This window comes from Phyllobates terribilis, unplaced genomic scaffold (genome assembly GCF_046119375.1).
Source record: "Phyllobates terribilis strain yellow unplaced genomic scaffold, ASM4611937v1 Scaffold_259__1_contigs__length_2703414, whole genome shotgun sequence".
Lineage (NCBI taxonomy): Eukaryota > Metazoa > Chordata > Amphibia > Anura > Dendrobatidae > Phyllobates > Phyllobates terribilis.
The window spans coordinates 2,335,968-2,480,146 of record NW_027363019.1 but is presented as its reverse complement, the minus strand read 5'-3'; the positions used below and the strand labels follow the sequence as shown (position 1 = coordinate 2,480,146).

Genomic DNA, 144,179 nt, shown 5'->3' with positions numbered 1-144,179 from the left:
GCATGGAGAAAAGAAAGAAGACCAAAGAACTGTCTGAGGACTTGAGAAACCAAATTGTGAGGAAGCATGAGCAATCTCAAGGCTACAAGTCCATCTCCAAAGACCTGAATGTTCCTGTGTCTTCCGTGCGCAGTGTCATCAAGTGTAAAGCCCATGGCACTGTGGCTAACCTCCCTAGATGTGGACGGAAAAGAAAAATTGACGAGAGATTTCAACGCAAGATTGTGCGGATGGTGGATAAAGAACCTCGACTAACATCCAAACAAGTTCAAGCTGCCCTACAGTCCGAGGGTACAACAGTGTCAACCCGTACTATCCGTTGGCGTCTGAATGAAAAGGGACTGTATGGTAGGATACCCAGGAAGACCCCGCTTCTTACCCCGAGACATAAAAAATCCAGGCTGGAGTTTGCCAAAACTTACCTGAGAAAGCCTAAAACGTTTTGGAAGAATGTTCTCTGGTCAGATGAGACAAAAGTAGAGCTTTTTGGCAAAAAGCATCAACATAGAGTGTACAGGAAAAAAAAAGAGGCATTCAAAGAAAAGAACACGGTCCCTACAGTTAAACATGGCGGAGGTTCCCTGATGTTCTGGGGTTGCTTTGCTGCCTCTGGCACTGGACTGCTTGACCGTATGCATGGCATTATGATGTCTGAAGACTACCAACAAATTTTGCAGCATCATGTAGGGCCCAGTGTGAGAAAGCTGGGTCTCCCTCAGAGGTCATGGGTCTTCCAGCAGGACAATGACCCAAAACACACTTCCAAAAGCACTATAAAATGGTTTGAGAGAAAGCACTGGAGACTTCTAAGGTGGCCAGCAATGAGTCCAGACCTAAATCCCATAGAACACCTGTGGAGAGATCTCAAAATGGCAGTTTGGAGAAGGCACCCTTCAAATATCAGGGACCTGGAGCAGTTTGCCAAAGAAGAATGGTCTACAATTCCAGCAGAGCATTGTAAGAAACTCATTGATGGTTACCGGAAGCGGTTGTTCGCAGTTATTTTGGCTAAAGGTTGTGCAACCAAGTATTAGGCTGAGGGTGCCAATACTTTTGTCTGGCCCATTTTTGGAGTTTTGTGTGAAATGATCAATGATTTGATTTTTGCTTCATTCTCTTTTGTGTTTTTTTTCTTGCAAGCAAATTAAATGAAGAGAATAATACCAAAGAATTTGTGATTGCAATCATTTTCAGGAAGAAACTGAGTATTATCTGACAGAATTGCAGGGGTGCCAATACTTTTGGCCAGCACTGTAAATCAAACCTTGTTGCACATGAGAGAAGTCACACAGGAGAGAAGCCGTATTCATGTTCAGAATGTGGGAAATCTTTTATACATAAATCATATCTTGTAAAACATGAGACAAGTCATACAGAAAAAAAACTGTAATTATGTTCACTGTGTTTCATAAATTTAATAAGCACTGCTCAGCATAAATAAGTACACCCCCTTTGATAAGTAAGATTTTATTTAATATCTCACTGAATACATTTCTAAAATTTTGCCAGCACTGAATTTCATAAAAAAAAATTTTTGCAATCAAAACATGAAAGTAAGGTTAATAATATAACTCTCATTACAAAATCTTCAGTTTTACTCAAGTTAGTTGGTGCAAAAATGAGTACACCCCACATCAAAAGCTACTACATCTATTATTTTGTATGGCCTCCATGATTTTTTAAGGACGGCACCAAACCTTCTAGTCATAGAATGAACAACTTAGTGACATAATACTACAACTATATTTCTTCTCTTTTTCAATAACGAGCTCTTAGAGCCTGGATGCTGGATGGAGCGATGACAACTTGTCTCTTCAGAATCCCCCATAGGTGTTTGGTTGGGTTCAGATCAGGAGACACTTGGCCACAGAATCACTGTCACCCTGTTCTTCAGAAATGTAACAGTGGCCTTAGATGTGTGTTTTGGATCATTGTCATGTTGGAGAAGTTCAGGTCTACCAATGGCATGGAGTGATGGCAGCATCTTTTCTTCCATTATAGAGTAACGCTGATGCCGGCGCCCTCGCATGGTGTCCCCTTCTCCCTCCATGCAAAGACGCTTTCTCACCGCTCCGACCATGGGCTTGTTTCCTGGCGCTCTCCTTGTCCTCTGTTCCTGTGACTGCGTTGCAGCTACCGGCGGCGTCTAGTACACGTGTGTTTCCCTGTTCTTAAAGGGGTAGCGTGCGCCTTATGCTAAATGCCTCAGCTGGTTGCTGAGAGGCATTTAGCATAAGTAGTACACCTGCAAGATGGCTCCCAACCAATAGCTGGGAGGCATGTGGTATAAAAGACTCACTCTCCCCTTACTAAGGTGTACTGCTTGTGACTTGTGGGGTCCCTTGGTCTTGGTGTGGCCAGGGTCCTGAGTCCGTAAACCCTTGGTCCCACTGTGGCCAGAGTCCTGTTCCTGAATCCCTGGTCTTAGAGTAGCCCGTGCCAAAAACCTTGTCCCCTGGTCCAGGAGCAGCCAGTGCCTGAACCCTTGCCCCCTGGTCCTGGAGCGGCCAGTGCCTGAACCCTCATCCCCTGGTTCTGGAGTGGCAAGTGCCTGTACCATCGTCCCTTGGTCCTGGAGAGATCAATGCCTGTACCCTTGTCCCCTGGTTCTGGAGAGACCAGTGCTGGTACCCTCATCCCCTGGACCTCTAGAGGCCAGTGTCTGTACCCTCGTCCCGTGGTCCTATAGCGGCCAGTGCCTGAACCCTCATCCCCTGGTTCCAGAGCGGCCAGTGCCTGTACCCTTGTCCCTTGGTCCCGGAGCAGTCAGTGCCTGAACCCTTGTCAAATGGTCCTGGTTTGGCCAGAGCCCTGAACATTGTCCCCTGGTCCTAGTGTGGCCATTCCTGTTCCTGAAGTCACCTGGTCACAGTGTGTCCAGTGTCTGAACATTCCCCTAAGTCTCCGTGTCAGTGATCCTGGACTGTATCTACTGAGTCTGAATGGAGCTGTAATCAGTGTCAGCTAACCTGACCCCTGGGGTCAGCAGCTACTGACGGACACCACCCTGGAGTTGTACTTGGCAGCTACCTGCCGCACAAGCCTAACCTCACCACTAGAGGCTCCAGTGAACACCAAAGCAGCTGCTTAGTTACGCCCCTCCAGGGTCGGCCCGGTGGGTCCAGAAGTCCACTTGCCCCACAAGTGGGCGTAACAAAGCAGAACATCTGTGTATTCATGATGTCATCAATGACCTGTAGCTCCCCGACACCAGCAGCGCTCATGCAGCCGCACATGAGGACACGGCCGCCACCAGGTTTCTCTGTAGACACCATGCCTTCTCATTGTATTCCTCACCTTTGAGACAGTTTTGAAGCCATCAGTTCCAAACACATTTATCTTGGTCTCATCACTCCAGAGTATAAAGTCCCAGGAGTCTTCATATGTTTCCGCATGTGTCCTGGCAGCATGAGACGGGGCATTATCATGCATGAAATGATCTCGATGGTCCAGATGGATGGAGTGGAGGATGGCTGGTTGATGGACACCCCATGCAAACACGGCTACGGCGCCAACAAGGAGGAGGTGGAGTAATGTTTTGGGCTGGAATCATGGGGAGAGAGATTGTCGGCCCTTTTAGGATCCCTGAAGGGGTAAAGATGAACTCCATAATGTATGTTGAGTTTCTCAAACAGAACTTCCTGCCATGGTTCAAGAAGAAGAACCGTGCATTCCGCAACAAGATCATTTCATGCATGATAATGCCCCGTCTCATGCTGCACATAACACATCTGCATCTCTGGCTGCTATGGGCATAAAAGGGGACAAACTTATGGTGTGGCTCCCATGCTCCCCTGACCTCTACCCCATTGAGAACCTCTGGAGCATCATCAAAAGGAGTGTCTATGATGGCGGGAGGCAGTTCACATCTAAGCAACAGCTCTGGGAGGGTATTCTGTCCTCATGCAAAACAACTGAAGCAGAAACCATCCAAAACCTGACAAATTCAATGGATGAGAGAGTTCAGAAGCTCCTTTCGAACAAGCGGTCCTATGTGCAAATGTAACATCACCTAGAATAAAGTTTTGAGGTGAAAACTGTTTGATTTCAGTGTGTAATAACCTGCTAATGCTTATAATTGCAAAAATGACCATTTTTTTGTTTTTTATTAAAATGAAAAGGTTGAAAACTCTGCTGTGCATAATAATTTGGAACATGCATTTTGAGTGCAGTTTGAGTATTTTATTTTTTTAAAAATATCCTGTTATCATAGCCAGTTTGTACAAAAACCTTTCAATTGTACTCTAATAGTTATTTGACTGGAAAATTACAATGACTGCAATTCATATAGGTAATTTGGGAAAATCTGAGAAAATATTCTTTGCATAATAATTTGGAACACAGTGTATTCGATTCAGAATGGTAATCAAATGGGTCAAGTTGTTGACAAGTCTGTGCAGAATCTGTAAACCACATTTCGCTATTGTATCGCTATACTGGTATGTATGGCCCCCCTCATCCCTCTTCCCGGTATGCTTGGAACCATCTGATCCCCAACATGCTGCACACAAAAAAATAAACAAACAATTATACTCACCTCCTCTCTCCTCCAGCGCTGCGTCCTGCTCTGTTGCTGACAGGTATCTCACTGTGTGAGGCGCGCATGGCGTAACTGCTAAGCGCCCGCACACTGAGATGCTGTGCCGGAATAGTCACTGCGCCCCACGCCGGGACTGTGCGTGGGGAGCAGTGACCATTCACTCTCCTTAATAGCGCGCACACTGTACCCGCAGCACAGCTCCTGCTGCCGATTTGCGGTCTGTGTGCTCGCTATTAAAGACCATTCAAATTCATATTCACTACAACCCATGGGAATATTTTTTTTACTGTGGATACAGCTGAATTTCACCCACCAAAAAAATGACAAAGTGGGCTACTATATCTTGCACTGTCACATTAGCAAATGAAAAAAAAAGTTTTGTTGTGCTCTGCACTGAGAATCTCTGCAGAGTCTGCATACGGCTGAATTTCAACCCCACAAAATCAAAAGGTGGGCTGCAAGGGCTTGCTAGCTTTATCACATTAGCAAGTGAAAAAATAGATTGAAGGGATACTGGTGCATACAGCACAATACAAGCCGTGCACAACGCTGTTCTGTGGCACGGGCCCTGCTGATTCTGTCTGAATCTCAGTAATTGCACAATAAAAATAAAAATGTGCTGCAAGGTCGATTTCACAGGTACACAGCAGAGGACTTATCTACACTATCTGACTTCCAAACAAGCGCCCATCTCTCTAGCTAATATCTCTCATTAGGAGCAGCGTCTATCACCGGCAGTGTGACATGCATAAAATGGCGCTGAGGGAACATGACCGCTCTTTATATAGAGAGGACATGTGATTTCAGCAGCCAATGGTAGGAGCCCTTGTGTCTAGACCGTGTGGATGCTTCCTGCGCTCTGATTGGCTAGTCACACTTTCCTCACTTAAAGTTACAGGGAAAAAAAAAATTACAAGCGCACTGCTGATCTGACCTGTTCTGAGCTCTCCCCAGCCCCTCCACTCATGTACCACGTCCCCCTGCTCATCATACACAGGCACTATGCTAGACAAACTGTTAAAAACGCTGTAGTTGCCCCGCAATCACGTTCCCAAACTTATTCGCCGAAAGTTGCCGAATTTAAGTAAATATGCTCGCCTTTCCGATCACGAATCCGAATGTGCCACATTTGTGCCAAATTTAACTTTTGAGATCGGATTTCGAACATATTCAGTCATCACTTTAAGTGGTCACGCCCCCTTCTGGTAAGTCAGACTAAAAGTGCCCATACCCTTTAGGTCCCCTCCACCGGATACACTTAAACACGTACACCCATTAAAATCTATGGGGCTGAGCACATGTCCGTGTGACCCACCTGTGGACATGTCTGTTTTTTTCCAGCAGCAGAGACGTCAATACGTCCTGCACACAGATGACAAAGTATGACATCCATGTGCCGTCCGTGTGCCACATACCAGAATAGAGTGCAGAATAGAAATGACAAATGTTTAGGTGTTAGATGTACAAAGATCGAGATAGATGAGAGATATGGGTGAGATATATAATTAGTGCCGTGTGTGGAGTTTACTGTACTTATATTTAGCTAAAAAATAAATGAAAAAAGCAACGTGGGGTCCCCCTTATTTTTGATAACCAGCAAAGGTAAAGCAGACAGCTGCTGGCTGATATTATCAGGCTGGGAAGGTCCTCGGTTGTTGAGCCCTTTCCAGCCTGCAGCCACCCCAGAATTTGTGCATCTAATGTGATTAATAAAGACTTCCCCACACTATAGTTTACCAATTTATTGAACAAAAAAAATCCCATTCAGGTCCGCAGGAATCCATCGAATCCGATATAGTCCAAAAATGGAAACCTGAAAAACATAAAACTAGAGAAATAAATATAAGAGACAGTCCCTCGTTTACCAATTTATTACCAAACATTTTCCCACAGAGCTCGGATGTCGTCCACGCTCTCTGAAACTGGCTCTGGCGTCTGTGAATAGACATAAAGTGAGTGAATGGTCACGTGCCTCTGACGTCGCGGGACACGCTGGGTAGGGCGTGCACTGGTGACGTTGGCGGTGGCGCCGGCCGTAAAGCCCAATGGCTGAAATTGGCAGCGGCATGGGGGGGGGATTAACCAGAGGAGATTGCAGGGATTTGGTGGCTGACTCCGCCCACCTCCCTATATAAAAGTGCACTTATGCTCAGAACACTGCTCAAGGAGTCTGCCATAATGTCAGACATGGAGAAGCAGCAGCTGTCGCCACAGTCGCTACCAACCTCATCACCACCTCCATCTGCTCGCCGCTCCAGCGATAAAAGCAGCAGCCGTCCCAGTCAGAGGAGAAAAGCTTCTCAGGACTTCACGGTCTCCAGGAAGGGTGCGTCGCGTATCCTGAAACAGTCTTCAATTCTGGTATCCGCAAAGGCAGGGTGAGTGATCTTCGTGAATGTCACTATATATATGTGCTAATGGGCCTCCTGTTGTGTGTTTAATCACCAGGAGGAGCCCAGGAAAGTTACCGACGAGAAGCGGAACAAGGAATGTGCAATATGCAAATGACTGGCAGAAGGAGCTCTGCTCGGACATCATTCAGAGAACCATTTGTGATGGTACACCGGATTTTGCTGCTAGTCTCAGGTCTGTCATCAGATCAGAGGTAGATGGTTCCCTTAAAACAATTTTAAGGAAAAGATGGAAGGTCATATCCGATTCTTCTTCTGGTTCTGATTCTTCGGTGTTGTCAGGGGGACAGTGTTGTAATGAAGCTTCATCCTCATCCTCCTCAGACAGTGACGGGGGGAGACCATGCTTTCCTATAGAAGACACCGATAAATTGATTAAAGTCATCAGAACCACTATGGGGTTAAAGGAGGATAAATCCGTAAAGTCCATAGAAGACATTATGTTTCGAGTGTTAGAAGAGAAGGAAAAACGCACCTTTCCGATAAATGCCAAGGTCCAGGCACTTATTAATAGAGAATGGAGGAAGCCGGAGAAAGTAGGGGCCTTGCCTTCATCCTCAAAAAGGAAATCTCCCTTTGAGTTTAAGGACTCTGAAAATTGCGACAAGGTGCCAAAAATTGATGGTGCTGTATCTAGGTCATCTAAGAGATCAGCACTCCCCTTTGAGGACTCAGTGGTGCTTAGAGACCCCTTGGATAAGTAGGCAGATACTTTCCTAAAACATACTTGGGAATCAGCAGCAGGTGGCCTAAAACCAGCTATTGCAGGAACATGTGCTGGCTGTTCCCTGATAGTCTGGTTGCAGAAGTTGGAAAAAGACAAAAAACCTCAAGAGACAAAATTCTAGCCAACCTGCCCATTACGTGGTGCGGCAGCCTTCCAGGCAGATATTTCTGCAGATTCTGTTAATCTCGCAGCTAGGTCACCCGTTCTGTCAAACGCGGCGAGACGAGCTCTGTTGCCCAAGGGATGTCCTGGAGACTTACAATCAAAGTCTAGGCTGTCTTCCATACCTTGTGGTGGTCAATTTCTCTTTGGGAAGAAGTTGGAAGACGTCCTTGAGAAGGCGAGCGACAAAAAAGGAAGATTCCCTGGGTTTTCACAGACGCCAGGAGAACCTATTTTCAGAAGGGGAAATTTAATAGAGGTCGCCCCTCGAGGGAGAAAAGGAAATGGGATTTCAAGAACAGAAAAGAGTCCGAATATATGTTCGGTGGTACCTCCTCCACCTCCAAAAAGCCTACACAATGACGCCAGGCCACATTTTGTCCAGGCCTGGAAAAACATCTCCTCCAGTTCCTGGGTCCTCAACATATTAAGGGATGGACTGAAGAATCAATTCCTTCAACAACCACGGCAAATATTTGCGGTGACCCCGGTAAGGAAGTTCCCGGATGAACAGCTGGCTCTGGAATCAGAGATCCTTACCCTTTTGGAGAAGCAAGTGGTATGCGAAGCTCCGGTCAGTCAGAAAGGAAGGGGATTTTATTCCCCTCTCTTTCTAATAAAAAAAACCGGACGGTTCTTTCAGGACTATTATAAATTTAAAAGGCCTCAACCGTTTCATAAACAACCATACATTCAAGATGGAATCGGTAAATTCAGCAATAAAGCTTCAGTTTCAAAATTGTTTTATGGCAGTGATAGATCTGAAAGACGCGTATAATCACGTCCCCATTCACCCAAATGACCAACAGTATCTAAGGGTTGCGCTTTACATCCAAGGAAGGTGCAGGCACTTCCAGTTCCGAGCTCTCCTCTTCGGGTTGTCGATTGCCCCAAGGGTGTTCACCAAGCTAATAGCCGAAGTAACGGCCTTTCTTCGCATTTAAAACACAGTCATAATACCATATCTGGACGACTTCCTTATAGTAGGGAATTCAGAGAGCCATTGTGTTTCTCAGCTGAAAGAAGTCATGATGACCTTGCAGAACCTGGTCTGGATGGTGAACACCCAAAAATCAAGACTAGAACCCACTGGACCCCTAAAGTTAAATTTGACCTGTCCGTCCACCACAAGAGGGAGTTTCTGGTATGTAAGGAGAGATGTACCTTTCCTTCTAAATACCCTTTTAAAATTTTTATGCTGACAAGATTTCCCACTGAAGTGCTCGTGTGTGAAATTGAGCCCACTTGACTGCCAGAACGCACAATGTTCGAGTACCTAGCAGGGACAGTGCTTTCATCAAGGACATATCTGGGGTCGGTATAGCTGCCGAGACCAACTTTGTGACTTTGTCTATCTTGCTGTCGGGTAGAAGACAAGTCTGACACTCGGAGTTTAGAAAAAACCCTAGAAAGGTCTGGACCCTTGTTGGACACAACAGTGCAAAACATCACGATCGATGCGAGCAACTCAGGGTGGGGGGCACACCTGGGAAACCACATAATTCAGGGCTCTTGGTCAGTCCTAGAGGAAAAAGGGTCATCAAACTTAAAAGAGCTATGGGCAGTGAGGAACGCTTTGAGGGCTTCCTCCCTTTACTCCGGGGCAGTCATGTTCGGGAAATGTCGGACAACAGAACCACCGTGGCTTACATAAACCACCAGGGGGGAACAAGATCTCATTCCCTTCTGGAAGCAGCAAGCAGACCTTTTCAAGTAGCGGAGCAAAATCTCCTATCTCTTTCAGCACTACACATACAGTGCTGGCCAAAAGTATTGGCACCCCTGCAATTCTGTCAGATAATACTCAGTTTCTTCCTGAAAATGATTGCAATCACAAATTCTTTGGTATTATTCTCTTCATTTAATTTGCTTGCAAGGAAAAAACACAAAAGAGAATGAAGCAAAAATCAAATCATTGATCATTTCACACAAAACTCCAAAAATGAGCCAGACAGTGGCCAGCACTGTACGTGGCATAGAAAATACAAGAGCAGACTTCCTAAGCCACAACATTTTAAGACAGGGGGAATGGGCCCTGAACCCGAGTATTCCGGCAGATAGTACAGCTATGGGGTCTACCAGAGATAGATTTGTTCGCCGACAAAAACAACAGAAAGGTGGAGAAATTCTGCTCACTAGATCCAAGGGGAAACCCATGGGTGATAGACGCCCTCCAAATCTCCTGGGGTTTCAAGTTGGCCTACGCCTTCCATCCAATTGCTAAGATACCTCTTGTAGTGAGGAAGATCAGGAAGGATCGAGCAAGAGTGATTCTCATTGCCCCCTTTTGGCCGAAGAGACCATGGTTCTCCCTCCTGAGAATGATGTCCCTATCAGACCCATGGATCCTTCCGGAAATCCCGGACCTTCTGGCACAGGGGACCAATATTCCACTCTCAAGTAAAGGGTTTCCACCTTGCAGCGTGGAATTTGAGAGGGCAATATTGAGGGGTAGAGGTTTTTCGTCAGTATTAGTTTCTACTCTGTTGAGGAGTAGGAAGCCCATAACCACCAAAATCTATGGTAGAACATGGAGGAAATTTTTAGATTTCCTAGGGAAGCCGTTAAGCCAAAAACCTCCAATTAATTCCATCCTGGAGTTCTTACAAAAAGGGTTTGGGTTGGGTCTAGCTACCAGTATGCTCAAAGTCCAGGTTTCAGCCCTAGGAGCGTTGTATAACTGCAAACTCGCAGCCAATAAATTTGTTGTAAGGTTCATTAAATCTTGTGATAGATCTAGGCTGGTCTCAATACCCAAAGTTCCCCCATGGAACCTGAATTTGGTGCTTGAAGCTCTAACTTAGGAACCTTTTGAACCAATCCAGGAGATATCTGCAAAATACATTACTCTCAAAACAATTCTTTTGGTGGCTTTAACATCTGCCCGTAGAGTAAGCAATTTACAAGCCCGATCCATAAATTCTCCATATACACAAATATTTCACGATAGAATAGTATTGAGGCCTGACCCAGCTTACCTCCCTAAGGTAGTGCTCAAATTTCATAGATCTCAGGAAATTGTTCTGCCCTCCTTTTGTGATAACCCAAAGACCCTAGGGGAACAAAAGTTTCATAACCTTGATGTTAGAAGGGCCCTATTACAATATATACATGTAACTAGCAAGTGGAGGTGAGGCCAATCCCTGTTTGTAGCTTTCCAGGGGAGTAGGAAGGGTTACGGGGTGACCAAAGGGACTATAGCCAGATGGATTAGGGAGGCCACTTCCTTAGCCTATTCGGCCAGTGACACCCCGATCCCTGACGGCATCAAGGCTCACTCCACCAGAGCCATCGCTACCTCTTGGGCGGAGAAGGCAGAGGTATCGATAGATCAAATCTGTAAGGCCGCTACCTGATCGTCACCATCTACCTTCTTCAAACACTATCGGTTGGATCTATCCTACCTTACTGACTTAACCTTTGGTAGAAGGGTGCTGCAAGCGGTGGTCCCTCCCTAATAATAAAATAATAATTTTTATAGCGCCAACATATTCCGCAGCAGTTTACAATTTTAGGGGGAGGGGGGGGGGGTTGAACAGACAAAAAGACATTACCAAATAAGCGTAACTCAGATATTAAAAGTAGTGAGGGACCTGCTCGCAAGCTTACAGTCTATGAGGAAATAGAGGGGGGGGGGGGGGACACAAAATGTAAAACGTACAAATGTATAATACAGCCATAATATGCTAAATAGGGTAAGTACAAAGCTACAAAGCACTACATGAACTGGTCGCCTGCCAGTGTGTGTACAGTACAGACTGAGGCTATTCAGTGCATGGATGGGATGAACATGAGTTTGAAGAGAATTTTGATATGGGCCAAACTGGGACAGTTAGACAAGTGTGTTAAGGCGATACGCCAGCCTAACGAAATGGGTTTTTAGGGCACGCTTAAAGCTGTGGGTATTGGGAATTAATCGAATTGTCCTGGGTAGTGCATTCCAAAGAATTGGCGCAGCACGTGAGAAATCTTGGAGACGGAAGTGTGAGGTTCGGATTAAGGAGGATTTTAGTTTAAAGTCATTAGCAGAAAGGAGGGCACGTGTAGGGTGGTAGACTGAGATGAGGGAGGAAATGTAGAGTGATGCTGAATCGTGGAGAGCTTTGTGGGTAAGAGTGATAAGTTTATATTGAACTCTGAATTGGAGGGGCAACCAGTGCAATGACTGGCACAGGGAAGAGGCATCAGTGTAGCGGTTGGCGGGGAATATGATCCTGGCTGCTGCATTCAGGATGGATTGGAAAGAGGGAGACCGATTAGTAAAGAGTTGCAATAGTCCAGACGAGAATGAATAAGAGCTACAGTAAGAGTTTTTTCTAAGTCAAAGGGAAGAAAAGTTCTGATTCTAGAGATGTCTTTGAGGTGTAGATGACACGAGAGAGCAAGTGATTTGATGTGAGGAGTGAAGGAAAGATCTGAATAGAGTATGACCCCAAGACAGCGGGCTTGTTGCAGGGGCGTAATAGTGGAGCCACAAACGGGAATGGCGTTTCTTTCACCAAAAGTCTCTCAGGTGTGCCATCATGGGTGAAGTCGTAAAACACCAAGGTTACTTACCGGTAGCCGTTTTTTCAAAGAACCCATGACGGCACCCGTATATTCCCCTCCTTCTTTCTTTCTCACCATATGGGTGTGCACGTTTGTTGGGTGTTATATAATGTGGTGTTGGATTTTGTGTATAACTCTTTCTATGAAGGTCCTCTCAATGCTCTGTAACCTACTGATTCGGGGGAGAGGAGCCACCCCTTTTATTTCAGATAGTTTCCTGTCCTTGGTGGGCAGATCCTCTCTCTCAGGTGTGCCGTCATGGGTTCTGGTAAAACTGACTACCGGTAAGTAACCTTGGTGTTTCTTCTTCAGCTGCCCCTGATTCCAGGGTAAGTTTTCACATCCGCAGCTCGTCTCCACACACGTCCCTTTTCTTCGGTCTTCTGCAGCACATGCCGACACTGCCCGTAAAAATCAGGGTCATTATAATGCCGCCTGAATAAAAATAGCTGCCCCTGCTGTGCCCTAAATAATCCTGTGCTGTGCCCCTGAATAAATAATGAATCCACACACAAAAGATAATATCCACTGTCCCTCTTATGATACATGACCTCCTCTTCTATAAAATATTGCCTCCACACCGTCCTCCCTTATATACTATATCCACCACACCGTCCCTCCCCCATAAACTATGACTGCCACACTGTCCTGGCTCATGAATAATAACTGTCAAACCATCACCCTTTAACAACTATGACCTATGCACTGTCCATCCTACACACTACACCTACGTTATGTCCTATAGCCTCCACACTGTCCCCATCTGCAGTGTCCCTCCCCACAATGCCCCCTCTCCATACTGTGCCCCCTCTTCACACTATACTCCCTCCATACTGTGCCTACACAATGTCCCTCCGTATACACTGCCTCCCATACTGTGCCCCATCTCCACACTGTACTCCCTCCATACTGTGCCTACACAATGTCCTTCCGTATACACTGCCTCCCATACTGTGCCCCATCTCCACACTGTACCCCCTCCATACTGTGCCTACACAATGTCCCTCCGTATACACTGCCTCCCATACTGTGCCCCCTCTCCACACTGTGCCTACACAATGTCCCTCCGTATACACTGCCTCCCATACTGTGCCCCATCTCCACACTCTACTCCCTCCATACTGTGCCTACACACTGCCTCCCATACTGTGCCCTATCTCCACACTGTACTCCCTCCATACTGTGCCTACACAATGTCCCTCCGTATACACTACCTCCCATACTGTGCCCCATCTCCACACTGTACTCCCTCCATACTGTGCCTACACAATGTCCCTCCGTATACACTGCCTCCCATACTGTGCCCCATCTCCACACTGTACCCCCTCCATACTGTGCCTACACAATGTCCCTCCGTATACACTGCCTCCCATACTGTGCCCCCCTCTCCACACTGTACTCCCTCCATACTGTGCCTACACAATGTCCCTCCGTATACACTGCCTCCCATACTGTGCCCCATCTCCACACAGTACCCCCTCCATACTGTGCCTACACAATGTCCCTCCGTATACACTGCCTCCCATACTATGCCCCATCTCCACACTGTACCCCCTCCATACTGTGCCTACACAATGTCCCTCCGTATACACTGCCTCCCATACTGTGCCCCATCTTCACACTGTACTCCCTCCATACTGTGCCTACACAATGTCCCTCTGTATACACTGCCTCCCATACTGTGCCCCATCTCCACACTGTACTCCCTCCATACTGTGCCTACACAATGTCTCTCCGTATACATTGCCTCCCATACTGTGCCCCATCTCCACACTGTACTCCCTCCATACTGTGCCTACACAATGTCCCTCCATATACACTGCCTCCCATACTGTGCCCCATCTCCACACTGTACTCCCTCCATACTGTGCCTACACAATGTCCCTCCGTATACACTGCCTCCCATACTGTGCCCCCTCCATACTGTGCCCTTACTGAACCTTCAGCTCCACTAAGGAGCACTTACTTTCCCCTACTTTTGTGGTGCTCTATCACACAGCCAGCACCCCGTGTACCTCCCAAATACAGCCAGCACCCCATGTACCTCCCAAATACAGCCAGCACCCCATGAACCTCCCAAATACAGCCACCACCCCATGTACCTCCCAAATACAGCCAGCACCTCATGTACCTCCCAAATACAGCCAGCACCCCATGTACCTCCCAAATACAGCCACCACCCCATGTACCTCCCAAATACAGCCAGCACCCCATGTACCTCCCAAATACAGCCAGCACCCCATGTACTTCCCAAATACAGCCAGCACCCCATATACAGCCAACACCCCATGTACCTCCCAAATACAGCCAACACCCCATGTACCTCCCAAATACAGCCAGCACCCCATGTACCTCCCAAATACAGCCAGCACCCCCATGTACCTCCCAAATACAGCCAGCAACCCCATGTACCTCCCAAATACAGCCAGCACCCCATGTACCTCCCAAATACAGCCAACACCCCATGTACCTCCCAAATACAGCCAGCACCCCATGTACCTCCCAAATACAGCCAGCACCCCATGTACCTCCCAAATACAGCCAGCACCCCATGTACCTCCCAAATACAGCCAACACCCCATGTACCTCCCAAATACAGCCAGCACCCCATGTACCTCCCAAATACAGCCAGCACCCCATGTACCTCCCAAATACAGCCAGCACCCCATGTACCTCCCAAATACAGCCAGCATCACATGTACCTCCCAAATACAGCCAGCACCCCATGTACCTCCCAAATACAGCCAGCACCCCGTGTACCTCCCAAATACAGCCAGCACCCCGTGTACCTCCCAAATACAGCCAGCACCCCATGTACCTCCCATATACAGCCAGCACCCCATGTACCTCCCAAATACAGCCAGCACCCCATGTACCTCCCATATACAGCCAGCACCCCATGTACCTCCCAAATACAGCCAGCACCCCATGTACCTCCCAAATACAGCCAGCACCCCATGTACCTCCCAAATACAGCCAGCACCCCGTGTACCCCCTATGCAGCCAGCACCCCGTGTACCCCCTATGCAGCCAGCACCCCATGTACCTCTCAAATACAGCCAACACCCCATGTACCTCCCAAATACAGCCAACACCCCATGTACCTCCCATATACAGCCAGCACCCCATGTACCTCCCAAATACAGCCAGCACCCCATGTACCTCCCAAATACAGCCAGCACCCCATGTACCTCCCAAATACAGCCAGCACCCCATGTACCTCCCAAATACAGCCAGCACCCCATGTACCTCCCAAATACAGCCAGCACCCCATGTACCCCCTATTCAGCCAGCACCCCGTGTACCCCCTATGCAGCCAGCACCCCATGTACCTCTCAAATACAGCCAACACCCCGTGTACCTCCCATATACAGCCAGCACCCCGTGTACCTCCCAAATACAGCCGGCACCCCGTGTACCTCCCAAATACAGACAACACCCCATGTACCTCCCATATACAGCCAACACCCCATGTACCTCCCAAATACAGCCGGCACTCCATGTACCTCCCAAATACAGCCGGCACCCCATGTACCTCCCAAATACAGCCAGCACCCCATGTACCTCCCAAATACAGCCGGCACCCCATGTACCTCCCAAATACAGCCAGCACCCCATGTACCCCGCATACAGCCAACACCCCATGTACCTCCCAAATACAGCCAACACCCCATGTACCTCCCAAATACAGCCAGCACCCCATGTACCTCCCAAATACAGCCAGCACCCCATGTACCCCCCATATACAGCCAGCACCCCATGTACCCCCCATATACAGCCAGCACCCAATGTACCTCCCAAATACAGCCAGCACCCCGTGTACCCCCTATGCAGCCAGCACCCCGTGTACCCCCTATGCAGCCAGCACCCCATGTACCTCCCAAATACAGCCAGCACCCCATGTACCCCCCATATACAGCCAGCACCCCATGTACCTCCCAAATACAGCCAGCACCCCGTGTACCCCCTATGCAGCCAGCACCCCGTGTACCCCCTATGCAGCCAGCACCCCATGTACCTCCCAAATACAGCCAACACCCCATGTACCTCCCATATACAGCCAGCACCCCATGTACCTCCCAAATACAGCCAGCACCCCATGTACCTCCCAAATACGGCCAGCACCCCATGTACCCCCCATATACAGCCAGCACCCCATGTACCCCCCATATACAGCCAGCACCCCGTGTACCCCCCAAATACAGCCAGCACCCCGTGTACCCCCCAAATACAGCCAGCACCCCATGTACCTCCCAAATACATCCGACACCCCATGTACCTCCCAAATACAGCCAGCACCCCATGTACCCCCCAAATACAGCCAGCACCCCATGTACCCCCCAAATACAGCCAGCACCCCATGTACCCCCCAAATACAGCCAGCACCCCATGTACCTCTGAAATACAGCCAGCACCCCATGTACCTCCCAAATACAGCCAGCACCCCGTGTACCTCCCAAATACAGCCAGCACCCCGTGTACCTCCCAAATACATCCAGCACCCCATGTACCCCCTATGCAGCCTGCACCCCATGTACCTCCCAAATACAGTCAGCACCCCATGTACCTCCCAAATACAGCCAGCACCCCATGTACCTCCCAAATACAGCCAGCACCCCATGTACCTCCCAAATACAGCCAGCACCCCATGTACCTCCCAAATACACCCAGCACCCCATGTACCTCCCATATACAGCCAGCACCCCATGTACCCCCAAATACAGCCAGCACCTCATGAACCTCCCAAATACAGCCAGCACCCCATGTACCTCCCAAATACAGCCAGCACCCCATGTACCTCCCAAATACAGCCAGCACCTCATGTACCTCCCATATACAGCCAGCACCCCATGTACCCCCAAATACAGCCAGCACCTCATGTACCTTCCAAATACAGCCAGCACCCCATGTACCTCCCAAATACAGCCAGCACCCCATGTACCTCCCAAATACAGCCTGCACCCCATGTACCTCCCAAATACAGCCAGCACCCCATGTACCTCCCAAATACAGCCAGCACCCCATGTACCTCCCAAATACAGCCAGCACCCCATGTACATCCCAAATACAGCCAGCACCTCATGTACGTCCCATATACAGCCAGCACCCCATGTACCCCCAAATACAGCCAGCACCTCATGTACCTCCCAAATACAGCCAGCACTTCATGTACCTCCCAAATACAGCCAGCACCCCATGTACCTCCCAAATACAGCCAGCGCCCCATGTACCTCCCATATACAGCCAGCACCCCATGTACCCCCTATGCAGCCTGCACCCCATGTACCTCCCAAATACAGCCAGCACCCCATGTACCTCCCAAATACACCCAGCACCCCATGTACCTCCCAAATACACCCAGCACCCCATGTACCTCCCAAATACACCCAGCACCCCATGTACCTCCCAAATACACCCAGCACCCCATGTACCTCCCAAATACACCCAGCACCCCATGTACCTCCCAAATACACCCAGCACCCCATGTACCTCCCAAATACACCCAGCACCCCATGTACCTCCCAAATACACCCAGCACCTCATGTACCTCCCATATACAGCCAGCACCCCATGTACCCCCAAATACAGCCAGCACCTCATGAACCTCCCAAATACAGCCAGCACCCCATGTACCTCCCAAATACATCCAGCACCCCATGTACCTCCCAAATACAGCCAGCACCCCATGTACCTCCCAAATACAGCCAGCACCCCATGTACCTCCCAAATACAGCCAGCACCCCATGTACCTCCCATATACAGCCAGCACCCCATGTACCTCCCAAATACAGCCAGCACTCCATGTACCTCCCAAATACAGCCTGCACCCCATTTACCTCCCAAATACAGCCAGCACCCCATGTACCTCCCAAATACAGCCAGCACCCCATGTACCTCCCAAATACACCCAGCACCCCATGTACCTCCCAAATACAGCCAGCACCTCATGTACGTCCCATATACAGCCAGCACCCCATGTACCCCCAAATACAGCCAGCACCTCATGTACCTCCCAAATACAGCCAGCACCTCATGTACCTCCCAAATACAGCCAGCACCTCATGTACCTCCCAAATACAGCCAGCGCCCCATGTACCTCCCATATACAGCCAGCACCCCATGTACCTCCCATATACAGCCAGCACCCCATGTACCTCCCAAATACAGCCAGCACCCCATGTACCTCCCAAATACAGCCAGCACCCCATGTACCTCCCAAATACAGCCAGCACCCCATGTACCTCCCAAATACAGCCAGCGCCCCATGTACCTCCCATATACAGCCTGCACCCCATGTACCCCCAAATACAGCCAGCACCCCATGTACCTCCCAAATACAGCCAGCACCCTATGTACCTCCCAAATACAGCCAGCGCCCCATGTACCTCCCATATACAGCCTGCACCCCATGTACCCCCAAATACAGCCAACACCCCATGTACCCCCAAATACAGCCAACACCCCATGTACCCCCAAATACAGCCAGCACCCCATGTACCTCCTAAATACAGCCAGCACCCCATGTACCCCCAAATACAGCCAGCACCCCATGTACCTCCCAAATACAGCCAGCACCCCATGTACCTCCCAAATACAGCCAGCACCCCATGTACCTCCCATATACAGCCAGCACCCCATGTACCTCCCATATACATCTAGCACCCCATGTACCTCCCATATACAGCCAGCACCCCATGTACCTCCCATATACAGCCAGCACCCCATGTACCTCCCATATACAGCCAGCACCCCATGTACCTCCCATATACAGCCAGCACCCCATGTACCTCCCATATACAGCTAGTACCCCATGTACCTCCCATATACAGCCAGCACCCCATGTACCTCCCATATACAGCTAGTACCACATGTACCTCCCATATACAGCCAGCACCCCATGTACCTCCCAAATACAGCCAGCACTCCATGTACCTCACATATACAGCCAGCACTCCATGTACCCCCCAAATACAGCCAGCACCCCATGTACCTCCCAAATACAGCCAGCACCCCATGTACCTCCCAAATACAGCCAGCACCCCATGTACCTCCCAAATACAGCCAGCACCCCATGTACCTCCCAAATACAGCCAGCACCCCATGTACCTCCCAAATACAGCCAGCACCCCGTGTACCTCCCAAATACAGCCAGCACCCCGTGTACCTCCCAAATACAGCCAGCACCCTATGTACCCCCCAAATACAGCCAGCACCCCATGTACCTCCCATATACAGCCAGCACCCCATGTACCTCCCAAATATAGCCAGCACCCCATGTACCTCCCAAATACAGCCAGCACCCCATGTACCCCCCAAATACAGCCAGCACCCCATGTACCTCCCATATACAGCCAGCACCCCATGTACCCCCCAAATACAGCCAGCACCCCATGTACCCCCCCATATACAGCCAGCATCCCATGTACCTCCCAAATATAGCCTGCACCCCATGTACCTCCCAAATACAGCCAGCACCCCATGTACCCCCCCATATACAGCCAGCACCCCATGTACCCCCAAATACAGCCAGCACCCCATGTACCCCCCCATATACAGCCAGCATCCCATGTACCTCCCAAATATAGCCTGCACCCCATGTACCTCCCAAATACAGCCAGCACCCCATGTACCCCCAAATACAGCCAGCACCTCATGTACCCCCCCATATACAGCCAGCATCCCATGTACCTCCCAAATATAGCCTGCACCCCATGTACCTCCCAAATACAGCCAGCACCCCATGTACCCCCAAATACAGCAAGCACCCCATGTACCCCCCCATATACAGCCAGCATCCCATGTACCTCCCAAATATAGCCTGCACCCCATGTACCCCCCAAATACAGCCAGCACCCCATGTACCCCCCCATATACAGCCAGCATCCCATGTACCTCCCAAATACAGCCAGCATCCCATGTACACCCCATATACAGCCAGCATCCCATGTGCCTCCCAAATATAGCCTGCACCCCATGTACCTCCCAAATACAGCCAGCACCCCATGTACCCCCAAATACAGCAAGCACCCCATGTACCCCCCCATATACAGCCAGCATCCCATGTACCTCCCAAATATAGCCTGCACCCCATGTACCTCCCATATACAGCTAGTACCACATGTACCTCCCATATACAGCCAGCACCCCATGTACCTCCCATATACAGCTAGTACCACATGTACCTCCCATATACAGCCAGCACCCCATGTACCTCCCAAATACAGCCAGCACTCCATGTACCTCACATATACAGCCAGCACTCCATGTACCCCCCAAATACAGCCAGCACCCCATGTACCTCCCAAATACAGCCAGCACCCCATGTACCTCCCAAATACAGCCAGCACCCCATGTACCTCCCAAATACAGCCAGCACCCCATGTACCTCCCAAATACAGCCAGCACCCCATGTACCTCCCAAATACAGCCAGCACCCCATGTACCTCCCAAATACAGCCAGCACCCCGTGTACCTCCCAAATACAGCCAGCACCCCGTGTACCTCCCAAATACAGCCAGCACCCCATGTACCTCCCAAATACAGCCAGCACCCCATGTACCCCCCAAATACAGCCAGCACCCCATGTACCTCCCATATACAGCCAGCACCCCATGTACCTCCCAAATATAGCCTGCACCCCATGTACCTCCCAAATACAGCCAGCACCCCATGTACCCCCCAAATACAGCCAGCACCCCATGTACCCCCCAAATACAGCCAGCACCCCATGTACCCCCCAAATACAGCCAGCACCCCATGTACCCCCCAAATACAGCCAGCACCCCATGTACCTCCCATATACAGCCAGCACCCCATGTACCTCCCAAATATAGCCAGCACCCCATGTACCTCCCAAATACAGCCAGCACCCCATGTACCTCCCAAATACAGCCAGCACCCCATGTACCCCCCAAATACAGCCAGCACCCCATGTACCTCCCATATACAGCCAGCACCCCATGTACCCCCCAAATACAGCCAGCACCCCATGTACCCCCCCATATACAGCCAGCATCCCATGTACCTCCCAAATATAGCCTGCACCCCATGTACCTCCCAAATACAGCCAGCACCCCATGTACCCCCCATATACAGCCAGCACCCCATGTACCCCCAAATACAGCCAGCACCCCATGTACCCCCCCATATACAGCCAGCATCCCATGTACCTCCCAAATATAGCCTGCACCCCATGTACCTCCCAAATACAGCCAGCACCCCATGTACCCCCAAATACAGCCAGCACCTCATGTACCCCCCCATATACAGCCAGCATCCCATGTACCTCCCAAATATAGCCTGCACCCCATGTACCTCCCAAATACAGCCAGCACCCCATGTACCCCCAAATACAGCAAGCACCCCATGTACCCCCCCATATACAGCCAGCATCCCATGTACCTCCCAAATATAGCCTGCACCCCATGTACCCCCCAAATACAGCCAGCACCCCATGTACCCCCCCATATACAGCCAGCATCCCATGTACCTCCCAAATACAGCCAGCATCCCATGTACCCCCCATATACAGCCAGCATCCCATGTACCTTCCCAAATATAGCCTGCACCCCATGTACCTCCCAAATACAGCCAGCACCCCATGTACCCCCAAATACAGCCAGCACCCCATGTACCCCCCCATATACAGCCAACACCCCATGTACCTCCCAAATACAGCCAGCACCCCATGTACCCCCCCATATACAGCCAACACCCCATGTACCTCCCAAATACAGCCAACACCCCATGTACCTCCCAAATACAGCCAGCATCCCATGTACCTCCCAAATACAGCCAGCACCCCATGTACCTCCCATATACAGCCAGCACCCCATGTACCTCCCAAATACAGCCAGCACTCCTTGTACCTCCCAAATACAGCCAGCACCCCATGTACCTCCCAAATACACCCAGCACCCCATGTACCTCCCAAATACACCCAGCACCCCATGTACCTCCCAAATACAGCCAGCACCTCATGTACGTCCCATATACAGCCAGCACCCCATGTACCCCCAAATACAGCCAGCACCTCATGTACCTCCCAAATACAGCCAGCACCTCATGTACCTCCCAAATACAGCCAGCACCCCATGTACCTCCCAAATACACCCAGCACCCCATGTACCTCCCAAATACAGCCAGCACCTCATGTACGTCCCATATACAGCCAGCACCCCATGTACCCCCAAATACAGCCAGCACCTCATGTACCTCCCAAATACAGCCAGCACCTCATGAACCTCCCAAATACAGCCAGCACCTCATGAACCTCCCAAATACAGCCTGCACCCCATGTACCTCCCAAATACAGCCAGCACCCCATGTACCTCCCAAATACACCCAGCACCTCATGTACGTCCCATATACAGCCAGCACCTCATGTACGTCCCATATACAGCCAGCACCTCATGTACCTCCCAAATACAGCCAGCGCCTCATGTACCTCCCAAATACAGCCAGCACCTCATGTACCTCCCAAATACAGCCAGCGCCCCATGTACCTCCCATATACAGCCAGCACCCCATGTACCTCCCATATACAGCCAGCACCCCATGTACCTCCCAAATACAGCCAGCACCCCATGTACCTCCCAAATACAGCCAGCACCCCATGTACCTCCCAAATACAGCCAGCGCCCCATGTACCTCCCATATACAGCCTGCACCCCATGTACCCCCATATACAGCCTGCACCCCATGTACCCCCAAATACAGCCAGCACCCCATGTACCTCCCAAATACAGCCAGCGCCCCATGTACCTCCCATATACAGCCTGCACCCCATGTACCCCCAAATACAGCCAACACCCCATGTACCCCCAAATACAGCCAACACCCCATGTACCCCCAAATACAGCCAACACCCCATGTACCTCCTAAATACAGCCAGCACCCCATGTACCCCCAAATACAGCCAGCACCCCATGTACCTCCCAAATACAGCCAGCACCCCATGTACCTCCCATATACAGCCAGCACCCCATGTACCTCCCATATACAGCTAGTACCACATGTACCTCCCATATACAGCCAGCACCCCATGTACCTCCCATATACAGCTAGTACCACATGTACCTCCCATATACAGCCAGCACCCCATGTACCTCCCATATACAGCCAGCACCCCATGTACCTCCCATATACAGCTAGTACCACATGTACCTCCCATATACAGCCAGCACCCCATGTACCTCCCATATACAGCTAGTACCACATGTACCTCCCATATACAGCCAGCACTCCATGTACCTCCCAAATACAGCCAGCACTCCATGTACCTCACATATACAGCCAGCACCCCATGTACCTCCCAAATACAGCCAGCACCCCATGTACCTCCCAAATACAGCCAGCACCCCATGTACCTCCCAAATACAGCCAGCACCCCATGTACATCCCAAATACAGCCAGCACCCCGTGTACCTCCCAAATACAGCCAGCACCCCGTGTACCTCCCAAATACAGCCAGCACCCCATGTACCCCCCAAATACAGCCAGCACCCCATGTACCTCCCATATACAGCCAGCACCCCATGTACCTCCCAAATACAGCCTGCACCCCATGTACCTCCCAAATACAGCCAGCACCCCATGTACCCCCCAAATACAGCCAGCACCCCATGTACCCCCCAAATACAGCCAGCACCCCATGTACCCCCCAAATACAGCCAGCACCCCATGTACCCCCCAAATACAGCCAGCACCCCATGTACCCCCCAAATACAGCCAGCACCCCATGTACCCCCCAAATACAGCCAGCACCCCATGTACCCCCCAAATACAGCCAGCATCCCATGTACCTCCCAAATATAGCCTGCACCCCATGTACCTCCCAAATACAGCCAGCACCCCATGTACCCCCCCATATACAGCCAGCACCCCATGTACCCCCAAATACAGCCAGCACCCCATGTACCCCCCCATATACAGCCAGCATCCCATGTACCTCCCAAATATAGCCTGCACCCCATGTACCTCCCAAATACAGCCAGCACCCCATGTACCCCCAAATACAGCCAGCACCTCATGTACCCCCCCATATACAGCCAGCATCCCATGTACCTCCCAAATATAGCCTGCACCCCATGTACCTCCCAAATACAGCCAGCACCCCATGTACCCCCAAATACAGCAAGCACCCCATGTACCCCCCCATATACAGCCAGCATCCCATGTACCTCCCAAATACAGCCAGCACTCCGTGTACCCCCCATATACAGCCAGCATCTCATGTACGTCCCAAATATAGCCTGCACCCCATGTACCTCCCAAATACAGCCAGCACCCCATGTACCCCCAAATACAGCAAGCACCCCATGTACCCCCCCATATACAGCCAGCATCCCATGTACCTCCCAAATATAGCCTGTACCCCATGTAGCCCCCAAATACAGCCAGCACCCCATGTACCCCCCCATACACAGCCAGCACCCCATGTACCTCCCAAATACAGCCAGCACCCCGTGTACCCCCCATATACAGCCAGCATCCCATGTACCTCCCAAATATAGCCTGCACCCCATGTACCCCCCAAATACAGCCAGCACCCCATGTACCCCCCCATATACAGCCAGCACCCCATGTACCTCCCAAATACAGCCAGCACCCCATGTACCCCCCCAAATACAGCCAGCACCCCATGTACCTCCCAAATACAGCCAGCACCCCATGTACCTCCCAAATACAGCCAGCACCCCATGTACCTCCCAAATACAGCCAGCACCCCATGTACCTCCCAAATACAGCCAGCACCCCATGTACCTCCAAATACAGCCAGCACCCCATGTACCTCCCAAATACAGCCAGCACCCCATGTACCTCCCAAATACAGCCAGCACCCCATGTACCTCCCAAATACAGCCAGCACCCCATGTACCTCCCAAATACAGCCAGCACCCCATGTACCTCCCAAATACAGCCAGCACCCCATGTACCTCCCAAATACAGCCAGCACCCCATGTACCTCCCAAATACAGCCAGCACCCCATGTACCTCCCAAATACAGCCAGCACCCCATGTACCTCCCAAATACAGCCAGCACCCCATGTACCTCCCAAATACAGCCAACACCCCATGTACCCCCCGAAATACAGCCAACACCCCATGTACCTCCAAATACAGCCAGCACCCCGTGTACCCCCCCATATACAACCAGCACCCCATGTACCCCCCATATACAGCCAGCACCCCATGTACCTCCCAAATACACCCAGCACCCCATGTACCTCCCAAATACAGCCAGCACCCCATGTACCCCCCATATACAGCCAGCACCCCATGTACCTCCCAAATACACCCAGCACCCCATGTACCTCCCAAATACAGCCAACACCCCGTGTACCTCCCAAATACAGCCAGCACCCCATGTACCTCCCAAATACAGCCAACACCCAATGTACCTCCAAATACAGCCAGCACCCCATGTACCTCCCAAATACAGCCAGCACCCCATGTACCTCCCAAATACAGCCAACACCCCATGTACCTCCCAAATACAGCCAGCATCCCATGTACCTCCCAAATACAGCCAGCACCCCATGTACCTCCCAAATACAGCCAGCATCCCATGTACCTCCCAAATACAGCCAGCACCCCATGTACCTCCCAAATACAGCCAACACCCCATGTACCTCCCAAATACAGCCAGCATCCCATGTACCTCCCAAATACAGCCAGCATCCCATGTACCTCCCAAATACAGCCAGCACCCCATGTACCTCCCAAATACAGCCAACACCCCATGTACCTCCCAAATACAGCCAGCATCCCATGTACCTCCCAAATACAGCCAGCATCCCATGTACCTCCCAAATACAGCCAGCACCCCATGTACCTCCCAAATACAGCCAACACCCCATGTACCTCCCAAATACAGCCAGCATCCCATGTACCTCCCAAATACAGCCAGCACCCCATGTACCTCCCAAATACAGCCAGCACCCCATGTACCTCCCAAATACAGCCAGCACCCCCATGTACCTCCAAATACAGCCAGCACCCCGTGTACCCCCCCATATACAGCCAGCACCCCATGTACCCCGCATACAGCCAGCACCCCATGTACCTCCCAAATACAGCCAGCACCCCGTGTACCTCCAAATACAGCCAGCACCCCATGTACCTCCCAAATACAGCCAGCACCCCATGTACCTCCCAAATACAGCCAGCACCCCATGTACCTCCAAATACAGCCAGCACCCCATGTACCTCCCAAATACAGCCAGCACCCCATGTACCTCCCAAATACAGCCAACACCCCATGTACCTCCCAAATACAGCCAGCACCCCATGTACCCCCCATATACAGCCAGCACCCCATGTACCTCCCAAATACACCCAGCACCCCATGTACCTCCCAAATACAGCCAACACCCCGTGTACCTCCCAAATACAGCCAGCACCCCATGTACCTCCCAAATACAGCCAACACCCAATGTACCTCCAAATACAGCCAGCACCCCATGTACCTCCCAAATACAGCCAGCACCCCATGTACCTCCCAAATACAGCCAACACCCCATGTACCTCCCAAATACAGCCAGCATCCCATGTACCTCCCAAATACAGCCAGCACCCCATGTACCTCCCAAATACAGCCAGCATCCCATGTACCTCCCAAATACAGCCAGCACCCCATGTACCTCCCAAATACAGCCAACACCCCATGTACCTCCCAAATACAGCCAGCATCCCATGTACCTCCCAAATACAGCCAGCACCCCATGTACCTCCCAAATACAGCCAACACCCCATGTACCTCCCAAATACAGCCAGCATCCCATGTACCTCCCAAATACAGCCAGCACCCCATGTACCTCCCAAATACAGCCAACACCCCATGTACCCCCCAAATACAGCCAGCACCCCATGTACCTCCCATATACAGCCAGCACCCCATGTACCTCCCAAATACAGCCAGCACCCCATGTACCTCCCAAATACAGCCAGCACCCCATGTACCTCCCAAATACAGCCAGCACCCCATGTACCTCCCAAATACAGCCAGCACCCCATGTACCTCCCAAATACAGCCAACACCCCATGTACCCCCCGAAATACAGCCAACACCCCATGTACCTCCAAATACAGCCAGCACCCCGTGTACCCCCCCATATACAACCAGCACCCCATGTACCCCCCATATACAGCCAGCACCCCATGTACCTCCCAAATACACCCAGCACCCCATGTACCTCCCAAATACAGCCAGCACCCCATGTACCCCCCATATACAGCCAGCACCCCATGTACCTCCCAAATACACCCAGCACCCCATGTACCTCCCAAATACAGCCAACACCCCGTGTACCTCCCAAATACAGCCAGCACCCCATGTACCTCCCAAATACAGCCAACACCCAATGTACCTCCAAATACAGCCAGCACCCCATGTACCTCCCAAATACAGCCAGCACCCCATGTACCTCCCAAATACAGCCAACACCCCATGTACCTCCCAAATACAGCCAGCATCCCATGTACCTCCCAAATACAGCCAGCACCCCATGTACCTCCCAAATACAGCCAGCATCCCATGTACCTCCCAAATACAGCCAGCACCCCATGTACCTCCCAAATACAGCCAACACCCCATGTACCTCCCAAATACAGCCAGCATCCCATGTACCTCCCAAATACAGCCAGCATCCCATGTACCTCCCAAATACAGCCAGCACCCCATGTACCTCCCAAATACAGCCAACACCCCATGTACCTCCCAAATACAGCCAGCATCCCATGTACCTCCCAAATACAGCCAGCATCCCATGTACCTCCCAAATACAGCCAGCACCCCATGTACCTCCCAAATACAGCCAACACCCCATGTACCTCCCAAATACAGCCAGCATCCCATGTACCTCCCAAATACAGCCAGCACCCCATGTACCTCCCAAATACAGCCAGCACCCCCATGTACCTCCAAATACAGCCAGCACCCCGTGTACCCCCCCATATACAGCCAGCACCCCATGTACCCCGCATACAGCCAGCACCCCATGTACCTCCCAAATACAGCCAGCACCCCGTGTACCTCCAAATACAGCCAGCACCCCATGTACCTCCCAAATACAGCCAGCACCCCATGTACCTCCCAAATACAGCCAGCACCCCATGTACCTCCAAATACAGCCAGCACCCCATGTACCTCCCAAATACAGCCAGCACCCCATGTACCTCCCAAATACAGCCAACACCCCATGTACCTCCCAAATACAGCCAGCACCCCATGTACCCCCCATATACAGCCAGCACCCCATGTACCTCCCAAATACACCCAGCACCCCATGTACCTCCCAAATACAGCCAACACCCCGTGTACCTCCCAAATACAGCCAGCACCCCATGTACCTCCCAAATACAGCCAACACCCAATGTACCTCCAAATACAGCCAGCACCCCATGTACCTCCCAAATACAGCCAGCACCCCATGTACCTCCCAAATACAGCCAACACCCCATGTACCTCCCAAATACAGCCAGCATCCCATGTACCTCCCAAATACAGCCAGCACCCCATGTACCTCCCAAATACAGCCAGCATCCCATGTACCTCCCAAATACAGCCAGCACCCCATGTACCTCCCAAATACAGCCAACACCCCATGTACCTCCCAAATACAGCCAGCATCCCATGTACCTCCCAAATACAGCCAGCACCCCATGTACCTCCCAAATACAGCCAACACCCCATGTACCTCCCAAATACAGCCAGCATCCCATGTACCTCCCAAATACAGCCAGCACCCCATGTACCTCCCAAATACAGCCAACACCCCATGTACCCCCCAAATACAGCCAGCACCCCATGTACCTCCCATATACAGCCAGCACCCCATGTACCTCCCAAATACAGCCAGCATCCCATGTACCTCCCAAATACAGCCAACACCCCATGTACCTCCCAAATACAGCCAGCATCCCATGTACCTCCCAAATACAGCCAGCACCCCGTGTACCTCCCAAATACAGCCAGCACCCCATGTACCTCCCAAATACAGCCAGCACCCCATGTACCTCCCATATACAGCCAGCACCCCATGTACCTCCCAAATACAGCCAGCACTCCATGTACCTCCCAAATACAGCCTGCACCCCATTTACCTCCCAAATACAGCCAGCACCCCATGTACCTCCCAAATACAGCCAGCACCCCATGTACCTCCCAAATACAGCCAGCACCCCGTGTACCTCCCAAATACAGCCAGCACCCCATGTACCCCCAAATACAGCCAGCACCCCATGTACCTCCAAATACAGCCAGCACCCCATGTACCTCCCAAATACAGCCAGCACCTCATGTACCTCCCAAATACAGCCAGCACCCCATGTACCCCCAAATACAGCCAGCACCCCATGTACCTCCAAATACAGCCAGCACCCCATGTACCTCCCAAATACAGCCAGCACCCCGTGTACCTCCCAAATACAGCCAGCACCCCATGTACATCCCAAATACAGCCAGCACCCCATGTACCCCCCCAAATACAGCCTGCACCCCATGTACCTCCCAAATACAGCCAGCACCCCATGTACCTCCCAAATACAGCCAGCACCCCATGTACCTCCCAAATACAGCCAGCACCTCATGTACCTCCCAAATACAGCCAGCACCCCATGTACCCCCAAATACAGCCAGCACCCCATGTACCTCCAAATACAGCCAGCACCCCATGTACCCCCCAAATACAGCCAGCACCCCATGTACCTCCCAAATACACCCAGCACCCCATGTACCTCCCAAATACAGCCAACACCCCGTGTACCTCCCAAATACAGCCAGCATCCCATGTACCTCCAAATACAGCCAGCACCTCATGTACCTCCAAATACAGCCAGCACCCCATGTACCTCCCAAATACACCCAGCACCCCATGTACCTCCCAAATACAGCCAACACCCCGTGTACCTCCCAAATACAGCCAGCATCCCATGTACCTCCAAATACAGCCAGCACCCCATGTACCCCCCAAATACAGCCAGCACCCCATGTACCTCCCAAATACAGCCAGCACCCCATGTACCCCCCAAATACAGCCAGCACCCCATGTACCCCCCAAATACAGCCAGCACCCCATGTACCTCCCAAATACAGCCAGCACCCCGTGTACCTCCCAAATACAGCCAGCACCCCATGTACCTCCCAAATACAGCCAACACCCAATGTACCTCCAAATACAGCCAGCACCCCATGTACCTCCCAAATACAGCCAGCACCCCATGTACCTCCCAAATACAGCCAACACCCCATGTACCTCCCAAATACAGCCAGCACCCCATGTACCTCCCAAATACAGCCAGCACCCCATGTACCTCCCAAATACAGCCAGCATCCCATGTACCTCCCAAATACAGCCAGCACCCCATGTACCTCCCAAATACAGCCAACACCCCATGTACCTCCCAAATACAGCCAGCATCCCATGTACCTCCCAAATACAGCCAGCATCCCATGTACCTCCCAAATACAGCCAGCACCCCATGTACCTCCCAAATACAGCCAACACCCCATGTACCTCCCAAATACAGCCAGCATCCCATGTACCTCCCAAATACAGCCAGCATCCCATGTACCTCCCAAATACAGCCAGCACCCCATGTACCTCCCAAATACAGCCAACACCCCATGTACCTCCCAAATACAGCCAGCATCCCATGTACCTCCCAAATACAGCCAGCACCCCATGTACCTCCCAAATACAGCCAGCACCCCCATGTACCTCCAAATACAGCCAGCACCCCGTGTACCCCCCCATATACAGCCAGCACCCCATGTACCCCGCATACAGCCAGCACCCCATGTACCTCCCAAATACAGCCAGCACCCCGTGTACCTCCAAATACAGCCAGCACCCCATGTACCTCCCAAATACAGCCAGCACCCCATGTACCTCCCAAATACAGCCAGCACCCCATGTACCTCCAAATACAGCCAGCACCCCATGTACCTCCCAAATACAGCCAGCACCCCATGTACCTCCCAAATACAGCCAACACCCCATGTACCTCCCAAATACAGCCAGCACCCCATGTACCCCCCATATACAGCCAGCACCCCATGTACCTCCCAAATACACCCAGCACCCCATGTACCTCCCAAATACAGCCAACACCCCGTGTACCTCCCAAATACAGCCAGCACCCCATGTACCTCCCAAATACAGCCAACACCCAATGTACCTCCAAATACAGCCAGCACCCCATGTACCTCCCAAATACAGCCAGCACCCCATGTACCTCCCAAATACAGCCAACACCCCATGTACCTCCCAAATACAGCCAGCATCCCATGTACCTCCCAAATACAGCCAGCACCCCATGTACCTCCCAAATACAGCCAGCATCCCATGTACCTCCCAAATACAGCCAGCACCCCATGTACCTCCCAAATACAGCCAACACCCCATGTACCTCCCAAATACAGCCAGCATCCCATGTACCTCCCAAATACAGCCAGCACCCCATGTACCTCCCAAATACAGCCAACACCCCATGTACCTCCCAAATACAGCCAGCATCCCATGTACCTCCCAAATACAGCCAGCACCCCATGTACCTCCCAAATACAGCCAACACCCCATGTACCCCCCAAATACAGCCAGCACCCCATGTACCTCCCATATACAGCCAGCACCCCATGTACCTCCCAAATACAGCCAGCATCCCATGTACCTCCCAAATACAGCCAACACCCCATGTACATCCCAAATACAGCCAGCATCCCATGTACCTCCCAAATACAGCCAGCACCCCGTGTACCTCCCAAATACAGCCAGCACCCCATGTACCTCCCAAATACAGCCAGCACCCCATGTACCTCCCATATACAGCCAGCACCCCATGTACCTCCCAAATACAGCCAGCACTCCATGTACCTCCCAAATACAGCCTGCACCCCATTTACCTCCCAAATACAGCCAGCACCCCATGTACCTCCCAAATACAGCCAGCACCCCATGTACCTCCCAAATACAGCCAGCACCCCGTGTACCTCCCAAATACAGCCAGCACCCCATGTACCCCCAAATACAGCCAGCACCCCATGTACCTCCAAATACAGCCAGCACCCCATGTACCTCCCAAATACAGCCAGCACCTCATGTACCTCCCAAATACAGCCAGCACCCCATGTACCCCCAAATACAGCCAGCACCCCATGTACCTCCAAATACAGCCAGCACCCCATGTACCTCCCAAATACAGCCAGCACCCCGTGTACCTCCCAAATACAGCCAGCACCCCATGTACATCCCAAATACAGCCAGCACCCCATGTACCCCCCCAAATACAGCCTGCACCCCATGTACCTCCCAAATACAGCCAGCACCCCATGTACCTCCCAAATACAGCCAGCACCCCATGTACCTCCCAAATACAGCCAGCACCCCATGTACCTCCCAAATACAGCCAGCACCTCATGTACCTCCCAAATACAGCCAGCACCCCATGTACCCCCAAATACAGCCAGCACCCCATGTACCTCCAAATACAGCCAGCACCCCATGTACCCCCCAAATACAGCCAGCACCCCATGTACCTCCCAAATACACCCAGCACCCCATGTACCTCCCAAATACAGCCAACACCCCGTGTACCTCCCAAATACAGCCAGCATCCCATGTACCTCCAAATACAGCCAGCACCTCATGTACCTCCAAATACAGCCAGCACCCCATGTACCTCCCAAATACACCCAGCACCCCATGTACCTCCCAAATACAGCCAACACCCCGTGTACCTCCCAAATACAGCCAGCATCCCATGTACCTCCAAATACAGCCAGCACCCCATGTACCCCCCAAATACAGCCAGCACCCCATGTACCTCCCAAATACAGCCAGCACCCCATGTACCCCCCAAATACAGCCAGCACCCCATGTACCCCCCAAATACAGCCAGCACCCCATGTACCTCCCAAATACAGCCAGCACCCCGTGTACCTCCCAAATACAGCCAGCACCCCATGTACCTCCCAAATACAGCCAGCACCCCATGTACCCCCCCAAATACAGCCAGCACCCCATGTACCTCCCAAATACAGCCAGCACCCCATGTACCCCCCCAAATACAGCCTGCACCCCATGTACCTCCCAAATACAGCCAGCACCCCATGTACCTCCCAAATACAGCCAGCACCCCATGTACCCCCCAAATACAGCCAGCACCCCATGTACCCCCCAAATACAGCCAGCACCCCATGTACCTCCCAAATACAGCCAGCACCCCGTGTACCTCCCAAATACAGCCAGCACCCCATGTACCTCCCAAATACAGCCAGCACCCCATGTACCCCCCCAAATACAGCCAGCACCCCATGTACCTCCCAAATACAGCCAGCACCCCATGTACCCCCCCAAATACAGCCTGCACCCCATGTACCTCCCAAATACAGCCAGCACCCCATGTACCTCCCAAATACAGCCAGCACCTCATGTACCTCCCAAATACAGCCAGCACCCCATGTACCTCCCATATACAGCCAGCACCCCATGTACCTCCCAAATACAGCCAACACCCCATGTACCTCCCAAATACAGCCAGCACCCCATGTACCTCCCAAATACAGCCAGCACCCCATGTACCTCCCATATACAGCCAGCACCCCATGTACCTCCCAAATACAGCCAACACCCCATGTACCTCCCAAATACAGCCAGCACCCCATGTACCTCCCAAATACAGCCAGCACCTCATGTACCTCCCAAATACAGCCAGCACCCCATGTACCTCCCATATACAGCCAGCACCCCATGTACCTCCCAAATACAGCCAACACCCCATGTACCTCCCAAATACAGCCAGCACCCCATGTACCTCCCAAATACAGCCAGCACCCCATGTACCTCCCATATACAGCCAGCACCTCATGTACCTCCCAAATACAGCCAGCACCCCATGTACCTCCCATATACAGCCAGCACCCCATGTACCTCCCAAATACAGCCAACACCCCATGTACCTCCCAAATACAGCCAGCACCTCATGTACCTCCCAAATACAGCCAGCACCCCATGTACCTCCCATATACAGCCAGCACCCCATGTACCTCCCAAATACAGCCAACACCCCATGTACCTCCCAAATACAGCCAGCACCCCATGTACCTCCCAAATACAGCCAGCACCCCATGTACCTCCCAAATACAGCCAGCACCCCATGTACCTCCAAATACAGCCAGCACCCCATGTACCCCCCAAATACAGCCAGCACCCCATGTACCTCCAAATACAGCCAGCACCCCATGTACCTCCCAAATACAGCCAGCACCCCATGTACCTCCCAAATACAGCCAGCACCCCATGTACCTCCCAAATACAGCCAGCACCCCATGTACCTCCCAAATACAGCCAGCACCCCATGTACCTCCCAAATACAGCCAGCACCCCATGTACCTCCAAATACAGCCAGCACCCCATGTACCCCCCAAATACAGCCAGCACCCCATGTACCTCCAAATACAGCCAGCACCCCATGTACCCCCCAAATACAGCCAGCACCCCATGTACCTCCAAATACAGCCAGCACCCCATGTACCTCCCAAATACACCCAGCACCCCATGTACCTCCCAAATACAGCCAGCACCCCATGTACCTCCCAAATACAGCCAGCACCCCATGTACCTCCCAAATACAGCCAGCACCCCATGTACCTCCCAAATACAGCCAGCACCCCATGTACCTCCAAATACAGCCAGCACCCCATGTACCCCCCAAATACAGCCAGCACCCCATGTACCTCCAAATACAGCCAGCACCCCATGTACCCCCCAAATACAGCCAGCACCCCATGTACCTCCAAATACAGCCAGCACCCCATGTACCTCCAAATACAGCCAGCACCCCATGTACCTCCCAAATACAGCCAACACCCCATGTACCTCCCAAATACAGCCAGCACCCCATGTACCTCCCAAATACAGCCAGCACCCCATGTACCTCCCAAATACAGCCAGCACCCCATGTACCTCCAAATACAGCCAGCACCCCATGTACCCCCCAAATACAGCCAGCACCCCATGTACCTCCAAATACAGCCAGCACCCCATGTACCCCCCAAATACAGCCAGCACCCCATGTACCTCCAAATACAGCCAGCACCCCATGTACCTCCCAAATACACCCAGCACCCCATGTACCTCCCAAATACAGCCAGCACCCCATGTACCTCCCAAATACAGCCAACACCCCGTGTACCTCCCAAATACAGCCAGCATCCCATGTACCTCCAAATACAGCCAGCATCCCATGTACCTCCAAATACAGCCAGCACCCCATGTACCTCCCATATACAGCCAGCACCCCATATCCCTCCCACATGCCGCCATTACTGCCCGTGTGCACAGCCCCTTATACAGCCGCACAGTATGTCCTCCAGAGAGATAGATAGAGTGAGGAATCGCCTTAGAAGCCCCCTGATTAGTGCCGGCCCCCCTGTGTGACGCCCCCTCAGTATAACCAGTATGGAGCGGCTGTAGGACTCGTCCTTATAGACCGCGCTGTGTGCACAGGAGCCTCAGAGCAGGAACTCCATCTCCTCACCTCTGCAGTGACACCGAGGAGTGGGCGGAGCTCTGAGGAGGGGGCGGAGCTCTGAGGAGGGGGCGGAGCTCTGATGAGGGGGCGTGGGCGGAGCTCTTAGCAGGGGACGGAGCTCTGAGGAGGGGCGTGGCCGGAGCTCTGAGGAGGGGCGTGGGCGGAACTCTGTGGAGGGGGCGAGGGCGGAGCTCTGAGGAGGGGGCGAGGGCGGAGCTCTGAGGAGGGGGCGTGGGCGGAGCTCTAAAGAGGGGGCGTGGGCGGAGCTATGAGGAGGGGTGTGGGCTGAGCTCTGAGGAGGGGGCGTGGGCGGAGCTATGAGGAGGGGCGTGGGCGGAGATCTGAGCAGGGGTGTGGGCTGAGCTCTGAGGAGGGGCGTGGGCGGAGCTATGAGGACGGGGCGTGGGCGGAGCTATGAGGACAGGGCGTGGGCGGAGCTCTGAGGAGGGGGCGTGGGCGGAGCTCTGAGGAGGGGGCGTCTTGTTCGTGGCCCGGGGCCCCACATGCTGAGGGCTCAGTGCTGGAGTCCCCGCCCTGTACACAGACAGCAGCCTCCGCTGTGACTCCATCCATCACCACTGGGGCTGACACCAGAGAGCAACAGAGCGCAACAGAGAGCTATACCGAGCGGGAGGAGCTGCGGTGACGTCATCACTTCACATGGCCTTCACTTCTCTCCGGAGCCCCGCCCCTGATCACATGGCGGTGACGTCACCACAGGTCCTTCAGCACTTATCTCCTGAGCCCCGCCCCCTGATCACATGGCGGTGACGTCACCACAGGTCCTTCAGCACTTCTCTCCTGAGCCCCGCCCCCTGATCACATGGCGGTGACGTCACCACAGGTCCTTCAGCACTTCTCTCCTGAGCTCCGGCCCCTGAGCACATGGCGGTGACGTCACCACAGGTCCTCCCGCTCTCAGTGCAGCAGCTCCGTCCTGGCTGTGCGCAGCTCTTGCTCTCTGGTGTCAGCCAGCAGCAGGTTTCCGCTTCCCGCCATTCCGGTGAGATTACAGGGAGGGTTTGTGGTGAATCTGTGAGAGGAGAGTGTGGGGTGAGATCAGAGCTGTTCCTGTGGAGGCTCCTGCTCCATGTGACTGCGGCTCCTCAGTGTTGTATGGGGGATGTGCAGCGGCTCCTCCTCACCTCACCGTCCCCCGCTGGAGGTGGAGTTACCACGGTGACCGACCCCCGCTGGAGGTGGAGTTAACATGGTGACCGCCCCCCGCTGGAGGTGTAGTTACCACAGTGACCGCCCCCGCTGGAGGTGGAGTTACCACGATGACCATCCCTCGCTGGAGGTGGAGTTACCACGGTGACCGTCCTCCGCTGGAGGTGGAATTACCACGGTGACCGACCCCCGCTGGAGGTGAAGTTACCACGGTGACCGTCCCCCGCTGGAGGTGGAGTTACCACGGTGACCGACCCCCGCTGGAGGTGGAGTTACCACGGTGACCGTCCCCCGCTGGAGGTGGAGTTACCACGATGACCATCCCTCGGTGGAGGTGGAGTTACCACGGTGACCGTCCCCCTCTGGAGGTGGAGTTACCACGGTGACCGTCCCCCGCTGGAGGTGGAGTTACCACGGTGACCGTCCCCCGCTGGAGGTGGAGTTACCACGGTGACCGTCCCCCGCTGGAGGTGGAGTTACCACGGTGACCGTCCCCCGCTGGAGGTGGAGTTACCACGGTGACCGTCCCCCGCTGGAGGTGGAGTTACCACGGTGACCGTCCCCCGCTGGAGGTGGAGTTACCACGGTGACCGTCCCCCGCTGGAGGTGGAGTTACCACGGTGACCGTCCCCCGCTGGAGGTGGAGTTACCACGGTGACCGTCCCCCGCTTGAGGTGTAGTTACCACGGTGACCGACCTCCGCTGGAGGTGGAGTTACCGCGGTGATCGTCCTCTGCTGGAGGTGAAGTTACCACGGTGACCGCCCCACGCTGGAGGTGTAGTTACCACGGTGACCGTCCTTCGCTGGAGGTGGAGTTACCACGGTGACCGTCCCCCGCTGGAGGTGGAGTTACCACGGTGACCGTCCCCCGCTGGAGGTGGAGTTCCCATGGTGACCGACCTCCGCTGGCGGTGTAGTTACCACGGTGACCGTCCTTCGCTGGAGGTGTAGTTGCCACAGTGACCGTCCCCCGCTGGAGGTGTAGTTACCACGGTGACCGTCCTTCGCTGGAGGTGTAGTTACCACGGTGACCGTCCTCCGCTGGAGGTGGAGTTGCCACTGTGACCATCCTCCGCTGGAGGTGTAGTTACCACGGTGACCGTCCTCAGCTGGAGGTGTAATTACCGCGGTGACCGTCCTCTGCTGGAGGTGGAGTTACCACAGTGACCGCCCCCCGCTGGAGGTGTAGTTACCACGGTGACCGCCCCCCGCTGGAGGTGTAGTTACCACGGTGACCGTCCCCCGCTTTAGGTGTAGTTACCATGGTGACCGTCCCCTGCTGGAGGTGGAGTTCCCATGGTGACCGACCTCCACTGGCGGTGTAGTTACCACAGTGACCGTCCTTCGCTGGAGGTGTAGTTGCCATGGTGACCGTCCCCCGCTGGAGGTGTAGTTACCACGGTGACCATCCTTCGCTGGAGGTGTAGTTACCACGGTGACCGTCCCCCGCTGGAGGTGGAGTTCCCACGGTGACCGTCCCCCGCTGGAGGTGGAGTTCCCACGGTGACCGTCCCCCGCTGGAGGTGGAGTTCCCACGGTGACCGTCCCCCGCTGGAGGTGGAGTTCCCACGGTGACCGTCCTTCGCTGGAGGTGTAGTTGCCACGGTGACCGTCCCCCGCTGGCGGTGTAGTTACCACGGTGACCGTCCCTCGCTGGCGGTGTAGTTACCACGGTCACTGTCCCCCGCTTGCGGTGTAGTTACCACGGTGACCGTCGTCCATTAGAGATGTAGTTACCACGGTGACCGTCGTTCATTATAGATGTAGTTACCACGATGACCATCCCACCCCCGGCAGTGTAGTTACCTCGGGGACCGTCGTCCACTAGAGATGTAGTTACCATGGTGACCATCCCCCCCGGCAGTATAGTTACCACGGTGACCGTCCTCCGCTGGAGGTGTAGTTACCACGGTGACCGTCGTCCGCTAGAGATATACTTACCACCTTGACCATCCCCCGCTGGCGGTATAGTTACCACGGTGACCGTCCCCCGCTAAAGGTGTAGTTACCACGGTGACCGTCCCCCGCTGGAGGTGGAGTTACCACGGTGACCGCCCCCCGCTGGAGGTGGAGTTACCACGGTGACCGCCCCCCGCTGGAGGTGTAGTTACCACGGTGACCGTCCCCCGCTGGAAGTGGAGTTACCATGGTGACTGTCCCCCGCTGGAGGTGGAGTTCCCATGGTGACCGACCTCCGCGGGCGGCGTAGTTACCACGGTGACCGTCCTTCGCTGGAGGTGTAGTTGCCACGGTGATCGTCCCCCGCTGGAGGTGGAGTTACCACGGTGACCGTCCTTCGCTGGAGGTGTAGTTACCACGGTGACCGTCCTCCGCTGGAGGTGTAGTTACCACTGTGACCGTCCTCCGCTGGAGGTGTAGTTACCACGGTGACCGTCCTCCGCTGGAGGTGTAGTTACCACGGTGACCGACCTCCGCTGGCGGTGGAGTTACCGCGGTGACCGTCCTCTGCTGGAGGTGTAGTTACCACGGTGACCGCCCCCCGCTGGAGGTATAGTTACCACGGTGACCGTCCCCCGCTGGAGGTGGAGTAACCACGGTGACCGTCCCCCGCTGGAGGTGTAGTTACCACGGTGACCGTCCCCCGCTGGAGGTGTAGTTACCACGGTGACCGTCCTTCGCTGGGGGTGTAGTTACCACGTTGACCGTCCCCCGCTGTAGGTGGAGTTACCATGGTGACCGTCCCCCGCTGGAGGTGGAGTTCCCATGGTGACCGACCTCCGCTGGCGGTGTAGTTACCACGGTGACCGTCCTTCGCTGGAGGTGGAGTTGCCACGTTGACCGCCCCCCGCTGGAGGTGTAGTTCCCACGGTGACTGTCCTTCGCTGGAGGTGGAGTTCCCACGGTGACCGTCCCCCGCTGGAGGTGGAGTTACCACGGTGACCGTCCCCCGCTGGAGGTGGAGTTATCACGGTGACCGTCCTCCGCTGGAGGTGTAGTTACTATGGTGACCGCCCCCACTGGAGGTGTAGTTACCACACTGACCGTCCCCCGCTGGAGGTGTAGTTACCACGGTGACCGACCTCTGCTGGCGGTGTGGTTACTACGGTGACCGTCCTCTGCTGGCGGTGTAATTACCACGGTGACTGTCCTCCTACGAGGCTGATAATGAGCGGTCAGGTCGGCGGAGGAGGCCGCGGTGGAGTTTGTGGCTTTTCCTCCAGATTCTTCCTGATAAATGTCTGATATTTGGGGCAGAATTCAGTGATTGTCGTTATATCGTCCCCTGTGATCTCCATCTTCTCCTTTATCATGAAGACGCCGGCAGGACGAGATCCCTCCAGCTGATCCAGTGATCATCCCTCCTTCTCCTGAATGACCCCCCGAGGATGGACGAGGACGAGACCACCAGAAGATTATTACACTTCACCCTGGAGATCATCTCCCTGCTGAGCGGAGAGGTAACTCCTCTACATTTCTATCAGCTTTATTGTGTTATGTAACAAGTCCGACATCGGGAAGAGGAAATCCAGAAGAGGAAGAGAAGGATTCTTTACTGTAAGAGCAGTGATTGTGTGCAGCTCTCTGCCAGGAGGAGTTGTCATGGGGATTCCCTATAAGAGCTGTAGAGGGGCCTGGATGTCTGTCCTGAGTGTAATAATATTCCAGGTTATGGCCCCAGATTACTGGAGACGGTTATTGATCCCGGGATTTCTACTAATTGTCAGATCTGGAGTCGGGAAGGAATTCTTCTCCCTAAGTGTCTCTCTCCATACACAGGATTACACAATAGTGAGGAAGACACCGGGGGAGGGGGTGACTCCCATCATCCATCTCCAGGAGTCAGGAGGGCGGAGCCCGGGCCCCATCACAGAGCCTCCCCCGCACCCCCCGATACATGAGAGGAGGAAGAAGAAGATCCTAGAGCTCAGCAACAAGATGATTGAGCTGCTGAGCTGAGAGGTGACTGCTGGGACATTATACAGGACAGCACTGGAGGATTCTGGGTGATGACCGTAGAGGTGACTGCTGGGACATTATACAGGACAGCACTGGAGGATTCTGGGTGATGAGCGGAGAGGTGACTGCTGGGACATTATACAGGACGGCACTGGAGGATTCTGGGTGATGAGCGGAGAGGTGACTGCTGGGACATTATGCAGGACAGCACTGGAGGATTCTGGGTGATGAGCGGAGAGGTGACTGCTGGGACATTATACAGGACAGCACTGGAGGATTCTGGGTGATGACCGGAGAGGTGACTGCTGGGACATTATACAGGACAGCACTAGAGGATTCTGGGTGATGACCGGAGAGGTGACTGCTGGGACATTATACAGGACAGCACTGGAGGATTCTGGGTGATGTCCGGAGAGGTGACTGCTGGGACATTATACAGGACAGCACTGGAGGATTCTGGGTGATGACCGGAGAGGTGACTGCTGGAACATTATACAGGACAGCACTGGAGGATTCTGGGTGATGACCGGAGAGGTGACTGCTGGGACATTATACAGGACAACACTGGGGGATTCTGGGTGATGACCGGAGAGGTGACTGCTGGGACATTATACAGGACAGCACTGGAGGATTCTGGGTGATGAGCGCAGAGGTGACTGCTGGGACATTATACAGGACAGCACTGGAGGATTCTGGGTGATGACTGGAGAGGTGACTGCTGGAACATTATACAGGACAGCACTGGAGGATTCTGGGTGATGACCGTAGAGGTGACTGCTGGGACATTATACAGGACAGCACTGGAGTATTCTGGGTGATGAGCGGAGAGGTGACTGCTGGGACATTATACAGGACGGCACTGGAGGATTCTGGGTGATGAGCGGAGAGGTGACTGCTGGGACATTATGCAGGACAGCACTGGAGGATTCTGGGTGATGAGCGGAGAGGTGACTGCTGGGACATTATACAGGACAGCACTGGAGGATTCTGGGTGATGACCGGAGAGGTGACTGCTTGGACATTATATAGGACAGCACTAGAGGATTCTGGGTGATGACCGGAGAGGTGACTGCTGGGACATTATACAGGACAGCACTAGAGGATTCTGGGTGATGACCGGAGAGGTGACTGCTGGGACATTATACAGGACAGCACTGGAGGATTCTGGGTGATGTCCGGAGAGGTGACTGCTGGGACATTATACAGGACAGCACTGGAGGATTCTGGGTGATGACCGGAGAGGTGACTGCTGGAACATTATACAGGACAGCACTGGAGGATTCTGGGTGATGACCGAAGAGGTGACTGCTGGAACATTATACAGGACAGCACTGGAGGATTCTGGGTGATGACCGTAGAGGTGACTGCTGGGACATTATACAGGACAACACTGGGGGATTCTGGGTGATGACCGGAGAGGTGACTGCTGGGACATTATACAGGACAGCACTGGAGGATTCTGGGTGATGAGCGCAGAGGTGACTGCTGGGACATTATACAGGACAGCACTGGAGGATTCTGGGTGATGACTGGAGAGGTGACTGCTGGGACATTATACAGGACGGCACTGGAGGATTCTGGGTGATGACCGGAGAGTTGACTGCTGGGACATTATACAGGACAGCACTGGAGGATTCTGGGTGATGACCGCAGAGATGACTGCTGTGACATTAAACAGGAGAGCACTGGAGGATTCTGGGTGATGACCGGAGAGATGACTGCTGGGACATTATACAGGACGGCATTGGCGGATTCTGGGTGATGACCGGAGAGGTGACTGCTGGGACATTATACAGGACGGCACTGGAGGATTCTGGGTGATGACCGGAGAGGTGACTGCTGGGACATTATACAGGACGGCACTGGAGGATTCTGGGTGATGACCGGAGAGGTGACTGCTGGGACATTATACAGGACGGCACTAGAGGATTCTGGGTGATGACCGGAGAGGTGACTGCTGGGACATTATACAGGACGGCACTGGAGGATTCTGGGTGATGACCGGAGAGGTGACTGCTGGGACATTATACAGGACAGCACTGGAGGATTCTGGGTGATGACCGGAGAGGTGACTGCTGGGACTTTATACAGGACAGCACTGGAGGATTCTGGGTGATGACCGGAGAGGTGACTGCTGGGACATTATACAGGACAGCACTGGAGGATTCTGGGTGATGAGCGGAGAGGTGACTGCTGGGACATTATACAGGACAGCACTGGAGGATTCTGGGTGATGACGGGAGAGGTGACTGATGGGACATTATACAGGACAGCACTGGAGGATTCTGGGTGATGACCGGAGAGGTGACTGCTGGGAGATTATACAGGACAGCACTGGATGATTCTGGTGATGACCGGAGAGGTGACTGCTGGGACATTATACAGGACAGCACTGGAGGATTCTGGGTGATGAGCGCAGAGGTGACTGCTGGGACATTATACAGGACGGCACTGGAGGATTCTGGGTGATGACCGGAGAGGTGACTGCTGGGACATTATACAGGACGGCACTGGAGGATACTAGGTGATGACCGGAGAGGTGACTGCTGGGACATTATACAGGACAGCACTGGAGGATTCTGGGTGATGACCGCAGAGGTGACTGCTGGGACATTATACAGGACAGCACTGGAGGATTCTGGGTGATGACCGGAGAGGTGACTGCTGGGACATTATACAGGACAGCACTGGAGGATTCTGGGTGATGACCGGAGAGGTGACTGCTGGGACATTATACAGGACAGCACTGGAGGATTCTGGGTGATGAGTGGAGAGGTGACTGCTGAGACATTATACAGGACGGCACTGGAGGATTCTGGGTGATGACCGGAGAGGTGACTGCTGGGACTTTATACAGGACGGCACTGGAGGATTCTGGGTGATGACCGGAGAGGTGACTGCTGGGACATTATACAGGACGGCACTGGAGGATTCTGGGTGATGACCGGAGAGGTGACTGCTGGGACATTATACAGGACGGCACTGGAGGATTCTGGGTGATGACCGGAGAGGTGACTGCTGGGAGATTATACAGGACAGCACTGGAGGATTCTGGGTGATGACCGGAGAGGTGACTGCTGGGACATTATACAGGACAGCACTGGAGGATTCTGGGTGATGACCGGAGAGGTGACTGCTGGGACATTATACAGGACAGCACTGGAGGATTCTGGGTGATGACCGGAGAGGTGACTGCTGGGACATTATACAGGACAGCACTGGAGGATTCTGGGTGATGAGCGCAGAGGTGACTGCTCGGACATTATACAGGACGGCACTGGAGGATTCTGGGTGATGAGCGGAGAGTTGACTGCTGGGACATTATACAGGACAGCACTGGAGGATTCTGGGTGATGACCGGAGAGGTGACTGCTGGGACATTATACACGACGGCACTGGAGGATTCTGGGTGATGACCGGAGAGGTGACTGCTGGGACATTATACAGGACAGCACTGGAGGATTCTGGGTGATGACCGGAGAGTTGACTGCTGGGACATTATACAGGACAGCACTGGAGGATTCTGGGTGATGACCGCAGAGGTGACTGCTGGGACATTATCCAGGACGCCACTGGAGGATTCTGGGTGATGACCGCAGAGATGACTGCTGTGACATTATACAGGACGGCACTGGAGGATTCTGGGTGATGAGTGGAGAGGTGACTGCTGGGACATTATACAGGACAGCACTGGAGGATTCTGGGTGATGACCGGAGAGGTGACTGCTGGGACATTATACAGGACGGTACTGGAGGATTCTAGGTGATGAGCGCAGAGGTGACTGCTGGGACATTATACAGGACGGTACTGGAGGATTCTGGGTGATGACCGGAGAGGTGACTGCTGGGACATTATACAGAACGGCACGGGAGGATTCTGGGTGATGACCGGAGAGTTGACTGCTGGGACATTATACAGAACGGCACGGGAGGATTCTGGGTGATGACCGGAGAGTTGACTGCTGGGACATTATACAGGACAGCACTGGAGGATTCTGGGTGATGACCGCAGAGGTGACTGCTGGGACATTACACAGGACAGCACTGGAGGATTCTGGGTGATGACCGGAGAGGTGTCTGCTGGGACATTATACAGGACGGCACTGGAGGATTCTGGGTGATGACCGGAGAGATGACTGCTGGGACATTATACAGGACGGCATTGGCGGATTCTGGGTGATGACCGGAGAGGTGACTGCTGGGACATTATACAGGACGGCACTGGAGGATTCTGGGTGATGACCGGAGAGGTGACTGCTGGGACATTATACAGGACAGCACTGGAGGATTGTGGGTGATGACCGCAGAGGTGACTGCTGGGACATTATACAGGACAGCACTGGAGGAATCTGGGTGATAACCGGAGAGGTGACTGCTGGGACATTATACAGGACAGCACTGGAGGATTCTGGGTGATGACCGGAGAGGTGACTGCTGGGACATTATACAGGACAGCACTGGAGGATTCTGGGTGATGAGTGGAGAGGTGACTGCTGAGACATTATACAGGATGGCACTGGAGGATTCTGGGTGATGAGCGGAGAGTTGACTGCTGGGACATTATACAGGACAGCACTGGAGGATTCTGGGTGATGACCGGAGAGGTGACTGCTGGGACATTATACAGGACAGCACTGGAGGATTCTGGGTGATGAGAGCAGAGGTGACTGCTCGGACATTATACAGGACGGCACTGGAGGATTCTGGGTGATGACCGGAGAGGTGACTGCAGGGACATTATACAGGACGGCACTGGAGGATTCTGGGTGATGACCGGAGAGGTGACTGCTGGGACATTATACACGACGGCACTGGAGGATTCTGGGTGATGAGCGCAGAGATGACTGCTGGGACATTATACAGAGCAGCACTGGAGGATTCTGGGTAATGACTGGAAAGGTGACTGCTGGGATATTATACAGTACCGCACTGGAGGATTCTGGGTGATGACCGGAGAGGTGACTGCTGGGACATTATACAGGACAGCACTGGAGGATTCTGGGTGATGAGCGGAGAGGTGACTGCTGAGACATTATACAGGACAGCACTGGAGGATTCTGGGTGATGACTGGAGAGGTGACTGCTGGAACGTTATACAGGACAGCACTGGAGGATTCATGGTGATGACCGTAGAGGTGACTGCTGGGACATTATACAGGACAGCACTGGAGGATTCTGGGTGATGAGCGGAGAGGTGACTGCTGGGACATTATACAGGACGGCACTGGAGGATTCTGGGTGAGCGGAGAGGTGACTGCTGGGACATTATGCAGGACAGCACTGGAGGATTCTGGGTGATGAGCGGAGAGGTGACTGCTGGGACATTATACAGGACAGCACTGGAGGATTCTGGGTGATGACCGGAGAGGTGACTGCTTGGACATTATATAGGACAGCACTAGAGGATTCTGGGTGATGACCGGAGAGGTGACTGCTGGGACATTATACAGGACAGCACTGGAGGATTCTGGGTGATGTCCGGAGAGGTGACTGCTGGGACATTATACAGGACAGCACTGGAGGATTCTGGGTGATGACCGGAGAGGTGACTGCTGGAACATTATACAGGACAGCACTGGAGGATTCTGGGTGATGACCGGAGAGGTGACTGCTGGAACATTATACAGGACAGCACTGGAGGATTCTGGGTGATGACCGTAGAGGTGACTGCTGGGACATTATACAGGACAACACTGGGGGATTCTGGGTGATGACCGGAGAGGTGACTGCTGGGACATTATACAGGACAGCACTGGAGGATTCTGGGTGATGAGCGCAGAGGTGACTGCTGGGACATTATACAGGACAGCACTGGAGGATTCTGGGTGATGACTGGAGAGGTGACTGCTGGGACATTATACAGGACGGCACTGGAGGATTCTGGGTGATGACCGGAGAGTTGACTGCTGGGACATTATACAGGACAGCACTGGAGGATTCTGGGTGATGACCGCAGAGATGACTGCTGTGACATTAAACAGGAGAGCACTGGAGGATTCTGGGTGATGACCGGAGAGATGACTGCTGGGACATTATACAGGACGGCATTGGCGGATTCTGGGTGATGACCGGAGAGGTGACTGCTGGGACATTATACAGGACGGCACTGGAGGATTCTGGGTGATGACCGGAGAGGTGACTGCTGGGACATTATACAGGACGGCACTGGAGGATTCTGGGTGATGACCGGAGAGGTGACTGCTGGGACATTATACAGGACGGCACTAGAGGATTCTGGGTGATGACCGGAGAGGTGACTGCTGGGACATTATACAGGACGGCACTGGAGGATTCTGGGTGATGACCGGAGAGGTGACTGCTGGGACATTATACAGGACAGCACTGGAGGATTCTGGGTGATGACCGGAGAGGTGACTGCTGGGACTTTATACAGGACAGCACTGGAGGATTCTGGGTGATGACCGGAGAGGTGACTGCTGGGACATTATACAGGACAGCACTGGAGGATTCTGGGTGATGAGCGGAGAGGTGACTGCTGGGACATTATACAGGACAGCACTGGAGGATTCTGGGTGATGACGGGAGAGGTGACTGATGGGACATTATACAGGACATCACTGGAGGATTCTGGGTGATGACCGGAGAGGTGACTGCTGGGAGATTATACAGGACAGCACTGGATGATTCTGGTGATGACCGGAGAGGTGACTGCTGGTACATTATACAGGACAGCACTGGAGGATTCTGGGTGATGAGCGCAGAGGTGACTGCTGGGACATTATACAGGACGGCACTGGAGGATTCTGGGTGATGACCGGAGAGGTGACTGCTGGGACATTATACAGGACGGCACTGGAGGATACTAGGTGATGACCGGAGAGGTGACTGCTGGGACATTATACAGGACAGCACTGGAGGATTCTGGGTGATGACCGCAGAGGTGACTGCTGGGACATTATACAGGACAGCACTGGAGGATTCTGGGTGATGACCGGAGAGGTGACTGCTGGGACATTATACAGGACAGCACTGGAGGATTCTGGGTGATGACCGGAGAGGTGACTGCTGGGACATTATACAGGACAGCACTGGAGGATTCTGGGTGATGAGTGGAGAGGTGACTGCTGAGACATTATACAGGACGGCACTGGAGGATTCTGGGTGATGACCGGAGAGGTGACTGCTGGGACTTTATACAGGACGGCACTGGAGGATTCTGGGTGATGACCGGAGAGGTGACTGCTGGGACATTATACAGGACGGCACTGGAGGATTCTGGGTGATGACCGGAGAGGTGACTGCTGGGACATTATACAGGACAGCACTGGAGGATTCTGGGTGATGACCGGAGAGGTGACTGCTGGGAGATTATACAGGACAGCACTGGAGGATTCTGGGTGATGACCGGAGAGGTGACTGCTGGGACATTATACAGGACAGCACTGGAGGATTCTGGGTGATGACCGGAGAGGTGACTGCTGGGACATTATACAGGACAGCACTGGAGGATTCTGGGTGATGAGCGCAGAGGTGACTGCTCGGACATTATACAGGACGGCACTGGAGGATTCTGGGTGATGAGCGGAGAGTTGACTGCTGGGACATTATACAGGACAGCACTGGAGGATTCTGGGTGATGACCGGAGAGGTGACTGCTGGGACATTATACAGGACAGCACTGGAGGATTCTGGGTGATGAGAGCAGAGGTGACTGCTCGGACATTATACAGGACGGCACTGGAGGATTCTGGGTGATGACCGGAGAGGTGACTGCAGGGACATTATACAGGACGGCACTGGAGGATTCTGGGTGATGACCGGAGAGGTGACTGCTGGGACATTATACACGACGGCACTGGAGGATTCTGGGTGATGACCGGAGAGGTGACTGCTGGGACATTATACAGGACAGCACTGGAGGATTCTGGGTGATGACCGGAGAGTTGACTGCTGGGACATTATACAGGACAGCACCGGAGGATTCTGGGTGATGAACGCAGAGGTGACTGCTGGGACATTATCCAGGACGCCACTGGAGGATTCTGGGTGATGACCGCAGAGATGACTGCTGTGACATTATACAGGACGGCACTGGAGGATTCTGGGTGATGAGTGGAGAGGTGACTGCTGGGACATTATACAGGACAGCACTGGAGGATTCTGGGTGATGACCGGAGAGGTGACTGCTGGGACATTATACAGGACGGTACTGGAGGATTCTAGGTGATGAGCGCAGAGGTGACTGCTGGGACATTATACAGGACGGTACTGGAGGATTCTGGGTGATGACCGGAGAGGTGACTGCTGGGACATTATACAGAACGGCACGGGAGGATTCTGGGTGATGACCGGAGAGTTGACTGCTGGGACATTATACAGAACGGCACGGGAGGATTCTGGGTGATGACCGGAGAGTTGACTGCTGGGACATTATACAGGACAGCACTGGAGGATTCTGGGTGATGACCGCAGAGGTGACTGCTGGGACATTACACAGGACAGCACTGGAGGATTCTGGGTGATGACCGGAGAGGTGTCTGCTGGGACATTATACAGGACGGCACTGGAGGATTCTGGGTGATGACCGGAGAGATGACTGCTGGGACATTATACAGGACGGCATTGGCGGATTCTGGGTGATGACCGGAGAGGTGACTGCTGGGACATTATACAGGACGGCACTGGAGGATTCTGGGTGATGACCGGAGAGGTGACTGCTGGGACATTATACAGGACAGCACTGGAGGATTGTGGGTGATGACCGCAGAGGTGACTGCTGGGACATTATACAGGACAGCACTGGAGGAATCTGGGTGATAACCGGAGAGGTGACTGCTGGGACATTATACAGGACAGCACTGGAGGATTCTGGGTGATGACCGGAGAGGTGACTGCTGGGACATTATACAGGACAGCACTGGAGGATTCTGGGTGATGAGTGGAGAGGTGACTGCTGAGACATTATACAGGATGGCACTGGAGGATTCTGGGTGATGAGCGGAGAGTTGACTGCTGGGACATTATACAGGACAGCACTGGAGGATTCTGGGTGATGACCGGAGAGGTGACTGCTGGGACATTATACAGGACAGCACTGGAGGATTCTGGGTGATGAGAGCAGAGGTGACTGCTCGGACATTATACAGGACGGCACTGGAGGATTCTGGGTGATGACCGGAGAGGTGACTGCAGGGACATTATACAGGACGGCACTGGAGGATTCTGGGTGATGACCGGAGAGGTGACTGCTGGGACATTATACACGACGGCACTGGAGGATTCTGGGTGATGAGCGCAGAGATGACTGCTGGGACATTATACAGAGCAGCACTGGAGGATTCTGGGTAATGACTGGAAAGGTGACTGCTGGGATATTATACAGTACCGCACTGGAGGATTCTGGGTGATGACCGGACAGGTGACTGCTGGGACATTATACAGGACAGCACTGGAGGATTCTGGGTGATGAGCGGAGAGGTGACTGCTGAGACATTATACAGGACGGCACTGGAGGATTCTGGGTGATGACCGGAGAGGTGACTGCTGGGACTTTATACAGGACAGCACTGGAGGATTCTGGGTGATGACCGGAGAGGTGACTGCTGGGACTTTATACAGGACAGCACTGGAGGATTCTGGGTGATGACCGGAGAGGTGACTGCTGGGACATTATACAGGACAGCACTTGAGGATTCTGGGTGATGACCGGAGAGGTGACTGCTGGGACATTATACAGGACAGCACTGGAGGATTCTGGGTGATGAGTGGAGAGGTGACTGCTGGGACATTATACAGGACAGCACTGGAGGATTCTGGGTGATGACCGGAGAGGTGACTGCTGGGACATTATACAGGACGGCACTGGAGGATTCTAGGTGATGACCGGAGAGGTGACTGCTGGGACATTTTACAGGATGGCACTGGAGGATTCTGGGTGATGACCGGAGAGGTGACTGCTGGGAGATTATACTGGACAGCACTGGAGGATTCTGGGTGATGAGCGCAGAGGTGACTGCTGGGACATTATACAAGACGGCACTGGAGGATTCTGGGTGATGAGCGCAGAGGTGACTGCTGGGACATTATACAGGACGGCACTGGAGGATTCTGGGTAATGACCGGAGAGGTGACTGCTGGGACATTATACAGGACGGCACTGGAGGATTCTGGGTGATGAGCGCAGAGATGACTGCTGGGACATTATACAGAACGGCACTGGAGGATTCTGGGTGATGAGCGCAGAGGTGACTGCTGGGACATTATGCAGGACAGCACTGGAGGATTCTGGGTGATGAGCGCAGAGGTGAATGCTGGGACATTATACAGGACGGCACTGGAGGATTCTGGGTGATGAGCGGAGAGGTGACTTCTGGGACATTATACAGGACGGCACTGGAGGATTCTGGGTGATGACCGGAGAGGTGACTGCTGGGACATTATACAGGACAGCACTGGAGGATTCTGGGTGATGACCGGAGAGGTGACTGCTGGGACATTATACAGGACAGCACTGGAGGATTCTGGGTGATGACCGCAGAGGTGACTGCTGGGACATTACACAGGACAGCACTGGAGGATTCTGGGTGATGACCGGAGAGGTGTCTGCTGGGACATTATACAGGACGGCACTGGAGGATTCTGGGTGATAACCGGAGAGATGACTGCTGGGACATTATACAGGACGGCATTGGCGGATTCTGGGTGATGACCGGAGAGGTGACTGCTGGGACATTATACAGGACGGCACTGGAGGATTCTGGGTGATGAGTGGAGAGGTGACTGCTGAGACATTATACAGGATGGCACTGGAGGATTCTGGGTGATGAGCGGAGAGTTGACTGCTGGGACATTATACAGGACAGCACTGGAGGATTCTGGGTGATGACCGGAGAGGTGACTGCTGGGACATAATACAGGACAGCACTGGAGGATTCTGGGTGATGAGAGCAGAGGTGACTGCTCGGACATTATACAGGACGGCACTGGAGGATTCTGGGTGATGACCGGAGAGGTGACTGCAGGGACATTATACAGGACGGCACTGGAGGATTCTGGGTGATGACCGGAGAGGTGACTGCAGGGACATTATACAGGACGGCACTGGAGGATTCTGGGTGATGACCGGAGAGGTGACTGCAGGGACATTATACAGGACGGCACTGGAGGATTCTGGGTGATGAGCGCAGAGATGACTGCTGGGACATTATACAGAGCAGCACTGGAGGATTCTGGGTAATGACTGGAAAGGTGACTGCTGGGATATTATACAGTACCGCACTGGAGGATTCTGGGTGATGACCGGAGAGGTGACTGCTGGGACATTATACAGGACAGCACTGGAGGATTCTGGGTGATGAGCGGAGAGGTGACTGCTGAGACATTATACAGGACAGCACTGGAGGATTCTGGGTGATGACTGGAGAGGTGACTGCTGGAACATTATACAGGACAGCACTGGAGGATTCATGGTGATGACCGTAGAGGTGACTGCTGGGACATTATACAGGACAGCACTGGAGGATTCTGGGTGATGAGCGGAGAGGTGACTGCTGGGACATTATACAGGACGGCACTGGAGGATTCTGGGTGATGAGCGGAGAGGTGACTGCTGGGACATTATACAGGACAGCACTGGAGGATTCTGGGTGATGACCGGAGAGGTGACTGCTTGGACATTATATAGGACAGCACTAGAGGATTCTGGGTGATGACCGGAGAGGTGACTGCTGGGACATTATACAGGACAGCACTGGAGGATTCTGGGTGATGTCCGGAGAGGTGACTGCTGGGACATTATACAGGACAGCACTGGAGGATTCTGGGTGATGACCGGAGAGGTGACTGCTGGAACATTATACAGGACAGCACTGGAGGATTCTGGGTGATGACCGGAGAGGTGACTGCTGGAACATTATACAGGACAGCACTGGAGGATTCTGGGTGATGACCGTAGAGGTGACTGCTGGGACATTATACAGGACAACACTGGGGGATTCTGGGTGATGACCGGAGAGGTGACTGCTGGGACATTATACAGGACAGCACTGGAGGATTCTGGGTGATGAGCGCAGAGGTGACTGCTGGGACATTATACAGGACAGCACTGGAGGATTCTGGGTGATGACTGGAGAGGTGACTGCTGGGACATTATACAGGACGGCACTGGAGGATTCTGGGTGATGACCGGAGAGTTGACTGCTGGGACATTATACAGGACAGCACTGGAGGATTCTGGGTGATGACCGCAGAGATGACTGCTGTGACATTAAACAGGAGAGCACTGGAGGATTCTGGGTGATGACCGGAGAGATGACTGCTGGGACATTATACAGGACGGCATTGGCGGATTCTGGGTGATGACCGGAGAGGTGACTGCTGGGACATTATACAGGACGGCACTGGAGGATTCTGGGTGATGACCAGAGAGGTGACTGCTGGGACATTATACAGGACGGCACTGGAGGATTCTGGGTGATGACCGGAGAGGTGACTGCTGGGACATTATACAGGACGGCACTAGAGGATTCTGGGTGATGACCGGAGAGGTGACTGCTGGGACATTATACAGGACGGCACTGGAGGATTCTGGGTGATGACCGGAGAGGTGACTGCTGGGACATTATACAGGACAGCACTGGAGGATTCTGGGTGATGACCGGAGAGGTGACTGCTGGGACTTTATACAGGACAGCACTGGAGGATTCTGGGTGATGACCGGAGAGGTGACTGCTGGGACATTATACAGGACAGCACTGGAGGATTCTGGGTGATGAGCGGAGAGGTGACTGCTGGGACATTAAACAGGACAGCACTGGAGGATTCTGGGTGATGACGGGAGAGGTGACTGATGGGACATTATACAGGACAGCACTGGAGGATTCTGGGTGATGACCGGAGAGGTGACTGCTGGGAGATTATACAGGACAGCACTGGATGATTCTGGTGATGACCGGAGAGGTGACTGCTGGGACATTATACAGGACAGCACTGGAGGATTCTGGGTGATGAGCGCAGAGGTGACTGCTGGGACATTATACAGGACGGCACTGGAGGATTCTGGGTGATGACCGGAGAGGTGACTGCTGGGACATTATACAGGACGGCACTGGAGGATACTAGGTGATGACCGGAGAGGTGACTGCTGGGACATTATACAGGACAGCACTGGAGGATTCTGGGTGATGACCGCAGAGGTGACTGCTGGGACATTATACAGGACAGCACTGGAGGATTCTGGGTGATGACCGGAGAGGTGACTGCTGGGACATTATACAGGACAGCACTGGAGGATTCTGGGTGATGACCGGAGAGGTGACTGCTGGGACATTATACAGGACAGCACTGGAGGATTCTGGGTGATGAGTGGAGAGGTGACTGCTGAGACATTATACAGGACGGCACTGGAGGATTCTGGGTGATGACCGGAGAGGTGACTGCTGGGACTTTATACAGGACGGCACTGGAGGATTCTGGGTGATGACCGGAGAGGTGACTGCTGGGACATTATACAGGACGGCACTGGAGGATTCTGGGTGATGACCGGAGAGGTGACTGCTGGGACATTATACAGGACAGCACTGGAGGATTCTGGGTGATGACCGGAGAGGTGACTGCTGGGAGATTATACAGGACAGCACTGGAGGATTCTGGGTGATGACCGGAGAGGTGACTGCTGGGACATGATACAGGACAGCACTGGAGGATTCTGGGTGATGACCGGAGAGGTGACTGCTGGGACATTATACAGGACAGCACTGGAGGATTCTGGGTGATGAGCGCAGAGGTGACTGCTCGGACATTATACAGGACGGCACTGGAGGATTCTGGGTGATGAGCGGAGAGTTGACTGCTGGGACATTATACAGGACAGCACTGGAGGATTCTGGGTGATGACCGGAGAGGTGACTGCTGGGACATTATACAGGACAGCACTGGAGGATTCTGGGTTATGAGAGCAGAGGTGACTGCTCGGACATTATACAGGACGGCACTGGAGGATTCTGGGTGATGACCGGAGAGGTGACTGCAGGGACATTATACAGGACGGCACTGGAGGATTCTGGGTGATGACCGGAGAGTTGACTGCTGGGACATTATACAGGACAGCACCGGAGGATTCTGGGTGATGACCGGAGAGGTGACTGCTGGGACATTATACACGACGGCACTGGAGGATTCTGGGTGATGACCGGAGAGGTGACTGCTGGGACATTATACAGGACAGCACTGGAGGATTCTGGGTGATGACCGGAGAGTTGACTGCTGGGACATTATACAGGACAGCACCGGAGGATTCTGGGTGATGACCGCAGAGGTGACTGCTGGGACATTATCCAGGACGCCACTGGAGGATTCTGGGTGATGACCGCAGAGATGACTGCTGTGACATTATACAGGACGGCACTGGAGGATTCTGGGTGATGAGTGGAGAGGTGACTGCTGGGACATTATACAGGACAGCACTGGAGGATTCTGGGTGATGACCGGAGAGGTGACTGCTGGGACATTATACAGGACGGTACTGGAGGATTCTAGGTGATGAGCGCAGAGGTGACTGCTGGGACATTATACAGAACGGCACGGGAGGATTCTGGGTGATGACCGGAGAGTTGACTGCTGGGACATTATACAGAACGGCACGGGAGGATTCTGGGTGATGACCGGAGAGTTGACTGCTGGGACATTATACAGGACAGCACTGGAGGATTCTGGGTGATGACCGCAGAGGTGACTGCTGGGACATTACACAGGACAGCACTGGAGGATTCTGGGTGATGACCGGAGAGGTGTCTGCTGGGACATTATACAGGACGGCACTGGAGGATTCTGGGTGATGACCGGAGAGATGACTGCTGGGACATTATACAGGACGGCATTGGCGGATTCTGGGTGATGACCGGAGAGGTGACTGCTGGGACATTATACAGGACGGCACTGGAGGATTCTGGGTGATGACCGGAGAGGTGACTGCTGGGACATTATACAGGACAGCACTGGAGGATTGTGGGTGATGACCGCAGAGGTGACTGCTGGGACATTATACAGGACAGCACTGGAGGAATCTGGGTGATAACCGGAGAGGTGACTGCTGGGACATTATACAGGACAGCACTGGAGGATTCTGGGTGATGACCGGAGAGGTGACTGCTGGGACATTATACAGGACAGCACTGGAGGATTCTGGGTGATGAGTGGAGAGGTGACTGCTGAGACATTATACAGGATGGCACTGGAGGATTCTGGGTGATGAGCGGAGAGTTGACTGCTGGGACATTATACAGGACAGCACTGGAGGATTCTGGGTGATGACCGGAGAGGTGACTGCTGGGACATTATACAGGACAGCACTGGAGGATTCTGGGTGATGAGAGCAGAGGTGACTGCTCGGACATTATACAGGACGGCACTGGAGGATTCTGGGTGATGACCGGAGAGGTGACTGCAGGGACATTATACAGGACGGCACTGGAGGATTCTGGGTGATGACCGGAGAGGTGACTGCTGGGACATTATACACGACGGCACTGGAGGATTCTGGGTGATGAGCGCAGAGATGACTGCTGGGACATTATACAGAGCAGCACTGGAGGATTCTGGGTAATGACTGGAAAGGTGACTGCTGGGATATTATACAGTACCGCACTGGAGGATTCTGGGTGATGACCGGAGAGGTGACTGCTGGGACATTATACAGGACAGCACTGGAGGATTCTGGGTGATGAGCGGAGAGGTGACTGCTGAGACATTATACAGGACGGCACTGGAGGATTCTGGGTGATGACCGGAGAGGTGACTGCTGGGACTTTATACAGGACAGCACTGGAGGATTCTGGGTGATGACCGGAGAGGTGACTGCTGGGACTTTATACAGGACAGCACTGGAGGATTCTGGGTGATGACCGGAGAGGTGACTGCTGGGACATTATACAGGACAGCACTTGAGGATTCTGGGTGATGACCGGAGAGGTGACTGCTGGGACATTATACAGGACAGCACTGGAGGATTCTGGGTGATGAGTGGAGAGGTGACTGCTGGGACATTATACAGGACAGCACTGGAGGATTCTGGGTGATGACCGGAGAGGTGACTGCTGGGACATTATACAGGACGGCACTGGAGGATTCTAGGTGATGACCGGAGAGGTGACTGCTGGGACATTTTACAGGATGGCACTGGAGGATTCTGGGTGATGACCGGAGAGGTGACTGCTGGGAGATTATACTGGACAGCACTGGAGGATTCTGGGTGATGAGCGCAGAGGTGACTGCTGGGACATTATACAAGACGGCACTGGAGGATTCTGGGTGATGAGCGCAGAGGTGACTGCTGGGACATTATACAGGACGGCACTGGAGGATTCTGGGTAATGACCGGAGAGGTGACTGCTGGGACATTATACAGGACGGCACTGGAGGATTCTGGGTGATGAGCGCAGAGATGACTGCTGGGACATTATACAGAACGGCACTGGAGGATTCTGGGTGATGAGCGCAGAGGTGACTGCTGGGACATTATGCAGGACAGCACTGGAGGATTCTGGGTGATGAGCGCAGAGGTGAATGCTGGGACATTATACAGGACGGCACTGGAGGATTCTGGGTGATGAGCGGAGAGGTGACTTCTGGGACATTATACAGGACGGCACTGGAGGATTCTGGGTGATGACCGGAGAGGTGACTGCTGGGACATTATACAGGACAGCACTGGAGGATTCTGGGTGATGACCGGAGAGGTGACTGCTGGGACATTATACAGGACAGCACTGGAGGATTCTGGGTGATGACCGCAGAGGTGACTGCTGGGACATTACACAGGACAGCACTGGAGGATTCTGGGTGATGACCGGAGAGGTGTCTGCTGGGACATTATACAGGACGGCACTGGAGGATTCTGGGTGATGACCGGAGAGATGACTGCTGGGACATTATACAGGACGGCATTGGCGGATTCTGGGTGATGACCGGAGAGGTGACTGCTGGGACATTATACAGGACGGCACTGGAGGATTCTGGGTGATGAGTGGAGAGGTGACTGCTGAGACATTATACAGGATGGCACTGGAGGATTCTGGGTGATGAGCGGAGAGTTGACTGCTGGGACATTATACAGGACAGCACTGGAGGATTCTGGGTGATGACCGGAGAGGTGACTGCTGGGACATTATACAGGACAGCACTGGAGGATTCTGGGTGATGAGAGCAGAGGTGACTGCTCGGACATTATACAGGACGGCACTGGAGGATTCTGGGTGATGACCGGAGAGGTGACTGCAGGGACATTATACAGGACGGCACTGGAGGATTCTGGGTGATGACCGGAGAGGTGACTGCAGGGACATTATACAGGACGGCACTGGAGGATTCTGGGTGATGACCGGAGAGGTGACTGCAGGGACATTATACAGGACGGCACTGGAGGATTCTGGGTGATGAGCGCAGAGATGACTGCTGGGACATTATACAGAGCAGCACTGGAGGATTCTGGGTAATGACTGGAAAGGTGACTGCTGGGATATTATACAGTACCGCACTGGAGGATTCTGGGTGATGACCGGAGAGGTGACTGCTGGGACATTATACAGGACAGCACTGGAGGATTCTGGGTGATGAGCGGAGAGGTGACTGCTGAGACATTATACAGGACAGCACTGGAGGATTCTGGGTGATGACTGGAGAGGTGACTGCTGGAACATTATACAGGACAGCACTGGAGGATTCATGGTGATGACCGTAGAGGTGACTGCTGGGACATTATACAGGACAGCACTGGAGGATTCTGGGTGATGAGCGGAGAGGTGACTGCTGGGACATTATACAGGACGGCACTGGAGGATTCTGGGTGATGAGCGGAGAGGTGACTGCTGGGACATTATACAGGACAGCACTGGAGGATTCTGGGTGATGACCGGAGAGGTGACTGCTTGGACATTATATAGGACAGCACTAGAGGATTCTGGGTGATGACCGGAGAGGTGACTGCTGGGACATTATACAGGACAGCACTGGAGGATTCTGGGTGATGTCCGGAGAGGTGACTGCTGGGACATTATACAGGACAGCACTGGAGGATTCTGGGTGATGACCGGAGAGGTGACTGCTGGAACATTATACAGGACAGCACTGGAGGATTCTGGGTGATGACCGGAGAGGTGACTGCTGGAACATTATACAGGACAGCACTGGAGGATTCTGGGTGATGACCGTAGAGGTGACTGCTGGGACATTATACAGGACAACACTGGGGGATTCTGGGTGATGACCGGAGAGGTGACTGCTGGGACATTATACAGGACAGCACTGGAGGATTCTGGGTGATGAGCGCAGAGGTGACTGCTGGGACATTATACAGGACAGCACTGGAGGATTCTGGGTGATGACTGGAGAGGTGACTGCTGGGACATTATACAGGACGGCACTGGAGGATTCTGGGTGATGACCGGAGAGTTGACTGCTGGGACATTATACAGGACAGCACTGGAGGATTCTGGGTGATGACCGCAGAGATGACTGCTGTGACATTAAACAGGAGAGCACTGGAGGATTCTGGGTGATGACCGGAGAGATGACTGCTGGGACATTATACAGGACGGCATTGGCGGATTCTGGGTGATGACCGGAGAGGTGACTGCTGGGACATTATACAGGACGGCACTGGAGGATTCTGGGTGATGACCGGAGAGGTGACTGCTGGGACATTATACAGGACGGCACTGGAGGATTCTGGGTGATGACCGGAGAGGTGACTGCTGGGACATTATACAGGACGGCACTAGAGGATTCTGGGTGATGACCGGAGAGGTGACTGCTGGGACATTATACAGGACGGCACTGGAGGATTCTGGGTGATGACCGGAGAGGTGACTGCTGGGACATTATACAGGACAGCACTGGAGGATTCTGGGTGATGACCGGAGAGGTGACTGCTGGGACTTTATACAGGACAGCACTGGAGGATTCTGGGTGATGACCGGAGAGGTGACTGCTGGGACATTATACAGGACAGCACTGGAGGATTCTGGGTGATGAGCGGAGAGGTGACTGCTGGGACATTATACAGGACAGCACTGGAGGATTCTGGGTGATGACGGGAGAGGTGACTGATGGGACATTATACAGGACAGCACTGGAGGATTCTGGGTGATGACCGGAGAGGTGACTGCTGGGAGATTATACAGGACAGCACTGGATGATTCTGGTGATGACCGGAGAGGTGACTGCTGGGACATTATACAGGACAGCACTGGAGGATTCTGGGTGATGAGCGCAGAGGTGACTGCTGGGACATTATACAGGACGGCACTGGAGGATTCTGGGTGATGACCGGAGAGGTGACTGCTGGGACATTATACAGGACGGCACTGGAGGATACTAGGTGATGACCGGAGAGGTGACTGCTGGGACATTATACAGGACAGCACTGGAGGATTCTGGGTGATGACCGCAGAGGTGACTGCTGGGACATTATACAGGACAGCACTGGAGGATTCTGGGTGATGACCGGAGAGGTGACTGCTGGGACATTATACAGGACAGCACTGGAGGATTCTGGGTGATGACCGGAGAGGTGACTGCTGGGACATTATACAGGACAGCACTGGAGGATTCTGGGTGATGAGTGGAGAGGTGACTGCTGAGACATTATACAGGACGGCACTGGAGGATTCTGGGTGATGACCGGAGAGGTGACTGCTGGGACTTTATACAGGACGGCACTGGAGGATTCTGGGTGATGACCGGAGAGGTGACTGCTGGGACATTATACAGGACGGCACTGGAGGATTCTGGGTGATGACCGGAGAGGTGACTGCTGGGACATTATACAGGACAGCACTGGAGGATTCTGGGTGATGACCGGAGAGGTGACTGCTGGGAGATTATACAGGACAGCACTGGAGGATTCTGGGTGATGACCGGAGAGGTGACTGCTGGGACATTATACAGGACAGCACTGGAGGATTCTGGGTGATGACCGGAGAGGTGACTGCTGGGACATTATACAGGACAGCACTGGAGGATTCTGGGTGATGAGCGCAGAGGTGACTGCTCGGACATTATACAGGACGGCACTGGAGGATTCTGGGTGATGAGCGGAGAGTTGACTGCTGGGACATTATACAGGACAGCACTGGAGGATTCTGGGTGATGACCGGAGAGGTGACTGCTGGGACATTATACAGGACAGCACTGGAGGATTCTGGGTTATGAGAGCAGAGGTGACTGCTCGGACATTATACAGGACGGCACTGGAGGATTCTGGGTGATGACCGGAGAGGTGACTGCAGGGACATTATACAGGACGGCACTGGAGGATTCTGGGTGATGACCGGAGAGGTGACTGCTGGGACATTATACACGACGGCACTGGAGGATTCTGGGTGATGACCGGAGAGGTGACTGCTGGGACATTATACAGGACAGCACTGGAGGATTCTGGGTGATGACCGGAGAGTTGACTGCTGGGACATTATACAGGACAGCACCGGAGGATTCTGGGTGATGACCGCAGAGGTGACTGCTGGGACATTATCCAGGACGCCACTGGAGGATTCTGGGTGATGACCGCAGAGATGACTGCTGTGACATTATACAGGACGGCACTGGAGGATTCTGGGTGATGAGTGGAGAGGTGACTGCTGGGACATTATACAGGACAGCACTGGAGGATTCTGGGTGATGACCGGAGAGGTGACTGCTGGGACATTATACAGGACGGTACTGGAGGATTCTAGGTGATGAGCGCAGAGGTGACTGCTGGGACATTATACAGGACGGTACTGGAGGATTCTGGGTGATGACCGGAGAGGTGACTGCTGGGACATTATACAGAACGGCACGGGAGGATTCTGGGTGATGACCGGAGAGTTGACTGCTGCGACATTATACAGAACGGCACGGGAGGATTCTGGGTGATGACCGGAGAGTTGACTGCTGGGACATTATACAGGACAGCACTGGAGGATTCTGGGTGATGACCGCAGAGGTGACTGCTGGGACATTACACAGGACAGCACTGGAGGATTCTGGGTGATGACCGGAGAGGTGTCTGCTGGGACATTATACAGGACGGCACTGGAGGATTCTGGGTGATGACCGGAGAGATCACTGCTGGGACATTATACAGGACGGCATTGGCGGATTCTGGGTGATGACCGGAGAGGTGACTGCTGGGACATTATACAGGACGGCACTGGAGGATTCTGGGTGATGACCGGAGAGGTGACTGCTGGGACATTATACAGGACAGCACTGGAGGATTGTGGGTGATGACCGCAGAGGTGACTGCTGGGACATTATACAGGACAGCACTGGAGGAATCTGGGTGATAACCGGAGAGGTGACTGCTGGGACATTATACAGGACAGCACTGGAGGATTCTGGGTGATGACCGGAGAGGTGACTGCTGGGACATTATACAGGACAGCACTGGAGGATTCTGGGTGATGAGTGGAGAGGTGACTGCTGAGACATTATACAGGATGGCACTGGAGGATTCTGGGTGATGAGCGGAGAGTTGACTGCTGGGACATTATACAGGACAGCACTGGAGGATTCTGGGTGATGACCGGAGAGGTGACTGCTGGGACATTATACAGGACAGCACTGGAGGATTCTGGGTGATGAGAGCAGAGGTGACTGCTCGGACATTATACAGGACGGCACTGGAGGATTCTGGGTGATGACCGGAGAGGTGACTGCAGGGACATTATACAGGACGGCACTGGAGGATTCTGGGTGATGACCGGAGAGGTGACTGCTGGGACATTATACACGACGGCACTGGAGGATTCTGGGTGATGAGCGCAGAGATGACTGCTGGGACATTATACAGAGCAGCACTGGAGGATTCTGGGTAATGACTGGAAAGGTGACTGCTGGGATATTATACAGTACCGCACTGGAGGATTCTGGGTGATGACCGGAGAGGTGACTGCTGGGACATTATACAGGACAGCACTGGAGGATTCTGGGTGATGAGCGGAGAGGTGACTGCTGAGACATTATACAGGACGGCACTGGAGGATTCTGGGTGATGACCGGAGAGGTGACTGCTGGGACTTTATACAGGACAGCACTGGAGGATTCTGGGTGATGACCGGAGAGGTGACTGCTGGGACTTTATACAGGACAGCACTGGAGGATTCTGGGTGATGACCGGAGAGGTGACTGCTGGGACATTATACAGGACAGCACTTGAGGATTCTGGGTGATGACCGGAGAGGTGACTGCTGGGACATTATACAGGACAGCACTGGAGGATTCTGGGTGATGAGTGGAGAGGTGACTGCTGGGACATTATACAGGACAGCACTGGAGGATTCTGGGTGATGACCGGAGAGGTGACTGCTGGGACATTATACAGGACGGCACTGGAGGATTCTAGGTGATGACCGGAGAGGTGACTGCTGGGACATTTTACAGGACGGCACTGGAGGATTCTGGGTGATGACCGGAGAGGTGACTGCTGGGAGATTATACTGGACAGCACTGGAGGATTCTGGGTGATGAGCGCAGAGGTGACTGCTGGGACATTATACAAGACGGCACTGGAGGATTCTGGGTGATGAGCGCAGAGGTGACTGCTGGGACATTATACAGGACGGCACTGGAGGATTCTGGGTAATGACCGGAGAGGTGACTGCTGGGACATTATACAGGACGGCACTGGAGGATTCTGGGTGATGAGCGCAGAGATGACTGCTGGGACATTATACAGAACGGCACTGGAGGATTCTGGGTGATGAGCGCAGAGGTGACTGCTGGGACATTATGCAGGACAGCACTGGAGGATTCTGGGTGATGAGCGCAGAGGTGAATGCTGGGACATTATACAGGACGGCACTGGAGGATTCTGGGTGATGAGCGGAGAGGTGACTTCTGGGACATTATACAGGACGGCACTGGAGGATTCTGGGTGATGACCGGAGAGGTGACTGCTGGGACATTATACAGGACAGCACTGGAGGATTCTGGGTGATGACCGGAGAGGTGACTGCTGGGACATTATACAGGACGGCACTGGAGGATTCTGGGTGATGACCGGAGAGGTGACTGCTGGGACATTATACAGGACGGCACTGGAGGATTCTGGGTGATGACTGGAGAGGTGACTACAGGGACATTATACAGGACGGCACTGGAGGATTCTGGGTGATGACCGGAGAGGTGACTGCTGGGACATTATACAGGACGGCACTGGAGGATTCTGGGTGATGACCGGAGAGGTGACTGCTGGGACATTATACAGGACAGCACTGGAGGATTCTGGGTGATGACTGGAGAGGTGACTGCTGGGACATTATATAGGACGGCACTGTTGGATTCTGGGTTATGAGCGCAGAGGTGACTGCTGGGACATTATACAGGACAGCACTGGAGGATTCTGGGTGATGAGCGGAGAGGTGACTGCTGGGACATTATACAGGACGGCACCGGAGGATTCTGGGAGATGAGCGGAGAGGTGACTGCTGGGATATTATACAGGACGGCACTGGAGGATTCTGGGTGATGACCAGTGAGGTGACTGCTGGGACATTATACAGGACAGCAGTGGAGGATTCTGGGTGATGAGCGGAGAGGTGACTGCTGGGACATTATACAGGACAGCACTGGAGGATTCTGGGTGATGAGCGGAGAGGTGACTGCTGGGACATTATACAGGACAGCACTGGAGGATTCTGGGTGATGACCGGAGGGGTGACTGATGGGACATTATACAGGACAGCACTGGAGGATTCTGGGTGATGACCGGAGAGGTGACTGCTGGGAGATTATACAGGACAGCACTGGAGGATTCTGGTGATGACCGGAGAGGTGACTGCTGGGACATTATACAGGACAGCACTGGAGGATTCTGGGTGATGAGCGCAGAGGTGACTGCTCGGACATTATACAGGACGGCACTGGAGGATTCTGGGTGATGACCGGAGAGGTGACTGCTGGGACATTATACAGAACGGCACTGGAGGATTCTGGGTGATGACCGGAGAGTTGACTGCTGGGACATTATACAGGACAGCACTGGAGGATTCTGGGTGATGACCGCAGAGGTGACTGCTGGGACATTATACAGGACAGCACTGGAGGATTCTGGGTGATGACCGGAGAGGTGACTGCTGGGACATTATACAGGACGGCACTGGAGGATTCTGGGTGATGACCGGAGAGATGACTGCTGGGACATTATACAGGACGGCATTGGCGGATTCTGGGTGATGACCGGAGAGGTGACTGCTGGGACATTATACAGGTCGGCACTGGAGGATACTGGGTGATGACCGGAGAGGTGACTGCTGGGACATTATACAGGACAGCACTGGAGGATTCTGGGTGATGACCGCAGAGGTGACTGCTGGGACATTATACAGGACAGCACTGGAGGATTCTGGGTGATGACCGGAGAGGTGACTGCTGGGACATTATACAGGACAGCACTGGAGGATTCTGGGTGATGACCGGAGAGGTGACTGCTGGGACATTATACAGGACAGCACTGGAGGATTCTGGGTGATGAGTGGAGAGGTGACTGCTGAGACATTATACAGGACGGCACTGGAGGATTCTGGGTGATCACCGGAGAGGTGACTGCTGGGACTTTATACAGGACGGCACTGGAGGATTCTGGGTGATGACCGGAGAGGTGACTGCTGGGACATTATACAGGACAGCACTGGAGGATTCTGGGTGATGACCGGAGAGGTGACTGCTGGGACATTATACAGGACAGCACTGGAGGATTCTGGGTGATGACCGGAGAGGTGACTGCTGGGAGATTATACAGGACAGCACTGGAGGATTCTGGGTGATGACCGGAGAGGTGACTGCTGGGACATTATACAGGACAGCACTGGAGGATTCTGGGTGATGACCGGAGAGGTGACTGCTGGGACATTATACAGGACCGCACTGGAGGATTCTGGGTGATGAGCGCAGAGGTGACTGCTCGGACATTATACAGGACGGCACTGGAGGATTCTGGGTGATGAGCGGAGAGTTGACTGCTGGGACATTATACAGGACAGCACTGGAGGATTCTGGGTGATGACCGGAGAGGTGACTGCTGGGACATTATACAGGACAGCACTGGAGGATTCTGGGTGATGAGCGCAGAGGTGACTGCTCGGACATTATACAGGACGGCACTGGAGGATTCTGGGTGATGACCGGAGAGGTGTCTGCTGGGACATTATACAGGACGGCACTGGAGGATTCTGGGTTATGACCGGAGAGATGACTGCTGGGACATTATACAGGACGGCATTGGCGGATTCTGGGTGATGACCGGAGAGGTGACTGCTGGGACATTATACAGGACGGCACTGGAGGATTCTGGGTGATGACCGGAGAGGTGACTGCTGGGACATTATACAGGACAGCACTGGAGGATTGTGGGTGATGACCGCAGAGGTGACTGCTGGGACATTATACAGGACAGCACTGGAGGAATCTGGGTGATAACCGGAGAGGTGACTGCTGGGACATTATACAGGACAGCACTGGAGGATTCTGGGTGATGACCGGAGAGGTGACTGCTGGGACATTATACAGGACAGCACTGGAGGATTCTGGGTGATGAGTGGAGAGGTGACTGCTGAGACATTATACCGGATGGCACTGGAGGATTCTGGGTGATGAGCGGAGAGTTGACTGCTGGGACATTATACAGGACAGCACTGGAGGATTCTGGGTGATGACCGGAGAGGTGACTGCTGGGACATTATACAGGACAGCACTGGAGGATTCTGGGTGATGAGAGCAGAGGTGACTGCTCGGACATTATACAGGACGGCACTGGAGGATTCTGGGTGATGACCGGAGAGGTGACTGCAGGGACATTATACAGGACAGCACTGGAGGATTCTGGGTGATGACCGGAGAGGTGACTGCTGGGACATTATACACGACGGCACTGGAGGATTCTGGGTGATGAGCGGAGCGGAGAGGTGACTGCTGAGACATTATACAGGACGGCACTGGAGGATTCTGGGTGATGACCGGAGAGGTGACTGCTGTGACTTTATACAGGACAGCACTGGAGGATTCTGGGTGATGACCGGAGAGGTGACTGCTGGGACTTTATACAGGACAGCACTGGAGGATTCTGGGTGATGACCGAAGAGGTGACTGCTGGGACATTATACAGGACAGCACTTGAGGATTCTGGGTGATGACCGGAGAGGTGACTGCTGGGACATTATACAGGACAGCACTGGAGGATTCTGGGTGATGAGTGGAGAGGTGACTGCTGGGACATTATACAGGACAGCACTGGAGGATTCTGGGTGATGACCGGAGAGGTGACTGCTGGGACATTATACAGGACGGCACTGGAGGATTCTAGGTGATGACCGGAGAGGTGACTGCTGGGACATTTTACAGGACGGCACTGGAGGATTCTGGGTGATGACCGGAGAGGTGACTGCTGGGAGATTATACTGGACAGCACTGGAGGATTCTGGGTGATGAGCGCAGAGGTGACTGCTGGGACATTATACAAGACGGCACTGGAGGATTCTGGGTGATGAGCGCAGAGGTGACTGCTGGGACATTATACAGGACGGCACTGGAGGATTCTGGGTAATGACCGGAGAGGTGACTGCTGGGACATTATACAGGACGGCACTGGAGGATTCTGGGTGATGAGCGCAGAGATGACTGCTGGGACATTATACAGAACGGCACTGGAGGATTCTGGGTGATGAGCGCAGAGGTGACTGCTGGGACATTATGCAGGACAGCACTGGAGGATTCTGGGTGATGAGCGCAGAGGTGAATGCTGGGACATTATACAGGACGGCACTGGAGGATTCTGGGTGATGAGCGGAGAGGTGACTTCTGGGACATTATACAGGACGGCACGGGAGGATTCTGGGTGATGACCGGAGAGGTGACTGCTGGGACATTATACAGGACAGCACTGGAGGATTCTGGGTGATGACCGGAGAGGTGACTGCTGGGACATTATACAGGACGGCACTGGAGGATTCTGGGTGATGACCGGAGAGGTGACTGCTGGGACATTATACAGGACGGCACTGGAGGATTCTGGGTGATGACTGGAGAGGTGACTACAGGGACATTATACAGGACGGCACTGGAGGATTCTGGGTGATGACCGGAGAGGTGACTGCTGGGACATTATACAGGACGGCACTGGAGGATTCTGGGTGATGACCGGAGAGGTGACTGCTGGGACATTATACAGGACAGCACTGGAGGATTCTGGGTGATGACTGGAGAGGTGACTGCTGGGACATTATATAGGACGGCACTGTTGGATTCTGGGTTATGAGCGCAGAGGTGACTGCTGGGACATTATACAGGACAGCACTGGAGGATTCTGGGTGATGAGCGGAGAGGTGACTGCTGGGACATTATACAGGACGGCACCGGAGGATTCTGGGAGATGAGCGGAGAGGTGACTGCTGGGATATTATACAGGACGGCACTGGAGGATTCTGGGTGATGACCAGTGAGGTGACTGCTGGGACATTATACAGGACAGCAGTGGAGGATTCTGGGTGATGAGCGGAGAGGTGACTGCTGGGACATTATACAGGACAGCACTGGAGGATTCTGGGTGATGAGCGGAGAGGTGACTGCTGGGACATTATACAGGACGGCACTGGAGGATTCTGGGTGATGACCGGAGAGGTGACTGCTGGGACATTATACAGGACGGCACTGGAGGATTCTGGGTGATGACCGGAGAGGTGACTACAGGGACATTATACAGGACGGCACTGGAGGATTCTGGGTGATGACCGGAGAGGTGACTGCTGGGACATTATACAGGACAGCACTGGAGGATTCTGGGTGATGACCGGAGAGGTGACTGCTGGGACATTATACAGGACAGCACTGGAGGATTCTGGGTGATGAGTGGAGAGGTGACTGCTGAGACATTATACAGGATGGCACTGGAGGATTCTGGGTGATGAGCGGAGAGTTGACTGCTGGGACATTATACAGGACAGCACTGGAGGATTCTGGGTGATGACCGGAGAGGTGACTGCTGGGACATTATACAGGACAGCACTGGAGGATTCTGGGTGATGAGAGCAGAGGTGACTGCTCGGACATTATACAGGACGGCACTGGAGGATTCTGGGTGATGACCGGAGAGGTGACTGCAGGGACATTATACAGGACGGCACTGGAGGATTCTGGGTGATGACCGGAGAGGTGACTGCTGGGACATTATACACGACGGCACTGGAGGATTCTGGGTGATGAGCGCAGAGATGACTGCTGGGACATTATACAGAGCAGCACTGGAGGATTCTGGGTAATGACTGGAAAGGTGACTGCTGGGATATTATACAGTACCGCACTGGAGGATTCTGGGTGATGACCGGAGAGGTGACTGCTGGGACATTATACAGGACAGCACTGGAGGATTCTGGGTGATGAGCGGAGAGGTGACTGCTGAGACATTATACAGGACGGCACTGGAGGATTCTGGGTGATGACCGGAGAGGTGACTGCTGTGACTTTATACAGGACAGCACTGGAGGATTCTGGGTGATGACCGGAGAGGTGACTGCTGGGACTTTATACAGGACAGCACTGGAGGATTCTGGGTGATGACCGAAGAGGTGACTGCTGGGACATTATACAGGACAGCACTTGAGGATTCTGGGTGATGACCGGAGAGGTGACTGCTGGGACATTATACAGGACAGCACTGGAGGATTCTGGGTGATGAGTGGAGAGGTGACTGCTGGGACATTATACAGGACAGCACTGGAGGATTCTGGGTGATGACCGGAGAGGTGACTGCTGGGACATTATACAGGACGGCACTGGAGGATTCTAGGTGATGACCGGAGAGGTGACTGCTGGGACATTTTACAGGACGGCACTGGAGGATTCTGGGTGATGACCGGAGAGGTGACTGCTGGGAGATTATACTGGACAGCACTGGAGGATTCTGGGTGATGAGCGCAGAGGTGACTGCTGGGACATTATACAAGACGGCACTGGAGGATTCTGGGTGATGAGCGCAGAGGTGACTGCTGGGACATTATACAGGACGGCACTGGAGGATTCTGGGTAATGACCGGAGAGGTGACTGCTGGGACATTATACAGGACGGCACTGGAGGATTCTGGGTGATGAGCGCAGAGATGACTGCTGGGACATTATACAGAACGGCACTGGAGGATTCTGGGTGATGAGCGCAGAGGTGACTGCTGGGACATTATGCAGGACAGCACTGGAGGATTCTGGGTGATGAGCGCAGAGGTGAATGCTGGGACATTATACAGGACGGCACTGGAGGATTCTGGGTGATGAGCGGAGAGGTGACTTCTGGGACATTATACAGGACGGCACGGGAGGATTCTGGGTGATGACCGGAGAGGTGACTGCTGGGACATTATACAGGACAGCACTGGAGGATTCTGGGTGATGACCGGAGAGGTGACTGCTGGGACATTATACAGGACGGCACTGGAGGATTCTGGGTGATGACCGGAGAGGTGACTGCTGGGACATTATACAGGACGGCACTGGAGGATTCTGGGTGATGACTGGAGAGGTGACTACAGGGACATTATACAGGACGGCACTGGAGGATTCTGGGTGATGACCGGAGAGGTGACTGCTGGGACATTATACAGGACGGCACTGGAGGATTCTGGGTGATGACCGGAGAGGTGACTGCTGGGACATTATACAGGACAGCACTGGAGGATTCTGGGTGATGACTGGAGAGGTGACTGCTGGGACATTATATAGGACGGCACTGTTGGATTCTGGGTTATGAGCGCAGAGGTGACTGCTGGGACATTATACAGGACAGCACTGGAGGATTCTGGGTGATGAGCGGAGAGGTGACTGCTGGGACATTATACAGGACGGCACCGGAGGATTCTGGGAGATGAGCGGAGAGGTGACTGCTGGGATATTATACAGGACGGCACTGGAGGATTCTGGGTGATGACCAGTGAGGTGACTGCTGGGACATTATACAGGACAGCAGTGGAGGATTCTGGGTGATGAGCGGAGAGGTGACTGCTGGGACATTATACAGGACAGCACTGGAGGATTCTGGGTGATGAGCGGAGAGGTGACTGCTGGGACATTATACAGGACAGCACTGGAGGATTCTGGGTGATGACCGGAGGGGTGACTGATGGGACATTATACAGGACAGCACTGGAGGATTCTGGGTGATGACCGGAGAGGTGACTGCTGGGAGATTATACAGGACAGCACTGGAGGATTCTGGTGATGACCGGAGAGGTGACTGCTGGGACATTATACAGGACAGCACTGGAGGATTCTGGGTGATGAGCGCAGAGGTGACTGCTCGGACATTATACAGGACGGCACTGGAGGATTCTGGGTGATGACCGGAGAGGTGACTGCTGGGACCTTATACAGAACGGCACTGGAGGATTCTGGGTGATGACCGGAGAGTTGACTGCTGGGACATTATACAGGACAGCACTGGAGGATTCTGGGTGATGACCGCAGAGGTGACTGCTGGGACATTATACAGGACAGCACTGGAGGATTCTGGGTGATGACCGGAGAGGTGACTGCTGGGACATTATACAGGACGGCACTGGAGGATTCTGGGTGATGACCGGAGAGATGACTGCTGGGACATTATACAGGACGGCATTGGCGGATTCTGGGTGATGACCGGAGAGGTGACTGCTGGGACATTATACAGGTCGGCACTGGAGGATACTGGGTGATGACCGGAGAGGTGACTGCTGGGACATTATACAGGACAGCACTGGAGGATTCTGGGTGATGACCGCAGAGGTGACTGCTGGGACATTATACAGGACAGCACTGGAGGATTCTGGGTGATGACCGGAGAGGTGACTGCTGGGACATTATACAGGACAGCACTGGAGGATTCTGGGTGATGACCGGAGAGGTGACTGCTGGGACATTATACAGGACAGCACTGGAGGATTCTGGGTGATGAGTGGAGAGGTGACTGCTGAGACATTATACAGGACGGCACTGGAGGATTCTGGGTGATCACCGGAGAGGTGACTGCTGGGACTTTATACAGGACGGCACTGGAGGATTCTGGGTGATGACCGGAGAGGTGACTGCTGGGACATTATACAGGACAGCACTGGAGGATTCTGGGTGATGACCGGAGAGGTGACTGCTGGGACATTATACAGGACAGCACTGGAGGATTCTGGGTGATGACCGGAGAGGTGACTGCTGGGAGATTATACAGGACAGCACTGGAGGATTCTGGGTGATGACCGGAGAGGTGACTGCTGGGACATTATACAGGACAGCACTGGAGGATTCTGGGTGATGACCGGAGAGGTGACTGCTGGGACATTATACAGGACCGCACTGGAGGATTCTGGGTGATGAGCGCAGAGGTGACTGCTCGGACATTATACAGGACGGCACTGGAGGATTCTGGGTGATGAGCGGAGAGTTGACTGCTGGGACATTATACAGGACGGCACTGGAGGATTCTGGGTGATGACCGGAGAGGTGACTGCTGGGACATTATACAGGACAGCACTGGAGGATTCTGGGTGATGAGCGCAGAGGTGACTGCTCGGACATTATACAGGACGGCACTGGAGGATTCTGGGTGATGACCGGAGAGGTGACTGCAGGGACATTATACAGGACGGCACTGGAGGATTCTGGGTGATGACCAGAGAGGTGACTGCTGGGACATTATACACGACGGCACTGGAGGATTCTGGGTGATGACCGGAGAGGTGACTGCTGGGACATTATACAGGACAGCACTGGAGGATTCTGGGTGATGACCGGAGAGTTGACTGCTGGGACATTATACAGGACAGCACTGGAGGATTCTGGGTGATGACCGCAGAGGTGACTGCTGGGACATTATCCAGGACGCCACTGGAGGTTTCTGGGTGATGACCGCAGAGATGACTGCTGTGACATTATACAGGACGGCACTGGAGGATTCTGGGTGATGAGTGGAGAGATGACTGCTGGGACATTATACAGGACAGCACTGGAGGATTCTGGGTGATGACCGGAGAGGTGACTGCTGGGACATTATACAGGACGGTACTGGAGGATTCTAGGTGATGAGCGCAGAGGTGACTGCTGGGACATTATACAGGACGGCACTGGAGGATTCTGGGTGATGACCGGAGAGGTGACTGCTGGGACATTATACAGAACGGCACGGGAGGATTCTGGGTGATGACCGGAGAGTTGACTGCTGGGACATTATACAGAATGGCACGGGAGGATTCTGGGTGATGACCGGAGAGTTGACTGCTGGGACATTATACAGGACAGCACTGGAGGATTCTGGGTGATGACCGCAGAGGTGACTGCTGGGACATTACACAGGACAGCACTGGAGGATTCTGGGTGATGACCGGAGAGGTGACTGCTGGGAGATTATACAGGACAGCACTGGAGGATTCTGGGTGATGACCGGAGAGGTGACTGCTGGGACATTATACAGGACAGCACTGGAGGATTCTGGGTGATGAGTGGAGAGGTGACTGCTGAGACATTATACAGGACGGCACTGGAGGTTTCTGGGTGATGACCGGAGAGGTGACTGCTGGGACTTTATACAGGACAGCACTGGAGGATTCTGGGTGATGACCGGAGAGGTGACTGCTGGGACATTATACAGGACAGCACTGGAGGATTCTGAGTGATGACCGGAGAGGTGACTGCTGGGACATTAAACAGGACAGCACTGGAGGATTCTGGGTGATGACCGGAGAGGTGACTGCTGGGAGATTATACAGGAGAGCACTGGAGGATTCTGGGTGATGACCGGAGAGGTGACTGCTGGGACATTATACAGGACAGCACTGGAGGATTCTGGGTGATGACCGGAGAGGTGACTGCTGGGACATTATACAGGACAGCACTGGAGGATTCTGGGTGATGACCGGAGAGGTGACTGCTGGGACATTATACAGGACAGCACTGGAGGATTCTGGGTGATGAGCGCAGAGGTGACTGCTGGGACATTATACAGGACGGCACTGGAGGATTCTGGGTGATGACCGGAGAGGTGACTGCAGGGACATTATACAGGACGGCACTGGAGGATTCTGGGTGATGACCGGAGAGGTGACTGCTGGGACATTATACAGGACAGCACTGGAGGATTCTGGGTGATGACTGGAGAGTTGACTGCTGGGACATTATACAGGACAGCATTGGAGGATTCTGGGTGATGACCGCAGAGGTGACTGCTGGGACATTATCCAGGACGCCACTGGAGGATTCTGGGTGATGACCGCAGAGATGACTGCTGTGACATTATACAGGACGGCACTGGAGGATTCTAGGTGATGACCGGAGAGGTGACTGCTGGGACATTATACAGGACGGCACTGGAGGATTCTGGGTGATGACCGGAGAGGTGACTGCTGGGAGATTATACTGGACAGCACTGGAGGATTCTGGGTGATGACCGGAGAGGTGACTGCTGGGACATTATACAGGACAGCACTGGAGGATTCTGGGTGATGAGTGGAGAGGAGACTGCTGAGACATTATACAGGACGGCACTGGAGGATTCTGGGTGATGACCGGAGAGGTGACTGCTGGGACTTTATACAGGACAGCACTGGAGGATTCTGGGTGATGACCGGAGAGGTGACTGCTGGGACATTATACAGGACAGCACTGGAGGATTCTGAGTGATGACCGGAGAGGTGACTGCTGGGACATTATACAGGACAGCACTGGAGGATTCTGGGTGATGACCGGAGAGGTGACTGCTGGGAGATTATACAGGACAGCACTGGAGGATTCTGGGTGATGACCGGAGAGGTGACTGCTGGGACATTATACAGGACAGCACTGGAGGATTCTGGGTGATGACCGGAGAGGTGACTGCTGAGACATTATACAGGACAGCACTGGAGGATTCTGGGTGATGACCGGAGAGTTGACTGCTGGGACATTATACAGGACAGCACTGGAGGATTCTGGGTGATGACCGCAGAGGTGACTGCTGGGACATTATACAGGACAGCACTGGAGGATTCTGGGTGATGACCGCAGAGATGACTGCTGTGACATTATACAGGACGGCACTGGAGGATTCTGGGTGATGAGTGGAGAGATGACTGCTGGGACATTATACAGGACAGCACTGGAGGATTCTGGGTGATGACCGGAGAGGTGACTGCTGGGACATTATACAGGACGGTACTGGAGGATTCTACGTGATGAGCGCAGAGGTGACTGCTGGGACATTATACAGGACGGCACTGGAGGATTCTGGGTGATGACCGGAGAGGTGACTGCTGGGACATTATACAGAACGGCACGGGAGGATTCTGGGTGATGACCGGAGAGTTGACTGCTGGGACATTATACAGAATGGCACGGGAGGATTCTGGGTGATGACCGGAGAGTTGACTGCTGGGACATTATACAGGACAGCACTGGAGGATTCTGGGTGATGACCGCAGAGGTGACTGCTGGGACATTACACAGGACAGCACTGGAGGATTCTGGGTGATGACCGGAGAGGTGTCTTCTGGGACATTATACAGGACGGCACTGGAGGATTCTGGGTGATGACCGGAGAGATGACTGCTGGGACATTATACAGGACGGCATTGGCGGATTCTGGGTGATGACCGGAGAGGTGACTGCTGGGACATTATACAGGACGGCACTGGAGGATTCTGGGTGATGACCGGAGAGGTGACTGCTGGGACATTATACAGGACAGCACTGGAGGATTCTGGGTGATGACCGCAGAGGTGACTGCTGGGACATTATACAGGACAGCACTGGAGGATTCTGGGTGATGACCGCAGAGGTGACTGCTGGGACATTATACAGGACAGCACTGGAGGATTCTGGGTGATAACCGGAGAGGTGACTGCTGGGACATTATACAGGACAGCACTGGAGGATTCTGGGTGATGACCGGAGAGGTGACTGCTGGGACATTATACAGGACAGCACTGGAGGATTCTGGGTGATGAGTGGAGAGGTGACTGCTGAGACATTATACAGGACGGCACTGGAGGATTCTGGGTGATGACCGGAGAGGTGACTGCTGGGACTTTATACAGGACAGCACTGGAGGATTCTGGGTGATGACCGGAGAGGTGACTGCTGGGACATTATACAGGACAGCACTGGAGGATTCTGAGTGATGACCGGAGAGGTGACTGCTGGGACATTAAACAGGACAGCACTGGAGGATTCTGGGTGATGACCGGAGAGGTGACTGCTGGGAGATTATACAGGAGAGCACTGGAGGATTCTGGGTGATGACCGGAGAGGTGACTGCTGGGACATTATACAGGACAGAACTGGAGGATTCTGGGTGATGACCGGAGAGGTGACTGCTGGGACATTATACAGGACAGCACTGGAGGATTCTGGGTGATGACCGGAGAGGTGACTGCTGGGACATTATACAGGACAGCACTGGAGGATTCTGGGTGATGAGCGCAGAGGTGACTGCTCGGACATTATACAGGACGGCACTGGAGGATTCTGGGTGATGACCGGAGAGGTGACTGCAGGGACATTATACAGGACGGCACTGGAGGATTCTGGGTGATGACCGGAGAGGTGACTGCTGGGACATTATACAGGACAGCACTGGAGGATTCTGGGTGATGACTGGAGAGTTGACTGCTGGGACATTATACAGGACAGCATTGGAGGATTCTGGGTGATGACCGCAGAGGTGACTGCTGGGACATTATCCAGGACGCCACTGGAGGATTCTGGGTGATGACCGCAGAGATGACTGCTGTGACATTATACAGGACGGCACTGGAGGATTCTAGGTGATGACCGGAGAGGTGACTGCTGGGACATTATACAGGACGGCACTGGAGGATTCTGGGTGATGACCGGAGAGGTGACTGCTGGGAGATTATACTGGACAGCACTGGAGGATTCTGGGTGATGACCGGAGAGGTGACTGCTGGGACATTATACAGGACAGCACTGGAGGATTCTGGGTGATGACCGGAGAGGTGACTGCTGGGACTTTATACAGGACAGCACTGGAGGATTCTGGGTGATGACCGGAGAGGTGACTGCTGGGACATTATACAGGACAGCACTGGAGGATTCTGAGTGATGACCGGAGAGGTGACTGCTGGGACATTATACAGGACAGCACTGGAGGATTCTGGGTGATGACCGGAGAGGTGACTGCTGGGAGATTATACAGGACAGCACTGGAGGATTCTGGGTGATGACCGGAGAGGTGACTGCTGGGACATTATACAGGACAGCACTGGAGGATTCTGGGTGATGACCGGAGAGGTGACTGCTGAGACATTATACAGGACAGCACTGGAGGATTCTGGGTGATGACCGGAGAGGTGACTGCTGGGACATTATACAGGACAGCACTGGAAGATTCTGGGTGATGAGCGCAGAGGTGACTGCTCGGACATTATACAGGACGGCACTGGAGGATTCTGGGTGATGACCGGAGAGGTGACTGCAGGGACATTATACAGGACGGCACTGGAGGATTCTGGGTGATGACCGGAGAGGTGACTGCTGGGACATTATACAGGACAGCACTGGAGGATTCTGGGTGATGACCGGAGAGTTGACTGCTGGGACATTATACAGGACAGCATTGGAGGATTCTGGGTGACGACCGCAGAGGTGACTGCTGGGACATTATCCAGGACGCCACTGGAGGATTCTGGGTGATGACCGCAGAGATGACTGCTGTGACATTATACAGGACGGAACTGGAGGATTCTGGGTGATGAGTGGAGAGGTGACTGCTGGGACATTATACAGGACAGCACTGGAGGATTCTGGGTGATGACCGGAGAGGTGACTGCTGGGACATTATACAGGACGGCACTGGAGGATTCTAGGTGATGACCGGAGAGGTGACTGCTGGGACATTATACAGGACGGCACTGGAGGATTCTGGGTGATGACCGGAGAGGTGACTGCTGGGAGATTATACTGGACAGCACTGGAGGATTCTGGGTGATGAGCGCAGAGGTGACTGCTGGGACATTATACAGGACGGCACTGGAGGATTCTGGGTGATGAGCGCAGAGGTGACTGCTGGGACATTATACAGGACGGCACTGGAGGATTCTGGGTAATGACCGGAGAGGTGACTGCTGGGACATTATACAGGACGGCACTGGAGGATTCTGGGTGATGAGCGCAGAGATGACTGCTGGGACATTATACAGAGCAGCACTGGAGGATTCTGGGTGATGACTGGAGAGGTGACTGCTGGGACATTATACAGTACCGCACTGGAGGATTCTGGGTGATGACCGGAGAGGTTACTGCTGGGACATTATACAGGACAGCACTGGAGGATTCTGGGTGATGAGCAGAGAGGTGACTGCTGAGACATTATACAGGACGGCACTGGAGGATTCTGGGTGATGACCGGAGAGGTGACTGCTGGGACTTTATACAGGACAGCACTGGAGGATTCTGGGTGATGACCGGAGAGGTGACTGCTGGGACTTTATACAGGACAGCACTGGAGGATTCTGGGTGATGACCGGAGAGGTGACTGCTGGGACATTATACAGGACAGCACTGGAGGATTCTGGGTGATGACCGGAGAGGTGACTGCTGGGACATTATACAGGACAGCACTGGAGGATTCTGGGTGATGAGTGGAGAGGTGACTGCTGGGACATTATACAGGACAGCACTGGAGGATTCTAGGTGATGACCGGAGAGGTGACTGCTGGGACATTATACAGGACGGCACTGGAGGATTCTGGGTGATGACCAGAGAGGTGACTGCTGGGAGATTATACTGGACAGCACTGGAGGATTCTGGGTGATGAGCGCAGAGGTGACTGCTGGGACATTATACAGGACGGCACTGGAGGATTCTGGGTGATGAGCGCAGAGGTGACTGTTGGGACATTATACAGGACGGCACTGGAGGATTCTGGGTAATGACCGGAGAAGTGACTGCTGGGACATTATACAGGACGGCACTGGAGGATTCTGGGTGATGAGCGCAGAGATGACTGCTGGGACATTATACAGAACGGCACTGGAGGATTCTGGGTGATGAGCGCAGAGGTGACTGCTGAGACATTATGCAGGAGAGCACTGGAGGATTCTGGGTGATGAGCGCAGAGGTGAATGCTGGGACATTATACAGGACGGCACTGGAGGATTCTGGGTGATGAGCGGAGAGGTGACTTCTGGGACATTATACAGGACGGCACTGGAGGATTCTGGGTGATGACCCGAGAGGTGACTGCTGGGACATTATACAGGACAGCACTGGAGGATTCTGGGTGATGACCGGAGAGGTGACTGCTGGGACATTATACAGGACGGCACTGGAGGATTCTGGGTGATGACCGGAGAGGTGACTGCTGGGACATTATACAGGACGGCACTGGAGGATTCTGGGTGATGACTGGAGAGGTGACTACAGGGACATTATACAGGACGGCACTGGAGGATTCTGGGTGATGACCGGAGAGGTGACTGCTGGGACATTATACAGGACGGCACTGGAGGATTCTGGGTGATGACCGGAGAGGTGACTGCTGGGACATTATACAGGACAGCACTGGAGGATTCTGGGTGATGACTGGAGAGGTGACTGCTGGGACATTATACAGGACGGCACTGTTGGATTCTGGGTTATGAGCGCAGAGGTGACTGCTGGGACATTATACAGGACAGCACTGGAGGATTCTGGGTGATGAGCGGAGAGGTGACTGCTGGGACATTATACAGGACGGCACTGGAGGATTCTGGGAGATGAGCGGAGAGGTGACTGCTGGGATATTATACAGGACGGCACTGGAGGATTCTGGGTGATGACCAGTGAGGTGACTGCTGGGACATTATACAGGACAGCAGTGGAGGATTCTGGGTGATGAGCGGAGAGGTGACTGCTGGGACATTATACAGGACAGCACTGGAGGATTCTGGGTGATGAGCGGAGAGGTGACTGCTGGGACATTATACAGGACTGCACTGGAGGATTCTGGGTGATGACCGGAGAGGTGACTGCTGGGACATTATACAGGACAGCACTGGAGGATTCTGGGTGATGAGCGGAGAGGTGACTGCTGGGACATTATACAGGACAGCACTGGAGGATTCTGGGTGATGACCGGAGAGGTGACTGCTGGGACATTATACAGGACAGCACTGGAGGATTCTGGGTGATGACCGGAGAGGTGACTGCTGGGAGATTATACAGGACAGCACTGGAGGATTCTGGGTGATGACCGGAGAGGTGACTGCTGGGACATTATACAGGACAGCACTGGAGGATTCTGGGTGATGACCGGAGAGGTGACTGCTGAGACATTATACAGGACAGCACTGGAGGATTCTGGGTGATGACCGGAGAGGTGACTGCAGGGACATTATACAGGACGGCACTGGAGGATTCTGGGTGATGACTGGAGAGGTGACTGCTGGGACATTATACAGGACAGCACTGGAGGATTCTGGGTGATGACCGGTGAGTTGACTGCTGGGACATTATACAGGACAGCATTGGAGGATTCTGGGTGATGACCGCAGAGGTGACTGCTGGGACATTATCCAGGACGCCACTGGAGGATTCTGGGTGATGGCCGCAGAGATGACTGCTGTGACATTATACAGGACGGCACTGGAGGATTCTGGGTGATGAGTGGAGAGGTGACTGCTGGGACATTATACAGGACAGCACTGGAGGATTCTGGGTGATGACCGGAGAGGTGACTGCTGGGACATTATACAGGACGGCACTGGAGGATTCTAGGTGATGACCGGAGAGGTGACTGCTGGGACATTATACAGGACGGCACTGGAGGATTCTGGGTGATGACCGGAGAGGTGACTGCTGGGAGATTATACTGGACAGCACTGGAGGATTCTGGGTGATGAGCGCAGAGGTGACTGCTGGGACATTATACAGGACGGCACTGGAGGATTCTGGGTGATGAGCGCAGAGGTGACTGCTGGGACATTATACAGGACGGCACTGGAGGATTCTGGGTAATGACGGGAGAGGTGACTGCTGGGACATTATACAGGACAGCACTGGAGGATTCTGGGTGATGAGCGGAGAGGTGACTGCTGAGACATTATACAGGACGGCACTGGAGGATTCTGGGTGATGACCGGAGAGGTGACTGCTGGGACTTTATACAGGACAGCACTGGAGGATTCTGGGTGATGACCGGAGAGGTGACTGCTGGGACATTATACAGGACAGCACTGGAGGATTCTGGGTGATGACCGGAGAGGTGACTGCTGGGACATTATACAGGACAGCACTGGAGGATTCTGGGTGATGAGTGGAGAGGTGACTGCTGGGACATTATACAGTACAGCACTGGAGGATTCTGGGTGATGACCGGAGAGGTGACTGCTGGGACATTATACAGGACGGCACTGGAGGATTCTAGGTGATGACCGGAGAGGTGACTGCTGGGACATTATACAGGACGGCACTGGAGGATTCTGGGTGATGACCGGAGAGGTGACTGCTGGGAGATTATACTGGACAGCACTGGAGGATTCTGGGTGATGAGCGCAGAGGTGACTGCTGGGACATTATACAGGACGGCACTGGAGGATTCTGGGTGATGAGCGCAGAGGTGACTGCTGGGACATTATACAGGACGGCACTGGAGGATTCTGGGTAATGACCGGAGAGGTGACTGCTGGGACATTATACAGAACGGCACTGGAGGATTCTGGGTGATGAGCGCAGAGGTGACTGCTGAGACATTATGCAGGAGAGCACTGGAGGATTCTGGGTGATGAGCGCAGAGGTGAATGCTGGGACATTATACAGGACGGCACTGGAGGATTCTGGGTGATGAGCGGAGAGGTGACTTCTGGGACATTATACAGGACGGCACTGGAGGATTCTGGGTTATGACCGGAGAGGTGACTGCTGGGACATTATACAGGACAGCACTGGAGGATTCTGGGTGATGACCGGAGAGGTGACTGCTGGGACATTATACAGGACGGCACTGGAGGATTCTGGGTGATGACCGGAGAGGTGACTGCTGGGACATTATACAGGACGGCACTGGAGGATTCTGGGTGATGACTGGAGAGGTGACTACAGGGACATTATACAGGACGGCACTGGAGGATTCTGGGTGATGACCGGAGAGGTGACTGCTGGGACATTATACAGGACGGCACTGGAGGATTCTGGGTGATGACCGGAGAGGTGACTGCTGGGACATTATACAGGACAGCACTGGAGGATTCTGGGTGATGACTGGAGAGGTGACTGCTGGGACATTATACAGGACGGCACTGTTGGATTCTGGGTTATGAGCGCAGAGGTGACTGCTGGGACATTATACAGGACAGCACTGGAGGATTCTGGGTGATGAGCGGAGAGGTGACTGCTGGGACATTATACAGGACGGCACTGGAGGATTCTGGGAGATGAGCGGAGAGGTGACTGCTGGGATATTATACAGGACGGCACTGGAGGATTCTGGGTGATGACCAGTGAGGTGACTGCTGGGACATTATACAGGACAGCAGTGGAGGATTCTGGGTGATGAGCGGAGAGGTGACTGCTGGGACATTATACAGGACAGCACTGGAGGATTCTGGGTGATGAGCGGAGAGGTGACTGCTGGGACATTATACAGGACTGCACTGGAGGATTCTGGGTGATGACCGGAGAGGTGACTGCTGGGACATTATACAGGACAGCACTGGAGGATTCTGGGTGATGAGCGGAGAGGTGACTGCTGGGACATTATACAGGACAGCACTGGAGGATTCTGGGTGATGACCGGAGAGGTGACTGCTGGGACATTATACAGGACAGCACTGGAGGATTCTGGGTGATGACCGGAGAGGTGACTGCTGGGAGATTATACAGGACAGCACTGGAGGATTCTGGGTGATGACCGGAGAGGTGACTGCTGGGACATTATACAGGACAGCACTGGAGGATTCTGGGTGATGAGCGCAGAGGTGACTGCTGGGACATTATACAGGACGGCACTGGAGGATTCTGGGTAATGACGGGAGAGGTGACTGCTGGGACATTATACAGGACAGCACTGGAGGATTCTGGGTGATGAGCGGAGAGGTGACTGCTGAGACATTATACAGGACGGCACTGGAGGATTCTGGGTGATGACCGGAGAGGTGACTGCTGGGACTTTATACAGGACAGCACTGGAGGATTCTGGGTGATGACCGGAGAGGTGACTGCTGGGACATTATACAGGACAGCACTGGAGGATTCTGGGTGATGACCGGAGAGGTGACTGCTGGGACATTATACAGGACAGCACTGGAGGATTCTGGGTGATGAGTGGAGAGGTGACTGCTGGGACATTATACAGGACAGCACTGGAGGATTCTGGGTGATGACCGGAGAGGTGACTGCTGGGACATTATACAGGACGGCACTGGAGGATTCTAGGTGATGACCGGAGAGGTGACTGCTGGGACATTATACAGGACGGCACTGGAGGATTCTGGGTGATGACCGGAGAGGTGACTGCTGGGAGATTATACTGGACAGCACTGGAGGATTCTGGGTGATGAGCGCAGAGGTGACTGCTGGGACATTATACAGGACGGCACTGGAGGATTCTGGGTGATGAGCGCAGAGGTGACTGCTGGGACATTATACAGGACGGCACTGGAGGATTCTGGGTAATGACCGGAGAGGTGACTGCTGGGACATTATACAGGACGGCACTGGAGGATTCTGGGTGATGAGCGCAGAGATGACTGCTGGGACATTATACAGAACGGCACTGGAGGATTCTGGGTGATGAGCGCAGAGGTGACTGCTGGGACATTATGCAGGACAGCACTGGAGGATTCTGGGTGATGAGCGCAGAGGTGAATGCTGGGACATTATACAGGACGGCACTGGAGGATTCTGGGTGATGAGCGGAGAGGTGACTTCTGGGACATTATACAGGACGGCACTGGAGGATTCTGGGTGATGACCGGAGAGGTGACTGCTGGGACATTATACAGGACGGCACTGGAGGATTCTGGGTGATGACCGGAGAGGTGACTGCTGGGACATTATACAGGACGGCACTGGAGGATTCTGGATGATGACCGGAGAGGTGACTGCTGGGACATTATACAGGACGGCACTGGAGGATTCTGGGTGATGACCGGAGAGGTGACTGCTGGGACATTATACAGGACAGCACTGGAGGATTCTGGGTGATGACTGGAGAGGTGACGGCTGGGACATTATACAGGACGGCACTGTTGGATTCTGGGTTATGAGCGCAGAGGTGACTGCTGGGACATTATACAGGACAGCACTGGAGGATTCTGGGTGATGAGCGGAGAGGTGACTGCTGGGACATTATACAGGACGGCACTGGAGGATTCTGGGAGATGAGCGGAGAGGTGACTGCTGGGATATTATACAGGACAGCACTGGAGGATTCTGGGTGATGACCAGTGAGGTGACTGCTGGGACATTATACAGGACAGCAGTGGAGGATTCTGGGTGATGAGCGGAGAGGTGACTGCTGGGACATTATACAGGACAGCACTGGAGGATTCTGGGTGATGAGTGGAGAGGTGACTGCTGGGACATTATACAGGACTGCACTGGAGGATTCTGGGTGATGACCGGAGAGGTGACTGCTGGGACATTATACAGGACAGCACTGGAGGATTCTGGGTGATGAGCGGAGAGGTGACTGCTGGGACATTATACAGGACAGCACTGGAGGATTCTGGGTGATGACCGGAGAGGTGACTGCTGGGACATTATACAGGACAGCACTGGAGGATTCTGGGTGATGACGGGAGAGGTGACTGCTGGGAGATTATACAGGACAGCACTGGAGGATTCTGGGTGATGACCGGAGAGGTGACTGCTGAGACATTATACAGGACAGCACTGGAGGATTCTGGGTGAAGACCGGAGAGGTGACTGCTGGGACATTATACAGGACAGCACTGGAAGATTCTGGGTGATGACCGGAGAGGTGACTGCTGAGACATTATACAGGACAGCACTGGAGGATTCTGGGTGATGACCGGAGAGGTGACTGCTGGGATGTTATACAGGACAGAACTGGAGGATTCTGGATGATGACCGGAGAGGTGACTGCTGGGACATTATACAGGACGGCACTGGAGGATTCTGGATGATGACCGGAGAGGTGACTGCTGGGACATTATACAGGACGGCACTGGAGTATTCTGGGTGATGACCGGAGAGGTGACTGCTGGGACATTATACAGGACGGCACTGGAGGATTCTGGGTGATGACCGGAGAGGTGACTGCAGGGAGATTATACAGGACGGCACTGGAGGATTCTGGGTGATGACCGGAGAGGTGACTGCTGGGACATTATACAGGACAGCACTGGAGGATTCTGGGTGATGACCAGAGAGTTGACTGCTGGGACATTATACAGGACAGCATTGGAGGATTCTGGGTGATGACCGCAGAGGTGACTGCTGGGACATTATCCAGGACGCCACTGGAGGATTCTGGGTGATGACCGCAGAGATGACTGCTGTGACATTATACAGGACGGCACTGGAGGATTCTGGGTGATGAGTGGAGAGGTGACTGCTGGGACATTATACAGGACAGCACTGGAGGATTCTGGGTGATGACCGGAGAGGTGACTGCTGGGACATTATACAGGACGGCACTGGAGGATTCTAGGTGATGACCGGAGAGGTGACTGCTGGGACATTATACAGGACGGCACTGGATGATTCTGGGTGATGACCGGAGAGGTGACTGCTGGGAGATTATACTGGACAGCACTGGAGGATTCTGGGTGATGAGCGCAGAGGTGACTGCTGGGACATTATACAGGACGGCACTGGAGGATTCTGGGTGATGAGCGCAGAGGTGACTGCTGGGACATTATACAGGACGGCACTGGAGGATTCTGGGTGATGAGCGCAGAGATGACTGCTGGGACATTATACAGAGCAGCACTGGAGGATTCTGGGTGATGACCGGAGAGGTGACTGCTGGGACATTATACAGTACCGCACTGGAGGATTCTGGGTGATGACCAGAGAGGTGACTGCTGGGACATTATACAGGACAGCACTGGAGGATTCTGGGTGATGAGCGGAGAGGTGACTGCTGAGACATTATACAGGACGGCACTGGAGGATTCTGGGTGATGACTGGAGAGGTGACTGCTGGGACTTTATACAGGACAGCACTGGAGGATTCTGGGTGATGACCGGAGAGGTGACTGCTGGAACTTTATACAGGACAGCACTGGAGGATTCTGGGTGATGACCGGAGAGGTGACTGCTGGGACATTATACAGGAGAGCACTGGAGGATTCTGGGTGATGAGCGGAGAGGTGACTGCTGGGACATTATACAGGACAGCACTGGAGGATTCTGTGTGATGACCGGAGAGGTGACTGCTGGGAGATTATACAGGACAGCACTGGAGGATTCTGGGTGATGACCGGAGAGGTGACTGCTGGGACATTATACAGGACAGCACTGGAGGATTCTGGGTGATGACCGGAGAGGTGACTGCTCGGACATTATACAGGACAGCACTGGAGGATTCTGGGTGATGAGCGGAGAGGTGACTGCTGGGACATTATACAGGACGGCACTGGAGGATTCTGTGTGATGACCGGAGAGGTGACTGCTGGGACATTATACAGAACGGCACTGGAGGATTCTGGGTGATGACCGGAGAGTTGACTGCTGGGACATTATACAGGACAGCACTGGAGGATTCTGGGTGATGACCGCAGAGGTGACTGCTGGGACATTATCCAGGATGCCACTGGAGGATTCTGGGTGATGACCGCAGAGATGACTGCTGTGACATTATACAGGACAGCACTGGAGGATTCTGGGTGATGAGTGGAGAGGTGACTGCTGGGACATTATACAGGACAGCACTGGAGGATTCTGGGTGATGACCGGAGAGTTGACTGCTGGGACATTATACAGGACGGCACTGGAGGATTCTAGGTGATGACCGGAGAGGTGACTGCTGGGACATTATACAGGACGGCACTGGAGGATTCTGGGTGATGACCGGAGAGGTGACTGCTGGGAGATTATACTGGACAGCACTGGAGGATTCTGGGTGATGAGCGCAGAGGTGACTGCTGGGACATTATACAGGACGGCACTGGAGGATTCTGGGTGATGAGCGCAGAGGTGACTGCTGGGACATTATACAGGACGGCACTGGAGGATTCTGGGTAATGACCGGAGAGGTGACTGCTGGGACATTATACAGGACGGCACTGGAGGATTCTGGGTGATGAGCGCAGAGATGACTGCTGGTACATTATACAGAACGGCACTGGAGGATTCTGGGTGATGAGCGCAGAGGTTACTGCTGGGACATTATGCAGGACAGCACTGGAGGATTCTGGGTGATGAGCGCAGAGGTGAATGCTGGGACATTATACAGGACGGCACTGGAGGATTCTGGGTGATGAGCGGAGAGGTGACTTCTGGGACATTATACAGGACGGCACTGGAGGATTCTGGGTGATGACCGGAGAGGTGACTGCTGGGACATTATACAGGACAGCACTGGAGGATTCTGGGTGATGACCGGAGAGGTGACTGCTGGGACATTATACAGGACGGCACTGGAGGATTCTGGGTGATGACCGGAGAGGTGACTGCTGGGACATTATACAGGACGGCACTGGAGGATTCTGGGTGATGACTGGAGAGGTGACTACAGGGACATTATACAGGACGGCACTGGAGGATTCTGGGTGATGACCGGAGAGGTGACTGCTGGGACATTATACAGGACGTCACTGGAGGATTCTGGGTGATGACCGGAGAGGTGACTGCTGGGACATTATACAGGACAGCACTGGAGGATTCTGGGTGATGACTGGAGAGGTGACTGCTGGGACATTATACAGGACGGCACTGTTGGATTCTGGGTTATGAGCGCAGAGGTGACTGCTGGGACATTATACAGGACAGCACTGGAGGATTCTGGGTGATGAGCGGAGAGGTGACTGCTGGGACATTATACAGGACGGCACTGGAGGATTCTGGGAGGTGAGCGGAGAGGTGACTGCTGGGATATTATACGGGACGGCACTGGAGGATTCTGGGTGATGACCAGTGAGGTGACTGCTGGGACATTATACAGGACAGCAGTGGAGGATTCTGGGTGATGAGCGGAGAGGTGACTGCTGGGACATTATACAGGACAGCACTGGAGGATTCTGGGTGATGAGCGGAGAGGTGACTGCTGGGACATTATACAGGACTGCACTGGAGGATTCTGGGTGATGACCGGAGAGGTGACTGCTGGGACATTATACAGGACAGCACTGGAGGATTCTGGGTGATGAGCGGAGAGGTGACTGCTGGGACATTATACAGGACAGCACTGGAGGATTCTGGGTGATGACCGGAGAGGTGACTGCTGGGACATTATACAGGACAGCACTGGAGGATTCTGGGTGATGACCGCAGAGGTGACTGCTGGGACATTATACAGGACTGCACTGGAGGATTCTGGGTGATGACCGGAGAGGTGACTGCTGGGACATTATACAGGACAGCACTGGAGGATTCTGGGTGATGAGCGGAGAGGTGACTGCTGGGACATTATACAGGACAGCACTGGAGGATTCTGGGTGATGGCGGTGTCGTTGTTGTCAGGTTCCTTTAAGGTGTCAGGACGTCGCTGTCTATCTCTCCATGGAGGAGTGGGAGTATCTAGAAGGACACCAGGATCGGTACCAGGAGGTGATGATGGAGGAGCTCCGGCCTCTTACACCAGGTTCGCTGTAGATGACGTGTAATGATGAATCTCCCATTTTCGGCTTTTCTCCTCTTTTTTGCCTTGTACATGTGACTCTTGTGCTGCTGTTCTCGCTCCCTCCCTGTCTCGTCTTCTCCGCTCCCCTCCCCCATCGCTCACACAGGAGAGTGATTGTCAGCAGCTTTTGATTTTAGATTCTGTGGATAAATCAGCAGATTTCCGATTGTGTTTGGAGGACAATGAAGCCTCATAAGGCGACAGCAGAAGAAACATTAGGAAGATTCATCGCTTCATGACATCAGTAATCAGTAATGAGGGCTATGAATGGTCGTTCCTCCTGAGCTTTTTGGGGTCTCAGGACTCGTTCTGGTGACTGATGGGGTCCTCTGTCCCCTGATCCGACGTCCCACACTGGGCGATTACTCCGGTGATGTCCCCCCCGGTATCAGTATGGTACAATATAAGGGAGGGCCCTGCTCACAGTCTACATGTTAGAGGGGAATAGAAGGAGTTTCGTATCGGAGACGACCAGAATAAGATGTTACACGTCTCTGAGGTCTCAGATTTGTAGTGATTTACATTTATTGTGTATTGTTCCTTACAGGGAACCTGTCTGGTTGGATATCGCCAGTAACATGCACATATGGGGTTAATCTGCTGGTTAATAGCATGAGGGAGGTGCCCGGCCGCTGTACTGAGTGTGCGGCACCCGGAAGCCGCCGGCTTTCAGTCATGCAGGCACCAACGCAGATACAGTCACCGTACGCAGCACTGAGCGGCGTCTGTAACTGCGCCCGGGACTGAGACTGACAGCCGGCTCAGCAGTGCATCAGTACAGAGCGACCGTCACTCAGTGTCGGGGCGCAGTTACAGCTGTCGCCCACAGTGCTGCCAGTGGTGACTGTAGCTACACCTTCTTGATTCCTTGGGATTACATCAGGCCTATGCATTTTTTGTGAGGGTGGTAGTAGTGGCGAGGGACTGTTGTGTTCCTACACCCTGGCTCCCTGACAAAGACAAATGTCCCCATTCTCCTGTGCTGTGCGTGTGGTGCAGAACACTCACGTTTTGGTCGCAGATCTCTGCCGTCTTCGGTTTTTCCACTTCAGTAACCGCCGCACACACGATAGGGGACTTCCACTCCGTTTTATAAAAAAGAACTTTACTTAACAGTCCAACTTCACCATGAGGGAACACGCAGTATTGGGCGCATCCTTTTCCAGGTGCACAGTTCATTGCACAGCATATGTTAATATTCACCGTCTGTTTCTCCTGAGATGTCCCTTCCATAGTCGACCTCTTTGGCCTCTGAGACCCTCGCAGTTTTTAGAGTCCCGTTCCATTTCCTCTGTACTATTTCCCGTCTGACTTCCCCTTCTGGGAAGATTTTGAGACAAGTTACTCTGCTGACTCCTGTGGACCGTAGGCCCCGAACATTAAGGGAAAGTGGTTTTAGAGTTCCTGACTAACGTTCCTCTGCTGCTGGTCGGACCGGGTTTCTGTGCCCCCTGGACCTCCAGCTACTGCTCTGTCACATCCCTCCCTCAGAACTAACTGACAGGAAAAACCGTTGCTCCGCCCTGGCCTAATCTCCTCCCCTTTTGACTGGGCCAATCACCAATCCTCCTTCGGTTGCTGGGCAGACTTCCCCGTTACTCCCCTGCTGCAGTCACTAAACCTCCTGGTAACTACCCCGGCTCCTCCTGCTCTGCAGCTATTGCTAAACACAGTAACTGTTTCTATCCTAAACTATTGCGTTCACCCCTACACTGTACCCAATTCCTAATAATAATAATACGTTTCATTTATATAGCGCCAACATATTCCGCAGCACTTTACAATTAAGCGGGGACATGTACAGACAATAAATTCAATACAAGGTAAGGTTGTTTAAACAGTTACATTAGGAGCGAGGGTCCGGCCGCTCACACGCTTACATTCTACAAGGGAATGGGGGGACACAGTAGGTGCAAAGTGCTTGTTATTTCAGGTCTGACAATTATAATAAATAGGGATTTTCATATAAAGCTGCATGATCCGGTCATCAGCCCGTATGTATAAGTGCAATAATCAAGTATCGAGTGCAGTTATCTTGTGCATGGAGGGTGTGGAGACAGATGAATAGTAGGGAACAGATTCTGAATAATATTTAGAAGGAGGGAACAGGGGAAAGTTGGTTTACTGAGTAGTTGAGGTGGTCGGCTTGTTTAAAGAGATGGGTTTTTAAAGCGCGCTTGAACACATGGGGGCTAAGCATCAGTCGGATCGTTTGGGGCAGAGCATTCCAGAGAACTGGCGCAGCACGAGAGAAGTCTTGGAGACGGAGGTGCGAGGTTCAGATTATGAGGGATGTTAGTCTTAGGTCATTTGTAGAACGGAGGGCACGTGTAGGGCGATAGAGATGAGAGAGGAGATATAAGGCGGTGCAGAACTGTGGAGAGCTTTGTGGGTGAGAGCGATGAGTTTATATTGGACCCTGTAGCGAATGGGCAACCAGTGTAATGACTGGCACAAGGTGGAGGCATCGGTGAAGCGGCTGGACAGAAATACGACCCTGGCTGCCGCATTCAGGACAGATTGGAGAGGAGAAAGTTTGGTAAGAGGGAGACCGATCAGAAGAGAGTTGCAGTAGTCCAGACGAGAGTAAATAAGAGCGACAGTAAGAGTTTTAGCAGTTTCAAAGGTGAGAAAAGGTCGGATTCTGGAGATGTTTTTAAGATGCATGTGACAAGAGCGGGTGAGTGATCGGATATAGGGAGTAAAGGAAATGTTATTGTCGAATATGACCCCAAGGCAGCGGGCGTGCTGCTGGGAGTTATGGTTGAACCATCCAAGGTAATTTCGATGTTAGGTAGAGTTGGGTTAGTAGAGGGGAGAAACACAAGAAGTTCAGTTTTAGAGAGATTCAGTTTAAGATAGAGGGAGGACATGATGTTAGAGACAGCGGACAGATAATCCTTGGTATTTTGTATTAGGGTAGGGGTGATGTCAGGTGAAGAAGTGTATAGTTGGGTGTCGTCAGCATAGAGATAATACTGAAACCCAAATCTGCTGATTGTTTGTCCAATACGGGCAGTGTATAGAGAGAAGAGGAGGGGGCCTAGGACTGAGCCCTGCGGGACCTCGATAGTAAGGGGACGAGGAGAGGAAGAGGAGCCGGCAAAAGATACAGTGAAGGAGCGGTCAGAGAGGTAGGAGGAGAACCAAGAGAGAACGGTTTCCTTGAGGCCTATAGAGTGGAGCACAGTGAGGAGGAGCTGGTGATCCACAGTGTCAAATGCAGCCGAGAGATCCAGGAGAATCAGCAGGGAGCAGTGACCTTTGGATTTAGCTGTTAGTAGATCATTAGAGACTTTAGTGAGGGCAGTTTCAGTAGAGTGTAAGGAGCGGAAACCAGATTGTAGAGGGTCAAGAAGAGAGTTATCTGAGAGAGAGCGGATTAGACGGGAGTGGACCAAGCATTCCAGGAGTTTAGAGATGTAAGGAAGGTTAGAGACAGGTCTGTAGTTAGCAGTGCAGTTCTGGTCCAGGGATGGCTTTTTAAGTAAAGGGGTTATGATGGCATGTTTAAATGAGGAGGGAAAGATACCTGAAGAAAGAGAGAGGTTAAATATTTTAGTCAGGTGAGTGGTGACCACCGGTGAGAGAGACTGCAGGAGATGTGAAGGAATGGGGTCACTGTTGCAGGTTGTAGGTCGAGGAGAAGCGAGGAGCTGGGTAACTTCTTCTTCTCTAACAGGCTCAAAGATGGCTAGTGAGCTTGAAGTGCGGCAGGGAAGGGGATCCAGGCACTGAGGAGATTGGGCTGAGATGTCCTGATGGATGTGGTTGATTTTTTTCTAGGAAATAAGTGGCCAGATCCTCTCTGCTGAGGTTGGTGGTGGGGTCCTGTGCATTAGGGTTTCAGGAGGGAGTTTAAGGTTTCAAAAAGTCGTTTTGGATTGTTGGACAGTAAAGTGATGAGGGTGGTGAAGTAGGATTGTTTGGCCAGATAAAGGGCAGAGTTATAGGTTTTGAGCATGAATTTATAGTGGATGAAGTCCTCTGCTAAAAGAGATTTTCTCCACTGCCGCTCAGCACACCTTGAGCAACGCTGAAGAAAACGTGTTTGCATTGTGTGCCAGGGCTGCCGTTGTCTCTGTCGGGTCTTTCTGCGTATAGAAGGTGCTGCTTCATCTAGGGCGCTCTTCACTGTATTATTGTAGTGTGACAATGCTAAGTCTGGACAGGAGAAGGAGGGAGGAGATGGGGGCTGAAGACGTGTGGAGATTGTCCATAAGCTGCTGGGTATTAATGGCACGTGTTTTCCTATAAGTGTGGTAAGTGGGGGTGTCCCGGGTGAGGAGACAGTTCTTGACAGAGAAGGAAAGAAGGTTGTGGTCCGAGAGCAGGAGAGGGGAGTTAGTAAAGTCATGCAGCAAGCATAGACGGGAGAAAACCAGGTCCAGAGTATTCCCGTCTTTTTGTGTAGGAGAGTTAGTAACCTGTGAGAGACGGAATGAGGAGGTTAGAGAAAGTAGATGAGAGGCAGATTGGGAGAGGAGATCATTGATGGGGATGTTAAAGTCTCCCATGATGAGGGTGGGGATGTCACAGGATAGAAAGTGAGGAAGCCAGGTGGCAAAGTGATCCAGGAACTGGCGGGAGGGGCCTGGAGGGCGATACACAACCACCACTCACAGGGAGAAGGGTTTGAAGAGTCTGATGGTGTGGACTTCAAAGGAAGGAAACATAAGTGAGAGAACCGGGGTGGGGGGTGACCTGAAAAGCACATTGTGGTGAAAGGAGCAAACCAACACCTCCACCCTGTCTATTCTCAAGTCTGGCCGTATGTGAAAATTTCAGCCCACCAAATAAGAGAGCAGCAGCTGCGGTGGTGTCTGAATGCTGGGTCCAGATTTTTGTAATAGCCAGAAAGTGAAGGGAATTGCTGAGGAAAAAATTATGAATGTAAGTTAGTTTGTTACACACAGACCATCCGTTCCAGAGAGCACAATGAAAGCAATAGGAGAGGGCAAGCACTGAATGTTACTAAGATTAGCAGGGTTTCTATATGCAGCTGGAGGAGAGTATATGCTAGTGCAGGGAGGCCCAGGGTTGGGGGAGATGTCGCCAGCGACTAGGAGGAGAAAAAAGAGAAAGTGCAGGTGGTGCAATGATTTGTATGAATGTTTTGAGTGCTGTATGGAGGTAGTGGATGGTTTGGAGTCGGTGAGAAATGTCAGTAGAGCCTCAGAGTTATACATGAGAGAGGGGAGAAGGGAGGGGTGGATATGGAGAGAGTGCATAGATTGTGTTAAAGGGCGGGCGAGATGTGAGAAAGCAGAAGTTAAAACAAGTAAGAGGCAGATTGCTATGACTAATGCATAATGCAATACAACTGACTAAGAAGTAGCATGTTTGTATGAATATCTTATGCACCTTACCTGTCTCCTGCCATTGTATAACTGCTTATTAAAAGCACTTTAAGCTATTGCCCTTAGTCTGTTGCACGCGTGACCCAACATGCGTGCTATCCTGAGCCAGAGCTGAATGTATATGAATTGAAATGTCTGCTAACATGCTGCACCTAATCTAATACTCTACCTATATATACTGACCCTATAACTAACACATCAGACATTAGGTCACATACATACTCATATATAAACACAGGGTACAACAATATGTGCAGAAAGAGGGAAGAGGCGCATGACCGTCCTGGTCACCCTCTTACACATTTCCTCCCCCCGTGATATTAATATCTCACTCCTCTGCTACGTGTTATCTCTTCTGAAATCTGCATTGTATCTCCATGTTACTTGCAATGCTCTGCAGCTAATCACTGGTATATACACTGCTCAAAAAAATAAAGGGAACACTTAAACAACAGAATATAACTCCAAGTAAATCAAAATTCTGTAAAATCAAAATGTCCGCTTAGGAAGCAACACTGATTGACAATCAATTTCACATGCTGTTGTGCAAATGGAATAGACAATAGATGGAAATTATTGTCAATTATCAAGACACCCTCAATAAAGGAGTGGTTCTGCAGGTGGGGACCACAGACCACATCTCAGTACCAATGCTTTCTGGCTGATGTTTTGGTCACTTTTGAACGTGTAAACCTGCCACCGTTTCACTCGGGTGCGCCAGTTACGTTGCCTTCACAAACCTTTGTTGCGCCTTCACCCAGGCTTGCATTGTACAGCGCCTCCTGTTCTGCAGCTTAGCAAACAAACCACTGACTCACCCAAACCTTTGCTGAAGGTTTGCTAATGGATTCTGTGGCCATGAGCCACTTGTAAGACTCGGCAGGAGGGAGTGGACCGCCCCACTGCCCCCCTGCAGATCACTCCCAAAATAAAAGCCCACGCTGGGTTTTCTTGAATCCAACTTGGTCAAATAGTTTGACCAAGTCCAAACTTTCCTTTTATTTTGCTCTGCAGCCACAGGTGTTTCTGTGACTCCAGTGCACTCCAGCGGGTTCAATGTGTCTCTATGAGCATCCTGGGGGATACATACCCTTCCCCGCATATAATTCGCCTCACTGCCTCACGACTGTAATACAGGGATAAAAACCTGTGATCCCAATGTATTACCTGTGACAATACAGCTTTTCTTCTTAGTTATTCCAGACGATTAGATTTGTTAAATCAAGAGAAATGGCATTTATAGAAGGGCCGGATGATTGTCTCACAGTGAATGTCATTGTAGGTTAAAATAATTGAAAAAGAATGTAGAACTTGTGGAGACCGGTTGGACTTGATGGACCTGAGTCTTATTTAAACCTATATAACTATGTATTCATGGGGTTAATCGTAAAGGTCAGAGTTTAAGCACCGATCGCTGCCGTTACAGGTAGATGCTGGATATTGGGAAGGGACTAAATACTTTATAGGAAAATGTATATTTTATTAGAACAGATGTTTTTCAGTCATCCCATCTGAAAATAACTATAAAGTGAAGACCCCGATGGGCTCATACTGGGACCCCCTCACATAGACTCCTCGGGTGCTATTATTTTCAACAATAAAGAGGTTAAATAGCCGGAGGTTTACTTATTTCTAGTTCTCAGAAGGAAAAAAAATCCTCAGACGACCCCCCATGGGGAATCGGCATGTGTCCCTTATTCATTATCCTGTGACTATGACATAAATCTGTGTTGGGAGTCCTCCTATAATCCATGTGGTGACGGCTCGGAGGACTTGCTTCTCCCGCTGCTCAGTGACTGGGCTTCTGTGCACTGCTGATCACCATTATTGGCATCCCTTCATTTTGTTCATGGCCTGTACAATATCTTCAGAAATAATGAAAGTTACAGTATATCCTTAGGATTTTTTTAATTGGTGGTCCAAAGTAATACAACAATAGAACATTGTTTAACCTCCTTGTGGCAATTTCAAAGAAGAAACCGAATAAACAGCATGTGCAGCAATAAAGGCCCCCCTAAACCCCTAATTAATACTTGGCAGAAAAACAAGAACCTCCTCCAGCGGTAGCCAAAAATATAAAAAGCGAAGTTTATTGATCACATTAGAAACTGTAGTAGCAAGTCACCAAAAGAGATCCATAGATATTCTATTCTATTTTCTTCTGTTTGTCTCCACGTCCAAGACTGGGACGGCTACGCGCGCTGCCTTACAGATGAAGACTGCTAATCAACGTTGGGTGAGCGGACTATTCCTTTACCCCATTCCCCTCTGTTCTTCAAGTAATTAATACTTGGTTGCCCACCCTTTGGCATTGCTGACAGCCTCCACACATTTCTTGTAGCCATCTATAAGCTTCTTGCTCTTCTCAGCTGGGATTTTCTCCCGCTCTTCCTTTGCAGTTTGTTCGAGCTCTTGAATGTTTGCAGGTTCTTTTTCCCAATGGCAGATTTCAGCTCACCCCAAAGATTTTCAGTGGGATTGAGGTCTGGACTCATTGCTGGCCATTATAAAACAGTCCATGTTTTTCTTTTTCAACCATTCCTGTGTACTTTTGGATGTGTGCTTTGGGTCATTGTCTTGCTGGAGGACCCATGATCTTTGACTCAAACTACATTTTCTTTCACTGGGTAGGACATTTCGCGTTGTGGATACTCCACCATGCTTAAGTGTTGGTAAGGTTTTCTTTCCTTATATAACCTTCATTGCGTCGTCTGTAAACAAACTGTTGCTTTGCATTGCCAAAAAGCTCTATTTTTGTTTTATCTGTCCACAGATCATTTTCCCAGAAGGATTGAGGCTTGTCAAGGTACTCTTTGGCAAAGATCAGTCGTTCCTTTTTATGTCTTTTATTTAGCAATGGTTTCTTCCTTGGCCTTCGCCAATAAAGCTCTGCTTGGTTTAGTGTGCGGCGTATGGTACTTGTTGAAACCATGATCCCAGACTATTCCAAGTTGGCCTTCAGGTCTTTGGATGTTTGACGTGATGTTTTTTTTCCACTATTTCCACCAATCTTCGAAGACCTCTTTTGCCAATTTTCCTCTTTCCAGGGAGGTTCTTGACTGTTCCATGCTTGGCAAACTTATTAATGACATTGCGCACTGTTGAAACTGGGATACCAAGGTTTTTGGAGATGGCCTTCTACCCTTTGGAAGTCTTGTGTTTGCTAATAGCAGTTCTGATGTCCTCAGGCAGCTCCTTTGTCTAATCCATTGTGACAAAGGAACGGGGCCTACCATGTGGCTTTTTAAAACACTGAAGTCATCATTCATTGGCTAATTCTTGTCACATGGGCACTGACAATCACAGGAGAATCTCTTTTGTGATTTACCACAGGCGAGTCAAAATGTGTTTCCATACTAAATTAAGGTAAAGGTGGAAATACCAGTGACACAGAAAGCTTTAGATTTTTCTATTTTTCCCTCCCATTGTTTTTTGTTTTAAATTATCATTTGCTCTTTTGTATTTAACATGAGTCTCTATACAAAAAAACTGTTTCACTTTATTAATTTTTTTCAGGAGATATTCCACATTATGTACTTAAAGCGCACCTGTCAGCAGGATTGTGCTTAGTAAACTGCATAGACTGTCAGGTAGGCGACATTACACTGATTAAAATGATACCTTTTTTGATGAAATCTGTCCTGTGGTTCTTGTGTAATCTTTACTTTCAGTTTGGAGATAATGATATGCCCGTGCTCCAGGGCGACCTGTGGGGGGCGCTCTATCTGGTGCTCTGATTGCATATTCACCTGTATGCTCTTATGGCAGCTCACTGTGCCTTCACTGACCTGCCTCCTATTTTACCTAGCCACGCACTACTAGATGCATTATGTAAAATAGGAGGCAGGTCAGTGAACGATAAGTGAGCTGTCATAAGAGCATACAGATGAATATGTCAGCAGAAACCCAGATAGAGCGCCCCCCATAGGCTGCCCCGGAGCACGAGCATATCATTATTTCCAAACTGAAAGTAAAGATTACACAAGAACCAAAAGACGGATTTCATCAACCAAGATATCCGCTGTCTAGCACTGTGAAAATGGTGGAGGCCCACAAAGCAGGAGAAGGCTATGAGCAAAGCGTTTTCAAGTTGCCCTTTCCTCGGTTCAAAATGTAATAAAGAAATGGCAGTTAACAGAAACAGAGGAGGTCAAGATAAGGTCTGGAAGACCAAGCAAATTTTCAGTAGGATTGCTAGGGAGGAAAATCAGAACCCCCGCCTGACTGCAAAAGACCTTCAGAAAGATTTAGCAGACTCTGGAGTTGTGGTACATTATTATACTCTTAGAGACACCTGCACAAATATGGCCTTCATGGAAGAGTCATCAGAAGAAAACCTCTCCTGCGACCTCACCATGAAATTCAGCGTCAGAAGTATGCAAAAGTACATCTAAGAAGGTCTGATGCATTTTGGAAAATATATATAATTTATTATTTATTGTTTTGCCTAAAATACAAAGGAAATGTCATCTTTAACTTTAGGCCGTTTAGAGATTATTTCATCTTCAACTTAACTGTTCACAATAACAGTAATTTTGACCATTGGTGCCCAAACTTTTACATGTCACTGTATTCTGTCACTATGTGTCTCCTACAGATGGACTCGTGGAAAGAAATCCACCAGAGAGATGTCCCCGTCCTCTGTATCCCCAGGACTGTCCAGAGGAGAATCACAACATCCCGGAGAGTCATCAGGTAGACGGTGCTGAGCCCTGTACTGGATCTGTATATGGGGGGACATTTCTGATCGAGGTTATAGATGTCACAGATTTTGGTGGTTTCTTGTATTGTGCTGACTGTTACATCTGATATATCAGGAGGAAGATCCGACTAAGAATAAAGTGAAGGACGAGACAGAAGAAGAAGCGATGACGAGGGGGGATCAGCCGTGTGTGAGTGACGGGAAGGAGGAGATTCCTGTAGATGTTTCCACAGGTGTGTAATAATGACCGGCGTGTGATGGTGATGACCAGCGTGTGATGATGATGATTGGCATGTTACTATGATGATTGGCATGTGACTATGATTAGCGGCGTGTGATGATGATGACTGGCGTGTGATGATGATGATTGGCAATTGGCATGTGACTATGATTAGCGGCGTGTGATGATGATGACCGGCGTATGACGATGATGATTGGCATGTGACTATGATTAGCGGCGCCTGACGATGACCGGCGTGTGATATTGTATGAAGTCTCCGGTGCAGTGAAGCTTTATCCGCTGTTCACATCACAGCAGAAGCGTCCGGTGATGGAGCGGCTGCTCTTGTACAGAGTCCGGTTGCGCACCGATGAATAACTGGGCCGCCTTCACACCTCTTCTTAATGATTTAATAAGCACATTTTTAATTTTCCTAATTGTGTTTTTTAATAAAAAATATGCAAATTTATTAAAAAAGAAAAACTGAAATCTCACATGGTCATAAGTCTTCAGACCCTTTGCTCAGTATTGAGTAGATGCACCTTTTGAGCTAGTAGAGCCATGAGTCTTCTTGGGAATGATGCAACAAGTTTTTCACACCTGGATTTGGGGATCCTCGGCCATTCTTCCTTGCAGATCCTCTCCAGTTCCGTCAGGTTGGATGGTGAACGTTGGTGGACAGCCATTTTCAGGTCTCTCCAGAGATGCTCAATTGGGTTTAGGTCAGGGCTCTGGTTGGGCCAGTCAAGAATGGTCACAGAGTTGTTCTGAAGCTACTCCTTTGTCATTTTAGCTGTGTGCTTAGGGTCGTTGTCTTGTTGGAAGATGAACCTTCGGCCAAGTCTGAGGTCCAGAGCACTCTGGAAGAGGTTTTCATCCAGGATATCTCTGTACTTGGCTGTATTCATGTTTCCTTCAATTGCAACTAGTCATCCTGTCCCTGCAGCTGAAAAATACCCCCATAGCATGATGCTGCCGCCACCATGTTTCACTGTAGGGATTGTATTGGGCAGGTCATGAGCAGTGCCAGGTTTTCTCCACACATACCGCTTAGAATTATCACCAAAAAGTTCTATCTTCGTCTCATCAGACCAGAGAATCTTATTTCTCACAGTCTGTGAGTCCTTCATGTGTTTTTGAGCAAACTCTATGCAGGCTTTCATGTGTCTTGCATTGAGGAGAGGCTTCCATCTGGCCACTCTGCCATAAAGGCCCGACTGTTGGAGAGCTCCAGTGATCGTTGACTTTGTGGAGCTTTCTCCAATCTCCCTACTTCATCTCTGGAGCTGAGCCACAGTGATCTTGGGGTTCTTCTTTACCTCTCTCACCAAGGCTCTTCTCCCACGATTGCTCAGTTTGGCTGGACGGCCAGGTCTAGGAAGACTTCTGGTGGTCCCAAACTTCTTCCATTTAAGGATTATGAAGGCCACTGTGCTCTTAGGAACCTTGAGTAATGCAGAAATTCTTTTGTAATCTTGGCCAGATCTGTGCCTTGCCACAATTCTGTCTCTGAGCTCCTTGGGCAGTTCCTTTGAGCTCATGATTCTCATTTGGTCTGACATGCACTGTGAGCCATGAGGTCTTATATAGACAGGTGTGTGCCTTTCCAAATCAAGTCCTATCAGTTTAATTAAACACAGCTGGACTCCAATGAAGGAGTAGAACCATCTCAAGGAGGATCACAAGGAAATGGACAGCATGTGAATTAAATATGAGTGTCTGAGCGAAGGATTTGAATACTTATGCCCATGTGATATTTCAGTTTTTCTTTTTTAATAAATCTGCAAAATTGTCTGCATTTCTCCTTTTTTTCAGTGAAGATGGGGTGCAGAGTGTACTTTAATGAGAAAAATAAATGAACTTTTTAGAATTTACAAAATGGCTGCAATTAAACAAAGAGTGAAAAATTTAAAGGGGTCTGAATACCTCCCGTACCCACTGTAAGTGTTCAGCGTACAGAACAGGATAAATATGATCCAAAATGTTCTGTACCCCAAAATGCCACCATTAAGAGCTTCTACTCAACCCACAAAAAACAAGTCCCCACTCAGGTTCATCATCTGTAAACAGTAATATAGGGGGTGTCCATATTACTAGTAGCACAAAGGCTCTGGAAAAGTGACTTGGCTCCCACTTAAAGAAATCCAGTGACATCTGCGCTCCCAAATCCAAATGCCCCCTCCTCCTGGGCCCCACAGTGTGCAGTTAGCATCCACATGTTTGGCATTACTGTAGCGGGGAGAGCCAATTTATTTCTCCAGAAAGCACTAGCTGGGAATCATGTACTGGGCGCTACAACGTAAGGGCACTACAATGTATCGGACACTACAATGTACTGGCCACTATAAGGGAATATTTGCATTTTCACTTCGCAACATCCATTACTGCTCGTTTCTGGAAAGCACCCATGGAGTCAAATTCATCACTACACCTGTAGATACATTTCCATAGGGGTGTAATTTCCAAACTGGTGTCACTTGAGGGGGGATTCTGCTCTTCTGCCACTTAGGGGCTCTGTATATGGAGTCTGCAAACTGTTCTACTTAAGTTTGTTCTCCAAGAGTCAAATAGCGCTCCTTCCCTCCCGAGTCTCGCCATGTGGCTAAGCAGTACAGTACAGACACATATGGGGTATTGCCCCGTTCAGCAGAAATTGTATAAAATTATGTGGTCATTTTTACCCATTTTCCCTTGTGAAAATGTAAAATCTGGGGCTAAAATAATATTATAGTGGTAAAAATGTAATTTTTTTTTTCTTCACCGTTCAATTGTATAACATTTTGTGAATCACAATTACCTTGCATTCATTGGGAAAGTGCGCGGTGGACGCTGGGTGTGACGCGCGGGGTAACCCCACCCACAGCCCGGCGTCCACCGCGGGGATCGCATCACCGAGTCACGCCTCACTTGACGTGACATCAGGGGAAGCAAGAGCCGGCTGAGGCCGGGGGTCGCGTGATGCCTGTGAGTGGCCAGCGATAGCGCCGCTCACAGGCAATAAAGACAAAGCTAGGTAATTAAAAGAAATCTCTCAACGGGTTAATTACATTGGGGGCATTTTTAATAGTAGTTGACATCTTCTTCAATTGCGTGGACACTTTTCTATACTAAGGGCAAGATACGAAGCTTGAGAGAGTGAAATGGCACTAGAGGTACATTAAGGGAACCTGTCATCAGTAATTACCACTTAAAGAACTATTTGCTGTCTAATCTCTGCCACCCCTGACTTGTGCCAATGTCACCAGTTTATAAGTGTCATTCACTTTACCCGTCATTGTGTTAATGTTATGGCATGTAGTTGTCCTCCTTATTACCGGTATTTTCACTGACGAGGGTCTTCATTGTGAGATCCAGAAAATACATTCAGAAATCTCTTTTGTGTTGAAGAAAAACCTCACATCTAATTTATCTTTCATCCTAATAGGAAATCCTTGTGAGAATAACGGTTCATCACTAAATTGTAAAAAAGAAGATATCTGGGAGCACTCTAATGGAGGAAACCTCATCACCCTTCCTGCACCTCCTGAACTTCACAGCACTTCACTTTCTTATAATCCTCCTAATCATGAGGAATCATCTCCTGAGCAATCTCGCATTATTACCAAAAGTCCAGGGGGCAAAGTGGATTCAAGATTTCAGTGTGACAAGCAATTTACAAAAAGCTCAGATTTTTTAACACACAGAAAACACAAAGGTAAAAAGCCATACTCCTGTTCAGAATGTGGGAAATGCTTTACATATAAATCACAATTTGTTATACATGAGAGAATTCACACAGGAGAAAAAACATTTTCATGTTCGGAATGTGGGAAGTCCTTTAAACATAAAGGGGATCTTATTACACATCAGAGAATTCATACAGGAGAGAAGCCATATTCATGTTCGGAATGTGGGAAATGTAGAAGTAAATCAGACTTTGTTAAACATCAAAGAATTCACACAGGAGAAAAACCTTTTTCATGTTTACAATGTAGAAGGTGCTTTACAGATAAATCACAGCTTGTTATACATCAGAGAACTCACACAGGAGAGAAGCCGTATTCATGTTCAGAATGTGGGAAATCTTTTATGTGTAAATCAATTCTTTCTGCTCATAACAGAATTCACACAGGAGAAAAGCCGTATTCATGTTCAAAATGTGGAAAGTCCTTCACAGGTAAAGGAAGTCTTATTATACATCAGAGAATTCACACAGGAGAGAAGCCATATTCATGTTTAGAATGTGGGAAATGCTTTACATTTAAAGGGAGTCTTATTATACATCAGAGAATTCACACAGGAGAGAAGCCATATTCATGTTCAGAATGTGGGAAGTCCTTTGCAGATAAAAGCAGTCTTATTCCACATCAGCGAATTCACACAGGAGAGAAGCCATATTCATGTTCAGAATGTGGTAAGTGCTTTACAAATAAAGGGAATCTTTTTACACATCAGAGAAATCATACAGGAGAAAAAACATTTTCATGTTCGGAATGTGAGAAGTCCTTCACAAATAAAGGGAGTCTTATAACACATCAGAGAATTCACACAGGAGAAAAACCATTTTTGTGTTCACTATGTGGGAAGACCTTCACAGTTAAAGGTCATCTTAGTAGACATCAAAACATTCATACTGGAAAGTCGCCATATTCATGTTCAGAATGTGGGAAGTGTTTTAGTTATAAATCAGATCTTGTTAAACATCACAGAATTCACACAGGAGAAAAGCCATATTCATGTCCAGAATGTGGGAAATGCTTTACAGAGAAATCAAAACTTGTGATACACGAGAAAATTCACACAGGAGAGAAGCCGTATTCATGTTCAGAATGTGGGAAATGTTTTAAAAGTAAATCAGGGCTGGTTTTACATAAAAGAATTCACACCGGGGAGAAACCGTTTTCATGTTTACAATGTGGAAAATGCTTTACAGGTAAATCACAGCTTGTTAGACATCAGAGAACTCACACAGGAGAGAAGCCGTATTCATGTTCAGAATGTGGGAAATCTTTTATGTGTAAATCAATTCTTTCTGCTCATAACAGAATTCATACAGGAGAAAAGCCATTTTCTTGTTCAGAATGTGGGAAATGTTTTATATATAAATCAGATCTTGTTAAACATCAAAGAATTCACACAGGAGAAAAACTTTTTTCATGTTTACCATGTGGAAGATGCTTTGCAAATAAATCACAGCTTGTTATACATCAAAGAATTCATACAGGAGAAAAGCCGTATTCATGTTCATTCTGTGAGAAATGCTTTACAAAAAAAACGTATCTTGTGCAGCATGAGAGAAGTCACACAGGAGAGAAGCCGTATTCATGTTCAGAATGTGGGAAATCTTTTATACAAAAATCACACCTTGCAAAACATGAGAGAAGTCATACGGGAAAGAAAGTGTAATTATGTTCACTGTGTTTTATAAAGTTTAATAAACATTGTTCAGCATAAATGAGTACACCCCCTTTGATGAGTAAGATTTTATTTAATAGCTCACTGAACACAAGATCAATTTCTACAATTTTGCCAACACTAAGTTTCATAGAACATTTTTTTGTAATCAAAACATGAAAATAAGGTTATTAATATAACTCTCATTACAAAATCTTCAGTTTTACTCAAAATAGTTGATGCAAAAATGAGTACACCCCACATCAAAAGCTACTACATCTATTATTTTGTATGGCCTCCATAATTTTAAAGGACGGCACTAAGTTTTCTAGGCCTGGAATGAACTAATTAGTGACAATACTATATCTATCTTTTTCCTCTCTTTCGATAACGAGCTCTTAGAGCCTGGATGCTGGATGGAGCGATGACAACTTGTCTCTTCAGAATCCCCCATAGGTGTTTGGTTGGGTTCAGATCAGGAGACACTTGGCCACTGAATCACTGTCACCCTGTTCTTCAGAAATGTAACAGTGGCCTACCAAGGGAACAGAGTGATGGCAGCATCTTTTCTGTCACTATAGAGCAGAACATCTGTGAATTCAAGATACCATCAATGAAATGTAGCTCCTCATGCAGCCGCACATAAGGACACGGCCACCACCAGGTCTCACTGTAGACCCCATGCATTCTCATTGTATTCCTCATCTCTTCAATGTCATAGTTTTGAAGCCATCAGTTCCAAAAAAAAACATTTATCTTGGTCTCATCACCCCAGAGTATAAAGTCCCAGGAGTCTTCATATGTTTCCGCATGTGTCCTGGCAGATTGTAGGGCGGCTTTTTTGTGTATGGGATTTAGGAGAGGCTTTCTATGTGGACAACACCCATGTCTGCCATTCCTCTATAGAAAAAATTGTCTGCTTTCAGCTCAGCTCTCACTGCTTGGATGAAAAATCACAGTTGGGAAGGAATGGACGGGACAAAGAAAGTTACTGATAATCCAGCACTTGTTTTCCAGTGTGAATAAAACCAAAAACTTTTATTGAAAAATCCAAATTAAAATCATAGAAACATTAAAAAACAGATAGGAGCAAAACATCTCTGCGTTTCTACCTGGTATTTGTGTTCAGTTCTTCTTCATGACATAATAAATAACCAGTAACCGGCTTCTTATACACATCATAGGGTCTAATGCACAGCGGAGACCCCCAGCCCCAAATGGACATGTGCAAGTATGTCTACATTACCCCTATGGACGATCATATGTCCACAACAAAAAGCATCCGTGCAATAGAAGAATGAAGTGTCTGCATCTATAATGTGTATATTATGTATAATTACTATAAAAGAGGAAAAAACACAATTCAGTAAATGGATACAAGGTCTGAAGGAAGCTTCATATCACTGGGGAATCTGGAGGCCAATTCCAGAATCCACAAGGCTTCTCTGGGGTGTACTTTTTATACCAATCTCCCCCCTTAGCTGGTCTGGTGACATATTCAATACCCACAACTGTAAAGGGATTAATCCCTATTGTGTTGTATGAGATGTTGTGATGCTGCAGATGTATTACGTGTTGTGGGGCCAAGAACGTCCCTAACGTGTCCCCCAATGCGGTGACGTAAGGGTCTGACCGTGCCCCCCACATATTGCAGCAGACAAGCTTCACATTGTATGGTGTCAATGACGTGTGGAGCTACAACTAATGAGATGTCGGATATTATAGGGTTTATTATGGTTAGTAGATGCAGACATTTTTGCTTTGTGCACAGACTTGCACAAACCACATTTATTTCTCCCACATTCAATGAAACCTTTGGTGTTTGTCCTCCACGTGTCAGTTGGGTTTCTTGTTGCTGGATCCTTGTCAGTGTATAACATAGGTAAATGTTTTCTGGTAATATTCACTATATTATAGGAATCTTCTCTGCAGCCAGTATTGAATGTAACTCTAGACTGATGGATGTTTCCTTCTTTGTGTATTTTCGGTAATGTATGAAATATTGGACATTGTGGGCGATTTTCCTTTAATCGTTCTGTTTGGCATTAAGTACAGCCGATACCAAACCCTCCTCCAAAAGACAATGTAAGGGGGTATTGTATGAATTAGTAGGATCTCCATCTAGAGTGCGGCATATATTAGTGTCGTCATCCATGTACATAACCTCCGGCTCATACAACCCACTATCCAGAGCTGTGATCGAGCCCCCTTTATCTGCAGCTCTAATGACTTTATTAGGGCTGTGCTCAGGGCCGTATCTGGCATTCATGCTGCCCTAGGCACTTTAAGTGGTCACGCCCCCTACTGGTAATTCATACTAGAAGTGCTCATACCCTTTAGGCCCCCTTCACACGTACCGGAGACACACACGTACACCCATTATAATCTATAGGCTGCGCACATGGTGACACGGATCGGATATGTCCGTTTTTTGCCGGCAGCTCGGACGTCAGTACGTCCTGCACACAGATGACATAAAGTGTGACATCCGCACACACGTCTGTGTGACACGTGCCGGAAGAGAGTGCAGAATAGAAATGACAGATATTTAGGTGTTAGATGTGCAAAGATCGAGATAGATGATAGATATCTGTGAGATATATAATTAGTGCCCTGTGTGTGGAGTTTACTGTACTTGTGTTTAGCTAATAAATTAAAAAAGAGATGTGGAGTCCTCCCTATTTTTGATAACCAGCAAAGGTAAAGCAGACAGCTGTGAGCGGATATTATCAGGGTGGGAAGATCCTCGGTTACTGGGCCCTTCCCAGCCTAAAAATACCAGCCCTCAGCCGCCTCAGAAATGGCGCACCAATTCAGGTGCTTTGCACGGCTCTTCACGATTGCCCTGGTGCGGTGGCAATCGGGGTAATGGCGGTTAGGGTTGATGACAGCTGTGATTTGTCAAAAAACACAGCTGTCTTCAAGCCCTCAGTTTAGTAATGGAGAGGGAAAGGAAAGAGATCCCGGCACTCACCTGTAGTCAATCATTTATTCCACATCCACAGATCTGCAAAACGTTTCAGCTCCTCCAGAGCTTTTGTCAATTGTGGGCAATCACATAGAAATACAACATTTCTATAGAAAGAAAACAAGGAAATGACATCACAATGAAATAAAAAATGAAGAAAACTACAAACATTCATATAATCATATTAGTCTCATTATATAAAATACCGTATTTTTCGGACCATAAGACGCACTTTTTTCCTCCAAAATTTTGGAGGAAAATGGGGCGTGCGTCTTATAGTCCGAATGTTGGGGGGTGTGTATAATTATGTGGGGTGTGGGGGGAGCGGTATCGGTGGAGTGGGCACAGGAGGCAGCGGCCGCCCGCTGCAGCCTACACTGTCCCCGCTGCTAAAGAAAATGAATATTCACTGCTCCCCACGACCATGAGGCGTGGGGAGCACTGAATATTCATGCTCCTTAATAGCGGTATACAGTGTAGCCGCGCTGCGGCTGCTGCTGGCTATCTCCTGTGCCCGCTGTTAAAGGGCATGAATATTCAACCTCTCTCCATGCCCATGGGCGTGGGGAGGGGGTGAATATTCATGCCCTTTAATGAGCATCACGGCTCCGCTGTGTGCCGGCTATGAAGGAGAGTGAAGTCACTGCTCCTCGCGCACACAAACCCGGCATGGGGAGCAGTGACTTCCGGCAGCTGATCTCTCCTTGTGAGCCGCGCATGGCAGTGACGTCATGCTCGGCTCACATGGAGAGATCAGTGCAGGCAGACAGGACGCAGCGCTGGAGGAGAGAGAAGAGAGGTGAGTAGGAGTGTTTATTTTTTATGTGCAGCCTGATGGGGATTAGGGGGACCATGCATACTAGGACAGGGATTAGGGGTGCCAATCATACCAGAACAGGGATGAGGGGTGCCATGCATACCAGGACAGGAATTAGGGGTGCCATGCATACCAGGACAGGGATGAGGGGTGCCATGCATACCAGGACAGGGATTAGGGGTGCCATGCATACCAGGACAGGGATTAGGGGTGCCATGCATACCAGGACAGGGATGAGGGGTGCAATGCATACCAGGACAGGGATGAGGGGTGCCATGCGTACCAGGATAGGGATTAGGGGTGCCTGCATACCAGGACAGGGATGAGGGGTGCCATGCATACCAGGACAGGGATTAGGGGTGCCATGCATACCAGGATAGGGATTAGGGGTGCCATGCATACCAGGACAGGGATCAGGGGTGCCATGCATACCAGGACAGGGATGAGGGGTGCCATGTATACCAGTACAGGGATGAGAGGTGCCATGCATACCAGGACAGGGATTAGGGGTGCCATGCATACCAGAATAGGGATGAGGGGTGCCATGCATACCAGGACAGGGACTAGGGGTGCCATGCATACCAGGATAGGGATTAGGGGTGCCATGCATACTATGGGGATGAGTGGTGCCATGCATACCAGGATAAGGATGAGGGAGCCATGCATATCAGGATAGGTATGAAGGGTGCCATGCATACCAGGATGGGGATGGAGACCACATATAAAAGGAAGGGGGATGGCATATATACCAGGATGGGGGATATTGGCAGAATTGGGGGACATTACCCCTATACCAGTGTCAGCAGAAGACCCCCTCCCCCTTTAAAGTGCATCATGACCACATTTTTTGCTTACATTTTTATTTTTTTATTTTCCTCCTCTAAAACCTAGGTGCGTCTTATGGTCTGAAAAATATGGTATATACTGCTCAAAAAAATAAAGAGAGCACTTAAACAACAGAATATAACTCCAAGTCAATCAAACTTCTGTGAAATCAAACTGTCCACTTAGGAAGCAACACTGATTGACAATCAATTTCACCTGCTGTTGTGCAAATGGAATAGACAATAGATGGAAATTATTGGCAATTATCAAGACACCCTCAATAAAGGAGTGGTTCTGCAGTTGGGGACCACAAACCATATCTCAGTACCAATGCTTTCTGGCTGATGTTTTGGTCACTTTTGAATGTTGGTTGTGCTTTCACACTCGTGGTAGCATGAGACTGACTCTACAACCCACAGAAGTTGCTCAGGTAATGCAGCTCATCCAGGATGGCACATCAATGCGAGCTGTGGCAAGAAGGTTTGCTGTGTCTGTCAGCTTAGTGTCCAGAGGCTGGAGGCGCTACCAGGAGACAGGCCAGTACACCAGGAGACGTGGAGGGGGCCATAGGAGGGCAACAACCCAGCAGCAGGACCGCTACCTCCTCGTTTGTGCAAGTAGGAACAGGAGGAGCACTGCCAGAGCCCTGCAAAATGACCTCCAGCAGGCCACAAATGTGCATGTGTCTGCACAAAAGGTTAGAAACCGACTCCATGAGGGCCCGACGTCCACAGATGGGGGTTGTGCTCACAGCCCAACACCGTGCAGGACGCTTGGCATTTGCCACAGAACACCAGGATTGGCAAAGTCGCCACTGGCGCCCTGTGCTCTTCACAGATGAAAGCAGGTTAACACTGAGCACATGTGACAGAGTCTGGAGACGCCGTGGAGAGCGATCTGCTGCCTGCAACATCCTTCAGCATGACCGGTTTGGCAGTGGGTCAGTAATGGGGTGGGGTGGCATTTCTTTGGAGGGCCGCACAATCCTCCATGTGCTCGCCAGAGGTAGCCTGACTGCCATTAGGTACAGAGATGAGATCCTCAGACCCCGTGTGAGACCATATGCTGGTGTGTTTGGCCCTGGGTTCCTCCTAATGCAGGACAATGCCGGACCTCATGTGGCTGGAGTGTGTCAGCAGTTCCTGCAAGATGAAGGCATTGAAGCTATGGACTGGCCGCCCGTTCCCCAGACCTGAATCCGATTGAGCACATCTGGGACATCATATCTCGCGCCATCCACCAACGTCACGTTACACAACAGACTGTCCAGGAGTTGGCGGATGCTTTAGTCCAGGTCTGGGAGGAGATCCCACAGAAGACCATCCGCAACCTCATCAGGAGCATGCCCAGGCGTTGTAGGGAGGTCATACAGGCACGTGGAGGCCACACACAATACTCAGCCTCATCAGGAGCATGCCCAGGCGTTGTAGGGAGGTCATACAGGCACGTGAAGGCCACACACAATACTCAGCCTCATCAGGAGCATGCTCAGGCGTTGTAGAGAGGTCATACAGGCACGTGGAGGCCACACACAATACTCAGCCTTATCAGGAGCATGCCCAGGCGTTGTAGGGAGGTCATACAGGCACATGGAGGCCACATACAATACTCAGCCTCATCAGGAGCATGCCCAGGTGTTGTAGGGAGGTCATACAGGCACGTGGAGGCCACGCATAATACTGACCCCCCTTGTGACTTGTTTTAAGGACATTACATCAAAGTTGTATCAGCCTGTAGTGTGTTTTTCCACTTTAATTTTGTAGGTGACTCCAAATCCAGGCCTCCATTGGTTAATAAATGTGATTTCCATTGATGATTTTTGTGTGATTTTGTTGTCAGCACATTCAACTTTCTACAGAACAAAGTATTCAATGAGAATATTTCATTCATTCAGATCTAGGATGGGTTATTTCAGTGTTCCCTTTATTTTTTGAGCAGTGTATATACGCAAAGATGAAAAAACGTCCATAACAAAGTATATTAACTATCAAATAAAATATTTAATTTTACACCAATACACATTGCCACAAATATATATATAGGCGTATATAGGAAATGCAAAAAAAAATACTAATTTTTATTTGCGCTATATAAACATATTCCGCAGCGCTTTACAATTAAGCGGGGACATGTACAGACAATAAATTCAATACAAGGTAAGACAGTTTAAACAGTTACATTAGGAGCGAGGGTCCGGCCGCTCGCACGCTTACAATCTACAAGGGAATGGGGGGACACAGTAGGTGCAAAGTGCTTGTTATTTCAGGTCTGACAATTATAATAAATAGGGATTTTCATATAAAGCTGCATGATCCGGTCATCAGCCCGTATGTATAAGTGCAATAATCTAGTATCGAATGCAGTTATCGTGTGCATGGAGGGTGTGGAGACAGATGAAGAGTAGGGAGCAGATTCTGAATAATATTTAGAAGGAGGGAACAGGGGAAAGTTAATTTACTGAGTAGTTGAGGTGGTCGGCTTGTTTAAAGAGATGGGTTTTTAAAGCGCGTTTGAAGACATGGGGGCTAGGCATCAGTCGGATCGTCTGGGGTAGAGCATTCGAGAGAACTGGCGCAGCACGAGAGAAGTCTTGGAGACGGAGGTGCGAGGTTCAGATTATGAGGGATGTTAGTCTTAGGTCATTTGTAGAATGGAGTGCACGTGTAGGGCGATAGAGAAGAGAGAGGAGATATAAGGCGGTGCAGAACTGTGGAGAGCTTTGTGGGTGAGTGCGATGAGTTTATATTGGACCCTGTAGCAAATGGGCAACCAGTGCAATGACTGGCACAAGATGGAGGCATCGGTGAAGCGGCTGGACAGAAATACGACCCTGGCTGCCGCATTCAGGACGGATTGGAGAGGAGAAAGTTTGGTAAGAGGGAGACCGATCAGAAGAGAGTTGCAGTAGTCCGGACGAGAGTGAATAAGAGCGACAGTAAGAGTTTTAGCAGTTTCAAAGGTGAGAAAAGGTCGGATTCTGGAGATGTTATTAAGATGCAGGTGACAAGAGCGGGTGAGTGATCGGATATAGGGAGTAAAGGAAAGGTTAGTGTCGAATATGACCCCAAGGCTGCGGCCGTGCTGCTTGGGGGTTATGGTTGAACCCTCCAAGGTAATTTCGATGTTAGGTAGAGTTAGGTTAGTAGAGGGGAGAAACACGAGAAGTTCAGTTTTGGAGAGATTCAGTTTAAGATAGAGGGAGGACATGATGTTAGAAACAGCGGACAGACAATCCTTGGTGTTTTGTATTAGGTTAGGGGTGATGTCAGGTGAAGAAGTGTATAGTTGGGTGTCTTCAGCATAGAGATGATGCTGGAACCCAAATCTGCTGATTGTTTGTCCAATAGGGGCAGTGTATAGAGAGAAGAGGAGGGGGCCTAGGACTGAGCCCTGCGGGACCCCGATAGTAGGGGACGAGGAGAGGAAGAGGAGCCGGAAAAAGATACAGTGAAGGAGCGGTCAGAGAGGTAGGAGGAGAACCAGGAGAGAACAGTGTAATTGAAGCCGATAGAGAGGAGCATAGTGAGGAGGAGCTGGTGATCCACAGTGTCAAATGCAGCAGAGAGATTCAGCAGATCAGCAGGGAGCAGTGACCTTTGGATTTAGCTGTTAGTAGATCATTAGAGACTTTAGTGAGGGCAGTTTCAATGGAGTGTAAGGAGCGGAAACCAGATTGTAGAGGGTCGAGGAGAGAGTTATCTGAGAGATAGCGGATTAGACGGGAGTGGACCAAGCGTTCCAGGAGTTTAGAGATGAAAGGAAGATTAGAGACAGGTCTGTAGTTAGCAGTGCAGTTCTGGTCCAGGGATGGCTTTTTAAGTAAAGGGGTTATGATGGCATGTTTAACTGAGGAGGGAAAGATACCCGAAGAAAGAGAGAGGTTAAATATTTTAGTCAGGTGAGTGGTGACCACCGGTGAGAGAGACTGCCGGAGATGTGAAGGTTGTAGGTCGAGAAGAAGTGAGGAGCTGGGTAACAACTTCCTCTGTAACAGGCTCAAAGATGGCTAGTGAGCTTGAAGTGCGGCAGGGAAGGGGATCCAGGCACTGAGGAGATTGGGCTGAGATGTCCTGATGGATGTGGTTGATTTTTTCTAGGAAATAAGTGGCCAGATCCTCACCGCTGAGGTTGGTGGTGGGGGCCTGTGCATTAGGTTTCAGGAGGGAGTTTAAGGTTTCAAAAAGTCGTTTTGGATTGTTGGACACTGAAGTGATGAGGGGGGTGAAGTAGGATTGTTTGGCCAGATGAAGGGCAGAGTTATAGGTTTTGAGCATGAATTTATAGTGGATGAAGTCCTCTGCTAAAAGAGATTTTCTCCACTGACGCTCAGCACACCTAGAGCAACGCTGAAGAAAACGTGTTTGCATCGTGTGCCAGGGCTGCCGTTGTCTGTGTCGGATCTTTCTGCGAGTAGAAGTAGCCGCTTCATCTAGGGCGCTCTTCACTCTATTATTGTAGTGTGACAATGCTAAGTCTGGACAGGAGAAGGAGGGAGGAGATGGGGGCTGAAGACGTGTGGAGATTGTCCATAAGCTGCTGGGTATTAATGGTACCTGTATTCCTAGAAGTGTGGTAAGTGGGGGTGTCCCGGGTGAGGAGACAATTCTTGACAGAGAAGGAAAGAAGGTTGTGGTCCGAGAGCGGGAGAGGGGAGTTAGTAAAGTCATGCAGCGAGCATAGACGGGAGAAAACCAGGTCCAGAGTATTCCCGTCTTCATGTGTAGGAGAGTTAGTAACTATAATATAATAATAATCTTTATTTTTATATAGCGCTAACATATTCCGCAGCGCTTTACATACATTATCTAGTGTTGAGCGAATATGTTCTCTTCCGAGTATGCATGATTTGCAACTGTTTGACAGCTTTATTACATGTGAGGAATGTGTTAGAAATAGACATTCCTTACATATAATAAAGCTGTCAAACAGTTGCAAATCATGCACACGGGAGCGATTCAAACATATCACCGAGCAGCTGTAAATACTCGGAGCTCGGCCCGAGCATACTCGCCGAAAGGGTTAAGAGAACATACTCGCTCAACACTATTAGTAACCTGTGAGAGGCCGAATGTGGGGGTTAGAGAAAGTAGATGAGAGACAGATTGGGAGAGGGGATCATTGATGGGGATGTTAAAGTCTCCCATGATGATGGTGGGGATGTCACAGGATAGAAAGTGAGGAAGCCAGTTGGCAATGTGATCCAGGAACTGGCGGCAGGAGCCTGGAGGGCGATACACAACTGCCACTCACAGGGAGAAGGGTTTGAAAAGTCTGACGATGTGGACTTCAAAGGAAGGAAACATAAGTGAGGGAACTGGGGGGATGACCTGGAAAGCACATTGTGAGGAAAGGAGCAAACCAACACCTCCACCTTGTGTATTCTCAGGTCTGGTTGTATGTGAAAATTTCAGCCCACCAAATGAGAGAGCAGCAGCTGCGGTGGTGTCTGAATGCTGGATCCAGATTTTTGTAATAGCCAGAAGGTTAAGGGAATTAGAGAGGAAAAAATGGTGAGTGTAAGTTAGTTTGTTACACACAGACCGTGCGTTCCAGAGGGCACAATAGAAAGCAATAAGAGAGGGCATGCACTGAATGTTACTAAGATTAGCAGGGTTTCCATATGCAGCTGGAGAAGAGTGGTGTATGCTAGTGGAGGGAGGACCAGGGTTGGGGGAATGTGTTAAAGGGTGGGCGAGATGTGAGAAAGCAGAAGTTAAAACAAGTAAGATAATAATCATCGTACCATTTAACTATACGCACCAAAGTCTAAAAAACATATATCATAATTCACCCACAGCACATTCTAATTCTCCTCTGTATATCATAAATGGGAAGGAAAAATTATTGACCTAATTTATATATTATTTATTTTACATTTTTCGCAATCTCCACTTCTAAATCTGTATCTGCCGCCTGCAGTCTATCAGCAGTCAACAAGATTAAATCCAGGGAACACTTATTAATCTGCTGGAATTGATCGCAGAAAGTCCCATCCTCTGAAAACAGAGTGGGGCGCAGATGGACTCGCAGTCCTCGCGATAGGCGTTTTTCTCCACAGTATTCCATTAAAGTTGCAGCATGAAGTTCATAGGAGACTCACCTTTTGGATTCTTTTCCCAGTCACGTCTCCTGAATTCACTTGTGGATATTTTGAGAAAGTCCGTAGATATCGTTGTCTGAGACAGAATACCAGGTGATAGAACAAGTGAGTGCTCCTAGGAGAGGAGGCGGTATTAAGAGAAGGTTATTAAGGAGGGAAGCCTTCTGGATATTGACTGTAAATCGTCTGTCTCCTAAAGGCCTGAATCTAGAGTATAATGTGAGTCCGTCAGTAGAGCTGGGGGACAAATGTTCCCTTTCTCTTCTTTCTTCTTGCAGACAGTACAGACACGGTGGTCTCGCTGGAGCGCAGATACCGCATTGTGCACTAACACATCTATGGTTATAGAAATGATCGGGGTCAGGAATGAAGTTGAGATTTGATGAAGGTTTTTTATGGATAGAGCAACATTGGATTCCGGGGAAGAAGCTTTCACATTACTATTTGTGGCTTCGGCTCTTATGTTGTGATAATGTCGGTATACTCATTGTTTTTCAGTATGTAGACAGTGATCAGGTCATAGAAGGGTTATGGGTTTAGAATTGCTTTCATTTCTCATTGGGTGAATATTTTAATATCTGAACGGACGACTAAATTATCAGCATTAGAACATTTTAATAACATTTTTTAAAATTAAAAAAATAGGAGAAAAAAAAAAAATGAAAAATTCTCCAGACCCTGATCACAAGATGGCGCCGAGAACTCTGCACAACAACATGGAGAGGAGGAGATGGCGCGGGAGGATGCTGAGGCTGAGTCGCACCCGGGAGAACCTGAGCCTACGTAAAGACAGGTATCTGTACAACTCCGCTCTGCTATACAAGACACAGACGTATCTCTTAGGCCGGGGGTCCCACTAGCGTACGGTATGCGATGCGAGACCCCCCGATGCGATATGCTAATGACACTCGCTGCTGCTCTGCTGCGAGCGGGAGCCGAATGTCAGTGCTCCATGCTCTGATCCTCTCGCACGGCTGCGGAGGGGACGGGGAAATCACTATCTCCATCTCCTCTGCTGCTGGCATTGGTGGGAATCGCACTGCACTTGGGTGGTATCTGAGTGCAGCGCGATGTTTCACACGCACCTGTAGATTATATGGGTGCAGAGCTGGAAAACAAAACGCCGCTGAGCAGAGAATCCGAGGATTACTGGGTCCGGACGCAGTCTGGGGTTTTATCAGATTGAAGTGAGAGCGAGCCCTGACTGGGGAAACAGATGAACTTACTATAGATGTGGACCTGATGAGACTGCTGGACTTACAGAACCTCCGGGAGCAGAGAAATCCTCATCACTGGAGAAAGCGGCCACTATGTGACGTCAGAGGGAGGAGGAGCCGGAGGAGCGACTGCGCCGGGATCATCTGCAGATCTGGGCGGGGCAATGACCCATGAGGGGGAGGAGCTGCGGTGACGTCATCACTGTCACATGACCGAAGCCTCATCACAGCTCCTTCACCATTATAATAACTTTATAGTTTATAGAATCATTACAGTCTGTGAGGAAACACTGCGGAGCCAATCAGAGCAGAGACAACAGGCCGGGACAGATAGCTTCTGCGCGCTGCCTCCAACAACCAGCAGAGGGCAGCAACACAGAGACAGCGTGTGATCCTGACTATGAGACAGAGAGACGGCGGAGGGGGAGAGAGACACCACAGGAAGAGGCTGCTGCACTGAGAGCGGAGGACCTGTGGTGACGTCACCGTCATGTGATCAGGGGCGGAGCTCAGGAAAGGTAGAGACTACATACACCTGGGCTAAATGACGTCATACCCATGTGACTTGATGTCACCGGAAGAGGCGGGGCTCTGCTCTCCATTGCTCTCTGCTGCTGAGGCTGTGGTGATTACACCGAGGAGCTGAGGTGATTTGGGGGCGCAGATAAGTGGATGTTCCTGTATAGAGGCTGCACAGGGAGCGGGGGGGATTCTGTAGGTGCGAGACTGCGTGGGTGAGGAGGGGGTCCTGTTACTTGCATGGAATCTCCCTGACCCCCTGCTGCTGGTGTAGTTACCACCGTGACCGTCCCCCGCTGGCGATGTGGTTACCACGGTGACCGCCCCCCCCTGCTGGCAGTGTAGTTACCATGGTGACCATCCCCCCCCACTGGCGGTGTAGTTACCATGGTGACCACCCCCCCTTGCTGGCGGTGTAGTTACCATGGTGACCATCCCCCCGCTGGCGGTGTAGTTACCATGGTGACCATCCCCCTGCTGGCGGTGTAGTTACCATGGTGACCATCCCCCTGCTGGCGGTGTAGTTACCATGGTGACCATCCCCCCCCTTGCTGGCGGTGTAGTTACCATGGTGACCATCCCCCCGCTGGCGGTGTGGTTACCACGGTGACCGTCCTCCTACGAGGCTGATAATGAGCCGTCAGATCGGTGGAGGAGGCCGCGGTGGAGTTTGTGACTTTTCCTCCTGATTCTTCCTGATAAATGTCGGATATTTGGGGCAGAATTCAGTGATTGTCGTTATATCGTCTCCTGTGATCTCCATCTTCTCCTTTATCATGAAGACGCCAGCAGGACGAGATCCCTCCAGCTGATCCAGTGCTCATCCCTCCTTCTCCTGAATGACCCCGAGGATGGACGAGGACGAGACCACCAGAAGATTATTACACTTCACCCTGGAGATCATCTCCCTGCTGAGCGGAGAGGTAACTCCTCTACATTTCTATCAGCTTTATTGTGTTATGGAACAAGTCCGACATTGGGAAGAGGAAATCCAGAAGAGGAAGAGAAGGATTCTTTACTGTAAGAGCAGTGATTGTGTGCAGCTCTCTGCCAGGAGGAGTTGTCATGGGGATTCCCTATAAGAGCTGTAGAGGGGCCTGGATGTCTGTCCTGAGTGTAATAATATTCCAGGTTATGGCCCCAGATTACTGGAGACGGTTATTGATCCCGGGATTTCTACTGATTGTCAGATCTGGAGTCGGGAAGGAATTCTTCTCCCTAAGTGTCTCTCTCCATACACAGGATTACACAATAGTGAGGAAGACACCGGGGGAGGGTGTGACTCCCATCATCCATCTCCAGGAGTCAGGAGGGCGGAGCCCGGGCCCCATCACAGAGCCTCCCCCGCACCCCCCGATACATGAGAGGAAGAGGAAGATCCTAGAGCTCAGCAACAAGATGATTGAGCTACTGAGCGGAGAGGTGACTGCTGGGACATTATACTGGACGGCACTGGAGGATTCTGGGTGATGAACGGAGAGGTGACTGCTGGGACATTATACAGAACAGCACTGGAGGATTCTGGGTGATGACCGGAGAGGTGACTGCTGGGACATTATACAGGACAGCACTGGAGGATTCTGGGTGATGACCGGAGAGGTGATTGCTGGGACATTATACAGGACAGCACTGGAGGATTCTGGGTGATGACCGGAGAGTTGACTGCTGGGACATTATACAGGACAGCACTGGAGGATTCTGGGTGATGACCGGAGAGGTGATTGCTGGGACTTTATACAGGGCAGCACTGGAGGATTCTGGGCGATGACCGGAGAGGTGACTGCTGGGACATTATACAGGACAGCACTGGAGGATTCTGGGTGATGAGCAGAGAGGTGACTGCTGGGACATTATACAGGAGAGCACTGGAGGATTCTGGGTGATGAGCAGAGAGGTGACTGCTGGGACATTATACAGGACAGCACTGGAGGATTCTGGGTGATGTCCGGAGAGGTGACTGCTGGGACATTATACAGGACGGCACTGGAGGATTCTGGGTGATGTCCGGAGAGGTGACTGCTGGGACATTATACAGGACGGCACTGGAGGATTCTGGGTGATGAGCGGAGAGGTGACTGCTGGGACATTATACAGGACAGCACTGGAGGATTCTGGGTGATGACGGTGTCGTTGTTGTCAGGTTCCTATAAGGTGTCAGGACGTCGCTGTCTATCTCTCCATGGAGGAGTGGGAGTATCTAGAAGGACACCAGGATCGGTATCAGGAGGTGATGATGGAGGAGCTCCGGCCTCTTAAACCAGGTTCGCTGTAGATGACGTGTAATGATGAATCTCCCATTTTCGGCTTTTCTCCTCTTTTTTTGCCTTGCACATGTGACTCTTGCGCTGATGTTCTCGCTCCCTCCCTGTCTCGTCTTCTCCTCTCCCCTCCCCCATCGCTCACACAGGAGAGTGATTGTCAGCAGCGTTTGATTTTAGATTCTGTGGATATATCAGCAGATTTCCGATTGTGTTTGGAGGACAATGAAGCCTCATAAGGCGACAGCAGAAGAAATATTAGGAAGATTCATCTCTTCATGACATAATGGCCGATCAGTAATGAGGGCTATGAAGGGTCGTTCCTCCTGAGCTTGTTGGGGTCTCAGGACTCCTGTTCTGGTGACTGATGGGGTCCTTTGTCCCCTGATCCGACGTCCCACACTGGGCGGTTACTCTGGTGACGTCCCTCCCCCGGTATCAGTATGGTACAATATAAGGGAGGGCCCTGCTCACAGTCTACATGTTAGGGGGGAATAGAAGGAGTTTCGTATCGGACACGACCAGAATAAGATGTTACACGTCTCTGAGGTCTCAGATTTGTAGTGATTTACATTTATTGTGCATTGTTCCTTACAGGGAACCTGTCTGGTTGGATATCGCCAATAACATGCACATATGGGGTTAATCTGCTGGTTAATAGCATTAGGGAGGTGCCCGGCCGCTGTACTCAGTGTGTGGCACCCGGAAGCCGCCGGCTTTCAGTCATGCAGGCGCCAACGCACCTACTGTCACCGTACGCAGCACTGAGCGGCGTCTGTAACTGCGCCCGGGACTGAGACTGGCAGCCGGCTCAGCAGTGCATCAATACAGAGCGACCGTCACTCAGTGTCGGGGCACAGTTACAGCTGTCGCTCACAGTGGTGACTGTAGCTACACCTTCTTGATTCCTTGGGATTACAGTCTGGCCTATGCATTTTTTGTGAGGGTGGTAGTAGTGGCGAGGGACTGTTGTGTTCCTACACCCTGGCTCCCTGACAAAGACAAATGTCCCCATTCTCCTGTGCTGTGCGTGTGGTGCAGAACACTCACGTGTTGGTCGCAGATCTCTGCCGTTTTCGGTTTTCCTCTTCAGTAACCGCCGCACACACGATAGGGGACTTCCACTCCGTTTTATAAAAAAGAACTTTACTTAACAGTCCAACTTCACCATGAGGGAACACGCAGTATTGGGCGCATCCTTTTCCAGGTGCACAGTTCATTGCACAGCATATGTTAATATTCACCGTCTGTTTCTCCTGAGATGTCCCTTCCATAGTGCACCTCTTTGGCCTCTGAGACCCTCGCAGTTTTTAGAGTCCCGTTCCATTTCCTCTGTACTATTCCCCGTCTGACTTCCCCTTCTGGGAAGATTTTGAGACAAGTTACTCTGCTGACTCCTGTGGACCGTAGGCCCCGAACATTAAGGGAAAGTCGTTTTAGAGTTCCTGACTAACGTTCCTCTGCTGCTGGTCGGACCGGGTTTCTGTGCCCCCTGGACCTCCAGCTACTGCTCTGTCACATCCCTCCCTCAGAACTAACTGACAGGAAAAACCGTTACTCCGCCCTGGCCTAATCTCCTCCCCTTTTGACTGGGCCGATCACCAATCCTCCTTCGGTTGCTGGGCAGACTTCCCCGTTACTCCCCTGCTGCAGTCACTAAACCTCCTGGTAACTACTCCGGCTCCTCCTGCTCTGCAGCTATTGCTAAACACAGTAACTGTTTCTATCCTAAACTATTGCGTTCACCACTACACTGTACCCAATTCCTAATAATAATAATACGTTTCATTTATATAGTGCCAACATATTCCGCAGCACTTTACAATTAAGCGGGGACATGTACAGACAATAAATTCAATACAAGGTAAGACAGTTTAAACAGTTACATTAGGAGCGAGGGTCCGGCCGCTCGCACGCTTACATTCTACAAGGGAATGGGGGGACACAGTAGGTGCAAAGTGCTTGTTATTTCAGGTCTGACAATTATAATAAATAGGGATTTTCATATAAAGCTGCATGATCCGGTCATCAGCCCGTATGTATAAGTGCAATAATCTAGTATCGAATGCAGTTATCGTGTGCATGGAGGGTGTGGAGACAGATGAAGAGTAGGGAGCAGATTCTGAATAATATTTAGAAGGAGGGGACAAGGGAAAGTTGGTTTACTGAGTTGTTGAGGTGGTCGGCTTGTTTAAAGAGATGGGTTTTTAAAGCGCACTTGAAGACATGGGGGCTAGGCATCAGTCAGATCGTCAGGGGTAGAGCATTCCAGAGAACTGGCGCAGCACGAGAGACGGAGGTGCGAGGTTCAGATTATGAGGGATGTTAGTCTTAGGTTATTTGTAGAACGGAGGGCACGTGTAGGGCGATAGGCAGAGATGAGAGAAGAGATGTAAGGCGGTACAGAACTGTGGAGAACTTTGTGGGTGAGAGCGATGAGTTTATATTGGACCCTGTAGCGAATGGGCAACCAGTGTAATGACTGGCACAAGATGGAAGCATCGGTGAAGCGGCTGGACAGAAATACGACCCTGGCTGCCACAGTCAGGACGGATTGGAGAGGAGAAAGTTTGGTAAGCGGAAGACCAATCAGAAGAGAGTTGCAGTAGTCCAAACGAGAGTAAATAAGAGCGACAGTAAGAATTTTAGCAGTTTCAAAGGTGAGAAAAGGTCGGATTCTGGAGATGTTTTTAAGATGCAGGTGACAAGAGCGAGCGAGTGATCGGATATAGGGAGTAAAGGAAAGGTTAGTGTCGAATATGACCCCAAGGCAGCGGCCGTGCTGCTTGGGAGTTATGGTTGAACCCTCCAAGGTAATTTCGATGTTAGGCAGAGTTGGGTTAGTAAAGGGGAGAAACACGAGGAGTTCAGTTTTAGAGAGATTCAGTTTAAGATAGAGGGAGGACATGATGTTAGAGACAGCAGACAGACAGTCCTTGGTATTTTGTATTAGGGTAGGGGTGATGTCAGGGGAAGAACTGTATAATTGGGTGTCTTCAGCATAGAGATGACACTGAAACCCAAGTCTGCTGATTGTTTGTCCAAAAGGGGCAGTGTATAGAGAGAAGAGGAGGGGGCCTAGGACTGAGCCCTGCGGAACTCCTACTATAAGGGGCTGAGGAGAGGAAGAGGAGCCGGCAAAAGATACAGTGAAGGAGGGTCAGAGAGGTAGAAGAACCAGGAGAGAATGGTTTCCTTGAGGCCTATAGAGTGGAGCATAGTGAGGAGGAGCTGGTGATCCACAGTGTCAAATGTGGCAGAGAGATCCAGGAGAATCAGCAGGGAGCAGTGACCTTTGGATTTAGCTGTTAGTAGATCATTAGAGACTTTAGTGAGGGCAGTTTCAGTGGAGTGTAAGGAGCGGAATTCAGATTGTAGAGGGTCGAGGAGTTATCTGAGAGATAGCGGATTAGACGGGAGTGGACCAAGCGTTCCAGGAGTTTAGAGATGTAAGGAAGATTAGAGACAGGTCTGTAGTTAGCAGTGCAGTTCTGGTCCAGGGATGGCTATTTAAGTAAAGGGGTTATGATGGCATGTTTAAATGAGGGAAAGATACCTGAAGAAAGAGAGAGGTTAAATATTTTAGTCAGGTGAGTGGTGATCACCGGTGAGAGAGACTGCAGCAGATGTGAAGGAATGGGGTCACTGTTGCTGGTTGTAGGTCGAGAAGAAATGAGAAGCTGGGTAACTTCTTCTTCTGTGACAGGCTCAAAGATGGCTAGTGAGCTTGAAGTGCAGCAGGGAAGGGGATCCAGGCACTGAGGAGATTGGGCTGAGATGTCCTGATGGATGTGGTTGATTTTTTCTAGGAAATAAGTGGCCAGATCCTCACCGCTGAGGCTGGTGGTAGCAGCCTGTGCATTAGGTTTTAGGAGGCAGTTTAAGGTTTCAAAAAGTCATTTTGGATTGTTGGATAGTGAAGTGATGAGGGGGGTGAAGTAGGATTGTTTGGCCATATGAAGGGCAGAGTTATAGGTTTTGAGCATGAATTTATAGTGGATGAAGTCCTCTGCTAAAAGAGATTTTCTCCACTGCCGCTCAGCACACCTAGAGCAACGCTGAAGAAAACGTATTTGCATTGTGTGCCAGGGCTGCCGTTGTCTGTGTCGGGTCTTTCTGCGTGTAGAAGATGCTGCTTCATCTAGGGTTCTCTTCACTGTATTATTGTAGTGTGACAATGGCAAGTCTAGACAGGAGATGGGGGCTGAAGATGTGTGGAGATTGTCCATAAGCTGCTGGGTATTAATGGCACGTGTTTTCCTATAAGTGTGGTAAGTGGGGGGTGTCCCGGGTGAGGAGACAGTTCTTGACAGAGAAGGAAAGAAGGTTGTGGTCTGAGAGCAGGAGAGGGGAGTTAGTAAAGTCATGCAGCGAGCATAGACAGGAGAAAACCAGGTCCAGAGTATTCCCATCTTCATGTGTAGGAGAGTTAGTAACCTATGAGAGGCAGATTGGGAGAGGAGATCATTGATGGGGATGTTAAAGTCTCCCATGATGAGGGTGGGGATGTCACAGGATAGAAAGTGAGGAAGCCAGGTGGCAAAGTGATCCAGGAACTGGCGGGAGGGGCCTGGAGGGCGATACACAACCACCACTCACAGGGAGAAGGGTTTGAAGAGTCTGACGGTGTGGACTTCAAAGGAAGGAAACATTAAGTGAGTGAACCGGGGTGGGGGTGACCTGGAAAGCACATTGTGGTGAAAGGAGCAAACCAACACCTCCACCCTGTCTATTCTCAGGTCTGGCCATATGTGAAAATTTCAATCCACCAAATGAGAGAGCAGCAGCTGTGGTGGTGTCTGAATGCTGGATCCAGATTTTTGTAATAGCCAGAAGGTGAAGGGAATTGCTGAGGAAAAAATCGTGAATGTAAGTTAGTTTGTTACACACAGACCGTGCGTTCCAGAGAGCACAATGAAAGCAATAGGAGAGGGAAAGCACTGAATGTTACTAAGATTAGCAGGGTTTCTATATGCAGCTGGAGGAGAGTATATGCTAGTGCAGGGAGGCCCAGGGTTGGGGGAGATGTCGCCTGCAACTAGGAGAAGGAGAGAAAAAGAGAAAGAGCAGGTGGTGCAATGATTTGTATGAACGTTTTGAGTGCTGTATGGAGGTAGTGGATGGTTTGGAGTGGGTGAGAAATGTCAGTAGAGCCTCAGAGTTATACATGAGAGAGGGGAGAAGGGAGGGGTGGATATGGAGAGAGTGCATAGAATGTGTTAAAAGGCGGACGAGATGTGAGAAAGCAGAAGTTAAAACAAGTAAGAGGCAGATTGCTATGACTAATGCATAATGCAATACAACTGACCAAGAAGCAGCATGTTTGTATGAATATCTTATGCACCTTACCTGTCTCCTGCCCTGTCCAACTGCCTTGGTATAACTGCTTAATAAAAGCACTTTAAGCTATTGCACTTAGTCTGTTGCACGCGTGACCCAACATGCGTGCTATCCTGAGCCAGAGCTGAATATATATGAATTGAAATGTCTGCTAACATGCAGCATCTAATCTAATACTCTATCTATATATACTCACCCTATAACTAACACATCAGACATTAGGTCACATACATACTCATATATAAACACAGGGTACAGCAATATGTGCAGAAAGAGGGAAGAGGCGCATGACCGTCCTGGTCACCCTCTTACACATTTCCTCCCCCGTGATATTAATATCTCACTCCTCTGCTACGTGTTATCTCTTCTGAAATTTGCATTGTATTTCCATGTTACTTGCAATGCTCTGCAGCTAATCACTGGTATATACACTGCTCAAAAAAATAAAGGGAACACTTAACAGAATATAACTCCAAGTGAATGAAACTTCTGTGAAATCAAACTGTCCACTTAGGAAGCAACACTGATTGACAATCAATTTCACATGCTGTTGTGCAAATTGAATAGACAATAGATGGAAATTATTGGCAATTATCAAGACACCCTCAATAAAGGAGTGGTTCTGCAGGTGGGGACCACAGACCACATCTCAGTACCAATGCTTTCTGGCTGATGTTTTGGTCACTTTTGAACATGTAAACCTGCCACCGTTTCACTCAGGTGCGCCAGTTACGTTGCCTTCAAAAGCCTTTGTTGCGCCTTCACCCAGGCTTGCATTGTACAGAGCCTCCTGCTCTGCCGCTTAGCAAACAAACCACTGACACACCCAAACCTTTGCTGAAGGTTTTTTAATTGATTCTGTGGCCATGAGCCACTTGTAAGACTCGGCTGGAGGGAGTGGACCGCCCCACTGCCACCTGCAGATCACTCCCAAAATAAAAGCCCACGCTGGGTTTTCTTAAATCCAACTTGGTCAAATAGTTTGACCAAGTCCAAACTTTACTTTTATTTTGCTCTGCAACCACAGGTGTTTCTGTGATTCCAGTGCACTCCAGCGGGTTCAATGTGCCTCTATGCGCATCCTAGGGTATACATACCGTCCCTCGCATATAATTCCCCTCACTGCCTCACGACTGTAGTAAATAGATAAAAACTGTTACGGGTCCGGGTGGTGGAACCTCTGTGCCGCGGTGCAAGGAGGGACCCAGAGGGGCGTAACTAAGTATCAACCCGAACCGACCCTGGTCGGATGGCGGCTAACAACTCCGTGACCAGGGAGGATCCGAGCAGAGGGACCAGGTGCTACTCTGGGGACGACCTTGTAAGAGATCAGGTGGCTCCCACGGGTCAGATGGCTAGGACTGACCGGTATGATGGATGGATACAGCAATCAGGCTGAAGTCTCTGGTATAGCTGACAGGTGGTCACGGTACGTGACAGCAGAGCAGGTAGTAGTCTCTAAGTTTACCAGGCGGGTGGTCACGGCAAGTGACGGCAGGAGCCTCCAGGTAGGCTATCAGGTGGTCACGGCAAGTGACGGCCAAGCAGGGTAAAGTCTCTAGGCTAGCAGGCAGGTGGTCATCACGGTAAGTGATGGCAGAGCCTCCAGGTAGGCTAGCAGGTAACAGACGGGTAACAGGCGAGCACTTCCAGGTGAGCGGGTTAGCAAGCACGGCAGGTAGCAGGCAGGTGACAGGCAGGTGCTTCCTGGTAAGCAGGTGGACTTTAATAGACAGACTGGCGGATGACCGGAGACAGACTGTCGGGCTGGAGAGTAGACAAGCTGGCAGACAGGACTGATAGTCAGGCTGGCAACGGGACCTGAGGGCTGAAGCAGAGGTAAGTATACTTGTGCAACAACTTTTGCTCGGACACCTCCATTTTGGTGGAGGTGCCTTATATATGGGAGGTCCTCCGGCAATTGGCCGGGGACTCCTTAGGACGGCACACGCGGCCCCTGTAAGAGAGAGGGAGCGCGCGCCCTAAGCACAGTGCCCGGGAAGGAGCGCGCGCCGGCCGCTGCAGGAAGAGGAGCGCTGGAGGACGCCGCGCGGGGAGGTGAGAGGGACGGCGTCTCTGCCTGGCAGTAGGCCGATGCTACAAAAACCTGTGATCCCAATGTATTACCTGTGACAATACAGCTTTTCTTCTCAGTTATTCCAGACGATTAGATTTGTTCAATCAAGAGGAATGGCATTTATAGAAGGGCCGGATGATTTTCTCACAGTGAATGTCATTGTAGGTTAAAATAATTGATAAAGAATGTAGAACTTGTGGAGACCGGTTGGACTTGATGGACCTGAGTCTTATTTAAACCTATATAACTATGTATTCAAGGGGTTAACCGCAAAGGTCAGAGTTTAAGCGCCGATCGCTGCAGGTACAGGTAGATGCTGGATTTTGGGAAGGGATTAAATACTTTATAGGAAAATAAAAAAAAGATCTTCAGCTCACCTGGCCCAGCTTGCCCAGTCCTCCTTTCCATGATCTCGGTGCTCGGAATTAGTCCATCCCCATCTGGGAGAAAAATCTTCAGTGAAAGCAAAAAATAGTATTCCAGCACACGATGTAGAAAAATTAAAAAAAGCCTTTATTTAATCCATCGTTAAAAAATACAATTCCAACAGAAATAAAAGCGTGTGTAGGCTTACGCGTTTCGGATCATATTTGACCCTTAGTCATAGCATAAAGTACTGAATAAATGTTGCACTTTTCAAGGAAAAACTGTCAAGGGAAGCTGCCAAGGGTAAAGGCCCCGTCACACTAAGCGATGCAGCAGCGATCCCGACAACGATACGACCTGTCAGGGATCGTTGCTGCATCGCTAATACATCGCTGGTGAGCTGTCAAACAGGCAGGCTCACTAGCGATCAGGGGAGCAGCGATATCGTGGAAAGAATCGTTCCACGATGTCCTGCTCCCGTTACCAGCCTGCTGCTTAAGCAGGAGCAGGCTGGTAACTATGGTAAACATCGGGTTACTAAGTGCGCGTGTGCCCCTAGTAACCCGCTGTTTACCTTGGATACTACTCTGCTATGGTGCGCGGGAGGTTACCGTTCACCTTAGCAGAGTCGTATCCATGATAAACATCGGGTTACTAGGGGCACACGCGCACTTAGTAACCCAATGTTTATCATGGATATTACTCTGCTAAGGTGAACGGTAACCTCCCGCGCACCATAGCAGAGTGGTATCCAAGGTAAACAGCGGGTTACTAAGTGCGCGCGTGCCCCTAGTTACCCGATGTTTACCATGGTTACCAGCCAGATCGTTGGTCCCGCTGGTCACACACAGCGATGTGTGCTGGCCAGCGGGAGGCCAACGACCAAAAAATGGTCCAGGACACTTTGCAGCGATCAGCGACCTCACAGCAGGGGCCTGATCGCTGCAAAGTGTTACACATAGCGACATCGCTGGTGAGTCACCAAAACCGTGACACAGCAGCGATCTCGCTAGCGATATCGCTATGTGAGACGGGGGCTTAAGACCCCCCAAAATCAGCTGTGATATCAGCATCACTAATTCAAGGCTAGCAGTGATCTAAACACTAGTTTAACCCTATAGTACATTCATCCTCTACAAACATATAACAATGTGAACTGTCACTTAGTAATGCACTAATTATTTGATCACTTATTACCCAAGTTTTTTATATATGTGAATTCATTGAATAAACAATTGATACACTATTTAAATATATATGTAACAATAAGAGCTTCTAAAGATATCTAACATTTGATTTCAAGGGCATACTTTTCCCAAAAGAAAGGTCAGGCAGATTTAAGACACAACATGCAACAATTGGAGAAACTCCTGTCTACACACCTGAGAACCTGGTGGGATCATACCATGTTTGAAAAATATGTAGAAAATTTGATGATTCCCAGAGGACTAAGAATACAAAAACAGTCTACTGTTCAATTTGATGAAGTTTTCCAAAAAGAATGGAATGACATTTTGACGGGATGTTCCCTTAATCTTATGGAGCTCCTTATAGATTATGAACAAAAAAAAGTGAAAGAGCTGGATCTAAAAATCAAAGAAATAGAAAATTCTTTGACAGAATTTTTAGACAATGCCACATATAAGAAGCTGAGGTCTGACATTATGGACAGATTGGAAAAATTAGAGGATACTATTGTTGAGAATAAACAAAAAAAAATATGAAAGAGATGTTAAAGATTATGAGACCGGACATGTGTATGACTGGTGACCCCCGCAAAGACCCTATAGAAATCCTAGATCTCCAAAGAAACCAAAATCAATTTTAAAAGGTCAAAGTGGCAATAAGATCCCAGGCAGTGGAGGGACACCACGAGTCACTTTTAGCTCCTCTGAACCAGAAACGACAGATGGGGAAACGGAAGAAGATGAAAATGATTGTTATGGTTTAGGAGAAGGATCTAGTGGGGCAAAAAACGGTGTAGCTCCAAACCCAGATCCAAATCAAAATCCTGCAGGAGAGCGGGGCGTAAGCACAGATCTAAAACACAACTACAGGACGAGATACCGCAAATAAATCAGTTTACGGTCCTAAATCAATCTGCATGTATCCTTACGAACAATGAATTGAAAATATTGCGCAAAGGGCTTAACTTTGTGCCAAAGGACAATGGTGACTTTTTTTCTACAATCTTGGATGTCAACAAATTTGTGAGAAGACTATCAGGAAACATTTTTTTGACCAGGATCAATCAGCTGCTGAAACTAATCCTTCTTTTTTGCCAGTTAATGAGTATGCAGGACTTTCGTTTAAAGAACAAGTTACCCTGACAGAACTTAATTACTTATCTGATTTTTCACAAAGGGACAATCTTGTTGGTGATAAGTGTTGTTTCTAAAGTGCCAAACATAGATTTTTATCCCTTACAATCAAGAGCCCCCATTATGGATGAGTTTCAGCTTTCTGTGGAATGGGAATTAAAATCTATATTTTCTAATTGTAATAAGGGGGATAATCTATCTAAGGGAGAAAGACAAGCACTAAAAAGTATACAAAACAACCCAAACATTGTAGTGAAGAATGCTGATAAGGGGGGATCAGTGGTAATATTGGATAAGACCCTATATGTAAGAGAGGTTAATAATATTTTAAATGACAGCCACTCATACAGAAAAATTGATGGGGATCCAACCCGAACTATAGAGGAAAAATTGGGGAAAATCCTACAAGAGGGGGTAGATTTAGGTATTCTTAATTTAAAACAAAAAGAATTCCTATTACCAGAAAATCCCCAAATTCCTATTTTTCATGCCCTACCAAAAACTCATAAAGGGCTTTTTCCTCCTCCATTTAGGCCTATAGTGTCGGGTGTGGATTCACTATTGGAAAGACTAGGTTCCTGGCTAGATGGGAGACTGCAACCATTGGTAGTTATGTCACCCAGCTATTTGAAAGACAGCAAACATGTACTATCAGTAATGCTACATCAGAACTGGGATGAAAATCTCATGTGGATTACCTGTGATGTAAAAACATTATATTCTTGCATTCCACATGGTTTAGCTATGCAAGCATTGACAGATCAACTAAACACGTATTCCAATTATTCTGATGTAATGAAAGAATTTATTCTGGATGTCACTCTATTTTTGCTTCAGAATAATTACTTTAAATTCTCCCACCAGTTCTATGTACAGTGTCAGGGATGTTCCATGGGAGCCAAATTCTCCCCGTCCCTGGCAAATCTGTACATGAACTGGTGGGAGTCCAAATTTATCTACTCTGAATCTAACCCTTATTCAGACTGCATAGAACAATACCTGCGTTTTATAGATGACATTTTGGTAGTGTGGAAAGGATCAGATGATTTAGTCCCTGGTTTTAATGATTACATTAATGATAATGATTTAAATCTGTCTTTTACAGTAGATACCAATAGAGATACCATTTCCTTTCTGGATATAAAGCTGAGTGGAGATAGGTTGAATAGGAAAGTAGACTGTCAGCTCTTCCGCAAAAAAATCTCAGGAAATTCTATTTTGCTTCCAGTCAACACCCACAACATGTAATCAGGAATATCCCCACCGGGGAGTTTATCAGAGCTCGGAGGTGTTGTACTGGCCATAGTATATATAAGGAAGAATGTGACAACATTAAAAAGAGACTCCAGCACAGGGGCTATAATCATAAAACCATTGAAAAAGCTGAAATAAAAGCTAATGAAAAAAGCAGAGATCACTATCTACTCCAGACAAAAAAATCAGACCGGAAAGATTTCTCTAAAGAAATGATCTTCTCCACCACATATCATAGCAATTATTATAAAGTAATTAATGTTTTAAGAAAACATCTACCATTATTAACTACTGACAGTACCCTTAGAGAAATTCTAAAAAATGGTTGTAAATTTGTTCCAAAAAAATCCCTGACAATAGGAAATGTAATCTCCCCGAGTGACCTCCGAGAAAACACAGGTAACATAGGTCGCACATGGTTGTCCACTAAGGGCTCATTCAGATGCGGGCAGAAGTCATGCGGTTTATGCAAATTCATGATAAATAATAACAAGTCTGTCATAAGTAATGAGGGTCAAGTATTTAATCTTAAGACTTTCATGAATTGTGCCGCTGACCACTGTGTCTATATCATTTTTTGCACAATATGCAGAAAACAATATGTGGGATCTACAAGCCGTAGTGTAAGAAAAAGACTGTCGGAGCACATTTATGACATTAATAATGTCACTACCCGCAGTCTCTCGGGGGCTTCCAAACATTTTTTGTATGAACACAAGGGGGATTTAAGTAGCCTGCGAGTAAGTGCTTTGGAATTTGTTTCTGCTCCCTGGCGAGGTGGAGATAGGGTTAAATTACTCCAGATGACTGAAGCTCGATGGATTCTAAAACTAAATACCAGACACCCAGCAGGACTAAATCTAAAACATGAATTGATGTATCTATATTAAAAATTTTGGGACAAATTGAGGCATTTAACAAATGGAAATACATTTTTTTCTTTTTTTTTTTTTTTCAAGACCGAGAAAAAAAAGGGACAAAAAAACAAACAAAAAAAATAAATAAATAAAAAAAACATAGGAGAAAAAATTGTATTTTTTATTTTTGTGATTAATCTAGGGGACTCTATAACTAATAGTATACAAAATAAAACATGCTAATTACGTTTTGTAATAATTTCCAGCCATTTTCATATGGTTTTAAAGTGGAGAAGTTTTTTTTTGTTTTTGTTTTTCTTTTGGGAAAAGTATGCCCTTGAAATCAAATGTTAGATATCTTTAGAAGCTCTTATTGTTACATATATATTTAAATAGTGCATCAATTGTTTATTCAATGAATTCACATATATAAAAAACTTGGGTAATAAGTGATCAAATAATTAGTGCATTACTAAGTGACAGTTCACATTGTTATATGCTTGTAGAGGATGAATGTACTATAGGGTTAAACTAGTGTTTAGATCACTGCTAGCCTTGAATTAGTGATGCTGATATCACAGCTGATTTTGGGGGGTCTTACCCTTGGCAGCTTCCCTTGACTGTTTTTCCTTGAAAAGTGCAACATTTATTCAGTACTTTATGCTATGACTAAGGGTCAAATATGATCCGAAACGCGTAAGCCTACACACGCTTTTATTTCTGTTGGAATTGTATTTTTTAACGATGGATTAAATAAAGGCTTTTTTTAATTTTTCTACATCGTGTGCTGGAATACTATTTTTTGCTTTCACTTTATAGGAAAATGTATATTTTATTAGAACAGATGTTTTTCGGTCATCCCATCTGAAAATAACTATAAAGTGAAGACCCCGATGGGCTCATACTGGGACCCCCTCACATAGACTCCTCGGGTGCTATTATTTTCAACAATAAAGAGGTTAAATAGCCGGAGGGTTACTTATTTCTAGTTCTCAGAAGGAAAAAATCTCCTCAGTCGACCCCCCCAATGGGGAATCGGCATGTGTCCCTTATTCATTATCCTGTGACTATGACATAAATCTGTGTTGGGAGTCCTCCTATAATCCATGTGGTGACGGCTCGGAGGACCTGCTTCTCCCGCTGCTCAGTGACTGCGCTTCTGTGCACTGCTGATCACCATTATTGGCATCCCTTCATTTTTTTCATGGCCTGTACAGTATCTTCAGAAATAATGAAAGTTACAGTATATCCTTAGGATTTTTTTAATTGGTGGTCCAAAGTAATACAACAATAGAACATTGTTTAACCTCCTTGTGGCAATTTCAAAGAAGAAACCAAATAAGCAGCATGTGCAGCAATAAAGGCCCCCCTAAACCCCTAATTAATACTTGGCAGAAAAACAAGAACCTCCTCCAGCGGTAGCCAAAAATATAAAAAGAGAAGTTTATTGATCACATTAGAAACTGTAGTAGCAAGTCACCAAAAGAGATCCATAGATATTCTATTGTATTTTCTGCTGTTTGTCTCCACTTCCGAGACTGGGACGGCTCCGCGGCGCGCTGCCTTACAGATGAAGACTGCTAATCAACGTTGGGTGAGCTGACTATTCCTTTACCCCATTCCACTCTGTTCTTCAAGTAATTTAATACTTGGTTGCCCACCCTTTGGCATTGCTGACAGCCTCCACACGTTTCTTGTAGCAATCTATAAGCTTCTTGCACTTCTCAGCAGGGATTTTCTCCCACTCTTCCTTTGCAGTTTGTTCGAGCTTTTGAATGTTTCCAGGGTTCTTTTTCCCAACGGCAGATTTCAGCTCACCCCAAAGATTTTCAGTGGGATTGAGGTCTGGACTCATTGCTGGCCATTATAAAACAGTCCATGTTTTTTCTTTTTCAACCCTTTCCTGTGTACTTTCGGATGTGTGCTTTGGGTCATTGTCTTGCTGGAGGACCCATGATCTTTGACTCAAACTACATTTTCTTTCACTGGGTAGGACATTTCGCTCTAAAACCTCTTGATAATGCTCTGATTTCATGATTCCTGTGATATGGTCAAGGCCTCCAGTACCAGATGCTGCAATGCAACCCCACAGCATTGTGGATCCTCCACCATGCTTAAGTGTTGGTAAGGTTTTCTTTCCTTATATAACCTTCATTGCGCCGTCTGTAAACAAACTGTTGCTTTGCATTGCCAAAAAGCTCTATTTTTGTTTCATTTGTCCACAGAACATTTTCCCAGAAGGATTGAGGCTTGTCAAGGTACTCTTTGGCAAAGATCAGTCATTCCTTTTTATGTCTTTTATTCAGCAATGGTTTCTTCCTTGGCCTTCGGACATAAAGTTCTCCTTGGTTTAGTGTGCGGCGAATGGTACTTGTTGAAACCATGACCCGAGACTATTCCAGGTTGGCCTTCAGGTCTTTGGATGTTTGACATGATGTTTTTTTTCCACTATTTCCACCAATCTTCGAAGACCTCTTTTGCCAATTTTCCTCTTTCCAGGGAGGTTCTTGACTGTTCCATGCTTGGCAAACTTATTAATGACATTGCGCCCTGTTAAAACTGGGATACCAAGGTTTTTGGAGATGGCCTTCTACCCTTTGGAAGTCTTGTGTTTGCTAATAGCAGTTCTGATGTCCTCAAGCAGCTCCTTTGTCTAATCCATTGTGACAAAGGAACGGGGCCTACCATGTGGCTTTTTAAAACTCTGAAGTCATCATTCATTGGCTAATTCTTGTCACATGGGCACTGACATCCACAGGAGAATCTCTTTTGTGATTTACCACAGGCGAGTCAAAATGTGTTTCCATACTAAATTAAGGTAAAGGTGGAAATACCAGTGACACAGAAAGCTTTAGATTTTTCTATTTTTCCCTCCCATTGGTTTTTGTTTTAAATTATCATTTGCTCTTTTGTATTTAACATGAGTCTCTATACAAAAAAACCTGTTTCACTTTATTAATTTTTTTCAGGAGATATTCCACATTATGTACTTAAAGCGCATCTGTCAGCAGGATTGTGCTTAGTAAACTGCATAGACTGTCAGGAGGGCGACATTACACTGATTAAAATGATACCTTTTTTGATGAAATCCGTCCTGTGGTTCTTGTGTAATCTTTACTTTCAGTTTGGAGATAATGATATGCTCGTGCTCCAGGGCGACCTGTGGGGGGCGCTCTATCTGGTGCTCTGATTGCATATTCACCTGTATGCTCTTATGGCAGCTCACTGTGCCTTCACTGACCTGCCTCCTATTTTACCTAGCCACACACTACTAGATGCATTATGTAAAATAGGAGGCAGGTCAGTGAACGATAAGTGAGCTGTCATAAGAGCATACAGATGAATATGTAAGCAGAAACCCAGATAGAGCGCCCCCCATAGGCTGCCCCGGAAAACGAGCATATCATTATTTCCAAACTGAAAGTAAAGATTACACAAGAACCACAAGACGGATTTCATCAACCAAGGTATCCGCTGTCTAGCACTCTGAAAATGGTGGAGGCCCACAAAGCAGGAGGAGGCTATGAGCAAAGCGTTTTCAAGTTGCCCTTTCCTCGGTTCAAAATGTAATAAAGAAATGGCAGTTAACAGAAACAGTGGAGGGCAAGATAAGGTCTGGAAGACCAAGCAAATTTTTAGTAGGATTGCTAGAGAGGCAAATCAGAACCCCCGCCTGACTGCAAAAGACCTTCAGAAAGATTTAGCAGACTCTGGAGTTGTGGTACATTGTTGTACTGTTCAGAGACACCTGCACAAATATGGCCTTCATGGAAGAGTCATCAGAAGAAAACCTATCCTGCGACCTCACCATGAAATTCAGCGTCAGAAGTATGCAAAAGTACATCTAAGAAGGTCTGATGCATTTTGGAAACAAGTCTTGTGGACCGATGAGGTTAAAATAGAGCAATGATCAAAGTTGTGTGGAGAAAAAAGGGCACAGAATTTTAGGAAAAGAACATCTCGCAAACCATTAAGCATGGTGGTGGATAAATCCTGCTTTGGGGTTGTGTTGCAGCCAATGGCACAGGGAACGGGTAGGGGGAAGAATGGATTCCATGAAATTTCAGCAAATTCTTGATGCAAGCATAACAGCATCTGCAAAAAAGCTGGAGGTGAAAAGAGGATGGCAAATGATAATGATACTACTAAACACACGTCAAAAGGTGCAAGCTGAAGGTTTTACAATGGCCCTCATAGTCCCCTGATTTGAACATCATTGAAAATCTGTGGCTAGACCTCAAAATAACAGACGATGCAAGATGACCCAAGAATCTCACAGAACTGGAAGAATTCTCCAAAGAAGAATGAATGCATGAAAATCCCTCAAACAAGAATTGAAAGACTATTGTCTGGCTACAAAAAGCATTTACAAGCTGTGATACTTTCAAAAGGGGGCGCTACTAGCTACTAACCTTGCCGGGTGCCAACACTTTTGCATTTGCCCATTTTCCCTTATTGATTTTTTTTTTAAATGTAAAAGATGAAAATATATATAATTTATTATTTATTGTTTTGCCTAAAATACAAAGGAAATGTCATCTTTAACTTTAGGCCGTTTAGAGATTATTTCATCTTCAACTTAACTGTTCACAATAACAGTAATTTTGACCATTGGTGCCCAAACTTTTACATGTCACTGTATTCTGTCACTATGTGTCTCCTACAGATGGACTCATGGAAAGAAATCCACCAGAGAGATGTCCCCGTCCTCTGTATCCCCAGGACTGTCCAGAGAAGAATCACAACATCCCGGAGGATCATCAGGTAGACGGTGCTGAGCCCTGTACCGGATCTGTATATGGGGGGACATTTCTGATCGAGGTCATAGATGTCACAGATTTTGGTTGTTTCTTGTATTGTGCTGATTGTTACATCTGATATATCAGGAGGAAGATCCGACTAAGAATAAAGAGGAGGACGAGACAGAAGAAGAAGCGATGACGAGGGGGGATCAGCCGTGTGTGAGCGACGGGAAGGAGGAGATTCCTGTAGATGTTTCCACAGGTGTGTAATAATGACCGTCGTGTGATGATGACGATGATGACCGGCGTATGACGATGACGATTGGCATGTGACTATGATTAGCGGCGTGTGATGATGATGACTGGCGTATGATGATGATGATTGGCATGTGATTATGATTAGCGGCGTGTGATTATGATGACTGGCTTATGACGATGATGATTGGCATGTGACTATGATTAGCGGCGTGTGATGATGACCGGTGTGTGATATTGTATGAAGTCTCCGGTGCAGTGAAGCTTTATCCGCCGTCCACATCACAGCAGAAGCGTCCGGTGATGGCGCGGCTGCTCCTGTACAGAGTCCGGTTGCGCACCGATGAATAACTGGGCCGCATTCACACCTCTTCTTAATGATTTAATAAGCACATTTTTATTTTTCCTAATTGTGTTTTTTAATATTACTTCCATCTTTTATTTTCATATTATTCTTGCACAAGTCTCATGCTGCCATATAAATGACTGAGCTTGCGATTCGGACAGAACCCCGGGGGAAGATTCCGTATAATGAGGCGCTGTGGACGCCGTCTGGCCTATGATCCAGTGATGTCCATCTTTTTCAGCGTGCATAAAAGCGCAGTCGACCAGAGGCTAGACGGAGTCCAGTGTAACTCTGCTGCCTCATTATTCTGAATGGATCCCTCGGGGGTGTCATCTGAATCATATATTTTGTAGATTTAGATGGAAACCCCGATGTACAGTGGGTGCGGAAAGTATTCAGACCCCTTTAAATTTTTCACTCTCTGTTTTATTGCAGCTATTCAGTAAGTTCTAAAAAGTTCATTTATTTTTCTCATTATAGTACACTCTGCACCACATCTTGACGGAAAAAAAACAAGAAATGTAGAAATTTTTGCAAATTTATTAAAAAAGAAAAACTGAAATATCACATGGTCATAAGTATTCAGACCCCTTGCTCAGTATTGAGTAGAAGCACCTTTTTGAGCTAGTACAGCCATGAGTCTTCTTGGGAATGATGCAACAAGTTTTTCACAACTGGATTTGGGGATCCTCTGCCATTCTTCCTTACAGATCCTCTCCAGTTCCATCAGGTTGGATGGTGAACGTTGGTGGACAGCCATTTTCAGGTCTCTCCAGAGATGCTCAATTGGGTTTAGGTCAGGGCTCTGGCTGGGCCAGTCAAGAATGGTCACAGAGTTGTTCTGAAGCCACTCCTTTTGTCATTTTAGCTGTGTGCTTAGGGTCACTATCTTGTTGGAAGGTGAACCTTCGGCCAAGTCCGAGGTCCAGAGCACTCTGGAAGAGGTTTTCATCCAGGATATCTCTGTACTTGGCTGCATTCATGTTTCCTTCATTTGCAACCAGTCATCCTGTCCGTGCAGCTGAAAAATACCCCCATAGCATGATGCTGCCACCACCATGTTTCACTGTAGGGATTGTATTGGGCAGGTCATGAGCAGTGCCTGGTTTTCTCCACACATACCGGTTAGAATTATCACCAAAAAGTTCTATCTTCGTCTCATCAGACCAGAGAATCTTACTTCTCATAATCTGTGAGTCCTTCATGTGTTTTTGAGCAAACTCTATGCGGGCTTTCATATGTCTTGCACTGAGTAGATCCTTCCATCTGGCCACTCTGCCATAAAGGCCCGACTGGTGGAGGGCTGCAGTGATCGTTGACTTTTGTGAGCTTTCTCCCATCTCCCTACTGCATCACTGGAGCTCAGCCACAGTGATCTTGGGGTTTTTCTTTACCTCTCCTACCAAGGCTCTTCTCCCACGATTGCTCAGTTTGGCTGGACAGCCAGGTCTAGAAAGACTTCTGGTGGTCCCAAACTTCTTCCATTTAAGGATTATGAATGCCACTGTGCTCTTAGGAACCTTGAGTAATGCAGAAATTCTTTTGTAACCTTGGCTAGATCTGTGCCTTTCCACAATTCTGTCTCTGAGCTCCTTGGGCAGTTCCTTTAAGCTCATGATTCTCATTTGGTCTGACATGCACTGTGAGCCATGAGGTCTTATATAGACAGGTGTGTGCCTTTCCAAATCAAGTCCTATCAGTTTAATTAAACACAGCTGGACTCCAATGAAGGAGTAGAACCATCTCAAGGAGGATCACAAGGAAATGGACAGCATGTGAATTAAATATGAGTGTCTGAGCGAAGGATTTGAATACTTATGCCCATGTGATATTTCAGTTTTTCTTTTTTAATAAATCTGCAAAATTGTCTGCATTTCTGTTTTTTTTCAGTCAAGATGGGGTGCAGAGTGTACTTTAATGAGAAAAATAAATGAACTTTTTAGAATTTACCAAATGGCTGCAATGAAACAAAGAGTGAAAAATTTAAAGGGGTCTGAATACTTCCCGTACCCACTGTAAGTGTTCAGCGTACAGCACAGGATAAATATGATCCAAAATGTTCTGTACCCCAAAATGCCACCATTAAGAGCTTCTACTCAACCCACAAAAAACAAGTCCCCACTCGGGTTCATCATCTGTAAACAGTAATATAGGGGGTGTCCATATTACTGGTAGCACAAAGGCTCTGGAAAAGTGACTTGGCTCCCACTTAAAGAAATCCAGTGACATCTGCGCTCCCAAATCCAAATGCCCCCTCCTCCTGGGCCCCACAGTGTGCAGTTACCATCCACATGTTTGGCATTACTGTAGCGGGGAGAGCCAATTTATTTCTCCAGAAAGCACTAGCTGGGAATCATGTACTGGGCGCTACAACGTAAGAGCACTACAATGTACCGGACACTGCAATGTACTGGCCACTATAATGAAATATTTGCATTTTCACTTCACAACATCCATTACTGCTCGTTTCTGGAAAGCACCCATGGAGTCAAATTCATCACTACACCTGTAGATACATTTCCATAGGGGTGTAATTTCCAAACTGGTGTCACTTGAGGGGGGATTCTGCTCTTCTGCCACTTAGGGTCTCTGTATATGGAGTCTGCAAACTGTTCTACTAAAGTTTGTTCTCCAAGAGTCAAATAGTGCTCCGTCCCTCCCGAGTCTCACCGTATGGCTAAGCAGTACTGTACAGCCACATATGGGGTATTGCCCCGTTCAGCTGAAATTGTATAAAATTATGTGGTCATTTTTACCCATTTTCCCTTGTGAAAATGTAAAATCTGGGGCTAAAATAATATTATAGTGGTAAAAATGTAATTTTTTTTTTCTTCACCGTTCAATTGTATAACATTTTGTGAATCACAATTACCTTGCATTCATTGGGAAAGTACGCGGTGGATGCTGGGTGTGAAGCGCGGGGAAACCCCACCCACAGCCCGGCGTCCACCGCGGGGATCGCATCACCAAGTCACGCCTCATTTGACGTGACATCAGGGGAAGCAAGAGCCGGCTGAGGCCGGGGGTCGCGTGATGCCGGTGAGTGGCCAGCGATAGCGCCGCTCACAGCCAATAAAGACAAAGCTAGGTAATTAAAAAAAATCTTCTCTCAATGGGTTAATTACATTGGGGGCATTTTTAATAGTAGTGGACATCTTCTTTAATTACGTGGACACTTTTCTATATTAAGGCCACGATATGAAGCTTGAGAGAGTGAAATGGCACTGGAGGTACATTAAGGGAACCGGTCATCAGTAATTACCACTTAAAGAACTATTTGCCATCTAATCTCTGCCACCCTTGACTTGTGCCAATGTCACCAGTTTATAAGTGTCATTCACTTTACCTGTCATTGTGTTAATGTTATGGCATGTAGTTGTCCTCCTTATTACCGGTACTTTCACTGACGAGGGTCTTCATTGTGAGCGCCATAAAAAACATTTAAAAATCCTTTTTGTGTTGTTGAAAAAATCACATGTAATCTATCTTTCCTCCTTACAGGAAATCCTTGTGAGAATAACGGGTTATCACTAAATTGTAAAAAAGAAGATATCATGAAGCACTCTAATGGAGGAAACCTCATCACCCTTCCTGCACCTCCTGGACTTCACAGCACTTCACTTTCTTATAATCCTCCTAATCATGAGGAATCATCTCCTGAGCAATCTCACATTGTTACCAAAAGTCCAGGGGGCAAAGTGGATTCAAGATTTCAGTGTGACAAGCAATTTACAAAAAGCTCAGATTTTTTAACACACAGAAAACACAAAGGTAAAAAGCCATACTCCTGTTCAGAATGTGGGAAATGCTTTACATATAAATCACAATTTGTTAGACATGAGAGAAATCACACAGGAGAAAAGCCGTATTCATGTTCAAAATGTGGAAAGTCCTTCACAGGTAAAGGAAGTCTTATTATACATCAGAGAATTCACACAGGAGAGAAGCCATTTTCTTGTTCAGAATGTGCGAAATGTTTTAAAAGTAAATCAGAGCTGGTTTTACATCAAAGAAATCACACCGGGGAGAAACCATTTTCATGTTTACAATGTGAAAAATGCTTTACAGGTAAATCAGATCTTGTTAAACATCAGAGAAGTCACACAGGAGAGAAGCCGTATTCATGTTCAGAATGTGTAAAGTCGTTCACGAATAACTGGAGTCTTATTACACATCAGAGAATTCACACAGGAGAGAAGCCATATTCATGTACAGAATGTGGGAAGTCCTTTACAGATAAAGGCAATCTTATTACACATCAGAGAATTCACACAGGAGAGAAGCCATATTCGTGTTCAGAATGTGGGAAATGCTTTACAAATAAAGGGAATCTTATTAGACATCAGAGAAATCACACAGGAGAAAAAACATTTTCATGTTCACTATGTGAGAAGTCCTTCACAAATAAAGGGAATCTTAGTAGACATCAGAGCATTCATACTGGAAAGTCGCCATATTCATGCTCAGAATGTGGGAAGTGTTTTAGTTATAAATCACATCTTGTTAAACATCACAGAATTCACACAGGAGAGAAGCCGTATTCATGTTCAGAATGTGGGAAATCTTTTATGCGTAAATCAATTCTTGCTGCACATAACAGAATTCACACAGGAGAAAAGCCATTTTCTTGTTCAGAATGTGGGAAATGTTTTAAAAGTAAATCAGAACTTGTTATACATCAAAGAATTCACACAGGAGAAAAGCCATTTTCTTGTTCAGAATGTGGGAAATGCTTTACAGGTAAAGGGAATCTTATTACACATCGGAAAATTCACACAGGAGAGAAGCCGTATTCATGCTCATTCTGTGAGAAATGCTTTACAAAAAAAACTTATCTTGTGCAGCATGAGAGAAGTCACACAGGAGAGAAGCCGTATTCATGTTCAGAATGTGGGAAATCTTTTATACATAAATCACACCTTGTAAAACATGAGAGAAGTCAAATGGGAAAGAAAGTGTAATTATGTTCACTGTGTTTTATAAAGTTTAATAAACATTGTTCAGCATAAATGAGTACACACCCTTTGATGAGTAAGATTTTATTTAATAGCTCACTGAACACAAGATTTATTTCTACAATTTTGTCAACACTAAGTTTCATAGAACATTTTTTTGTAATCAAAACATGAAAGTAAGGGTAATAATATAACTCTCATTACAAAACCTTCAGTTTTACTCAAATTAGTTGATGCAAAAATGAGTACACCCCACATCAAAAGCTACTACATCTATTATTTTGTATGGCCTCCATAATTTTAAAGGACGGCCCCAAGTTTTCTAGGCCTGGAATGAACAAGTTAGTGACAATACTATATCTATCTTTTATCTCTTTTTTGATAACGAGCTCTTAGAGCCTGGATGCCGGATGGAGCGATGACAACTTGTCTCTACAGAATTCCCCATAGGTGTTTGGTTGGGTTCAGATCAGGAGACACTTGGCCACTGAATCACTGTCACCCTGTTCTTCAGAAATGTAACAGTGGCCTACCAAGGGAACAGAGTGATGGCAGCATCTTTTCTGTCACTATAGAGCAGAACATCTGTGAATTCAAGATACCATCAATGACCTGTAGCTCCTCATGCAGCCGCACATAAGGACACGGCCACCACCAGGTCTCACTGTAGACACCATGCATTCTCATTGTATTCCTCACCTCTTCAATGTTATACAGTTTTGAAGCCATCAGTTCCAAAAAAACCCATTTATCTTGGTCTCATCACTCCAGAGTATAAAGTCCCAGGAGTCTTCATATGTTTCCGCATGTGTCCTGGCAGATTGTAGGGCGGCTTTTTTGTGTATGGGATTTAGGAGAGGCTTTCTATGTGGACAACACCCATGTCTGCCATTCCTCTATAGAAAACATTGTCTGCTTTCAGCTCATCTCTCACTGCTTGGATGAAAAATCACAGTTGGGAAGGAATGGACGGGACAAAGAAAGTTACTGATAATCCAGCACTTGTTTTCCAGTGTGAATAAAACCAAAAACTTTTATTGAAAAATCCAAATTAAAATCATAGAAACATTAAAAAACAGATAGGAGCAAAACATCTCTGCGTTTCTACCTGGTATTTGTGTTCAGTTCTTCTTCATGACATAATAAATCACCAGTAACCGGCTTCTTATACACATCATAGGGTCTAATGCACAGCGGAGACCCCCAGCCCCAAATGGACATGTGCAAGTATGTCTACATTACCCCTATGGATGATCATATGTCCACAACAAAAAGCATCCGTGCAATAGAAGAATGAAGTGTCTGCATCTATAATGTGTATGTTATGTATAATTACTATAAAAGAGGGAAAAACACAATTCAGTAAATGGATACAAGGTCTGAACGAAGCTTCATATCACTGGGGAATCTGGAGTCCAATTCCAGAATCCACAAGGCTTCTCTGGGGTGTACTTTTTATACCAATCTCCCCCTTAGCTGGTCTGGTGACATATTCAATACCCACAACTGTAAAGTGATTAATCCCTATTGTGTTGTATGAGATGTTGTGATGCTGCAGATGTATTACGTGTTGTGGGGCCAAGAACGTCCCTAACGTGTCCCCCAATGCGGTGACGTAAGGGTCTGACCGTGCCCCCCACATATTGCAGCAGAGAAGCTTCACATTGTATGGTGTCAATGACGTGTGGAGCTACAACTAATGAGATGTCGGATATTATAGGGTTTATTATGGTTAGTAGATGCAGACATTTTTGCTGTGTGCACAGACTTGCACAAACCACATTTATTTCTCCCACATTCAATGAAACCTTTGGTGTTTGTCCTCCACGTGTCAGTTGTCTTTCTTGTTGCTGGATCCTTGTCAGTGTATAACATAGGTAAATGTTTTCTGGTAATATTCACTGTATTATAGGAATCTTCTCTGCAGCCAGTATTGAATGTATCTCTAGACTGATGGATGTTTCCTTCTTTGTGAGTTTTCGGTAATGTATGAAATATTGGACATTGTGGGTGATTTTCCTTTAATCGTTCTATTTGTTTGGGATTAAGTACAGTCGATACCAAACCCTCCTCCAAAAGACAATGTAAGGGGGTATTGTATGAATTAGTAGGATCTCCATCTAGAGTGCGGCATATATTAGTATTGTCACCCATGTTCATAACCTCCGGCTCATGCAACCCACTATCCAGAGGTGTAATCGAGCCCCCTTTATCTGCAGCTCTAATGACTTTATTAGGGCTGTGCTCAGGGCCGTATCTGGCATTCATGCTGCCCTAGGCACTTTAAGTGGTCACGCCCCCTACTGGTAACTCATACTAAAAGTGCTCATACCCTTTAGGCCCCCTTCACACGTACCGGAGACACACACGTACACCCATTATAATCTATAGGCTGCGCACATGGTCACACGGACCGGACATGTCCGTTTTTTGCCGGCAGCTCGGACGTCAGTACGTCCTGCACACAGATGACATAAAGTGTGACATCCGCACACACGTCTGTGTGACACGTGCCGGAAGAGAGTGCAGAATAGAAATGACAGATATTTAGGTGTTAGATGTGCAAAGATCG

General features: G+C 50.0%; 2 protein-coding genes across 4 annotated transcripts; both read left to right on the top strand.

The window, feature by feature from the left end:
- Positions 1–40,905: 40,905 nt before the first annotated feature.
- LOC141219268 (uncharacterized) lies at positions 40,906–141,630 on the top strand. Of its 2 annotated transcripts, XM_073666043.1 has the most exons (6): positions 88,579–88,696; positions 98,693–98,790; positions 98,913–99,030; positions 102,442–104,396; positions 140,432–140,573; positions 140,826–141,630. In XM_073666043.1, exons 1-6 carry the CDS (start codon positions 88,615–88,617, stop codon positions 141,611–141,613), a joined length of 3,183 nt encoding a protein of 1,060 aa, XP_073522144.1. In that variant the 5' UTR covers positions 88,579–88,614; the 3' UTR covers positions 141,614–141,630. The 2 variants fall into 2 exon arrangements, with proteins under 2 accessions (XP_073522143.1, XP_073522144.1); XM_073666042.1 differs by lacking the exons at positions 140,432–140,573; positions 140,826–141,630 and adding an exon at positions 40,906–41,015 and having other exon boundaries at positions 88,576–88,696; positions 102,442–104,417.
- LOC141219275 (gastrula zinc finger protein XlCGF66.1-like) lies at positions 116,832–131,602 on the top strand. 2 transcript variants are annotated; one of them, XM_073666051.1, is made up of 6 exons: positions 116,832–116,964; positions 117,619–117,759; positions 118,079–118,258; positions 118,977–119,097; positions 120,892–120,958; positions 128,181–131,602. In XM_073666051.1, the coding sequence occupies exons 2-5, from the start codon at positions 117,676–117,678 to the stop codon at positions 120,921–120,923; spliced, it is 417 nt and encodes a 138-aa protein (XP_073522152.1). In that variant the 5' UTR covers positions 116,832–116,964; positions 117,619–117,675; the 3' UTR covers positions 120,924–120,958; positions 128,181–131,602. The 2 variants fall into 2 exon arrangements, with proteins under 2 accessions (XP_073522152.1, XP_073522151.1); XM_073666050.1 differs by lacking the exon at positions 128,181–131,602 and having other exon boundaries at positions 120,892–121,090.
- Positions 141,631–144,179: the final 2,549 nt, after the last annotated feature.

Coding starts and splice junctions, on each gene's coding strand:
- LOC141219268 (XM_073666043.1), top strand. CDS start 88,615: ATGGAGGAGTGGGAGTATCTAGAAGGACACCAGGATCGGTACCAGGAG. Junction 98,791..98,912: donor ACATCCCGGAGAGTCATCAG/GTAGACGGTGCT, acceptor CTGATATATCAG/GAGGAAGATCCGACTAAGAA. Junction 104,397..140,431: donor GAAGTCATACGGGAAAGAAA/GTGTAATTATGT, acceptor AAAGGTAAAAAG/CCATACTCCTGTTCAGAATG.
- LOC141219275 (XM_073666051.1), top strand. CDS start 117,676: ATGACCCCGAGGATGGACGAGGACGAGACCACCAGAAGATTATTACAC. Junction 117,760..118,078: donor TCTCCCTGCTGAGCGGAGAG/GTAACTCCTCTA, acceptor CTCCATACACAG/GATTACACAATAGTGAGGAA. Junction 118,259..118,976: donor TTGAGCTACTGAGCGGAGAG/GTGACTGCTGGG, acceptor CGTTGTTGTCAG/GTTCCTATAAGGTGTCAGGA.